General features: G+C 53.2%; 7 protein-coding genes and 1 non-coding gene across 26 annotated transcripts; 2 read left to right on the top strand and 6 right to left on the bottom strand.

Moving 5' to 3' along the window:
* Positions 1-29439: 29439 nt before the first annotated feature.
* EFNA2 (ephrin A2) lies at positions 29440-45861 on the bottom strand. The gene is made up of 4 exons (XM_066277656.1): positions 45430-45861; positions 34419-34732; positions 31160-31225; positions 29440-30336 (listed from the first exon to the last, which is right to left on the bottom strand). Exons 1-4 carry the CDS (start codon positions 45570-45572, stop codon positions 30215-30217), a joined length of 645 nt encoding a protein of 214 aa, XP_066133753.1. The 5' UTR covers positions 45573-45861; the 3' UTR covers positions 29440-30214.
* On the bottom strand, positions 34609-57288 carry FAM174C (family with sequence similarity 174 member C). 3 transcript variants are annotated; one of them, XR_010731393.1, is made up of 4 exons: positions 56980-57288; positions 54916-55032; positions 53735-53913; positions 34609-34732 (listed from the first exon to the last, which is right to left on the bottom strand). XR_010731393.1 is itself a non-coding variant. In XM_066277676.1 (3 exons), coding segments are annotated over exons 1-3 (387 nt in total). In that variant the 5' UTR covers positions 57249-57288; the 3' UTR covers positions 53553-53912. The 3 variants fall into 3 exon arrangements, 2 of the variants coding, with proteins under 2 accessions (XP_066133773.1, XP_066133764.1); XM_066277676.1 differs by lacking the exon at positions 34609-34732 and having other exon boundaries at positions 53553-53913; XM_066277667.1 differs by lacking the exons at positions 34609-34732; positions 53735-53913 and having other exon boundaries at positions 54912-55032.
* Positions 57289-58191: 903 nt separating this feature from the next.
* CIRBP (cold inducible RNA binding protein) lies at positions 58192-63462 on the bottom strand. 3 transcript variants are annotated; one of them, XM_066277645.1, is made up of 8 exons: positions 63330-63461; positions 61848-61956; positions 61653-61759; positions 61420-61558; positions 61238-61319; positions 61053-61123; positions 58512-58643; positions 58192-58344 (listed from the first exon to the last, which is right to left on the bottom strand). In XM_066277645.1, the coding sequence occupies exons 2-7, from the start codon at positions 61948-61950 to the stop codon at positions 58639-58641; spliced, it is 507 nt and encodes a 168-aa protein (XP_066133742.1). In that variant the 5' UTR covers positions 61951-61956; positions 63330-63461; the 3' UTR covers positions 58192-58344; positions 58512-58638. The 3 variants fall into 3 exon arrangements, with proteins under 3 accessions (XP_066133742.1, XP_066133733.1, XP_066133725.1); XM_066277636.1 differs by lacking the exons at positions 58192-58344; positions 58512-58643 and adding an exon at positions 59851-60674; XM_066277628.1 differs by lacking the exons at positions 58192-58344; positions 58512-58643 and having other exon boundaries at positions 60681-61123; positions 63330-63462.
* An 11012-nt stretch (positions 63463-74474) lies between these two features.
* On the bottom strand, positions 74475-83591 carry MIDN (midnolin). 6 transcript variants are annotated; one of them, XM_066277529.1, is made up of 8 exons: positions 83377-83591; positions 82645-83287; positions 81206-81268; positions 79083-79211; positions 78684-78998; positions 78334-78481; positions 77853-78113; positions 74475-76474 (listed from the first exon to the last, which is right to left on the bottom strand). In XM_066277529.1, the coding sequence occupies exons 1-8, from the start codon at positions 83589-83591 to the stop codon at positions 76197-76199; spliced, it is 2052 nt and encodes a 683-aa protein (XP_066133626.1). In that variant the 3' UTR covers positions 74475-76196. The 6 variants fall into 6 exon arrangements, with proteins under 6 accessions (XP_066133626.1, XP_066133635.1, XP_066133655.1 ...); XM_066277538.1 differs by having other exon boundaries at positions 78334-78478; XM_066277558.1 differs by lacking the exon at positions 83377-83591 and adding an exon at positions 81461-81548 and having other exon boundaries at positions 82645-83015.
* Positions 83592-83632: 41 nt separating this feature from the next.
* On the top strand, positions 83633-100794 carry CBARP (CACN subunit beta associated regulatory protein). 8 transcript variants are annotated; one of them, XM_066277468.1, is made up of 10 exons: positions 83633-83754; positions 93998-94108; positions 94192-94331; positions 94593-94657; positions 95001-95145; positions 95387-95558; positions 95775-95912; positions 96368-96578; positions 97745-97928; positions 98835-100794. In XM_066277468.1, the coding sequence occupies exons 1-10, from the start codon at positions 83701-83703 to the stop codon at positions 99883-99885; spliced, it is 2271 nt and encodes a 756-aa protein (XP_066133565.1). In that variant the 5' UTR covers positions 83633-83700; the 3' UTR covers positions 99886-100794. The 8 variants fall into 8 exon arrangements, with proteins under 8 accessions (XP_066133565.1, XP_066133603.1, XP_066133571.1 ...); XM_066277506.1 differs by lacking the exon at positions 83633-83754 and adding an exon at positions 89574-89619; XM_066277474.1 differs by lacking the exon at positions 83633-83754 and adding an exon at positions 89609-89671.
* On the bottom strand, positions 87188-89468 carry ATP5F1D (ATP synthase F1 subunit delta). Of its 2 annotated transcripts, XM_066277598.1 has the most exons (5): positions 89206-89468; positions 88551-88704; positions 87828-87916; positions 87574-87699; positions 87188-87258 (listed from the first exon to the last, which is right to left on the bottom strand). In XM_066277598.1, the coding sequence occupies exons 1-4, from the start codon at positions 89344-89346 to the stop codon at positions 87577-87579; spliced, it is 507 nt and encodes a 168-aa protein (XP_066133695.1). In that variant the 5' UTR covers positions 89347-89468; the 3' UTR covers positions 87188-87258; positions 87574-87576. The 2 variants fall into 2 exon arrangements, with proteins under 2 accessions (XP_066133695.1, XP_066133685.1); XM_066277588.1 differs by having other exon boundaries at positions 87188-87699.
* Positions 100795-101180: 386 nt separating the features above from the next.
* Positions 101181-123330, bottom strand: STK11 (serine/threonine kinase 11). Of its 2 annotated transcripts, none has more exons than XM_066277608.1 (9): positions 121977-123330; positions 109827-109932; positions 109090-109187; positions 108237-108369; positions 108025-108161; positions 107161-107288; positions 104982-105039; positions 104700-104896; positions 101181-102567 (listed from the first exon to the last, which is right to left on the bottom strand). In XM_066277608.1, the coding sequence occupies exons 1-9, from the start codon at positions 122264-122266 to the stop codon at positions 102365-102367; spliced, it is 1350 nt and encodes a 449-aa protein (XP_066133705.1). In that variant the 5' UTR covers positions 122267-123330; the 3' UTR covers positions 101181-102364. The 2 variants fall into 2 exon arrangements, with proteins under 2 accessions (XP_066133705.1, XP_066133714.1); XM_066277617.1 differs by lacking the exon at positions 101181-102567 and adding an exon at positions 103950-104379 and having other exon boundaries at positions 109090-109179; positions 109849-109932.
* Positions 119849-119924, top strand: TRNAV-GAC (transfer RNA valine (anticodon GAC)). The gene has a single exon. It is a non-coding gene; the product is annotated as a tRNA-Val (tRNA).
* Positions 123331-137359: the final 14029 nt, after the last annotated feature.

Genomic DNA, 137359 nt, shown 5'->3' with positions numbered 1-137359 from the left:
ATCCTTGCCTCTCCAGAATAAATCCCACTTGATCATGATGTATGATTTTTTTCATGTATTGCTGGATCCGGTTTGCTAATATTTTGTTGAGGATTTTAGTATCTAAATTCATCAGGGATATTGGCCTATAATTTTCTTTTTTTGTGTTGTCTTTACCTGGTTTTGGAATCAGAATTATTCTCGCCTCATAAAAGGAACTTGGAAGTATTCCTTCCTCCTGAATTTTTTGAAATAGCTTGAGAAGGATAGGAGTTAGTTCTTCTTTGAATGTTTGGTAGAATTCACTGTGAAGCCATTGGGTCCAGGAGTTTTGTTTTTTGGGAGCTTTTTGATAACTCTTTCTATCTCTTTTGTTGTAATTGGTCTGTTTAGTTTTTCTGATTCTTCCAGATTGATTTTTGGAAGATGATATGTTTCAAGGAATTTGTCCATTTCACCTAGGTTGTTTTAATTTTTGGCATACAGTTCTTCATAGTATTTTCTTACAATATTTTGTATTTCTGTTGTGTCGGTTGTTATTTCTCCACTCTCATTTCTAATTTTACTTATTTGAATCCTCTCTCTTCTTTTCTTGGTGAGTCTTGTTAAAGGTTCATCGATCTTGTTTACCCTTTCAAAAAACCAGCTCTTGGTTTCATTGATCCTCCGTATTGTTTCTTTAACTTCTATGTCATTTATTTTCGCTCTGATCTTTATTATTTCCTTCCTTCTACTACCTCTGGGCCTTACTTGCTGTTATTTTTCTAGTTATTTTAGATAAAGGGTTAGGTTGTTTACTTGAGCCTTTTCAAGCTTCTTAAGGAATGCCTTTAGTGCTATGAACTTACCTCTCAGGACTGCTTTTGTTGTGTCCCATAAATTTTGAGTTGTTGTTTGCTCATTATCATTTTTTTTATTGTTTTCTTTTTTTACCATTATTTATTTATTTACTTTTTAATTTCATTTTAGAGAGGAGAGGGAAAGACAGAGGGAGATAGAGAGAGGAGAGACAGAGAGAGAGAAGGGGGAGGAGCTGGAAGCGTCAACTCCCATATATGCTTTGACCAGGCAAGCCCAGGGTTTCGAACCGGCAACCTCAGCATTTCCAGGTCGACGCTTTATCCACTGTGCCACCACAGGTCTTGCTCATTATCATTTGTTTCTAGGAATTTTTTTATTTCTTCTTTGATTTCATTGTTAACCCATTTGTTATTTAATAACATGCTATTTAGTTTCCATGTGTTTGACTATTTTTCAGTTTTTCTGTTGTGGTTGATTTCTAGTTTCATGCCATTGTGATCAGAGAAAATGCTTGATATGATTTAAATCTTCTTAAATTTTTTGATACTGCTTTTGTGTCCTAACATGTGGTCTATCTTAGAGACTGTACCATGAGCACTTGAAAAGAATGTATATTCTGCTGCCTTAGGGTGAAGGGTTCTAAAGATATCTATTAAATCAAGTTAATCTAGTGTGTCCTTTAAGTCTGCTGTTTCTTTGTTAATTTTCTTTCTTGAGGATCTATTTAGTGATATTAGTGGGGTATTGAAATCTTCTACTATTATAGTATTGTTGTTGATCTCACCCTTTATATCCATCAAATTTTGCTTTATATATTTAGGTGCTGTTATATTAGGTGCGTAGATATTTATGATGGTTATATCTTCCTGTTGGATTGCTCCCTTTAACATTATGTAGTGACCTTCTTTATCTATTACTATAGTCTTTGTTTAAAAGTCCATTTTGTCTGATATAAGTATTGCTACCCCAGCTTTTTTTTCATTTCTATTTGCATGAAATATTTTTTTCCATCCTTTTACCTTCAGTCTATGTGCATCTTTTGTTATAAGGTGTGTCTCTTGTAGACAGCATATGTACAAGTCCTGTTTTCTTATCCAAGCAGCTACCCTATGTCTTTTTTTTTTCTTTTTCTTTTTTTAAACTTAGTGTTTTTTATTTTATTTTATTTTATTTATTTATTCATTTTAGAGAGGAGAGAGAGTTAGAGTGAGAGAGAGAGAGAGAGAAAGGGGGGAGGAGCAGGAAGCATCAACTCCATATATGCCTTGACCAGGCAAGCCTAGGGTTTTGAACCGGTAACCTCAGCATTCCAGGTCAATGCTTTATCCACTGCGCCACCACAGGTCAGACTACCCTATGTCTTTTGATTGGGTCATTTAATCCATTTACATTTAAGTTTATTATTGATATGTAGTTGTTTATTGCCATTTTATTCTTTAATACTGTATTCCTTTTTTGGTATATTCTTTTCCCACTTTGATCTGTTTACAACAGGCCCCTTAACATTTCCGCAGCATTGGTTTGGTTGTAATGAATTCCTTGAATTAGGAGGAGATTAATAAACCAGCTGCATATGACTTACACGGGGTATAGCTAACCCAAATCATGTGTGTCCAAAATAGCCCTGAAGCTAGTTATATAGACTTGATCACATATAGGTTGGGGGAAAAGGAGGGCGGGCATGATACAATAATCAATCATTATTTGTCTATAGCAATAGTATTCAACCTTTTTATACCTACCACCCACTTTTGTATCTCTGTTAGTAGTAAAATTTTCTAACCGTCCACTGGTTCCACAGTAATGGTGATTTATAAAGTAGGGAAGTAACTTTACTTTATAAAATTTCTAAAGCAGAGTTACAGCAAGTTAAAGCAAATAATAATAATTACTTTCCCAACTACTTTATGTCAGATTTTCACTAAGTTTGGCAGAATAAATCTTTATGAAACAACTTACTATAGTTAAATCTATCTTTTTATTTATACTTTGGTTGCTCTGCTACCACCCACCATGAAAGCTGGAACGTCCACTATTGGGCAGTAGGGACCAGGTTGACAAGCACTGGTCTATAGGATCTATAAAAAACATTCCTATATATTAAAACTTACAAGCCTCAACTGTGGTGGCACAGTGGATAAAGCATCAACCTGGAATGCTAAGGTCACTGGTTCAAAACCCTGGGCTTGCCCGGTCAAGGCACATATGGGAGTTGATGCTTCCTGCTCCTACCCCCTTCTCTCTCTCTCTCTCTCTCCTCTAAAATGAATAAATAAAAAAATAGGCCCTGGCCAGTTGGCTCAGTGGTAGAGCATCAGCCTGGCGTGCAGGAGTCCCAGGTTCGATTCCCAGCCAGGGCACACAGAAGAAGCGCCCATCTGCTTCTCCACCCCTCCCCCTCTCCTTCCTCTCTGTCTCTCTCTTCCCCTCCCACAGCCAAGGCTCCATTGGAGCAAAGTTTGCCCTGGCACTGAGGATGGCTCTGTGGCCTCTGCCTCAGGTGCTAGAATGGTTCTGGTTGCAACAGAGCAACACTCCAGATGGGCAGAGCATCACCCCCTGGTGGGCATGCCGGGTGGATCCCAGTTGGGCACATGCTGTAGTCTGTCTGACTGCCTCCCCGTTTCCAACTTCAGAAAAATACAAAAAAAATAATAATAAAAAATAATTTTTTTTTTTTTACAGAGAGAGGAGTGAGAGAGAGAGACAGAGAGAGAGAGAGAAGGGGGAGGAGCAGGAAGCATCAACTCCCATATGTGCCTTGACCAGGCAAGCCCAAGGTTTCAAACTGGCGACCTCAGTGTTCCAGGTCGACGCTTTATCCTACTGCGCCACCACAGGTCAGGCCTAAAAAAATTTTTAAAAACCCAAAAACTTACAAGGTAACACAACAGTGATGTCGTTTTACATATCAATACAGTAGTGGTACAATGTCATTTTACATATTAAAGACATTCATAAATCTTTTAGTGTCTACCTCCCATCCCTTTGTCTAGAGCAGGGGTCCCCAAACTACGGCCTGCGGGGCCGCATGCGGCCCCGAGGCCATTTATCCGGCCCCCGCCGCACTTCTGGAAGGGGCACCTCTTTCATTGGTGGTCAGTGAGAGGAGCATAGTTCCCATTGAAATACTGGTCAGTTTGTTGATTTAAATGTACTTATTCTTTATTTTAAATATTGTATTTGTTCCCGTTTTGTTTTTTTACTTTAAAATAAGATATGTGCAGTGTGCATAGGGATTTGTTCATAGTTTTTTTTATAGTCCGGCCCTCCAACGGTCTGAGGGACAGTGAACTGACCCCCTGTGTAAAAAGTTTGGGGACCCCTGGTCTAGAGGTATATGTTACTCTCAGGACTCCAGAATGGGAGAAAGAGTTAAAATCAGTGTAGGGTATGCAAACATTGTCTTTTATTGAAAGGGAAAGGAAGTTCTTCAGATAACCTTTATTATTTAAGAGAACTATAGTTAAACTAAATGACTCATTTGTCCTTGTAAGCCAGAAAGCTTCTGCATTCTTCTCCCTCCATTTTCTACAGAATGGAGGGGGCAAGAAGCCCGACATTTCCGCTTTAAAATGGTGTTGCCAATATTAAGTTTTACGGTTCTTTGGCACCTTATCACAGCAGGTGGGATTAAATCAAGGCTCCTGAGGAGGGGATGACTCTAGATTTCCAGGAAGGCTCATTTTCCTTAAAGGGTCCTCATAGAGGAGGCAGAAGAAGGGTCAAAGTCAGAGATGGAAGAGGCTATTCTGGCTGTGTCGATGGAGGAAGAGGTCACAAGACAGGGATGTGGTACCTGTAGTGTGGTAAGGTACCAAAGAATAGAAAAATTAATACTAATATTTTAGGAAAAAGAATTAGGTTTCTTGCCCCCTCTTTTCTGTAAGGATTGAGGAGAGAGAAATGTGGGAGTTTCCTGGCTTACAGAGACATACTGTGTAGGAAACCCCTCTTTTTACTAGGAAGCTTAAGGGCATTTTTTAATTTAGGCCAAGCATTCAAAGAAATTCTGTAAATATGATTTTTATATATATATATACTTGTATGTAATTTACACCAAGTCAGGATGGCCGATAGCTTTGTATTTTAAATGAAGAGGGGAAAGGGAGAAATAAGCAAGCCCTTTCCTCTTCCTCTTTCTTTCTTTAATGGGCCACTCACAAACATTTATCCCCTGACACCATGTAAGTTCCCCCTCCCATCCTGAAAACGTGATTAATGTATATACCTCTAAATAAAGGGATGGCAGATGAACACTAAACAATTTGGGAATGTCTTTTAATAAATAAAACAACATTTTTTGCTATTGTGTTACTGTAAAGCCAGTGGCCAGGGCCAGGGCTACTATCACAGCAGCCCGGCCCATGCAGGTTCGCATTGGATTCGGACAGTCGGTAAAGAAACAACGGAGCCAAAAACTGGTGGGCCATAGTCTTTAATCCTAGCTTGCACCCGGCAGGCAAGTAAACACACACACTGGGCTCCAAAACCCACTCACATTCAGTGCTCACAAAGCCACTGACTTATCCGAGTTTCCTAGAATCAAAGGTTTCTAGCTCATCAGACTTATTCACCTCTGTTCTCCATCTCCTTCCTTCTCCAGCGTCAAACTGCACAAACTGGCCTTTCACTCAATACTCCGCCATCTTGGCTGCTTCTCCTGGCCACATGGCCTCTTTCTGCTCTCTGCTCTGCTCCCTCTGCTCTCTCATGCTAATCATCCCAGGAACCAAGAGAACAAGCTCCTGCTCTGTCTCCATTTTATAGTGTAGAAATCCAAACTCTTAATCCAATATACAAAATAGGGAAGTCTATAATACAAAGTCACTTCTCTGAGGCATGATTGGATTGTACCACCCCACATCAAAAAAGGGTAGGAAAGGCTTAATCCCAAAACCAAGCCCCAGGCTACAAGGATTCTGCCTGCCTTTAGCCCACCCCAACACACATTAATATCACCTGGGCGACGGCCTCCTCGTGGGCAGCGTAATCTTTAACAAAGTGAGCATAATACATTTTATCTGCCCAACAGTTACCTTATAAGTTTTAATATGTAAGAATGTTTTTTATGAATCCTATAAACAGATGTTATAAACTTAAATAATTATGACATGCCTCCCATGTTAAGCCTAATTCGGAGGGATTCGAAACATTGAAGACATGAACAAAATCCGTCGATTACACACCAAAGCTTTATCATCTACATTGGCCAAGCGGCGGCAACTCCGACAGAAATCTGAAGGAGAGCGTGCACCGGCCCTTTGTTTTATCTAGTTTTTATAGTTTTGCAAGCGGGAAGTACAGAAGCAAAAATTGCAATTAGGTGCTCTTTATCACTGTTGCTTATAGTCATATGCCCTTTAACATGATAAGACCATGTTCAATTTGCAAGACATACATCATTTTGGAGAAAACAAAATTTACAAGTCAACACAATGATAGAAAGATGTCTCTTTACATATTAAAAGATATTCCTATATTTTCTAATGTTTATCCGCCATCACTTTGTCCAGAGTCACACACATGCATTCACATGGGAGAGGTAGTTTCCGTGGGGACAAATGCTCAAAAATGGCTTATTACTATAAGAAAAGGTTTATTTTGGCTTTTCTCTTCCTGCACTTGGCTAGCCATTCACCCCTTTCCCCACAGGTGTGGTGGAATGTCAGGGAATCCATGTTTTCCTTCTCTTTGCATTTACAATACAATGCCAAGGGCCATCCTGGTTTTATGCCAATTACACAGTACAGAGATCATTCACAAAATTTCTCTGCACACCTTAACCCAAATTAATAAAATGTTTTTTAAGCCTCTTAGAATATTAATATTGATTCTGTAGCTTTTGGTACTTTATAACACCTGCGGGTGAGGTGGCACAGTGGCTCCTCAGGGCTCCTCACCCCATCCTTTTCCTGCCAACCTGTGTGTGATCAAGGGTATATAACCTGCCTCAGGGCTATAATCGGGACTACACGATTTGGGTCAGCTATACCCTGTGTTTGTCATTGCAGCTGGCTTATTAATAAATCTCCTTCTTTTAATAAAACTCCTTAAAAATTCATTTGGACTTGGTGTCTCTACATAAACCGGGTGGAACAGTACTTTACAACACTAGAAGCTGGAAAAGGCTAGAAATGGTTTTTCCTGGAGCCTCCAGAAAGACCAGCCCTGCCCACACCTGAGTTTATCCCCATGAGACCCATGTAGGACTCCTGACCCCAGAACTGTCAGAGAATAAATCTGCATTAAAAAAAAAAACTTGCCTGACCTGTGATGGCGCAGTGGATAAAGCGTCAACCTGGAAATGCTGAGGTCGCCGGTTCGAAACCCTGGGCTTGCCTGGTCAAGGCACATATGGGAGTTGATGCTTCCAGCTCCTCCCCCTTCTCTCTCTCTCTCTCTCTCTCTCTCCCTCTCCTCTCTAAAATGAATAAATAAAAAATTTAAAAAAAAAACTTATTGATTGACTGATTTTAGAGAGAAAGGGTGAGAGAGAGAGAAACATGGACTTGCTGTTCCACCTATCCATACATTCATTGGTTGATACTTGAATGTGCCCTGACCTGGGATCAAACCTGCAATCTTGGGCCTGACCAGGCGGTGGCGCAGTGGATAGAGCGTCGGACTGGGATGCAGAGGACCCAGGTTAGAGACCCCGAGGTTGCTAGCTTGAGCGCGGGCTCATCTGGTTTGAGCAAAAGCCCACCAGCTTGAACCCAAGGTTGCTTAAAAATTCATTTGGACTTGAAGCAAGGGGTTACTCGGTCTGCTGAAGGCCCACGGTCAAGGCACATATGAGAAAGCAATCAATGAACAACTAAGGTGTTGCAACGTGCAAGGAAAAACTAATGATTGATGCTTCTCGTCTCTCTCCGTTCCTGTCTGTCTGTCCCTGTCTATCCCTCTCTGACTCACTGTCTGTCACTGTAAAAAAATAAATAAAAAATTAAAAAAACGAAACCTGCAACCTTGGGACATTAGCGTGATGCTTTAACTATCTGAGCTACCTAGGCCAGGGCCAGGATGAAGCTGTTTTATGTAACTATTGAGAAGCAATGAATAAATCTGGCCAGGAAGGTTCTCAGATGTTACAGAATAGGAAGTGGCTACCTCTCTCTGGCTCTAGTGTCCCCACCCTTCCACCCCCCACCCCACCCCCACCTCTGTGAATCCCTCATACAAGGTATCTGGGAAAAGAAATCTTTTGTTATTCTTAAGTATCCTTTAAGCTGCCTTTGCCTTGTTAACTGTCTGCAGCTGACCTTTGTGCAAAAAAAAGTGACCTTCCCCACAGAGCCCCTCCCCAACCATCCCACACTGTGGTGAAGCAATTTAAAGGAATCTGTCTAAACAATTCATTATGGATTTCTTTGCTGGCCCAAGAATTTCAATCTTGTGCCTCAACCTCTCCTAAACTTGAGGTAACAGTATCAGGGGAGGATGTCAGACAGCTTTTTGGGGTGGAGGGCCTGGGAATCAGCAAACATGACTCAGTTTGCCAAGATCAATGCCCAGCCTGTTTTCCCATTTGGAAGGTGAGACACAGCAAAGACCCAGTGGGTGGAGGTGGCCAGGTAGTCAAGCTGGAGTCCATGACAGGCAATTCTCCAGCCCAGAGCCACTGACATACCACGGCATATAACCTTGTCCTACTGTGGAGACCATACTGTACTCTCCCACCCAAAGACAGGAAAGAGTAACCGAGTAGTCCTACCAAGGATGTGCCCCCATGGCTGGACAACTGTCCAAGCCCAAGGTCATCACAGGGCCTGGGTGGTCCCTCAGGGTCAGACAAGGAATGCCATGCAGGATGAGGGTACTGGCTCACCTGGGTACATCCCCATTGAGAGGTGGGCTGTAGGTACCAGGACCCCTGACACCTGGGCACAGGAACTACTGTTTAAGTTCTTCCCTCTGATTTCTCAACCAGTGACAGAAACAAAGGAAAAGAGAACAGGATAAGGAATTTTCCTTTAAGTTCCCTTTGGCAGGGTTTCTGCCCTGAGCCCCTTTCCTACCCGAGCAGTCCTCTCTGCCTGGCCATCCTGATAGGCATTTGCCTCCATTATGTCCCTTGTTGCTCTACACTTCTGTGGCTCCCCAGTGTCCTTGTGAAGGAAACCACACTTCTCCCCCCACTTATCCCTGCTTCAGCCACGTCAACCTCCTGTAGGCCTTGCAAATTCACCAGACTGTATCCTACCCCAGGGCCTTTTGCACTTGCTGTTCCTTCTGCCTAGATGCTCACCTTCACCAAGAGTATGGATCTTTCTCTCCCTTCAGATCTCAAATGGCACCTCTCTTTCTGTCTCCCAACTGCTGCGTGACCTTTGGTTTTCCTATGTCCTCTGTTGCTTCTGTCCAGTGCAATCTCCACTCTGTCTCATAGACCTCCTCCAGGACGGGCAAGGGTTAGGGCCTACACATCCCCCTACTCACTGAGGAGCAGAGGGGATATGGGTCACTGGTGCCCAGTGAGGGTCAGACCTCCTGCAGACACCCCCTGCCAGAAAAGGGCAGCTTCCAAGGAGCAATCCTGTACCTGCCACTTGCCTCCACCTACCCTGGCCAGTGGATGAGAAGGCTGTAGCGCTGCCCACGCCTAGGACTCTGGAACTTCTACCTACTTGACCCTCTACCCAGTCCTTTCTCACAGATCCTTACAGGTGGGCAGGGGGCCACAGAAGGAAATTCACCTTACTGCATGTCTGGACAAACAGGGGTATGGACATAGAGACACTCTCCCACAGGCCTGGCCTCCCCTTCAATTCCAGTGGTGATGAGACACAGATCCAACCCTGAGACTCTGGGGGGCATGGGGAACAGCCTGGGACCAACGAGTCCAGCCTGAGGGTTTGCCTGGCACCTGAGCCTATGCAGTACATCCGTATCTCTGAGCCTTTCTGCTCTTCCCCTGAACCAGACCCCTAGCCACTTCCTGCCCAGGTCCCACCTGGACTCCCACCCAACTTCCTCTCTGGTTCTCCCCAGCCTCCATGACTGCCCCTACAGCCTGTACCCAGGCGGCCTCAGGGAGTTGTGAAACAAATAATTAGTGGGTTCTCATCCACCATGACTCCCCAGTATGCTCTGCATAAAACTCAAGTTCCCCTAATTGGCCTACAAAGGCCAGGGGTAGGGGCTGACCCTGCCACACGTTTACTTGGTTTCCAGTCCCCAGGACATGCAGGATTCCACCTTGAGGCCACAGCAAATGGTCCCTTCTGTGTCCTCCCCTGTCTGATATTTCTTATAGTTCAGATTTCAGCTGAACCATCACCTCCTCAGAGCAGCCCACTTGTCTTCTGTGTCATTGAATCCTTGTGGGGAGGGTGTCCTCAGATCCTGAGAAGTCTCACCCAGCTTCAACAGCATCCTAACTCAAAGGGTGCTCACAACATTCATCCACTGCCCAGACACCCAGCCTCACTTTCCCCAACTGCCTATATGCCTGACTGTGAGACAATCAGGTGGTGGAGATTCCGAATTCCACATGGGAATCTTGACATAGCAGCAGGAGCAGGGGTTGGGAGTCAAGGTCACAGTTGTGTAGAGCTCACGTGCTTTGGACACCACCCCTCAGGCTCCTGGTCCGCACCTCTCACAGTTGGTGCTTCCCTCCAAGGGCCACTGTCTGTGAGATAGGAGGCTTGACCTCGAGCTTGAAGGAGTCAAAGGCATCCACCCATCAGTGCCAAGACCACCGGGTCCCAGACTTTGCAGATTCAGAGTGCCTCTGCTCATTCTGGGTCTCCACTGGCCTCCTCGCTCCACCTAGTGGTGACTGGAGCCCAGAGCTGACCAGTGGCCCAGAGAGGACATTGGACCCAGAGAGGGCTTGGGGTGTAGGGGTCCACAGTGGGGATGGGGCCCAGAGAGGGGGCATGGCACAGCAGTTCACAGCAGGGCTCAGGGTACATAGTGGGGTTTGGGGCCCAGAAAGGGCATGGGAAGGCCCAGCAGGGTCCGGCCTATGGAGGAGGTGCAGAGCCGTGAGGTACTCAGCAGAATTCCCCCTCCAGGTACAGAGACAGTTAGGGCCTGAATAGGGCTATGGGGGTGCACAGCAGAGTTAGGCCCAGGGAGAGTGTGAAGCACAGGGTGCTCCCAGCCATGACAGGTGAGGCCTCATCCCTTCCCCTGGCTCACCTTAGTCTGAGAGATAAGTGTTTCGTATAGTCTCTTGTTACAGGTTGGAAAACAGGCACAGAAGGGACAGACCTGCCCCCAAGGTCACAGAGAAGGGTAGTAGGTTCAAATCAAACTCCAGGGATCAGGACCCATTTATATCTTTCCTCCTGACCCTGTGAAAATGGAGGGAGACCTGAGTCATGAAGTGAAGTGGGGGAATGATAGGGGTGTGGGGGTGTGGGAGGTAAGGGCAGTGGCTGAGGGTCTACTGCTGAGGAAGGGACCATCCACACCACTATCACTCTGGGATTCTAAGATCTGTCTGAACTGGAACCAAACCTCAGCTCTGCTATCTGCTCAGTAACCTTTGCCAGCAACCTCCCCTCTGTGGCCTGTTTCCTTGTCTGAAAGATGAGTGTAATTATAGGATAGTTGTGAGGTTCCAGGAAGATGAAGCAGGTAAAGCCCATAGGTAGCTGTTTGGTACACAGTAGGCATTAATAAATGTTGACAGTTGATTAACATTGAATAATGTTGTTACCAAGGCTCACCCACCCTCCACACCGGTCTCACCCTTTCTGCTCCTTGTTTTCCTTTATAGCACAATGCTCCCTGCTGCCTCAGAGCCTTTGTATGTGCTGTTCCCCTGTCAGTAATGCCTTCCCCTTCCCCTGATTAACTCAGGTTTGTCCAGTTTGGTTCCCACTGTGCCCTGGCACAAAATTAGGCACCTAATTGCACCCAAGAAAAGCATGAGGTTGAATGAAATCAGGGTTGGTCTCAGATTACCCTTCCTCACCCCTTCATTTCATCGCTGAGGAAACTGAGGCCCAGAAAGGGCCAGCAATAGCAGAGCCCTCTCATCAGCAGATGCAGGTCCTGGGGATATGGTAGGGTAGGATGCAGAAACCACTGCCTCTCCCTCCCAAACCCAGCCCCCAAGAAGGGTCATACTGCAGAGTCAAGCAGGCCAAATTGAAATTGATCTTGGGGAACAGTTCAGAAGGGTGGAACAGACATGTGGCCTTCAGGGAACACAGAGGCGCTTGAGCATGAGAACACATCCTAACCATTGAAGGAGAACAGTTTAATCTTCAGTGGAAGCTTCTAGCGGTGGCCTCCAAGGAGCTGGAAGGTAAGAGGCTAAGTCACCACAGCTGGCAGAAGTGAGGACACCTCCCTCCCATCAATCATTCATTCATTCATTTACCACTTTCTTCCTGGAGCATTTATTTTTATTTATTTTTTTTTTTTCATTTTTCCGAAGCTGGAAACAGGGAGGCAGTCACAGACTCCCGCATGCGCCCGACCGGGATCCACCCGGCATGCCCACCAGGGGGCAATGTTCTGCCCCTCTGGGGCATCGCTCTGTTGCATCCAGAGCCATTCTAGCGCCTGAGGCAGAGGCCACAGAGCCATCCCCAGCGCCCAGGCCATCTTTGCTCCAATGGAGCCTTGGCTGCGGGAGGGGAAGAGAGAGACAGAGAGGAAGGAGAGGGGGAGGGGTGGAAAAGCAGATGGGCGCCTCTCCTGTGTGCCCTGGCCGGGAATCGAACCCAGGACTCCTGCACGCCAGGCCGACACTCTACCGCTGAGCCAACCGGCCAGGGCCTTCCTGGAGCATTTATCAGGTAATATCACAGTGTGCCCACCCTGATTTTGTCTTAGCTCCTCCTCAGCCAGCCCTGTGGGGTCTGTGGCAGCAGGTCTCAGTCACAGTAGCCCAAGATGAGGGCCAGAACCAGGGCCAAAGTCCAGCATCATCCTGAGTTGCATGTATTGAGCGCCTGTTGTATGCCTAGACCCGGGCTCACCCTGATTAATGCAGTCTCTTATTTTATCTTTGAAACAGAGCCCTGGCCGGTTGGCTCAGCGGTAGAGCGTCGGCCTAGCGTGCGGAGGACCCGGGTTCGATTACCGGCCAGGGCACATAGGAGAAGCGCCCATTTGCTTCTCCACCCCTCCGCCGCGCTTTCCTCTCTGTCTCTCTCTTCCCCTCCCGCAGCCGAGGCTCCATTGGAGCAAGGATGGCCCGGGCGCTGGGCATGGCTCTGTGGCCTCTGCCTCAGGCGCTAGAGTGGCTCTGGTCGCAGCATGGCGACGCCCAGGATGGGCAGAGCATCACCCCCTGGTGGGCAGAGCGTTGCCCCTGGTGGGCGTGCCAGGTGGATCCCGGTCGGGCTCATGCGGGAGTCTATCTGACTGTCTCTCCCTGTTTCCAGCTTCAGAAAAATGAAAAAAAAAAAAAGAAAAAGAAACAGTCCTGGTGTTAATATTCTCCTTGTCTACTGAGGAATGCTCAGAGGAAAGAGGGCTCCCCCAAGGTAAGGGCGTGACATTCAAACCCAGGCCATGAAGCTCAATGAGCAGAGCTTTGGCCACCATCTCTGTGGCCTTTGTCTCAAAGACGGTGGAAGCTATGGAAACATCTATAGCAGGGGAAGGCAGTCAGGTCAGAAAGCTGTATCCCACACTCCAGGGGAGAGGATACCTGGGCTATGTACCCCCTTAGGCATCCCCCACCCCAAAGGGGTACACTGAGGCACAGAGCTAGTTAGAACCAGATGTCCAGTGTGGCTGTGGGCTGCCTTCCAAGTCAGGCAGTCTTCCCACAAACTTTGTATTCTGAGGCTCAGAGAATATGGCTACTGTCTGGCAGTCACATAGCCTGGAGGTGGCAGGACCTGATTTCACCCTGCGCTTGAGGGCTTCTGAGAGCTCTGCCTGCCCTCAGTTTCTTCTGTGTGTCTCTGCAGGGTAGTAATCAGACTCGTGGCCAGTGGAGCAGCTCTGTTCTCCCAAGTCCCTGCAACTCTGACTCAGAAGCCCCCCTTTGTGCCTGGGGCAGAGGCCATATTCCAGCCATCTTTCAAGGCCCCTCTCCAGTGAGGGCCTCAACTGGGATTAGGAGGCTAGGGTCAGGGGTCAATTGCATTTGCCTCTGCTCCTTTCAGATCTGTTCTCCCTGCCACCTCAAATTTCCTGGACAAAGACTCAGCAGAAGGACTGGGTGGAAGGCCAGTCAAGCACTCCTGGGAAAGTCCCGCGAGGGTCTCTGCCCTCCCCCCCCAACAACTTCTGCCCACACAGCCCCCATTCAATCCTCAAATGACTGGCAAGCAGCAGGGGTACCCATGTTACAGATGGGGAAACTGAGTCAGGACACAGGGGCCTCTCTGCTGAGGGTCCGGTGGCTTTTTGTGCCAGCCTCAGCTCGCCAGGGTCCACGGCTGAGTGGCCAGGGTGGGTGCTGTGCAATTAGCACTGGAGACAGTGTCCATGATGGCAATTGGGTAGGGTCACCAGCAGTGGCCAAAGGTGAACAGGCTGGGCCAGCAGGGGTGCATTCTGTTCATCAGCACTGGTTCCACTTGAGTCCATCCTTGACAGGCCAGAATGATTCCCCCTGCTACAGTTGCTGGGCTGTGACGACTTGAAGGGGCCTGGCAGGCCTGACTGATAGCCAGACAAAGGGGTTACCTAGAGTCTCCAATACTCTTCCTCCATGCTGGGAACAGCATTGAGCCATTGCTGATAACGATGAGGAAATTAAGTCACTTGAACATACACATATCTTCTCACATCACACAAAGAGGCTCAGCAGCCTACCATAGCCCAGATCTCTACCAGCCATACAACCTCACATACAAATGAATGAATTTGGAGGCTAGGACCAGCTGAGTCATGGGAATCACTCACCTCCTGATCATTTCCCAGCATCTGAGTGGCAGGTACACACAGGTGGCTGGACCAGGGCCAGACCAGGGGCCCAGGAAAGGCCCCACCATTTATACCTGCCTGAATGACGTTTGCCATGTACCTTAGTCTCTCCGCTGTTAGGGCCACTCTGCAGGGCAGCCCTGAGCTCCACTAGATGGGCGTGTGTGCAGGGTGTGTCTTCTCCCTCTTCCCCACACCCCAGGGTAAATGGAGGATTTCCATGGGGGATGGGGGTGAGGGAATGGCATCCCAGGAGGAGGCAATAGCTGAAATAGGAGGATCCATGAAGCATTGTGAGGATCTAGCTGAGGGAACTAAGCTCCAGAGGGAGGTGACTTTTGGGGGTCAATCAATGTTCTCTCAATAGATCCTGGGAGGAAGCCAGGGCCACTTGGGCTATAAACCCACCCAGATCTCCCTGTCACCCTCAGAAGGAAATAAAATTCCTTTTTGCCAGCCTCTCCTCCCATCCCAGCCTTGGCCTTTTCCCTCTGGCCACCAAGCCTTGGTTCAGGCAGATGCCCCTACCTGGAGATAGGATGAAAGATGCAAGCCTGTCCATGGTGACTTCAACCAGGTCCAGGGACTCTGAAATTATAGCCCTGGGGCTCTATAGCCCTGAGAGGCTACTCCTCTCCAGCTGGGACCTGGGCTCACTAGCAGCTTTGTCAGTGTAAAGACCCCCATCTTTGGCCCCTGATCTTTCAGACCCACTGAGGCAACCTTGCCACCTGTGGGGAAATCCACCATGACATGTGAGAAAACAGCAGTGAACAGCATCCATGCCCACCTTTGGATGGAAGTCTGAGGGTACCCTGGGAGGAGCCCCTTTATTTTGAGTCTGGGCCTATTTGGGCCTCAGTTTCCCCAGCTATAAAATGGGTGCTGGCCTTGCCTGACCTGTGGTGGTGCAGTGAATAAAGTGTCAACCTGGGAACGCTGAGGTCGCCGGTTCAAAACCCTGGGCTTACCTGGCCAAGGCACATATGGGAGTTGATGCTTTCTGCTCTTCTCCCTTCTCTCTCTCTCTCTCTCTCAAAAAAACTGAATAAAGTTAAAAATAAAATATTTTTTAAAAAATGGGTGCTGGCCTCTAGAGAGGAAGACCTTTCTCCCTCTGCCCCAAACGCTGTGAGTGACTTCCCCCAACCCTTCAGGGGCCCCAGTTCTACAAATCCACCAGCTAGCCTGCATCTTGGTTTCCCCTCCCTGAGGCCTAATCCCCAGATTGTCTGAGGCCAGTTTTATATACATTTAGAGGCTTTTCATAATAGATTTACTGGGCCCCAGAAAGGCCCTTGCCAGCCAATTAGCTGCTCCTTAATTGAATGCTCCCTTCCCACCTCTTTTGCCCCTCTCTGCTGGGTCTCCAGTGGAGAAAAGGGGCCAGGGAGAACCCCACAGCTGTGTGGGGCCCTTGTGGGCCTTCCCATGTGCTGGAGTGGGGTCTCCCTGGCATCCAACAGAACAAGGGCTGCCAGGACCTCACAAGAAAGATCCACTGCCAACCCCAACCAGTGAGAAGCCAGGGTGGGCCAGGGTTCCAATCTGATCTATGCCGTGCCCAGTGCTTTCACAACCCTGGGCTGTACAGTCTCTTCAGTTCATGGGGGGCATGTAACTCAGGGACAACCAGATAAAAAGCTGTACTTGCTCGAACCCAGGCCTGTGGTACCCTGGGGCTCACAAGTCAGGTCTTGAACCCCAGACCTCACTTCCTGACCCCCTGTGTGCCTCCCTACATCCCCACCAAGCTGCGAAGTACTGAGCATTCAGATAGAATGGGGGGCTGCTGTGGGGTGCTGAGAGCCAGTGATAGATACATCCTCAGCCCATACCCCTCACTGCCTGGTCCCCATCCAGAGGACTTAATTCCACTTGTCACCAGGATGTGGGTTGCATTTATTTATCTGGTAGATATATGCATTTTAATTTAAAGATCTGCCCGACAGCACGGCTGACTCCTGTGGTGCGCTCCCACCCCTCAACCCAGCCTTGCTTGAGGAGGGAATGCAGGAGAATGAGGGCTGTGCCTCCAGCCTCGCCCAGCTGGTGACAAAGAGCACTTGCTGTGGAGTCCATGTTCAAAACATACTTATCCAGTTACTCAACAAACAATCACTGAGGGTTGGCACTGGAACTTAGATGCCTGCAGCTGCGCCCTCAGCCAGGAGCTTAAGGAATCTCTCTGTGCCTCAGTTTCCCACTCTGGCCACAGGATGTCTAGAACCATAGCTTGGACTGTGCATGATGAAAAATACTAATAGCGGCCCCAGGTGTGCAGAGACTCAGTGACGCTGTGGTCATTAACGCTTGACTTGGATATTGCAAACCATACCTTTGGAGGAGTGCCTTGCTAGGATGAGGTAAAGGGGTGGAGGCTGTAAACTGTCCCCTGCAGGGGTCTGGCTGGGCATTGCTGTGTGGGTCTGTGGAAGGCCTATTCAGGGATGTGCCCCCGCCATGGCAGGGTAACAGGCTCTAATTTTCACCTCTTAAGAAGGACCCAGAAGGCCTGACCAGGCGGTGGCACAGTAAATAAAGCATTGAACTGGGATGCAGAGGACCCAGGTTTGAAACCCGAAGTCTCCGGCTTGAGCATTGGCTCATCAGCTTGAGCACGGGATCGCTGGCTTGAGCACAGGATCGTTGGCTTGAGCAAGGGATCATAGACATGACCCATGGTTGTTGGCTTGAGTAAGGTGTCTCTCGCTCTGCTGGAGCCCCCCCATTCAAGGCACATATGAGAAGTAATCAATGAGCAACTAAGGAGCCACAACAAAGAATTTGATGCTTCAAATCTCTCTCACTTCCTGTTTTCTGTCCCTCTCTGTTTCTCTCTCTTTGTAACAAAAACAAACAAACAAAAAGGAGGATCCAGCAGCTCCACCTGCCTGTTCAGGTGCCTCCTCTAGGACTTCTGGCTCCTCCCAGCCCACTTTGGACTGTTATTCTGGACTCACCTGAGCTGCTTACTGTGGCTGCTGGGGAAAGGGGCCTGCCCCCCCCAATCCATGCCCGTGGGGACAACTCAGACACCCTCCTCAGGGTCCCAGCTGTGGGGCTGGGGGCTGGCCTGCCCATCCTATAGCCTCAGCTTTCTCATCTACACAATGGGCAGCTTTCTCATCTACACAGTGGGTTTTAATTTGGGGTTTTTTTTCTTTTTCTTTTTTTTTTAATCTTTTTATTTATTTTTTATTTTTTTATTTCATTTATTCATTTTCAAAAGGAGAGCGAGAGAGAGAGAAAGAGAGGGAGAGAGAGAGAGGAGATACAGAGAGAGAGAAGGGGGGAGGAGCTGGAAGCATCAACTCCCATATGTGCCTTGACCAGGCAAGCCCAGGGTTTCGAACCGGCAACTTCAGCATTTCCAGGTCGATGCTTTATCCACTGCGCCACCACAGGTCAGGCGGGGTTTTTTTCTTTATTTTTAAATTTTTTGTGATGTCATTCTTTTTTTTTTTTTTTTGTATTTTTCTGAAGCTGGAAATGGGGAGAGACAGTCAGACAGACTCCCGCATGCTCCCAACCGGGATCCACCCGGCACGCCCACCAGGGGCGATGCTCTGACCAGGGGGCGATGCTCTGCCCCTCCGGGGCGTTGCTCTGCCGAGACCAGAGCCACTCTAGCGCCTGGGGCAGAGGCCAAGGAGCCATCCCCAGCTCCCGGGCTATCTTTGCTCCAATGGAGCTTTGGCTACAGGAGGGGAAGAGAGAGACAGAGAGGAAGGAGGGGGTGGGGGTGGAGAAGCAAATGGGCACTTCTCCTATGTGCCCTGGCCGGGAATCGAACCCGGGTCCCCCGCACGCCAGGCCGACGCTCTACCGCTGAGCCAACCGGCCAGGGCTCTTTTTTTTTTTTTTTTTTTTTTTTTTTTAATTTTACTGTTAACATGAATTCAAGTGTCCCACTCAATATAACACCCTCAGCACCCAACCATGTGCCACCCCCTTTATAACCCTTTCGTCCCCTCCCACTAACTCCCTCCCCCCTTCCCTCTGGGATTTGCTGTCCTATTATCTGTACACAGTGGGTTTTAAATAAGCATTGCGGAAGGGTAAACTGAGCTCTACCTATGTTGGTTAGAACGTCATCTCTCTTTTTCTTTTTTTACAGAGACAGAGAGAGAGTCAGAGAGAGGGATAAATAGGGACAGACAGACAGGAATGGAGAGATGAGAAGCATCAATCATCAGTTTTTCGTTGCGCATTGAGACACCTTAGTTGTTCATTGATTGCTTTCTCATATGTGCCTTGACCGCGGGCCTTCAGCTAACTGAGTAACCCCTTGCTTGAGCCAGTGACCTTGGGTCCAAGCTGGTGAGCTTTTGCTCAAACCAGATGAGCCCATGCTCAAGCTGGCGACCTCGGGGTCTCGAACCTGGGTCCTTGGCATCCCAGTCTGATGCTCTATCCACTGCACCACCGCCTGGTCAGACTCTCTCTCTCTCTCTCTCTCTCTCTCTCTCTTTGTGGGAGAGACAGAGTCAGAGAGAGGGACAGATAGGGACAGACAGGAAGAGAGAGAAAATGAGAAACATCAATTCTTCATTGTGGTTCCTCAGTTGTTCATTGATTGATTTCTCATATGTGCCTTGACTGGGGGGAGGGGGGCTACAGCAGACCGAGTGACCCCTTGCTCGAGCTAGCGACCTTGGGCTCAAGCTGGTGAGCCTTGCTCAAACCAGATGAACTCGCGCTCAAGCTGGCGACCTCGGAGTCTCGAACTGGGTCCTCTGCATCCCAGTCCGACGCTCTATCCACTGCGCCACCAGCTGGTCAGGCTCTTTTTTTTTTTTTTTTTTTTTTTTGAGATTTTATTTATTCATTTTAGAGAAAGGGGGGGGGGTAGCAGGAAGCATCAACTACCAAATGTGCCTAGACCAGGCAAGCTCAAGTGTTTCGAAACAGCAATTTCAGTGTTCCAGGTCAACGCTTTATCTACTGCGCTACTACAAGTCAGGTATTAGAGTGTCATCTCCCTACGCAAAGGTTGTGGGTTCGATCTCCAGTCAGGACACATAAAAGAACAGATCAATATTTCTGTCTGTCTCTCTCCCTTCTCTCTCTAAAATCAATAAATTTAAAAAACAAAAGGTCAGGCCTGACCTGTGGTGGAGCAGTGGATAAAAGCGTCGACCTGGAAATGCTGAGGTCGCCGGTTCGAAACCCTGGGCTTGCCTGGTCAAGGCACATATGGGAGTTGATGCTTCCAACTCCTCCCCACCTTCTCTCTCTGTCTCTCTCTCCTCTCTCTCTCCCTCTCTGCCTCTCTCTCTTCCTTTCTCTCTCCTCTCTAAAATAAATTAAATTAAATTTAAAAAAAAATCCTCAAGGGTTGTAACAGTTACAACTCTGTAAAAAAAAAAAAAAAAAAAAGGCCAGTGTGCCACAGAATTTAAAAATAAATAAATAAACTGAGGCCCAGAAAGGAAGACATTCACCTTGCCCTGGAGTTCTCCAATGGAGAAAGAGACTAGGTTAGGAATGGAACACAAACCCTGAGCCACACTGTACAGTTGAGGAAAGTGAGTTCTGGAGGGAGAAGGTATCTTAGCCAAAGCGTGCATAAACAGTCCTCTGCTCCCGCCTCCTGAGAGCAGAACTCACACCTGAAGGGTGAGATGATCTTTCAAAGAAAAGGAGGACAGGAAACAGTTTCCAGTGGGAGGACTAGTCCGGGCAAAGGCGCAGAGGAGGGAAGACACTCCAGTGGGCTATGCCCAACCTGGAGACCAATGAAGGAAGGGTCGGAGGTACGGGACCTCCCTGCAGAACTGGGGCCTTGTCCTGAAGGCTCAGGGGAGGCACTACAGGGCTTTGAGCTGGGGGAAAGGGTAGGGGAAACAGACATCCACGGCCCTGGCCGGTTGGCTCAGCGGACGGCCCTGGCCGGTTGGCTCAGCGGTAGAGCGTCGGCCTGGCGTGCGGGAGACCCGGGTTTGATTCCCAGCCAGGGCACACAGGAGAAGCGCCCATTTGCTTCTCCAACCCCCTCTCCTTCCTCTCTGTCTCTCTCTTCCCCTCCCGCAGCCAAGGCTCCATTGGAGCAAAGATGGCCCGGGCGCTGAGGATGGCTCCTTGGCCTCTGCCCCAGGCGCTAGAGGGGCTCTGATCGCGGCAGAGCGACGCCCCGGAGGGGCAGAGCATCGCCCCCTGGTGGGCAAAGCATCGCCCCCTGGTGGGCGTGCCGGGTGGATCCCGGTCGGGCGCATGCGGGAGTCTGTCTGTCTCTCCCCATTTCCAGCTTCAGAAAAAAATAAATAAATAAATAAATAAAAAAAGAAACAGACATCCACCAGATTCTCCGCTCATTTCCAGTTCTTTTTGGTGGTGCCCCAGCCTCAAACCCGGTTGCCCTGCCCCCACTCGTTGGTCCCAGTAACCGCAAGAGGCTTTTAAATACTTAAAGCTGGCAAACGGGGTGCAAGGTGAGCCGCTAGTTCTCCAGCCCGCTGGGTCCTAAGGGTTTCTCGCCTCCTCTTCTTGCCTCAGGACCTCCTTCCTGGCTGGCACCATGTGCCTCATGCCGGCCCTAACCTCCCCTCCCCCCTTTTTTTTTTTTGTATTTTTCTGAAGTTGGAAACGGGGAGGCAGTCAGACAGACACCTGCATGCGCCCGACCAGGATCCACCCGGCATGCCCACCAGGGGGCGACGCTCTGCCCATCTGGGGCGTCGCTCTGCTGCAACCAGAGCCACTCTAGCGCCTGAGGCAGAGGCCACAGAGCCATCCTCAGCGCCCAGGCAAACCTTGCTCCAATGGAGCATTGGCTGCGGGAGGGGAAGAGAGAGACAGAGAGGAAGGAGAGGGGGAGGGGTGGAGAAGCAGATGGGTGCTTCTCCTGTGTACCCTGGCCGGGAATCGAACCTGGGACTCCCACACGCCAGGCCGACGCTCTACCACTGAGTCAACCGGCCAGGGCCCTAACCTCCCTCTTGTTAAGCAGAAATCTCCTCAGTAGTGTCAGAAATTGATCATGAAAATAAGCATGGAAGCAAGGGTTGGGACAAGGCTTGGAGGCTGTGTGGCTTATGTAAGTGCCATCAATTATAAAAAAAAAAACCCCTTACCTTCACCTCTTTGCGCTCCATTGCTTCCTGGGGAGCTGCAGCTTTCAGAAGGAACTGATGGAAGATCCTGTGGAAACAACTTTCCTGGAAGCTTACCCTACTCCAGGAGTCAGGCACTATGGCCCCCAGAGAGGTAGCCATGTAGCCAGCGGTGGGAGGCCTGGACTTGATCCTGTGGCAGCTCCTACACCCACAAACCAATGCCTCAATTGAGTCAGAGCTTCTGGGAGAGGGCAGCCCGAGGGTATCCAACGCAGCCGAGCGGGCTGAACAAATGTTTCCTGGAGGAGGACGCATGAAAGCTGGCTCCTTCTACCCAGGCCCCTGGCTGCTGTGCGGGGCCTTGTCTTGCACCCCTCAATTCACTTCCTGATCCTACCAGGCCTAGACTCACCCTATATTCATCCTCTTGACCTGGATGCTTAGTAGGGTCTCAGTTTCCCTACCTGCACAGGAAAGGGGGTCAGTCTCCTGCATCATCCATTAGGACTCACTGATCATCTCTGGACCTCTCAGCCTCCATTTCCAGATCAATGGAGAGAGGGAGGTCAGGTGGGCAGGGCTTTCAGGTGGGCAGCCCCTAGAAGTCTCTTTCTCTCTCTCTGGCTTCAACCCTAGAGCAGGCCTCAACCACCAACAGGATTCTGCTCCATCATCCCACAACAGTGCAGAGTCACAGAGGGTCTAGTGCTTTCTTGGGTTATGCCAGGTGGGCAGCCCTGGTCCTCAGACTCAACAGTCCCCCACCAGCAATCCCCTCCTCCTCCTTGGCCTCCAGTCTTGCCCCAAAGCGTCTTGTGCCCTCCCCTCCCTCCCCGCCTCCATAACGGTGGAGAAAAGACTACCTCAATTGCCCTTCAGTTTGTTCTCTGCCTCTGTAGTTCCTGCCACCTGCCCCAAGTTTGGCATTTGAGGCCCCTCCTTGCCTGGGATCACAGCTGGCCCTAATGATCATTACCTGTGTGGTTCTAATAATGACATGGCCAGTCCAGTAGCTGTGAGGGGAGACAGAGGAGTAGGAGGGGCTCCTGCTTCCTCAACATGGTCTCTGCTTCATTGGCCATACTAGCCCAGCTGCAGCCACTTAATTTTTGGCTTGTGAGTCATCTTGTCATGATTTATGTCTCCTTAGGGGCTCCCCAACACCATGGTCTCTTCCCATGGCCCATAACCCCCCCCCCCAAATATGGGGTTCTGAGGCCACTGCTGCAGGCCTCACCATCCTCACCTTGACACCACAGACCAAGGGAGGCCCAGCACTGACTATGTATAGTAGGCACTCACTAAATGCTTGCTGGGGGTGCTGACATTGACCAGGAAATGCAATTCTCATGTTATACTCTCTTTTTTATTTTAGAGGTTGTATTTATTACTTTAGAGAGAGGAGAAAGAGAGGGAAAGAGAAAGGTGGAGGTGGGGGATGGAAGGAGCAGGAAGTATCAACTCGTAGTTGCTTCTCATAGGTGCCTTGACCTGTTAAGCCTGGGGTTTTGAACCGGCAACCTCAGCATTCTAGGTCGATGCTTTATCCACTGCACCACCACAGGTCAAGCATACTCTCTTTTGAGCTCATACAGCTTCCACATAAATATATACAACAGGGGTCCCCAAACTATGGCCCACGACGGGCAGCATGCGGCCCCCTGAGGCCATTTATCCGGCCCCCACCGCACTTCCAGAAGGGGCACCTCTTTCATTGGTGGTCAGTGAGAGGAGCATAGTTCCCATTGAAATACTGGTCAGTTTGTTGATTTAAATTTACTTGTTCTTTATTTTAAATATTGTATTTGTTCCCGTTTTGTTTTTTTACTTTAAAATAAAATATGTGCAGTGTGCATAGGAATTTATCCATAGTTTTTTTTAGAGTCCGGCCCTCCAGTGGTCTGAGGGACAGTGAACTGGCCCCCTGTGTAAAAAGTTTGGGGACCCCTGATATACAACATTCATGCATTCAAGCATTTAGTGAGTGCCTACTGTGTACCAGATCTACTCTAGTAACTGAGAACATAGCAGTGACAAAGACAGACAAAAATCCCGCCCTCAGGGAGCTGACCATCTAGAGGAGACAGACAAGAAACAAACAGAGGAAATATGGAGTATGCCTGAGGGCTGATGAATAAATGCCAAAGAGAGAAGAAAACCGCAGAGGAGGCAAGAGAGGGAGTCAGGAGGGTCTGAAGAGGGACATTTGAGGAAAGCTGAAAGGAGGGGAGGGTACACCAGGCAGGGGACACAACTGGAGCAAAGGTCTGCGAGGTAAGAGGTGGGAGCCCCCAGTGAATAGGAGAGTGTTGGGAGGAACAGGTAGGAAGCCTGGAGAAGGGCTAAACCCTGGGGCTGCTGGGACTATAGCCTTTCCTCTGAGTAGGGGGTAGGCGTGGGGGCTTCCAGCTCTTTGGTTGTGGTTAAGGGGCTTGATCCTAATCCTAAAAGCCAGGCCTGGCCAAGCGGTCGCGCAGCGGATAGAGCATCAGACTGGAATGCAGAGGACCCAGGTTTGAAACCCCAAAGTCCCTGGCTAGAGCACGGGCTCATTAAGCTTGAGTGTGGGGTCACTGGCTTGAGCATGGGATCATAGACATGACCACATGGTCACTGGCTTGAAGCCCAAGGTTGCTGGCTTAAGCCCTAAGGTTGCTGGCTTTAGCAAGGGGTCACAGCAAGTGGTCACTCGCTCTGCTGTAGTCCCCCCCCCCTGTCAAGGCACATATGAGAAAGCAATCAATGAACTAAGGTGCCACAAGGAAGAACTGATGCTTCTCATCTCTCTCCCTTCCTGTCTGTCTGTCCCTTTTTGTCACAAAAGAAGAAAAGAAAAGCCAGTCCTGGGGATGAGGATTGAGTCCCCTCCTTCATGGTCACAGCAGGAAATCCAAGCACTGGGCCCAGGGATGTAGACAGGATACAGGTGCCTGAAAGAAACTAGAGAAGAGGTTGTGGGGCACCATCCTGTGACTGAGGGGCTTGTCCCTCTCACACACTAAGATGACCATGAAACTGAAGGGGCCCAAGAGGGAAGGCACAGCTTCATTGGAGCAGCCAGCAGGGCAGGAGGAACCACAGACACCCTTCCTCACCTCCTGGACCCCCTGCTTGAAACGGAGAGAGGGAAATCACTTTCCTCTGGAAACTGTGGGCTAGGAAATTCTCCATACAGGGACCGACATATAGATAGTTCCATACCAATGGCCACCTGGGGCCTTCAGGCAGCCTCTGGGTGTCAGCTGTGGCTAAGGTCCCCAGCTCTGCACAGTGCAGCCTGGGGAGTAAGTGGCCATTCTGCATGTTGATGGTGGCCCCTAAGGCACAGGGGTAGTTTCATATAGACCTGGACCCACAAATGTATCTGGCGGTACATGGTGCCTGCAGTTGTGTAACACAATTGTACACACATGTGCCTAACGACAAATCTGTAAGGAGACTGCGGACCAGGCACTGGGGTCCCAGTGATGCCCCAACAGACCAAGCCCCTACCCTCTGGGAGCTCCCAGACAGTGGGGCAGACAGACAAGTAAAGAATTAGAGATTTGATGGTGAGGGGTATGGATGGGCAAGAGATGACATCTGGCCTGATCTGAAAGAGCTGAGAGCCAGGCAGTGATGTACCAGGCAGGGAGCACAGCAAATATGCCAAGGCTCTGAGGCAGGAACAAAGCTATTTCTGTAGTTACCCATCTAAGGTTATTTTTTGTGCTAAAACTGTCTCAAAATAATACATAGTTATCACATTGCAATATATAAATGTATCATATCAACATGTACACCTTAAACTAAACAATGCTATGTTAAATTATCTCAATTTAAAACAAAACTAATGCCTGACCAGGCGGTGGCGCAGTGGATACAGCGTTGGACTGGGATGCGAAAGGACCCAGGTTCGAGACCCTGAGGTCACCAGCTTGAGTGAGAGCTCATCTGGTTTGAGCAAAAAAAAGCTCACCAGCTTGGACCCAAGGTCACTGGCTCGAGCAAGGGGTCACTTGGTCTGCTGAAGGCCTGCGGTCAAGGCACATATGAGAAAGCAATCAATGAACAACTAAGGCACCGCAACGAAAAACTGATGATTGATGCTTCTCATCTCTCTCTGACTCTCTCTCTGTTCCTGTAAAACAAACAAACAGTCCGACTTGTGGTGGTGCAGTGGATAAACTGTCGACCTGGAACACTGAGGTCGCCGGTTCAAAACCCTGGGCTTGCCCAGTCAAGGCACATTTGGGAGTTGATGCTTCCTGCTCCTCCCCCTTCCCTCTCTGTCTCTCTCTGTCTCACTTCTCTAAAATGAATAAATAAATAAAAATAATTCAATTAATTCAAACAAACAAAAAAAAACCCTGGGTTTGTCTGGCCAAGGTACATATGGGAGTTGATGCTTCCTGCTCCTCCCCCATATTCCCTCTCTCTCTCTCTCCCAATCCTCTCTAAAATAAATAAATAAATAAAATCTTAAAAAAAACCCTAATAACTTAAGTAATAATTTTTGAATCCTTGTAACACATAAAAGGTGGCAACAACTTCAGCGTATGAACAGATAAACACAAGTGGTCTATCCATCCGCTGAAATATTACTCAGCCATGAAAAGGAGTGAAGCACTGACACTACAATGTGGATGGACCTTGAACACATGATGCTCAGTGAGAGAAGCCAGACAGGGAAGGCAACACTGTGTGATTCCACTTACGTGAAATGTCTAGGACAGACAATCCACGGAGATAGGAACTGGATTCATGGTTGTCAGGGGCTGGGGGTGACTGCTGATGGTGACAGGTTTCTTTTGGGGGTGATGGAAGTTTCTGGAATTAGAGGTGCTGGTTGCACAACTGTGAATGTACTAAAAATTGTGGAATTCTACTTTAAATGAATGGATGGTGTGGTATATGAATTATATCTCAATTAAAAATATAACAAAAGGTCAACTGCTAAGATTACGCCCCATGATCTCTGCATTTAATTCTCTCCCTTCAGTTTCCTCCGACCCGGTGGCTGAGTTGGAGTGTAGGCATGGGATCTCAAGGAGGCCTCCACCCCCCTCAGCCTCGGAGTCCTCACCATGGAGTGGGGGAGCCAGGGGCCTCCCTCATGGTGCTCAGCACAGGGGTGGACACTCCACCCCCGCCGCTGGGCAGGAGTGGGCAGGGAACACACAGGGGTCTTTGTGCTGTTGGCTAGCCTCATTAAGAGGCAGCTACCGTCTCTGGGCTCAGCACGGCCAAATTCATTAGCTGAAAGTCTTCCCTCTTGGCAAATTGTGCCCAAAATACTACAGTCCTGGAGGGTGGCACCAAGGCAAGAGCAGCCTCAAAGATGCCAGCCCTTTAGCCCTGCTGGTTAGCCTCCTGGCTCTCTGCGCCTCTACGTGGGGCTACACTAGGGTGAAAGCTACTGGGATCCCACCACTCGCTGACACATGCTTTCCGCCTCTTGCAAAACCAGAAAAGGACTAAGAGATAACAGACACTCTCCTCCTTCAGTGCTGGTCTGGGGCAGTTAGGGAAACTAAGTCACACAGCAGCAGAGCTTGGCAATGGGATGTAAAAAAATTTGGTTTCTAAGCAACCCATCACATGCTCAGAGGGACACTTAATAAGCCCCTGCTGTGTACTCAGAATCAGCCTGTCTTCCCTCCATCTTCTTAGGGTCTCCTGGGGGACAGGAAGCTCATTCTCATTTCTCACAAGGGGGAAATTGAGGCCCATGGGTGATGCTTATTCCAGGGCTTGGCTGCCAGAAGATTCATAGAGCTAATGAACCAGTCATGATCAACCCCAGATATTCCTCTAGGACACCCCTCCCTAGCAGGGACCTGACTCCCAAATTAGAAGGTCAAAGCACTCCTCCAACGAGGGTCAGTGACCCCTAACACAGATGCACAACCTAAAGGTTTATGCTCGTTTTATTATAAAAAAATACAGAATCCAAAGTTGATTGTGATGGGAGGGGGTAGGCCCCATCTCCAGCTCCAGGCGTGGCAACACCACTGCCCACACCAACCCCTACAAAAACCTCCCTAACTGGCATGCCTGGTGGTCTCCCAGCAGCTGTGTATCATATAGTGTGCCCGTAAAGTCATGGTGCACTTTTGACCGGTCACAGGAAAGCAACAAAAGACGATAGAAAGTGAAATCTGTACCAAATAAAAGGAAAACCCTCCCAGTTTCTTTTTTTTTTTTTTTTTTTTTTTTCCATTTTTCTGAAGCTGGAAACAGGGAGAGACAGTCAGACAGACTCCCGCATGCGCCCGACCGGGATCCACCCGGCACGCCCACCAGGGGCGACGCTCTGCCCACCAGGGGGCGATGCTCTGCCCATCCTAGGCGTCGCCATATTGCGACCAGAGCCACTCTAGCGCCTGAGGCAGAGGCCACAGAGCCATCCCCAGCGCCCGGGCCATCTCTGCTCCAATGGAGCCTTGGCTGCGGGAGGGGAAGAGAGAGACAGAGAGGAAAGCGCGGCGGAGGGGTGGAGAAGCAAATGGGCGCTTCTCCTGTGTGCCCTGGCCGGGAATCAAACCCGGGTCCTCCGCACGCTAGGCCGACGCTCTACTGCTGAGCCAACTGGCCAGGGCCCCTCCCAGTTTCTGTAGGATGATGTGGCAGCATGTGCGCATGTACAGGTGATGACGTAACACTGTGTATACAGTGGAGCAGCCCACGGCCATGCCAGTCGAGATGTGAACGGTACAGAGGAATATTCGGTGTGTTCTGTGGCTCGCTAAATTCGAATCCGTGACCAAAGTGCAACGTGAATATCGGCACGTTTATAACAAAGCGCCACCACATAGGAATAACATTACTCGGTGGGATAAGCAGTTGAAGAAAACCAGCAGTTTGGTGGAGAAATCCCGTTCTGGTAGGCCATCAGTCAATGACGAATCTGTAGAGGCTATACAGGATAGCTACCTAAGGAGCCCTAAAAAATCTGTGCGTGGCCCTGGCCAGTTGGCTCAGCGGTAGAGCGTCAGCCTGGCGTGCGGGGGACCCGGGTTCGATTCCTGGCCAGGGCACATAGGAGAAGCGCCCATTTGCTTCTCCACCCTCCCCCTTCCTCTCTGTCTCTCTCTTCCCCTCCCGCAGCCAAGGCTCCACTGGAGCAGGGATGGCCCGGGCGCTGGGGATGGCTCCTTGGCCTCTGCCCCAGGCGCTAGAGTGGCTCTGGTCGCAGCAGAGCGATGCCCTAGAGGGGCAGAGCATCGCCCCTGGTGGGCATGCAGGGTGGATCCCGGTCGGGCGCATGCGGGAGTCTGTCTGTCTCTCCCCGTTTCCAGCTTCAGAAAAATACAAAAAAAAAGAAAAAAAAAATCTGTGCGTGAGCCCACATCGAACTGCACTGAATAGGTATGAAATTGGGAGAGTTTTCCTTTTATTTGGTGCAGATTTCACATTTCTATCGTCTTTTGTTGCTTTCCTGTGACCGGTCAAAAGTGCACCATGATTTTATGGACACACTATATATTTATATATCATATATATAAAACACAGATCAGGAAAGGCAGGTAGAAATATGAAATCTGTATAAATGCATTGTTTGCTTCATTAAAGTGTCTTTTGGAGGGGGTTTCTTTTTTTGGGATTCATTTTGTTTTGTCCTGTTTCTTTTTTTCTTATAAACATTATTAGTCATAGAGTAGAGGAAGGGGGCTCTGACAGATGAACAAGCTTATTGCAAAGAGTGGCTTCTACTCTAAAAAAGTTTACCCCCCACACCAAAATAAAGACACCCCCTATGAAGGTGTGAGGTAAAAAGAAAATGTCCAGTTTGTCTTTAGTAATACAGTAAAAATAAATCACAGTATATACTTGCTGGCTCTATTTACAGACATGTAACGTCTTCTTGGGCTCAGAGGTGACTTTAAGAGGCTGTGGGACAGGGTGGGGAGCCATGATTCCAAGTTGGCCAGGGCTCCACAGTGGCCTCTGGTGAAACAGCATGAGTTTCCACTCTGGGAAACTATCATAAGCCATGAGGAGGGTGGGACTGATGGTGACAGGAGTCTGAGGTGGGCGGATTCCTGGGCCAGAATCTGGGGCTCTCACCTTGCCCCTTCTGCCTCATACTGGCCAGCCCTGGGGCACCTGGGAGGGTCTGCCCTGACCTTCAGCCAGGACCCAAAAAATGGAGCAACCAGATTAGGGATTCCCCATCCCCATTTCCCAGGGGGCCAAGGAGCCCCCATCCTATCCATTGTTTCCTTCCCAAAGTCACTGGCGATAAGATAACAAGGAATAAATTAAATTAAAAACTCAAGTCTTTCTGATCCAACCATAAAAAATAAACAAAAAGCCCAATATCACTGACAGTTTTTCAGGTTCTCCTGTGCCCCTGATGTGATGGTCTGGACAAGGGCTGCACTGACACCCTGCCCCTCAGGCATCAAGGGCTATTGGCTGCCCTCTGTCCTTGCAGCTTGTCCTGCAGGTGGTGGCAGCACCAGTCATAGGAAAGCCAGACGTCTCTATTTGGTCTTGGATGCATTCGTCAGGTGGGGCCGGCATCCTGCAGGCGGGTACTAGGAGCCCAGGAAGGTCCAGAGCACTGGGACAGTGCTGAGGAAAAGCTGGTAGCTGCCCAGGCTACTACATGAATTATTGCTGGTGAAGATGGGCTCAGGGGCCTCATACAGGGTCTCATCTAGGGGACATGGAGACAGAACAGTCAGTGGTGGCCCAGACCCCTCCCTAAGTGGCCACCCCCATCTGCTTCCTATTGCTTCCTAGAGCATATCCCAACCAGAATATCATTAAATATCTCAAACCTGGCTGCCCCGCCCCCCGGGGGCACTGAGATTTCTGTCCACCTTGGTTGAGGTTGTATCTCCGCACACACTGAAGTAAATAGCTGGCACCCAACTATTGTGAGCCTGGCACCCGGGTGAAGTCTCAAGGCTTCAGGAGCCCCCTCGTTTCTGGGTGTGGTTATGGTGTTTCAAGAGCTCAGAAAACAGGCCCTTCTCTGATGCCCACACCTGGTGGTTATAGCCTCAGTGAGGGGCTTGGAGATGGGCCTCAACCTTCACTCCATTTTTTTTGTTTTGCTTTGTTTTAATTTTAAAGTAGGGGAGAGGTAGGAAGAAAGGAGAGACAGGGAGAGAGAAGAAGGAAGAGAAGGAGAGAGGGAGAGAGAAATTTGTTGTTCCACCCATTCACTATTTCATTGGTTGACTCTTGTACATACCCTGACCAGAGATCTAACCCACAACCTTGGCATATCAGGATAACACTAACCAACTGAGCTACCCAGCCACGGCTCAACCTTCACTCTTGAAGGTTTCAAATGTTGTCCTGATTTGCAGATGGGGAAACTGACTCTCAAGGGTGAGCCTGCCTTTGCTGAGGTTGTGAGATTCCCCAGGCTGTTCTGTGATCATCTCCTGTCTACACTGACCACTCAGTGGGTCCTCATTGGGAATACAAGGGTGGAGGTCTGGACCCTGCCCAACTCCCTGAGTACTTACTGGTTGGCCGAACATAAACCTTCAGCCGCAGGCAGGGCTGGTCCACAGCATTGGGTGGCGTAGCAGCTGGAAGAGAGGGTTTCTGAGTTAGTAGGGCAGGGGGTGGCCTGACCAGGCGGTGGCGCAGTGGATAAAGAGCGACGGACTGGGATGCGGAAGACCTAGGTTTGAGCCCCCAAGGTTGCCAGCTTGAGCACGAGCTCATCTGGCTGGAGCAAAAAAAAAAAAAGCTCACTAGCTTGGACCCAAGGCCCCTGGCTCGAGCAAGGGGTCCCTCGGTCTGCTTAAGGCCCACGGTCAAGGCACATGTGAGAAAGCAATCAATGAACAACTAAAGTGTCACAATGAGAAACTGATGATTGATGCTTCTCATCTCTCTCCTTTCCTGTCTGTCTGTCCCTATCTATCCCTCTCTCTGACTCTCTCTCTGTCCCTGTTAAAAAAAAAAAAAAAAAGTTTGTTTTCAATTTATCAGCCAAAACTCACTACAACCAAATGGTTGACATGGAATCAAATCCCTGCTCTCTGAGTGCCTGTTGGCAAATCACCCCCTATCTGGCCCTCAGCTGGTACACAATAGGTACTCTGGAAAAGATTACTTCTATCTGGGAGAAAACAGAAACCAGTTACCCTGAGAGGGAGGCAGGTTCTGCCTCTCTTGGAGGAAACCACACTTCAGAGGTCATGTGGAGCTGGAAGCACACTGGGTCCTCATGCCTAAAATTCCACCATTATTGCTCCCTGCTTCCTGGCCAACATGACAAGGGCCCTAGAGGGGGCAGGGATGGTGCCACAGCTCACCCATGAATCAGAAAAGAGAGGGTCAGCAGAGTGCACACATATATTAGGTATGGTACACTTACAGAGCTATAGCTGGGCCTATCCTCACCTGTTCCCTCAGCCTGTCCTCTGTCTTCGGCTGCCACCTCTGCCCCCCACCTCGCAGAAGGCCCTCACTCAGGGAGATGAAGATAAAGAGCACTTAATAAAAATAACATATAACGGAGATAAGACAAATAACTACAGTAATAATCTTTCTTTTTTTTTTTTGAAAGAGAGGCAGGGAGGCCCTGGCCGGTTGGCTCAGTGGTGGAGCGTCAGCCTGGCGTGCAGGAGTCCCAGGTTCGATTCCCGGCCAGGGCACACAGGAGAAGTGCCCATTTGCTTCTCCACCCCTCCCCCTCTCCTTCCTCTCTGTCTCTCTCTTCCCCTCCCGCAGCCAAGGCTGCATTGGAGCAAAGTTGGCCCGGGCGCTGAGGATGGCTCCATGGCCTCTGCCTCAGGCGCCAGAATGGCTCTGGTTGCAACAGAGCAACACCCCAGATGGGCAGAGCATCGCCCCCTGGTGGGCATGCCGGGTGGATCCCGGTCGGGCGCATGCGGAAGTCTGTCTGTCTGCCTCCCCATTTCCAACTTCAGAAAAATACAAAAAAAAAAAAAAAAAAAGAAAGAAAAAAAGAAAGAGAGGCAGGAAAATGAGACAGGAACATCAAGCTGTTCCTGTATGTGCCCTGACCAGGGATCAAACCGGCAATAATGATCTTTGTGTAAGTAACTCCTATCTCAGAAAGAAAATATAATTCTTCTTATATCAAAGAACTTAAACACCTTCTGCCCTGGTCAGGTAGCTCAGTTGGTTAGCATCATCCAATACACCAACATTACGGTTCGATCCCAGTACTTTTCTTTCTTTCTTTCTTTTCTTTCTCTCTCTCTCTCTCTTTCTCGCTCTCTCTTTCTCTTCCTCCCTCCCTCTCTCTCTCTCCATTCATTCATTCATTCATTCATTCATTGTATTTTTCTGAAGATGGAAACCGGGAGGCAGTCAGACAGACTCCGGCATGCACCTGACCGGGATCCACCCGGCATGCCCACCAGGGGGCGACGCTCTGCCAATCTGGGGCGTTGCTCTGTTGCAACTAGAGCCATTCTACCGCCTGAGGCAGAGGCCATAGAGCCATCCTCAGGGCCTGGGCCAACTTTGCTCCAATGGAGCCTTGGCTGCTGAAGGGAAAGAGAGAGACAGAGAGGAAGGAGAGGGGGAGGGGTGGAGAAGCAGATGGGCACTTCTCCTGTGTGCCCTGGCCCGGAATTGAACCCAAGACTCCCGCACACCAGGCCAACGCTCTACCACTGAGCCAACCGGCCAAGGCTGACGCCCAGTACTTTTAAAAACAAACAAACAGCCTGACTTGTGGTGGCGCAGTGGATAAAGCGTCAACCTGGAAACACTGAGGTTGCCGGTTCAAAACCCTGGCTTGCCTGGTCAAGGCACATATGGGAGTTAATGCTTCCTGCTCCTCCCCCTTCTCTCTCTCTCACTGTATCTCCCCCCCTCCTCTCTAAACTGAAAAAAAAAAATTTTTTTTTAAACTTAAAACAAACAAACACCTTCTTGGCCCTGACCAGTTGCTCAGTTGGTTATAGTGTCATCCCTAAACACCAAGGTTGAGGGTTTGATCCTCAGTCAGGGAATATATGGGGAGCAACCAATGAGTGCACAACTGGAATAAAGAATGCTTCTCTCTCTTTCTCCCCTTTCCTCTCTCTGTCGTTCTAAAAAAATATTTTTTAAATTAAAAAAAAAAAAAACCTCCTTTCTCCAGCCCGCCCCCTTCTTCTCTGAATTAAAAAAAAGAAAATGTCCAAATACAGCAGAAAAAGAGAAAACGGGACCTTGTGGAGTTTAATTTGACACAGCAGGACACGGAATGTCGAGAAGTTGGGTCCCTTCGCGGCAACAGACGTTGGGTTGGCGTGCCAGGGGCAGAGGCTGGGAGACCCTTGCCCACGCCAGGCTGTGCCAGGTAGAACAAGGGGTTTGCTCTCTCCTCTGGCTTTGACCAAGTTCCACTCTCCCACCAGGCTCCTTATGGCTCAGTTTACCCCCTTGGCGCTCTGAGGAATGTGCAGCTCTGGTCTCAGCGTGAGACAGATTAACAGTGGGGCCATCGGCTCCCCCAGCCCAGAGGTCCAGTAGTCGATCTAGAGGCTGGGGTCCTATGTATGGTCTAAGCCCCGCTGAGCCTCAGCTTCCCCACCTGCAAAATGGGGACTCTGACAGTGGGCCTCCGGGGCTTTGCTGGGAGGATAATGAGAACATCCACCAGACGGACTCCCCAGGACAGAAGCCTGCGCTGGACTAGGGAGCCGAGTCGAAACCACGCCCTGGACTCTACCTAGGCCCCGCTCGTTCCCGTTCCCGATCCCGCTCCCTTTCCTGCTTCCTAGCCCCGCCCCGCCCCGCCTACCCACTCACAGATGTAGTAGTATTCCTGGCCCGGGCGGAACTCAAAGCCCAGCGAGAAGGGCGTGAAGAGCTGGAACTTCTCGGAGAACTTGAGCGGCCCCCCCGGCGCCGCTGGACGGTTGCACTCCCAACGCTTGAAGCCGCGCTGCCGATGGTCGCAAGAGGCGTGGCCTTCGCCGTTGACCATGTACAGCACGTAGTGCTCCATGCGCTCGACTGGAGGCAGCGGCGCCCCGTAGTGCGGGCAATAGATGTCCAGGTAGTCGTTGATGCTCACCTCCACCGTGTAGCCCCCGTGGTCGTCTGCCGCGCCCACGTGGAACCTGGGGGCGGGGCCGGTGGTCATCGCTGGGCAGAGCCAGCTCGGTAGCGGCACCAGATGTCAGCGTGGTCGGGGATAACAAGTGTAAGGAAAGGGACCAGAGCGGGGGCGGGTCAAGGGATGCAAAGCAGGAGGAGGTGAGCTCAGGGAGTGAGAGCGTGAGGACGTGGTCAGCACGTGGCGGGGTCGGTCGTAGGAGACCGCTGGGCGGATGCTGAGAGGTTCCAGGGTGCGAGCTCAAGGTCCCCTGTTTGGCACACACCCGGTCTCTGGCTCAGCAGACTGGTCAGTTGGCGGGCGCCTGAGCCCCGGGCTCACAACGTGGTTGGAGCTGAGGAGGAGGAGGAGGTGGAGGTGGAGGTGGAGGGGCTGCCACCAGGCACTCTGGGTAACATGCAAACGACCAGGTATCAGGTGACTCGGAAGCACCTCCCCTTCCCACCCACCCCCAACCCCCCCACCCCCGGCCCGATATTTGGGCCTTTCTTGGGTAAGCAGGTTTCTTTGCCATGTACTAGCTGTTCCCCCACCAAGATCTCCAGAAACGTTATTATGGCTTGATTTCTACGCCTCCTTCTCTAGACAGCCCCCCATCCTGCCCATCATATGCAGCTCCTTAGCCTTCCTTCCGCAGCAGATCTCCCTGCCCAGAAAGCCTAAGGTGGCACAGGAACACAGGCCCCGAGTTCTGGCCTCCTCTGGGGTAAGCGCTACCTCCACTAACCTCAGTTTCCCCGCAGGTGGCAGAGCTCGGAGTGAAGAACTCTCAGGCACTCCCTTGGCCTAGCTCAGAGGTGTCTTGAGTTGGACCCCCAGCCCCATCCCTTCCATCCTGTGTGACCCCAGGGAGTCTTGCATCCTCTCTCCAGAGCCTCCAGAATCTGACAGCTGCCTCACCCTCCCCCAAGCTCCTGGTCACTCCATTAGGTTCCCCTACCCATGACATCTCAGCTCCTCAGCCCTGACTCCCAGTCTTTGCCAGGGAGGTCCCTTTAGACCAGAGGTCTCAAACTCGCGGCCCGCCCACCAATTTTGTGCGGCCCGCAGATTAATCCACGAAGTTTGATTAGTCTGCGAGCCGCACAAAATTGGTGGGCGGGCCGCATGGCAACGAGTTTGAGATCCCTGTTTTAGACTGTCACGCAGCCTGAGCCCCTTCCTGGGGCAGCCTTCCTGACCCAGCCTTGTCTTAGGAGGATGGAGGTCAGCTGAGCCAGAGACTGACAGCTTCTCTTCCATCACTGCCTCGGGTTACACTGCCAGGAGCCCTTAGATCTTCTGGAGAGGGTCCCCTGAGTCCCTGTCATGTAAACGCAGCCTGGATGGCCTGGACAAGGGTGGCCTCCTGAGAGGGGCTTATTAGCACATAAAAAGCCTGAGCAACAAGACTTGCAGGCTAGGCTCCCAGGCTACTGCTGTCTCCTCTCTCCCTGTACATGTGGGGAAACTGAGGTCCAGCCAGGTTGGGCAGCAGGGAGGGTACAGGCTGCTGAAATCCCAGCCCTGCCGTTACCTCTGTGCCCATCCTGCCAATAGCCCCAGTCTGTGGCAGGGAGCTCAGCAGGGCTTCCATGCTGGGAGCGCTAACTGGCACAGTCGGCACCTGAGGGGGCTGCAGGATTATCAGATGGCAGAAGCTGGCTCCCTGCTACCCCTGAGATGCAGCATCAGGCAGGACAGAGGCTCCTGGGACCCCTAGAGGATGGAATGAGGCAGGCAGAAGACCCTGCTCACTTGTGCCTCAGTTCCCCCATCCATCACTACAACAGTGATTTCAAGTCTACAACTAAGATTGAAGCTCACAGAATTTTAAGTTCTCAAGGGAGAAGAAGCAGATTCTCCTCCGGCTCCTATCCCATTCTATTGAGTTTGTCCAGGTATGGGGAACTCATCACCTCCCAAAGGTGGGAGAGTTTTTGTAGAATAAATGTGTCTGGCAGCTAGAGTCACAAAGTGGGGATCAGGCTGGAACAGAGCCAGGATCAGGATGTGACCAGAGTCAGCCTTGGATTCTATTTTTCAGGCTGCCGCAAGGCTGGCCGGGCATGGGTGTCTCATTGATTAACCATGTCCTCCAGCCCCTTGGGCTTGACTGATGCAGAAGCCGCTTCAGGTTTTTTTGTTTGTTTGTTTTTTGTTTTTTAGGTGAGAGGAGAGGAGGGGAGATAGAGAAGCTAACTCCTGCGTGCGCCCCCACCAAGATCCACTCTGCAATGCCATCAATGGTGGATGTTCGAGTACCAAGCTATTTTTAGCACCTGAGGCTGATGTGTTCCAACAGAGCTATCCTCAGTGCCCAGGCCCACATTCAAACCAATTGAGCCACTGGCTGCGGGAGGGGAAGTGGGATGGGGGGGAGCAGATGGTTGCTTCTCCTGTGTGCCCCGACTAGGAATCGAACCCAAAACGTCCATATGCCAGGCCAACCCTCTGTCCACTGACCCATTGGCCAGGGCCCGCTCCAAGCTTTTTGAAAAGTCATTTTCGCTCCTTCCTGGTCCTACTGAAAACCCCATTGACCAGCCGATCTATGGTAGCGGTGGCCGAGCACCCACCTGGGGACTGGCTGGTACCCATGCCAGGCCCTGTGGGAGAGACCACGATGGAGGAACCATGGAGGGACTGATAGGCTATAAGGCCTGCTGTCCTAACCCCCAACACCTCTAGGCCTCAGTTTCCTATCAGCGGCACAATACCTGGAATGCACAAGTAGCCTGAAAGAAAGCCTAGCACTCTGCAATGCTTTCTTGAGACCAGAATGGACATAGGAATGTGGGGCCACAGTGTGACCCTTTCCTCCCCCTCTATCTCCATCTGTGTCCCCTATTACATTTGTCTTCCCCTGCACCAGATGCCACCATCATTCTCTCTTCATCTTCTGAAAAAAGCATCAGAAACCAAGGCCATTTTGTTGGGTAACAGGCCAGACATCTGTGCCCCACAAAGCTGGCTAGTCTCCTGGCCTCTCAAAATCCAGTGTTCACTTTTTTGAATGTCTGTGATCCAACGGCTCAAAACCCTGCCCATTGCTCAGAATAAAAACCAGTCTTGGGGCCCTGGCCGGTTGGCTCAGTGGTAGAGCATCAGCCTGGCGTGCAGAAGTCCCGGGTTCGATTCCTGGCCAGGGCACACAGGAGAAGCACCCATCTGCTTCTCCACCCCTCCCCCTCTCCTTCCTCTCTGTCTCTCTCTTCCCCTCCCGCAGCCGAGGCTCCATTGGAGCAAGGATGGCCCGGGCACTGGGGATGGCTCCTTGGCCTCTGCCCCAGGGGCTAGAGTGGCTCTGGTCACGACAGAGCGACGCCCCGGAGGGGCAGAGCATCACCCCCTGGTAGGCAGAGCGTCGCCCCCTGGTGGGCGTGCCGGGTGGATCCCGGTCGGGCGCATGTGGGAGTCTGACTGTCTCTCCCCGTTTCTAGCTTCAGAAAAATACAAAAAAAAAAAAAAAGTCTTCCCAAGACCCCATGTGGTCCTGACACCTCCACTCTCATCACCTTCTGCTTCCTTTCTAGCCACACCAGCCTCCTGGCTGTTCCTGTTCCCACCCCAGGGCCTTTGCACACACTCTTCCCTCTGCCTAGAATGCTTTTCCCTGCCTCCCCCAACTTATCATATATCTCATTACAATATCATAGTTTTGCCTCCATAAAGCATACTGTCTGCCCTTTTGGACAGTGGGTGTTGGCTTCCTCTCTATCCCTTCCTGGTGACCAGCACAGGCCCTACACTTAATACATGTTTGTTGGTCAAACAAAGGCCAAGGATTCAAAGTATTATAGTCTTGAGGTGCAAACAAGGGCCTCTACATGGGGAAGAGAGGACCCCAGGCAGGTGTGTCCTAGGAGAAGCCCCCTCCACCAGAACTCTGGCTGCTTAAGTGGGCCATATTTTTCTCCCTTCCTGACTCTAAAATAGCAATGGCCTTACCTAACCAGGCAGTGGCGCAGTGGATAGTGTTGGCCTGGGACACAGAGGACCCAGGTTCGAAACCCTGAGGTCACAGGCTTGAGCGTGAGCTCATCAGCTTGAGCACAGGGTCACTGGCTTGAATGTGGGATCATAGACATGACCCTATGGTCGCTGGCTTGAGCGCTAGTTTGAAGCCCAAGGTTGCTGGCTTGAGCAAGGGGCCACTTGCTCTGCTGTAGCCCCCCGGGTCAAGGCACATATGAGAAAGCAATCAATGAACTGTGGTAACGAAGAATTTGATGCTTCTCCTCTCTCTCCCTTCCTGCCTCTCTGTCCCTATCGGTCCCTCTCTCTGTCTCTATCTTTCTTGTTAAAAATATAATAAAATAGTAATGGACTTCTGTATTGGCATTCCTGGTTCCAAGTTGGCTAGTGAGCTAGGGGTGGGTGCCTCACTCCTGTGTAGGGAAGCCCAACCCCAAAACCAAGCCTGGTGCTTAGTGTCCTGGTGCATAAAATACAAAGCCTTCATTTCCTCCATTGGGGCCTTAGCCTAATATTCTGAAATTCTGTGGTTGCAGCAGACAGAGATGGAAATTCTCACTAAGGGGTTAGTGACTTGACTTGGGATCTTCCCCAGGCAGAGGGCTCTCCAGGCTCTCAGACTTCCTGCTCCCTCTTGTACCCCTGCCAGCCACACCTTTGCCCCTAGTTGGATCACCCTGCCAAAGTCTGCTCCTCCAGGCAGCCCTTCTATCCCTGGGTGATCCCTCATCCATCAGGGCTCCCAGACCTGCCCTTCATGGCCACCTCAATCTTGCCAGTTCCCCCCTCCCTACAACCACCTGGCAAGCTGCTCATTAGCCCCTATTGGCAATTATCAAGTCATTAGGAGCTAATAACAACTAATTAGGGATCTCACTCAAAAATAGGGGGGCTTCTCAGACTGGAAACTGAGGCGCTGGTGGAGCAGGCAGCATGCCAGGGCCCTGGGTGCCCATACCTCACCCTAGTGGGGCAGAGCCCGCTTGTCTCTGCCTGCTGCCCCCAGTGAAGCCCCTGAAGCCTCAGTGCCCACCCCCAGGGTTTCGAGGGGCCAAGAAAACATTTCCCCACCAGGAAGGGGGAGACTGGGTGGGACCGCAGGGAAAGTCAGGGCCCCAAAGTAGTGCAGGGTTGGAAAGTGAGGATACAGGAGTACACTGAGTGCAAGAGCCCCAGAGCCAAAGCAAGAGAAAATAAATGGGACAAGGTGGGTACAAAAGGTGGGAAAAGGGCACAGAATCAGTCCTGGCCCTGGGCCAGTCTCAGTAAGACATAGCCCAGATGCATAGTCCACAGGTCTGTTTTGGATACCCCACCTCTGCCCCCAGAATACGTGCAGTGTCCCTGACAGCCCTTGGCCAGCCCCAAACCTGGCTGCCTCTTTGAGAGGAGTGACGCCCAATAGGGCCTGGCTTCTGCATGGCCTTTATCGACTCACTTACTCCAGGTCCGTGAAACGGAGGCAAAATGGGGTGCCTGACCCACAGAGTGGGCTGGTTAGGGGACTGCATGGCTGGTGGCTGGGCTGGGCAAAGGGGCAATTTGGCTCACATGGCGAATGAAGCCCCATAAAACCAAGATCTTGGGCTGACAGGGAGACTGAGACATGGGGCTGAGTGCCCACAATAGCCAGGTCAGTGTAGGGACAGGAGAGGGGTACTGCTGCAACTGGGTCTGGCTGGGCACCAAGTTCAAAGTCTGGTTGAGATGAAAAAATCCCCAATGGTTTTTGTACTCACACACCAATCTAGGGTGGGTACAACATGGTGGGAACTCTGTTCCTGCCCCCACACCCCCATACATAACCCAAACCAGTGGGTGGGGGACACATTCTAGCCCTCCCTCTGGACCCAACTCCCAAACAGAAACATCCCCACAGGGATACCATAGAGCATGACTAGCCATGTCACCCATTCCTGAAGCAGATGAAAGGGGAAAGGAGGTGGGACCTCCACCTGGCCTGGCACAGGGGCTGCAGAACAGTCACTGGAAGAAAATCACTGCCTCCCAGACCCCCATTAATGGACCTGCCACTCCCAGGACAACCTCCACACATTACCTGGGACTCATGAACCTAAAGAGGATATCAGCTGCAGGACCTGGAGGTGGGAGATACCAGCCTCCTCCCCAGCCTAGCTCCCAGGCAGATAGAGGCCAAATCCATCCCTGTCTACTGTTGGCCTTGAGCCTCTATCCCTGATCCTGTTTCTTCCTCTGCTGAGACCACCCAAGTGGTCCACAGTGGGGAGGGACCAAGGCTGGGGACAGAGGACCACCAGCCCATCAGACCAAAGGAGGCCTCTGCACCCTAGCTTAGACCCAGATGGAGGGAGCCCAGGCCCTCAGTAAGTGGGAGAGTCTCAGGACTGCTCCACTCGGCTTCCTGGCACTGCCACCCCCACCCAGGAACGTCATTGTCACTGTGGGTTTGGGGGTTTGGAGACACCTCCTTTTGCCCATAGGTACTACATTGGTTTGCCCTCTTTGTGCCCCTTAGAATTCTACTGCCATCTGCTGAGGGGTACAGCCTGCCATCCCCACTTCACGGAGGGGAGATGGGTTCAGAGCAGCCAAGCCACCATCTGAGATCACACCCAGGATTCCAGGACCCCACAAACCCAAGTCCAGTCCCTCCCATGGCCTCCTGGACTCCACGTTCTGACCCCAAGCCCCCAGACGCACCAGGTCTCACTCTCCAAGACCCGCAAGACAGGCAGACGAGTTTTTCTTTCAGAGTGACAGTGTCACTTAAAAAAAAAAATTTTTTTTTTTTTTTTTTTTTTTTTTTTTATTCATTTTAGAGAGGAGAGAGAGAGAGAGAGAGAGAGAGAGAGACGGGGGGAGGAGCTGGAAGCATCAACTCCCATATGTGCCTTGACCAGGCAAGCCCAGGGTTTTGAACCGGCGACCTCAGCATTTCCAGGTCGACACTTTATCCACTGAGCCACCACAGGTCAGGCAAAAAAATTTTTTTTTTAATTTACTGATTTCAACAAGAGAGGACAGGAGAGAGAGAGAGAGACAAGAATATCAAGCTGTTCTTGTATGTAACCTGACCAAGGATCGAACCAGCAACCTCTGTGCTTCAGAACAATGCTCTAACCATTGAAATCCTGCCAGGGCCAGATGAGCTTCCTTCAAACAAACAAACAAAAAAAGCCTTACGTGGCAAATAATGGCATTGCCCCTTCAGAATCAGCCACCCCCCACCCCCACCTCCACCCCAAGAGGCCCAGGCAAGGACACTGGGGATGGGGATGGAGGCCCACACCTACTCCATAGGAATATCCTTCCCAAATCCTCCTTTTCCCACTGGATCATTTAAGAGGAAGCATGGCCACTGCCTACCCCATGGGCAATCCAGCCAGTAGAGGGCCAAGGAAGAGGGGCCAGAGCCTGAGATGCCTGGTAGGGGTAAGTGCCAAGTCCAGAGCCCCCACTCAGGTTGGCATAGCTGGGTGTAGTCTGCCTGCAGTGTTCCAATCTGGTGGAGAGTCTGAGGGGTGGCAGGCACCCTCCTTGGTGCTCACTGTCAATCTTGACGGCCCCTCTGCACCACAGGCAGCATAGGGCCTGAGGTATCTTGACATGTCCCCCAGCAGGGACCTACCTGGCCCAAGGAGGGGGTGAAAGGAGGGCAGGCTGTGCCACCATCAGTGAGGCCCTGGGACAGCCAGAGCCAGGCTGCACACACAGACACATATGTGCTCACCACAGACACACTAAAGACACATGTGTACCCCACAAACAGACACACATTCTCTCCATGCACAAATATGCAGATACGCACATGTGCTCCCAGACACTACACATTCCACACACAGTCACACTCCTGCAAATGTATTACACCTTCCATACACATGCACTCCAGGCATAATCACATAGATACATGTGCAAACATGCCAGGGCTGCCATGCACATACAAGTACATGTGTCACCCTGCCACATGGACAAGCATATGCACCATACACACAGAACTGCATCCCCCAGGGTTGCCATGACCCCCACATAGTGGGGACAAGAACAGGAATCAACACAGACACACCTTGCAGCCCCTGCACCCCCCCATGTGCACAAATGTACATGTAGCCCCATCCTCAGCCAGTGGCCGGGCCGGATGAGGGCAGCCGGCCGAGGCCCTGGCCCAGCCCATTCTGGCTGAAGACAGGCCCAGAGGTGCCCAGGGATGGACTTGTGTGGGTGTCAGGGGAGGGTGGCTAGACTGGCAACAGGGCCCCACCCTATGACAGCCATGGAGGTAGATAGGGGGCTCCTGTGACAAAGTCTGCAGGCCGCAGGAAATAATCTGCACAGCAGGAGGACATAATCTGGGAAATAGCCACACACCTACTAACTCAACGAAGGTACCAGGCCCAGCCAGGTGAGGGTGGCTGGCCTTACCACAGTGCCACCAGTGCCTGTCCATCCCCATCTGGGCACAGCCACCCCTCAGGATCCTTTCTTCTCTGACCGTCTGTTCCTGACTCAAGCTGCCCACCCTTAGTTCTGTCCCCTTCCTCACAGTGCCTTTTGTGTGTGCCCCTTTCAGGCTCAGCTATACCCCCCTTCTCGTTTGTGTCTCCTCAGCCTGCCACCACCACCAATCTTTCTGATTTGACCCTACCCTTGTCTCTCCCCAAACAGGCCTGTTTCTCATGTCTGTGCCCAAGGCTGCCTCATGCTTCAAGCCTGCTCTGAGACCCTGCTCCTCTCCCCAGGCCATGGTCCCAGGACTGGGTGCTCTCGGAAAAGCTCCATTCCTAGGTACCCTCAGACCCAGCACCACCCTTCCTCCTGTGCCTGAGATACCCCATCACTGGGTCCAGGTTCCAGTCTAGCCACCTCTGGACACTAAACCTCCCAAGGAGTCCCCAGGCACCAAGGCCCCCTTTGGCAGAGCCCTCAACCTCAGCAATGAACAGGGTCCCAGTCTGAACCCACCTGACCCCACCCCCATCACAAGATGTCAGGGCAGTCACCTCCCACCTGGGACATGCCAGGCAGGAAGAGAAGAATGTGATAAAGGTGTGCCAACCGGGCAAACAAGGCCATCCCCTTAGGCAGCTGGTTAGAGCAGGGCTGTCTGGTCAGCAACAGGAGGTGGCTGAGTGGCAGGACCAGGTACCTCCTTTTCCTGATGGGACCCTGCCAGCAGCACGGCCCTGTGGCAGGTGGGGCAGAGGACTGCCCCAATGACCCCTTTCCATCCTGGCTCATCCTAGTTCATTTGCGGGTCCTTGTGTGTTTGGCATTTGCTAGAACAAAGGACAGGCCATGACAGGGACAGGGATTTTAAAGCTTAAACCAAAAACTTGAGCCAGGAAGCACTGCCCACTTGGTTCCCTGCTCAGGTGGCTGCAGGGAAGAGTCTTAATTAAACCCACATGTGACCAATGGGGCTAGCGGTGAGGAGACTGGCTCCAAGGTGGCCTGGCCAATCCTCCTTGGAATGGAGTCTCTATCTTGGACCCCAGGGTCTGACCCCACAGCTGGACAACTAAGCGGAGTGTCTGGGTGCGCAGCCTGCCCCCACAGCGGACACTGGGCACCCTTGTCCCAGAGCCTGCCTCAAAGACCGCCGTTTATGCAACTTTCGGCCCAGGGAATAAAGATGGCAGGGGACAGCGGGGGGATGGCAGCCTCAGAAGGGGGCTCAGCAGGGCTTGGAAATAGAAAGTGATGAGTGGCAGACGAGCAAAGGACCCGGAAGGCCAGCTGGCTCAGCACCCCCAGTGAAAGCTGTGAGACCCTGAGTGCTGGAGTTGACAATAAAGCCATGGGGCCTTGGGGCCCTATCGCCCATGGGACGCCCCAGCCCACTCAGCCTTTGAGACCCAGGGACAGCCCAGAGGGATGCTTTTGCTGATGTCCAGTATGTGGTCAGTCACTAGCAAACTTTTCTCACTTTGTCTAATGAGGGCTTTTACTACCCCTCAAAAAATTGTACTCAGCACACAGCACTGAGGAGGTTGTGCAGGCAGGCAGACATTGGCACCTTGGCAGGCTGGGCACAAGGCCACTTGGGTCCCTGCTCTAGCTCTGCTCTCTTGCCATGACCTTGAGTCAGTTGCTCATCCCCTCTGCCCCTCAGTTTCCCCATCAGTGCTAGGAAGATGGGCAAGGGCACTACCCTATCAAGACTCCTGGGAATGACTCCCAGCTCCCTAAGTACCTCAGTCTTCCTGTACAAAGCCAGGATGAGAAACCCCCTAGAAAGGTGGACTCTGGGTCAGTAGAGGAACATCCTAACTTCCTCAAGTTATTCTGGGGACCTACCTGCTAACCCGCTGTGCAGTGGAGGCCATGGTCCCCGGTTTCCACGCACAGCTCAGTGTCAAGGTCCCCCAGGATCACCACCAATTCTGAAAGGGGGTTCCTTGGAGAGGCCCATGGATGGGGTCCCCCAAGTTTGGAAGGGAACTTAGAGCTGCACGGTTTCTGAGGGTGCCAGAGGAGATTCCCAAACTCCTGGGGACAACAGCGTTCTGGGGCATGTGGGCACAAGTCCCCCAAGACTACATGGCAGTGGGACACCCCAGAGGGAGAATGCACGAGCAGCGAAAGTCCCCCAAACTCTGGGTGGGGGCCGGGATTCCCTGGGGGCTCCGCGGGGACCAGGCACCCCCCACTCCGGAAGCAGCATGCTTGGGGGATGCCCGGAACTCAAGGTGGGGAGGCCAGGCTGGGAGGGGGGGGAGGGGGGCATCCAGGGTCCCCCAGCGCCCTGTCCCCGCCCGCGCTCACCTGGGGTTGCTGCGGTTCCAGTAGACCGCGTAGCGGTCCGAGTTGGCTCGGGTGGCGTCCTCGGAGCGCGCTAAGGGCGGCGGCGGTGGCGGCAGGAGCAGCAGCAGTAGCACAGGCAACAGCGGACACTGCACGGGCGCCATGGCCCGTGTCCGGCCGCCGCGCTCGCCTCGCCGCCGCCTGACAGCTGTCTCCGCCTCCTTCGCCGCTGCCGCCACCGCCACCGAGCAGGCGGGCACACGGCAGGAGGGAGGGAGCGCACCGGCGCTTGGAGATCCCCGCTGCCCCCGCCTGAGTGCGCGCGACCTCCGGCGCCGAGAAGTCAGGCGGAGGCGGCGGGCGGGGCGCCGGGGTCGCCCCGGGCGCCGGCCCGGCCGCGAGGACTCTCGGAGCGCGGGCAGCCTCCGCCGTACCCGCCGAGGAGGGGCCCGGGGCTCCGGCCTTTGTCCCTCCCGAGCGCCGGGAGGGCCGCGGGCGCCCCCTCCTGCCGTGCCCCGGCCACGCTGGGATAGGCGGGAGCTTCTGCCTCAACCGCGCCCCCTGCCCCAGCCAAAGCGTCCCAGACGAGTCCTTGGTCCGATTCCTCGGTCGGGCTGTCTATATACTAGCCCCAGGGTCCTGCCTCAAAGATTTGATCAACGTCACCCGGTCCTGAAGGAGGTCCCCTGAGTTCCTGTCACCTCCATTCAGGCCACCAAGCCCAACTGCGAGCCTGTCAGTTCGAGGAGCAGGAGGCACCGAGATGACACCCTTATCTCACCCTGTCATTCAAACCCAAATTCTAAACCCAGCTGAGCCTGCTCCCTGCACAAACCCCAAATCCTAAACCAGGCCACGTCAACTTGGCTCTCTTCGATCCCACCTGGTGGAGATTTTGCAGTTAGGCTGACCAAAGTCCACTACTGTCCTACCTGGAATCTGTCAGGATAGTCACTTCTCTCTGGACCTGTTTTCTGATCTGGAAAATGCAACAAGATTCCCTAACTTGGCACCTTCAGCAGATAAGTCAACATACAGAAGTCTAACAAGGACAAAAGAATGGGAAGGATGTTCAGGCAGAGGGCACAGCATAAGCAAAGGCCTAAAGTGGACTCTGAGTGATCACTCCTGAGGGCCTGACCTCTAGTCATGCCACAGCCTTCCCCACCAGACTGAGCTTGTGGAGGTAAGCTGTCACCAAGTGCTGGCTGGAAAATACCAGTGGCGCCCAACTAGGTTCTACCTCTTTGGGTTTGTTTCTCACACCCAGGCAAGCAGCAGAATTTGGAGTCAAGAGTTTTTGAACTGCAAGGTACCCATGTGACTAATAGTCAAAGTTCCTCCCAGGGACCATGAGAGGCTACTGATAGGCAAGCTAACCTTCAACCAAGACTCATGCCAGCCACACACCTTTGCTATGCTGTGGGCATGTGCCATGTATCTCCTGAGCTTCTCCTACTTCCCCACCAGCCACACTTCCCCACCTTTGCTAAGCTGTAGCTAGAGTCTCTCCCCTTCTCATTACAACTCTATTTTTCAAGGCCTGTCCCACCTTATGCTCCAACCCCCCACAGCATAAGGTTCTCAGTTCTCTGTCATCTGCAGAACTCAGCCCAGTCTGTTTGGGGTTGTGGGTTCTGTCCTCTGACAAACTGCAGATGCTGGTCCCAGAGCTGGGCCAATAAGTCTGAAGAGGAAGGAACCTCCCTGTAAGTGGTGGCTGGGGCAAGCCCAGGAGAAATCAGAGAAGACCAGAATTTGCCCAAGGCATGTGGCAGGACTTTAAACTCTCTGGACACCCCTGGAACAAGGGCTCAACCCAGCTGGCTAGTTGGTGGCTCTTTGGGAGAACAAAGGGACATTCATTTCCTAAGCAGAGGTCTGGTGGCTGGACTTAGGCACAGAAAGTGCTACCACACAGCCAGTGCCACTATGCCTGGCCTAGCCCAGAATCCTGCCTAAGGGGGAACCATTCTATATTATGGGACCTCACAGACAGGGTGGGGGCTTTCTGTCAAACCCAGCATAATTGGACCTGCAAAGGGGAGCAGGCAGGGCACCCTGGGCAGGGGGTATGTACTCTTAAGAGGGCAGTGATGGGTCAACTTGTTTGTATGCAGGGGCCAAGAGGAGAGCTGCCTCTGTAAAAGCCACCATTGCTGCTGCCTAGCTGTTTTGAGCTGAAGCTCTATTTTCCTTCTGTTCTTTTCTCTCTCAAGGTCAGAGCTGGAGCAGGGAAAGGAACAAAAGCATGTGTCCCCCACTCAATCTCTCTGTGCCTAGGGGGGCTCAGGGAGGAGAGGAATGCAAAGCTCTGAGGCTTGGCCATGGGCAAGAGAGGGGTGGAGGCAAAGAACAGCTGCCCAGCTGCTCATGGGCACCCTTGCCCAGCTGGGGCCAATTATAGGTGCCCAAGAGGCCGTTCCCTTCCAGGACTGAGGGTTGTCCCAGCCTCCAGCCTCAGCGGGCAAGGCATCAGCTGGGATCAGGCATCAATTTCTGGAGTAGGCTTCCTCTGAAGTCAAGAGTTGGACTTTAGGCTCACTTTGGGAACAGGATTTAAGTCTTGGGTTCAATGCTTAGTCAGGGTCTGGGGCCATCCAGAGTCCTCTGTTAGCCCCAGGCTCAGACCCAGGACAGGGTCACTGATAAGGTCTATCTCCATCCACCTGGGTCTGTACTCTTGGGTTCAAGGGTCTTTCCCAGACTCAGGGAGGATCTTGTCTCAGCCATGCTCAGACCTGGCCCCTAGCCTGTACTCTAGGACCCCTGGCTCAATACTTATAGCCTACTGACCCATCACCTACCACCTACAGACCCCAGTCCAGTACCCACTAACCCTTGACCCACTACCCATTACCCTTCACCTGCCATCTGGTCCATAAGACAAGTCCCCAGGGTAGGGATCAGTGTCTAGTACTCTTAGCCTTCAAAGGTCACAGTGTCGCCCTGGCCGGTTGGCTCAGCGGTAGAGCGCCGGCCTAGCGTGCGGAGGACCCGGGTTCGATTCCCGGCCAGGGCACACAGGAGAAGCACCCATTTGCTTCTCCACCCCTCCACCGCGCCTTCCTCTCTGTCTCTCTCTTCCCCTCTCGCAGCCAAGGCTCCATTGGAGCAAAGATGGCCTGGGCGCTGAGGATGGCTCTGTGGCCTCTGCCTCAGGCCTAGAGTGACTCTGGTCACAACATGGCAACGCCCAGGATGAGCAGAGCGTAGCCCCATGGTGGGCGTGCCGGGTGGATCCCGGTCGGGCGCATGCGGGAGTCTGACTGTCTCTCCCTGTTTCCAGCTTCAGAAAAATGCAAAAAAAAAAAAAAAAAGAGTCACAGTGTTATCAAGAAGGCTAAGACCTGTGGTGGCGCAGTGGATAAAGCATCGACCTGGAAATGCTGAGGTCGCCAGTTCGAAACCCTGGGCTTGCCTGGTCAAGGCACATATGGGAGTTGATGCTTCCAGCTCCTCCCCATTCTCTCTCTCTGTATCTCCTCTCTCTCTCTTCCTCTGTCTCTCCATCTCCTCTCTAAAATGAATATATAAAAAATAAAAATTAAAAAAAAAAGTTAAAAATATACCAGGAGAAATCTTTTTATTTTATTTTATTTTACTTATTTATTTATTTATTTTACAGAGACAGTGAGTCAGAGAGAGGGATAGACAGGGACGGACAGACAGGAACGGAGAGAGATGAGAAGCATCACCTTAGCGTGTTGCAACACCTTAGTTGTTCATTGATTGCTTTCTCATATGTGCCTTGACCGCGGGCATTCAGCAGACCAAGTAACCCCTTGCTGGGGCCAGTGACCTTGGGTCCAAGCTGGTGGGCTTTTGCTCAAACCAGATGAGCCCACGCTCAAGCTGGGGACCTCGGGGTCTCGAACCTGGGTCTTCCGCATCCCAGTCTGACGCTCTATCCACTGCGCCACCACCTGGTCAGGCCCAGGAGAAATTTCTCATTACAGAATAAGTTGGACCAAATCTGCAGCCTGGTTCCAGCAGTGTTCAGATGCCCCATCTCAAGGAGATTTCTGGTGGAGAAGGGTAGGGGCCTCAGCAGGCCAGGAGCTCCACTGACCCTGGTCAGAGCAGGGCAGGGCATCTGCACCAGCCTGGCCCACACCTATAGTGAAGGGGTCAAGAATTCCCCCAGGCTTCAGGGCTGTTGACTTCTGTCATTGAAAATAAAAATGTGCCCGGCCTGTGGTGGCATAGTAGATGAAATGTCAATCTGGAATGCTGAGGTAGCCAGTTTGAAGCCTGAGACTTGCCCAGTCAGGGCACACATGAGAGTTGATGCTTCCTGCTCTTCCCCCACTTCTCTCTCTCTCCTCTCTACAATGAATAAATAAAATATTTTAAAAATAAATAAATAGCCTGACCAGGCGGTGGCGCAGTGGATAGAGCATCAGACTGGGAAGCGGAGGACCCAGGTTCGAGACCCCGTGGTTGCCAGCTTGAGCGCGGGCTCATCTGGTTTGAGCAAAAGCTCACCAGCTTGGATCCAGGGTTGCTGGCTCGAGCAAGGGGTTGCTTGGTCTGCTGAAGGCCCGAGGTCAAGGCACATATGAGAAAGCAATCAATGAACAACTAAGGTGTCTCAATGCGCAAGAAAAAACTAATGATTGATGCTTCTCATCTCTCCATTCCTGTCTGTCTGTCCCTGTCTATCCCTCTCCGTGACTCTCTCTCTGTCTCTGGAAAAATAAAAAATTAAAAAATAATAATAATAAATAAATAAAAATGTATTCTCTTGCTGATGAATTTAACTTCCCTTGCTTGTGTCCAGTCAGGCCCTTGAAATCTCAGCCAGACCTAAGATTCCTTTAACTGCCAAGGCCAGAAACTAAACAGGACCCATACCCCTGCTAGTTCCCTCCTCCTTCCTCCCTTCCTTCCCACCTTCCCAGCCCCAGGCCTGGACAGAGACCTGTTCTCCATGGCAACCACAAGCCAGTCTGGGGTTAGACTTCTCTTGAGAATGGAAACGTTTCAGATCTTCACTGTCCCATACAAGTGCTCCCAGCTCCCCATAGCTACTGTGCGCATATAATATGGTCAAGTGTAACAAGGAGCTAGGCTTTTAATTTCAGTTACTTTGAGTATAAATGTAAACAGCCACATGTGGCTACTGTGCTGGGTAGGGCAGCTCTGGGTGTACCTGCCCAGCCACACCAGCCCAGGACCAGCACATCCTGGTGGGAGAGTATGGTGGCTCAGACTCCTCCAGAGAGGGAAATGGGGCCTGACCTGTGGTGGCGCAGTGGATAAAGCGTTGACCTGGAACACTGAAGTCACTGGTTCGAAACCCCAGGCTTGCCTGGTCAAGGCACATACAAGAAGCAACTACTACTATACTCTTGTTTCTCTTCATATCGTATAAATCTTTCACCTTTTACAAGAAGCAACTACTACGAGTTGATGCTTCCCGCTCTTCTCCCCCTTCTCTCTCTTCTCTCTAAAATAAATAAATAAAATCTAAAAAAAAAAAAAAAAAAGAGGAAAATGGGGCAATGAGCCACCAGGGAGGATGAGAGATCAGAGAGGACTGGGATCCTAAGAACCCCAGGAAGGCACAGCTGCCTCATCTGCTGACCCTAGGTAAGAGGAATGTGACTGCTGGGTGCTGGGGGATCATGTCCGAGGGAACCCACATCAGAACCAGAGTGTCCAAGAACTCCTACCTACTGGGACACAACTTGACTACTACTGGCCACTGGCCTTAGGCAAGCATCCAGCCACAGGCCACCTGTTGTTGTTGGTTTTTAATTATTTAATTTATTAATTTATTTATTCATTTTAGAGAAGAGAGACAGAGAGATAGAGAGAGAAAGAGAAGAGGGGGAGGAGCAGAAAGCATCAACTCCCATATGTGCCTGGACTGGGCAAGCCCAGGGTTCTGAACCGGCAACCTCAGCATTCCAGGCACAGGCCAACCCTTTAATGAGCCCAAGGCATCCAGCTCCCACTTGTCCCCATTCCCAAGATGGAGAAGCCACACAGTAGTCAACCAGGAGCTGAGACCCCAACTTGCCCATGGTTGAGGAGACACGTTTGCTGCATGTCCAGTGGACCTGTGGAGGGGGGGGGGGTTGGAGGTGGTAGGAGGGGCCTCAAGGGCACTAGGCTACAGGTCGTGCACCCTAATCTGGCACAGGTTTGGGATATGTGTGCAGGTGTTGTGTCCATCCGTAAGCATGACAGTCTATATCACATGCTATTTATGTGTCCTGGGCCCGCATCCGAGTGCAAGAGGTTGGAAGCCCTTCCCATGTTCACAAGTATGTATGCACACAAGGGCCCTTGAGCCACCAGGACCCAGGCCCTTCATCTCATGCTGATAGGTCCCTCTCCTGGCTTTTAGCCACTGAGAAGTTCCTGCTAATATTGCATTAACCTTGGAGGGGGCTGCCAATTACTCGACACTAATGCGGGGGAGGGGGGGTGCAGTGAGGCTGACAGGCGCACAGGCCTAGAAGCAAGGGATACCTCTCCCACCCCACAAGGGTGGGCAGAGGACAGCCAGGCCGGAGGGCATACAATGAGTTCCCAGCTCCGGATGGCAGACGCGGAGTCTCTCCTGACCTCATTAGAGTAATTAATGTGCCTTTTGAAGCTCAAGAAATTGCTCAGAGCTGTGGGAGAGGGGCACAGATCACAGAGTGGGGGGACCCACATGGTGTCTGTGCACCTGTTAAAAGTGTGTCCCAGTGGGTCAGACAGGGAGAGAGGCAGAAGTGGAGAAAAACCAAGTGAGAGCCTGTGCAGATGGAGAAACACAAACAGGGAGACAGGCAGGGGCTCAGAATAAGAGAAAGACAGAGCTGTAGAGACCAAAAGACAAAAGTGTATGGAAATGGAGGGGGGAAGATAGGGAAGGAACAACCAGAGCCTGATAGGCAGGGGATATGACATCTGGGGCCTCCAGAGGACTCTGGCCACACTTCCTCAACCTCCCCTGGAGGATCTGTGGGTCCCTCAGTGCAGGTCCCTCCCAAAGAATGGTGAGGAAGGCAGGGGCAGGGAGCAGTCAGGGAGGGAGGACTTTCTAGGGGTGGTAAGTGGGCACTAGAGAAGGAAGGGGAAGTGGAAGTATGAGCAGAGTTGGAGTGATGCAGATAGAGATGCCCAAGGAAGCAGAATGGGGACCAGCTCAGAGGACTGGAGATGGAATGAGCAGTGATGAGCTGACTGGCAGAGATGACTCCTCTGCTCCTGGAGAGAGACAGACCAGCCCAGGCTCAACTCCAGAGAGAGGGTCAGTAGGGCTGAGAGAGATAGGCCCAGGGTGCCAATGGATCCCAAGCGGGCAGCAGGCTTGGCCCATCCCAGAGTGGACATAGGGACAAGGCGAGGCTCAGAAGGAGGCATGAAAAGTAGGGTCTCCAACTAGATCTATTTCCCCAACTGGATGAGCCCAGGCCACACCAGGGCTGGGCAGGCTAGTGGAGCAGAGGCTGGGCAGCACAAGGCTACCACCTACTGGCTGCTCCTTCTAATGACATGGCTGTAATAGTTCTGATCTGTGGTGTGTGGGGAGACCTCAGGCAGTGGGGCTGCCAGAGGTAAGCCCCTCTGCTCTTACTCTTCTGGATAAAATTTACAGAGGGCAGGGGTGACAGAGCTGGATCCTGCCTAGACATAGTATCATGAAGGAAAAACAAAGCCCACAGAAGAACCCATCAAGCCCCTCACTAGGAATGAAGTCAGGTGCTGCAGGAGGCTCATCAATGATTCCACAGGAGGCTGACAGGGGAAAGGCATGGTGGACACAGGGGTCCGGAATAGGTCCCCTATACTACAGCCCCAAAGACACTGGTGGTATAAATGGGGTGAGGTGAAGATCCCAGAGGACATGGTCCTTGAGGGGCCCCAGGCTGAAGGTAGCACAGAAGAGGGAGCCCCTATATAAGGCCTTTGATGAACAGTTCTCTCTAGGTTCAGAAGCAATGACTGACAGGTCCTCCCATCCCTCTGTCTACCTCACAGAACTCCTCACTGGGCCCTCAGAACAGCTGGGGACAAGACCAAAGAAGCCCAGTGTGGCCAGAGATAAGAAAAGCCAGGCCAAGATCAAGCTCCATTCTACCACCTACCCCATCTGTGAGCTTAGATGCAAGGTCTGGCCGAGTGTGCAATTGGGTGCCAGCTACAGAGCCACTGCTACCTTTATTTTCCTCAGCCCAGTGGGAAGGCACTCCCAGATAGAACCTGCAGCCCACCTGCCTGCCAGAACTCAGCTGGGTCCCTATGGGCAAGGGTCAGTAGCACAAGTCACAGTCCAACCAGAAGGTCTCAGAATCCTGGATGGGGCAGCCCCACTGGTTTGCACCTGACATCCTGCGTGGTTCTGTGGCAGTGGAGGGTCAAGACGGCTTCAGGTGGGCTGGGCAGGTCCCACTCGAGCTCTCAGGCCAGCGGGAGAATTGGCAGGTGTTTAGGCACTGGGAGTGGGCTGTCTCTGTCTTTCCCACAGGGATGCTGGGAACACCGCCTCTCCAACCTGAACATCTGGAAGATGAGGGGTAGGGATAAAAAGTATGGAGCAAGGGGTTTATCCTAATCCACTCTCCCACACTGTGCCTGGCACTCTAAGTGACCAAAATCCCTCTCACCTGTCCAGCCCATCCCCAAATCCACTGGGGTCCACCTCCTCAAGCCTGTTAGGACCTGCCTGACTTCACATCTGTGGGGAAGGGGAAAGAGGTCCCATAGCCAGAGGAGGGGGGAAAAAACCAAAGGGGCTACCACATTATAACAACACCTCCCCTGGAAGCTTAGAACATCAAAACTGTCCCCTGGTCTTCTGGCCTCTGCACCTGTGCCCCCAACAAACTGGGCTGAACAGCTATCATTCCCTGCTCAGCTCCACATTCCTGCTCTGCTCCTGCTCATTCCCAGTGTCAGCTCTGCACCCAGCAGGCCCTAGGTCCTTAGTCCTGCTCTCCTTCGTCCTTCCTGCCATTCTCTTTGCCTGCTAATGCTCTTCCTGGGGCTGGGGTCATACAGAGGCATCCCAACCCATCCCCTCTGCAGCACCCTGCAGTTAATTCTCCATCTCTGACATTGATTTTCACCTTCAGGGTTAGACCCAGAGCACTGATTCAAAATTACAGTCCCTTTCCATCTGAAAGAAACGGGAAACTGAGGCTAAGAAAGGCATATGTCTTGCCCAAGGCCACACAACCTGGGATATGTGGATGACCTCAAAAATCAGTGGTACCTGACAAGTGGTGGCACAGTGGATAGAGTGTTAACCTGGGACATAATGTCCCAGGTTCGAAACCCCAAGGTCTCTGAGCAAGGGGTCACTGTCTCAGCAGGAGCCCCTAGTCAAGGCAGGTATGAGAAGCAATCAATGAACAACTAAAGTGATGCAATTACGAGTTGATGCTTCTCATATTTCTCCCTTCTTCTCTCTAGAAAAAAAAAAATCAGTGGTCTTCTCAGCTCTCCAGCTCTACTCCACCCACCCACCCAGAGCTTCCAGAGGTGGGGCAAGGACTTCACTACCATTTCAGATGCCTCGTCTCAAAGACGGTTTCTTCATCACTGTTCAGTGAGGCCATCTCGGTGGGGTCCTCAGTGTTGGCCAGGAGGCCGTAGTTCCTCCGCTGGGGTTTCTTCAACCTGGAAGCAGTACCAGGTGCAATCAGTGGCTGTCTCAGGTCAACTCAGGGGGTAGCTGACACATCGCACTTCCTGCCTTCCCCCATGGTCCTCTGTTGTTTCTGCTTTCTGCCTCCTGTGTCTTCCCTAATTGTGTTTCTTGTCTTATAATATTCACAGTGATTATTAGTTGCTTTTCTGTCAACAATGGGAGGTGGACACCTCCTTTGGCGGGACTCTTGACCAGGACTCTGACAGGAGGTTGCCGTTATCCTTCTACTGAAAAGAAAATGGAGTGTTGGCTTGACCTGTGGTGGCACAGTGAATAAAGCCTCAACCTGGAACACAAAAGTCGCTGGTTTGAAACCCTGAGCTTGCCTGGTCAAGGCACATATGGGAGTTGATGCTTCCTACCCCTCCCCCTGCTCTTCTCTCTCTCTCTCTCTCTCACCTCCCACCCATCAAAAATGAATGAATAAAAAAACAAAAAGAGAGTGTTAGAGGCCCTGGCCGGTTGGCTCAGTGGTAGAACATCAGCCTGGCGTGCGGGAGTCCCAGGTTCGATTCCCGGCCAGGGCACACAGGAGAAGTGCCCATCTGCTTCTCCACCCCTCCCCCTCTCCTTCCTCTCTGTCTCTCTCTTCCCCTCCTGCAGCCAAGGCTCCATTGGAGCAAAGTTGGCCCGGGCGCTGAGGGTGGCTCTGTGGCCTCTGCCTCAGAGCTAGAATGGCTCTGGTTGCAACAGAGCGACGCCCCAGATGGGCAGCGTATCACCCCCTGGTGGGCGTGCCCGGTGGATCCCAGTGGGGCCCATGCCGGAGTCTGTCTGACTGCTTCCCTGTTTCCAACTTCGGAAAAATACAAAAAAAAAAAAAAAGAGAGAGAGAGAGTGTTAGAGAAGAATGAGGGTGTACCAGACACCAGTGAACCGAGGGCAGTCTGTTTCAGGCAGAAGCCCCACCCCCACACCCTCTTGACTACCACTAAGGAAAAAAAGGAGTGTGGGGGCTTCTTGCTTCTGTTTTTTTAAAGATTCTATTTATTTTCTATTTATTGAGTTGAGAGAGAGAGAGAAGGCGACCAGGGGAGCGAGAAGCATCAAGTTACAGTAGTTACTTCTCGTATGTGCCTTGACCAGGAAAGCCCAGGGCCTCAAACCAGCGACCTCAGCATTTCAGTGCGACGCTTTATCCACTGCGCCACCACAGATCAGGCGCTTCTTGCTTCTTGATGCAGCAAGATCAAGTGCAGTACTTGGAGGGAATAAGAGCATTGTGCACCCACAGGAGTGTTGGTGAGGGACAAAATGGCCCCTTTAAAAAGTCTGCACGAGAAAAAAAAAAAAAGATAAAAGGTCTGAACAACAACAAAAAATCTGAATGACAAAGGCCCTCTGGAGGTCAGCCCCAAACAGGAAGTGAAACAGGGAAGCCAGGGGGCTGAACCAGAACCTGGCAGGGCATGTGGGCCATGGGGAAGGAAGAGGAGTCAACACTTTAGGAGGAACATACGTGTAACCAAGAAACTGACCACAGCCAGCTCTGTGCTGAAAGAGGAAAAAGGAAGGTATGGTTCTGTTTGGCCCTGCCCAGAGGGCCCGCCTCACCGCTCTGGGATGGGGGCTTAAAAGGAGGGTGCTGCTGGCAGGAATCGCAGACCTAGGTTGGGCTGGTGGGTGCTGCCTGGCATGGGTACTGCAGAGCAGAGACAGAAAGCAGACGCGTGCCTTCCCCCGCTCGCACTGTTCAGCTTGAGTTGCTGCGACTAGTTCCTGCAACCTGCCTTAGTGCCGCGCGGTGATGCAAATCACCAAGGCAACACGTGACCGCGGGTAACCCACCCGACAACCCGACGATAGGCACAGTCCACGCCAGCTCCATAGGGGCGGGGCGCTCGCCCCCAAGCACGTGAGGCGCGAAGTGCACGGTGATTGGGCTCGACAGAGACAGAGGCGTGGCCCTGACGTACCTGAAAGCCCGGATGAGGAAGTAGAGCACCGACAAGCTGACGAGACCAGTAAGCACGTAGAAGGAGCGCAGGAGCGCTGGGCCAGGCGAGCCCAGCGGGTGCGTGCTGTTGTGCGGCACGCCCGGCTGGCTCCCGTTCATCAGGGCCTCCCGTGACAAGAGCATAGACCCCGCCAAGCGCGGCAACCGGAAAGCAGCTTCCTGGGCTCCGCAGAGCGCTGACAGCAACGTGGTCAGCAGGAGCAGCGGTGGCAGCATGAGCGGACCCATGGCCCGGCGGAAGCGCTGTCTGCACCCGGTCCCTGCAAGCCCGTCATTCACTCCTGGGCGGTGCCAACCAATGGCCCGCAGGGGCGGAGCTAAGCGCTCGGAAACACCCCGCCCCCTAGCCGCTAACCTCGCTTCACCTCGAGCCGAGCCATTCTGGACTTTTCCCACAGTGCTTTGGGCCTAATTAGATGTGTATGTTGGGCTTCAGCCCGGCATCTAACACTCAGTTCATCCTGCCCACAGCACAATGGCCACAGCCATTCAGAGCTTCCAGTTGGACAGACTACTCAAAAAAAGCAGGGTGCCCGGAGAACGGGCCATAGGGAAATTGGCGCCTTCCCAGGAATGAGATTCCCAATCACATAGTGGGGTCAAAGACCAGCACAAGGTGCAAGATCATGCCAAGCTCAGCTCAGTACTCTAAGGGCCTCTCTTCCACAGGGTCCTGGGAACTCCTGCTGTTCTGATTCCCAGTCCCACTCCTGTGCTGCAAGAAAGGATCTCCTGTCTTAGTCTGGCCATCCTGACTACACCACCCTCCCCATCCCCTAGGCATTGTGCTACAGACTCAAGGCCTCAGAATTGGGGCCCAACCCCAACTTTGCATCCTAAGACTAGACAGGAAACAAGCTTGGCTATCTGGCACCACAGATGAAGGTGCTCAAGGTCATTGTGCCAATACCTTCATCAGGGTCCTGAAAGAGGTGCCCACCTCAGATGATGGGACTGATGCACTACCACCTCTTCTCAGGCTGTGTGCCTAGATCAACCCAAAATAATGAAGTGACTGGCTGGTCTGTCTGGTTTGGTACAGCTAGCTAGTGCTGTGAACCAAGGCTTTAAGAGGTTTTCTCTAGGGGACTCCGCTTCCCACCCAGCCTCCACCTGAGGCTCAGAGACCCACCCTTCTCAGTGTACCCCAAACCATACTCAGACTTCTAGGTAGACACACCAACTTTTATTAAAATCTGACTTCCACACCCTATCAAACTGTTGACGCTGTTGCAGGTGAGAACTGGCCATGTGCACGTTGCCACACACCCGTCCTCCTGGAGTGACTTGAAGCCCTGCACTTCAACCTCACCAGTAGCACCTGCTGGAAAAATGAGGGAATGAAGAGAGAATTAAGAGCTGGCTCCAGTAGGAGGCACACAAAGAAAACTGCCCCCATCCATGCTGCTGGTGGAATAGGAAACCCAAGAACCCACAGGACCAGGCCAAAGGACAGTGTATGTATCCCCCCACCAACCGAAAAGCACTTACAGGAGACAGGTTGTGAGACCAGGGGGCTGCGCCTCTGGCTCCTGCTCCCAGGTGCAGTCTCTCTTGGGGCAGGACCCCAGGTCACTGCTGCTCTTGGGCCACCCTTCCAAGTCGCACTGGGCTCCTTTCAACCTGTCAAAGCAAAAGAGTGTTACTCCCAGAGCCTTAGACATGCTCGCAGCTGCCCCTCCTCAACTCCCCCGAAACCATTCACAGCTCCTAGGAGGGTCTCAAGCTACTCATCAGGCCATCCTGGCAGAGGCCCCGTCACGGACTGGTGTAACCAGGGCAAAGCCTGAGCCTTGACCAGGCCGTGTCCCATCCCTAAGCAGAGCCAGCTACCCACTTGGGATGGAACTGCTTAGAGAATGGTGTGGGCTCTGAGAAAAAAAACAAACTCATGGTGGCAACAGACATCAGAGTGCTAGTTAGAAGTGACTTAAGGAGATTGAGAAAAAACTGTCAATTGATGAACAAAAAATCCAAAAGGCAGGATGTTCAGTGCTCTCCAATCCTGCTTAAAGATGGAAACTATTCGCAAGGCTCAACTGCCTGGGCTGCTCGCCTGGCTGCAGGCAGGGAAGGGAGTTGTAACAGCTGGGGTCTGACTTTAGTTCTAGATTGATTAAAAAGAAAAAAAGAAGAAAAAAAAAGAAAAAGAAAAATAAGAAAAAGCAAACAATTCCCCAGGCACATAATTTTACTTTCAAATGAGCTCTTGACAAGAGGAGGGATGTGGACACGAGCAAAAGGAGTTACCTCGAATTACAGGGCTATTTCCACATATGAGCTAGCCAAGGGAGCAGCTTGCGTCTCAGAGGTTTCTGTTGGGCGCACAACACTTCTGTCCTCCGAGGGGCTGCAGCTTCCATAGGCTAGCGGAGAACTCTCAGAACTTGTGAAGCAACAGCAGAGCTAGCTAATGAGCAGTCAGTCTGCAGTCGCCCAGGGACACTGCCTGCCATCCATTCTCTGGCCTGCTTCTAGGCTAAGGCAGTCAGGTCAACGTCAAGTGCGGGCTGTACACTGACCCTGATGATGAACTGCCCGCCCCATTGAGCCCTCTGGCTGCCACTGCCAGAAGCCTCTCAGGGCTGCCTCAAGGTCTAACTTGCCCACTACTGTCACCCATCTGCTCACCTAACCAGGACCAGTAGCAGTCAGCTGTCATAAGGGGCCCGCCAACGTCAGTTAACTCTGCCTTCCTGGTCTAGCTCTGTGCAAGCCTCAGGCAGGACTCAGACCTGCTTCTCAAATTACCCTCTCTGCTGAGATCTGAGTGCCAGGAGCTTGCAGCAGGAGTGTGTTGAGCAATGAAAGGGAAATTGTCAGAGCAAGGTTCGTTTCAGACGGTTTTTTAATCGGCTTCGTAAAGCCAGAGAACTGTGTACAAGAAGAATTCCTTAACCACTTCAAATACAACATCAACGGAATATGCATACGTCTTCCAGTAAAAAAGGACAATATAAATAAACATTTTCAAGAACCTCTCAGGGACATCTCCAAGTCTACTGTGAGCAGTACACAGCAGATGGGCTGTACAGATCAAATCCAGGTAGCCAGGCACCTCTGCTGCCACCCAAGGCGGGTCCTACCATGCTACACTCAGAAACAGTACATGGAATTGGAAAAAAGCCACAGCTTGCTCAGCTTCCAACAAAGAGTGGACATAGATCTGTCCAATCTCAAAGAGACTTGAATCAGGGGACCCAACTTCACCAGGCTGACCCCACTAAAAAGGGAAATAAAAAAGACAACACAACCAAAAACAAAAAACCCATACAACCCCCAATGATTTTCTTTAAAAAAAACAAAAAAAAAGCAAAACAGAAAAAAAAAACCAAACCCAGAAAAAACAACAACTCATGGCTCATGGTAAAAAGAAAAAAGTAAAACCTGAAGTGCTTTTCAAAACGTTTTTAAAACCCTTAAAAACAGACAGCGCTTCCTTAAAATGTAAAGTCTAGTAATGAAGCCATCTAGGGGGTCAGAAGCAGTCAGGCTGTGTTTGACAAGATCAGAACTGATAAAGACTACAAAAGTGGGTACAAGGAGGTGTGTTCACTACACATTAACGATTCAGCGAAGCTCCCAAAATCTTTAAATATACAGCCATTGGAAGGACGATCTTGAGCAGGAAGGATTTTTACTCGTTGTGTGTAGCTGAGAACAAGAAGCAGGTACAGTGTAAAAGCACTGAAGCACGCAACAAGAGGCAGCATTCCACTCCCGGGTCCAGACCTGGAGGGCTCGGCCCTGTGGCCTCAGGAGCAACCAACCCCCCCCACAGCCGAGGGCGGCGGGGCCGGAGGCCACACATGCACTTATGCTGCCTGCTCGGCGGGCCCCTTGTCTCCCTTTCCTTCTTGATCAGTCTGGTCTAGCTCTTATGTTTTGTGATAGAAATAGCTGCTGGCACAGAGACCTTAGAGGGCAATCTTGTCCCTTATGGACAAGTACCATGGCAAGGTCTGAGTGTCGCTCACAGAGGGCACCAAGGCTTGCTGAGCTCCCACCGCAGGCCCTCAGAGCATGACTTACCATAACTGTCGTAGCTGTCTCTATAGGACCCTCCTGAGCTCCGGTCACCATAGCCACCACCCTGACTCCGGCTGCAGAAAATATACATGACTGTTACAGGTTGCCTTAGTATACTCACCCAACCCTGTGCCAGTGTCTCAACAGAAGCCTGAATGAAACACACCCAGGCAGAACCACATCCTCACCTGCTGTAGTAGTCTCTGGAACCCCCATAGCCCCCACTCCTGGACTCAAACCGGCTTCCCCCATAGCCTCGGTCCCCTCCTCCTACAAACAGGGACAGGAAATACAAGTGAGTGCCAGCTCCTACCAGCCGTGCTCCCATTGTGTCCTCAAGGGCCTCCCCCCCCCCAAGAGTAGCACTCACCTCTGGAGAACCCACGGCCTCGACCTCGGCCCCCACGGAAGAAGCCCCGGCCCCCAGCAGAGCCACCTCGGTACCCACGGGATCGATTGTCAGATGACTTGCCAGCCTGGTCAACTCGGATCTGTCGCCCATCCACAGACTGTGGAGACCAAGAGGTTGGCTCAGGTCAGCCTCTGTGCCTCCTTGCCCTGTAAGCATGAACCTTCTGCACTCTCAGAGCAGCTGCCTCTCACCTTCCCATTCATGGCCATCATGGCATCCTTGGCATCGTCGATGTTCTCAAAGGTGACAAACCCAAAGCCTCGTGACCGCTGGGTTTCCCTGTCTTTCACAACCACCACTGTGCAGGGGAGAGAGGTTTGCAGTTGGCACCCAACCTCTCCAAAAGCATCCCTGGCCAGCCACTGCCATTCTGGCACCAACCTCACCTTCAGAAATCTGTCCATATTTTGAGAAGACCTGCTCCAGTGACTGCTCATTGGTGTCAAAACTCAGTCCTCCCACGAAAAGCTTGCCTTCATCTGATGCCATGGTGGCCTGTGGTAAACCATTGAAATCTACATTGAGATCCCCAAGGTATTCATCACTCACCCCTCCCACCTATTTTATTTTATACAAATAACATGCTCATCATGCCTGACCAGGCAGTAGTGCAGTGCATAGAGCATCGGACTGGGACGTGGAGGACCCAGGTTCGAGACCCAGAGGTTGCCAGCTTGAGCGCAGGCTCATCTGATTTGACCAAAGCTCACCAGCTTAGACCCAAGGTCACTAGCTTGAGCAAGGGGTTACTTGGTCTGCTGTAGCCCAGCCCCCCCTCAAGGCACAAATGAAAAAGTAATCGGTGAACTAAGGTGCCCCGGCAAAAAACTGATGCTTTTCATCTCTCCCCCTTTCTGTCTGTCCCTATCTATCCCTCTCTTTGATTCTGTTTCTGTAAAAAAAATAACATACTCACTGGGAACACAATGAAAAACTACTGCCATTTATCACCCCAAAACCATACCCAGAACTTAACTTTATTAGCTGTTAATCCCTTTATCACCCTGGGCCCCCGTCCCCACTCGGATTCCTGAATGGGGCGGTTCTGCCTATTCAGTACAGCCCTGGCTGTGGGTTCCAGGTCACGCCCTCAGGAAACTTTAAAGACTGGACACTAAAGTAAGTTATCTTTTATCCACCCACCTAGCATACTTTGGGGTTCACCCCTTTGCAAACAGGCGCCTAACTCCTAACAGGACGATCGGGGTGAAGAATAACGAAATGCTCGGTCCGCTGTAGGGCGCCTATTGGGGGTGGCCGGGCACTGTGCCTCGGTAGAAAACTGGGATGGAGTCGCTACGCGGGAGGGGGCCCCAACGCGGTGTGGATACGTGGGTCAGGTGCTCCCTTGGACCGACCTTTACCGGCTGAGAACCTGACACAAGAAACACAATCCTGGAACCGCACAACTCGAAACCCAACTCGAGGTGCCGGAAGAGAAATGGGACAAGGGCCTGCCTTTCCTTCGTGCAAAACAAACGGGAAACTGGAGAAGCCAGAGCCCGGGCGAGCGCCAAGATGTAGCCCCACCCCCAGAGCCGCCCATAACGTGCGCTTGCGCCCTGCGCCACTCCATCCGGGAACTCCGCACTCCCGCCATTTCGCGGGGCACAGAATAACACTTGTGGCCGCCATTTTGCGGCGGTGCCCCGCTTTTGGCGAGCCTAGGCCACCAAGAGAACACCTCTGGCTGCAGCTCACTCTGGTCTACAGCTGCCCCTCGCCGCCGGCGGGGCGGACTCCACCCTGGGCCCGCCCAGGCACCACCCCTGCCCAGGGGCGTGCCAACGCCGCCCTGCCTCATCCGGCTGGCCCCCAGACCGCTCGCCGCCCAGGGCTCTTGGAGCCGGTGCCGACTGGGCCCTCACCACTGAGTAGGGAAGGTCCCTGACGCAGAAGAGAAGACAACACAGGAAAAAGAACAGAGCCTCCTAACGCGCGAGTGAAGGGGGGGGTTTGCGGGTCGTCTGGCTTTATGTAGCCGCCACCGAGCTCCGCCCCCCACAGGCCGTCCCCTACGCCGCACTGGCCAATCCCAGGCTCCTCGAGGAGTGGCCGCGCCTCATATACATAAATTGTGGGCCGGACTTGTGTAGGCCATACCCCCTTCATGCTCGGGCGCCGGGTGTTGTGATTGGTGGGAATGAGCAGATCCGCAGTCCTCCGCCTGCCACTGGGGGCGGGACCGGCGGCAGCGGGGCGGGGCTGACCCACTTCCGCGTACCAGCACTAGGAAGGGAACAAAGGGGCCTTCGCGGCTGTATCCTGAGGCTAGAATCTTTGGCGGAACTTTGACCTGTGCTGTGAATGGACAACTGTTGACCTCACCAGGTTCCCATAGACACCGAGGCCAGTACTGATACCTCAACTTCATCTGAACTTCGACAACAATCCTGATATACTTGCCCATATAACCAACACTCCAGCATTCCCACGACCTCAAAGCTCTTAAATACACCACCACTCGATGAGACCTGCCACAAAGCCCACTCAAACGCTTACACTGAAACGTACTCACCTCTGTGGACTCCAATATTCACCACGATCTCAATTTTTCCTACTTCCTGACTTTAGAGTATCTCAACTTCATTCAACCCAGTTTGCCCCCACCCACACCTAACTCCCATACAACTCTGACTTCCCCCCACGCACACCCCAATACTTACCTGGTCAAACTTTTTTTTTTTTTGTATTTTTCTGAAGTTGGAAACGGGGAGGCAGTCAGACAGACTCCCGCATGGGCCCTACCAGGATTCACCCAGCACACCCAACAGAGGGCGATGCTCTGCCCATCTGGGGCATTGCTCTGTTGCAACCAGAGCCATTCTAGCACCTGAGGCAGAGGCCATGGAGCCATCCTCAGCGCCCGGGCCAACTTTGCTCCAATGGAGCCTTGGCTGCAGGAGGGGAAGAGAGAGACAGAGAGGAAGGAGAGGGGGAGGGGTGGAGAAGCAGATGGGTGCTTCTCCTGTGTGCCCTGGCCGGGAATCGAACCCAGGACTCCTGCATGCCAGGCTGACGCTCTACCACTGAGCCAATTGGCCAGAGCTCTGGCCAAACATTTTTGTGCATCCCAACTCTAGACCTCAGAATGACCCCCACCTGGCCTTCCAAGTCCACTACTGGACCCAGTCCTCCAGTTCCCACTGTACCCCTAGGTAAAGCCAGTAGCCTCGGCCACCATCAAAGCCTCCTGGCGCCTGACCAGGTGGTGGCGCAGTGGATAGAGCGTCGGACTGGGATGCGGAAGGACCCAGGTTCGAGACCCCGAGGTTGCCAGCTTGAGCGCGGGCTCATCTGGCTTGAGCAAAGAGCTCACCAGCTTAGACCCAAGGTCGCTGGCTCCAGCAGGGGGTTACTCGGTCTGCTGAAGGCCCGCGGTTAAGGCACATGTGAGAAAGCAATCAATGAACAACTAAGAAGTCGCAATGCGCAACGAGAAACTGATGATTGATGCTTCTCATCTCTCTCCATTCCTGTCTGTCTGTCCCTGTCTATCTCTGCCTCTGTAAAAAAAAAAAAAAAAAAAAAAAAAAGCCTCCTGGCCCATGCAGGTTCAAATTTGATTCAGACAGACAGTAATGAAACAATGGAGCCAAGAACTGGTGGGCCATTATCTTTAATCCTAGCTTGCATCCTGTGCATGAGTAAATACATACAGTGGGAATACACTTCCCTTTCCATTCAGGTCTCCCAAAGCCACTGACTTATCCAAGTATTCCTAGAATCAAAGGTTTCTACCTCACCAGCTTTATTCACCTCTGTTCCCCATCTCCTCTCTGCACAAACTCTGCACAAACTGGCTTCTCCTTCAGCACTCCGCCATCTTGGCTGCTTCTCCTCTGCAATGCTAATTTCAGGAACCCAGCAAGAGAGCCACTGGTCTCCCTTATTTTATAGTGTAGAAATTAAAGCCTTTAAGCCAGTATACAAATAAAGAAGTCTCTGATACAAAGCCACTTATCTGAGGCATAAATGGATTCCTCATAAGAGGGCACCACCCCACATCATGCAACAGTCAAGGGTGTGGGGAAAAGGTTAGTGTTGAGAAGATCTTAGTATTAAAAGGATGGGAAGCCTGACCAAGCGGTGGCGCAGTGGATAGATCGTTGGACTGGGATGTGGAGGACCCAGGTTCGAGACCCTGAAGTCACCAACGTGAGCACGAGCTCATCTGGTTTGAGCAAGGCTCATCAGCTTGAGCACAAGGTCGCTGGCCTGAGCAAGGGGGCACTTTGTCTGCTGTAGCCTCCCCCCACACCCATCAAGGCACATATGAGAAATCAATCAATGAACAACTAAGGAGCCGCAACAAAGAATTGATGTTTCTCATCTCTCTCCCTTCCTGTCTGTCTGTCCCTATCTGACTCTCTCTGTCTCTGCCACAATAAATAAATACATATTTTTAAAAGGGTGGGAAAAGCTGTCTTAAAACTAAGCCTTAGGCTATAAGGATCCTGCCTGCTTACAGCCTGTCCCCCACACTCAATGCAAACTATAAGTGAGCAAACATATACATCATATTTGCAAACTTACTTGACCCACACCCTACATTCAGCCCAGCTCTGGCTTCCTTTCCACCAACACTCCAGCACCCCGGCCCCAGGACACCCAGAACCCCACTCACTACTGGCAAAACTCTGCTCCTCCCACTGCATGGTTTTCCTGTTTTTTAAAGGAATCCCAAGATTTCTGCTATCAAGATAACTGGGTGGGCCTGACCAGGCGGTGGCGCAGTGGATAGAGTGTTGGACTGGGATGCAGAGGACCCAGGTTCGAGACCCCGAGGTCGCCAGCTTGAGTGCAGGCTCATCTGGTTTGAGCAAAAAGCCCACCAGCTTGAACCCAAGGTCGCTGGCTCCAGCAAGGGGTTACTCGGTCTGCTGAAGGCCCACGGTCAAGGCACCTTTGAGAAAGCAATCAATGAAGAACTAAGGTGTTGCAATGCGCAATGAAAAAGTAATGATTGATGCTTCTCATCTCTCTCTGTTCCTGTCTGTCTGTCCCTGTCTATCCCTCTCTCCCTCTCTCTCTCAAAAAAAAAAGATAACTGGGTGGCGCAGTGGATAGGGCATCGGACTGGGATGCAGAGGACCCTGGTTCAAAATCCTGAAGTTGCCAGCTTGAGCACGGGCTTATCTGGTTTGAGCACAGCTCACCAGCTTGAGCCCAAGGTCGCTGGCTTGAGCAAGGGGTCACTCACTCTGCTGTAGCCCCCCCAGTCAAGGCACATATAAGAAAGCAATCAAGCCTGACCAGGCGGTGGCGCGGTGGATAGAGCGTCAGACTGGGATGTGGAAGGACCCAGGTTCGAGACTCCGAGGTCGCAAGCTTGAGCGCAGGCTCATCTGGTTTGAGCAAAAATTCTTCACCAGCTTGGACCCAAGGTCGCTGGCTCAAGCAGGGGGTTACTCGGTCTGCTGAAGGTCCATGGTCAAGGCACATATGAGAGAGCAGTCAATGAACAACTAAGGTGTCGCAATGCGCAACGAAAAACTAATGATTGATGCTTCTCATCTCTCCGTTCCTGTCTGTCTGTCCTTGTCTATCCCTCACTCTGACTCTCTGTCTCTGTAAAAAAGTAATAAAATAAAATAAAAAATTTAAAAAAAAAGAAAGCAATCAATGAACAACTAAAGTGCTGCAACAAAGAATTGGTGCTTCTCATCTCCCTCTTCCTGTCTGTTCCTATCTGTCCCTCTCTCTCTGTCACACACACAAAAAGAGAACCATCTTCACAGGGATCCTCATGCGTTGGGGAGCCCCTATTGCAAGCCAACACCTACTCCCTGCCCAGGCCTTTTTCCTGTGGTCCCCCTTGCATGAGGTGGAGAAAATTAGTGCAGATCTCTGCCTGCCAAAGATCCAAGCTACACCGCTGCCCTAGAAAGTCTGCTGTCAGTGGAAAAAAAGAAGTCCAGATTTGGGAATAGTTCGCCCACCCCTACTCTGCTTTGCTACCCACCCCAGAGAAGTTCCAGACCCACTATAGACCTCTCAGGTGGGTGTAGCTGATGCAGCAAGGACCTCGCTAGGCATGGACCACTTCTCCTAGGCAACACAGGACTCTTCGTGGCCCCCTTTGCATCTTGTCCCCCCACACCACAAACCCTCTTTACAACTAGTCAGCAACAGCTCGCTGCTGTGTCAGCCACTCACGCAGGGTGGAGCAGAGAAAGATATTAGCCTTCAACTCCCTTTTCCACTGACTTCCCACGACCTGACCATCCGGGGCCATGGCTTCCCAGCCCAGGATCAATCTTCAACCACCCTGTTTCATCTGCTTCTTCAGAAAAGTCAGGTCGGCAGCTTCTTGCCCCAGCCCAGGCCAGCGGTTCTCTGCAGTCACTGTACTGTTCTCCATTACCCTCTGAACTCCTCCCTGCCCCTCCTTCTGCGGTTCCCAGTTGCCCTGGTTTTGAGAAGTGCCCTGTTCATTCATTCATTCCAACGGCACACAGTTATTAAGCATTTACCAAGACCTCGATGCTGGGTACAGGCTGGACAAGAATCCACGACTCCGGATACCCATCACCAGATGCGCCTGCACCGGGCATTGTGTACTTGAGTCACAGGTGTGTAACCTGTCTCCACACCCGTTTCTATGGTAACCTGAGTCTGAGTGTCCCTGTGACTCGGTATGTAATCAGAACCGTGTGTATCCCGGGAGGTGCTCTGGAGGCCGGAGGACCACCTTCATCGCTGCTGCAGCCGTTGCGTCATGCTCATCCTGAGAACACTAGAGGGCGCTGCGGCCTAGCTGAGTACCACCACACTGACCCGAGTACCGCCAGGCAGTCCAGCTGCCGGCTGCGTTTCCCAGCGTGGGAGGGGGTCGCAGTCTCGCTCCACTCCTCAGCCTGAGCGCCAGAAGGGGAGGGGAGGGGGTGGCTGGCTCCGGAGGAGGAGGCGACTCAAAATAGCTGCGGGTGGGGGTGAGGCTGCTATTTGCGGCTGGGAACGGTTGGTGCTTGCAGCCTGTCGGCCAAAAACAGGGTATTAGGCCGGGGCGACCGGGTCGCCGTAGTCAAAAACCATCTCCTCCCCAGAGGGCTACCTCCCGAACCCCTACTACGGTACCCACTGCTGGGTAATCTGATCCACCCCTCGCCAGCGTCGCCAGGAAGATGGGTGGTGTGGCTGCCTGGCTCCGGCAATGCCCTCTCCACAGGGTGGATGCCGGGTCATACTCCCAACCCAGGCTAATGACCAGGCATGAGGCAGTAATGACGGTCTGGGCTCTGGACGGGAGTGGCTGGGATGAAAGAAGCTTGTGTATGAGAGACCTGAGGACCTCGTAATTACCCGCTCCCTCCTGGCCTGCCAGGCAGGGCCGGTAGGCCAGGAGGGAGGATGCACCTGCCAGTTGCTCAGCTGGAGCGCAGACCGTCCTGGCTCAAATCTGCGGGGTCTAGTGCCAGGGTGTGGGAAGTGGAGACTAAATGCGTGTGTGTGAGTTGCCAGGTGTGATGCCCATGTGTGCCTGCTGACAGTGGATTCATGGGTACAGAGAGGATTCCTGAGGACGCATGCTTGTGTGGCCATGAAAATGGGGTATGTGCATGTGCACATGGGCATGGCAGTGTGTGCATGGAACTCAAGTGTGTGTAAGTATACATGGAAACATGCTTGCAAGACACCCATATGAAAAATCACAGGGGTATGTGAGCAGACCCCAAAGTGTGTGCATACAGGATGTGGATGTGGGAGCAGCTGGGGACAGGGCTGGGTATGTGTGACTCGCATGGGCTGGGACTCAGAAAACATGTGTTCATGGCTGGTTGCATGACTCATGCCCCTGGGATGGGCATGCAAGCTGTGCATCAGCAGTGGCCAGGGCCTCTTGGCGCAGAGGAGAGAGACACAGGAGGCCAGAGCCAGGAGGAGGAAGATTTAAACTGCCCCCCACCCAGTTCCTACCTGCGGAAGGTCAGGGCTTCTAGTCCTAGGAAGCTCCAGGTGGTTGCCAACTCTGAACACAGTGAATCTAGCTGTCTTGAGCTTAGTTTCTCTCTTGCCTCCAGTAGAGAGGGTCTCCACATGGAAGAAGATGCCCAGAGCAGGGGGACTCCTGGCAGCATTGCCTGTGATTCTTGGCTCAGGGCTGTGGAAGCTGATTCTTTTACACCTGCCCAGCCCCCCATCCCAAAAGCGTAAAGGCCAGACAATGACCCCAGTCCCCACAAACTGCATGCACATGTGATAAGCTGCAGAGTGGGACTGGGGGACACAAGGAGACACAGACCTTGTATATTTATCCCCACCTGCACCTTGGCAGAAGGTGGGAGCCATAAGCCTGCCTCTTCCATAATAACACATTTGCTCTTTCCCTATTTCATAAGGGTCCAGAACCTGGATGGTGGTCCCTTCTACTGAGGGAAACAGAAGCACACACAGGGTGATAAATGCAGTGATGAACAGGCATGCACTAAAACCATGCATTCAGGCATAGAACATGTATCAAGAGGAGCTAACCCCCAGGGATGCCCTGTCCACTTGACCTTGGCTGTACACACAAGATGTTATCCCTCACACACAGACTCTCTGAAAGCACAATGGGCTTGTGGCATCTCCATGGCAACAATGGAGTGACACAAATGGAGAGTGCCCCCTTCTCTGGCAGCTGCAGGGACTCAGGGAAGAACTGTGGGGAGAGCAGCCCACACATATGCCCACATTTTCCTGCACCTGTCCCCACCGGAATCACCTGGCTGGGCTCTAGTGGGCATGAGTGGGCGAGTTTGTAGCTGAGTGCTGGGTGTGTCTAGAGAGGATGCTCCCTTGGGTGAGCAAGTCTTCCAGGATCTGAGTGGCCACTGACCGGTGTAACTTCCAATTTTGCGGTTTTTTTAAGGGAGATCTTGGTCCAGGATTAGAGTGGGGATGCAGTTCGATTTGAGGGTCACACAGTTGATTGAGGTTATGGTGGAACCACAGTGTGGATTGGGGCCATTTTGGGGGTGTGTATAGTGTTCTGTATTGAAGTTGCTGTGTTGTAGAGCAGGGAGGTGATGGACTGTGAAAGAGGGTGCTATTCATGAGTGTCCAGCAAGAAGGCGGATTAGTCTGTCTGGGGCTGTAAGGGACCCTGTGTGGGAGTCTGGGGTGGTGCTGTAAGAAGCATCTGGGGAGTGAGGGGGTACAGTGCAGGGGAAGAGAGGGGTTAGACTGTGGGGGACTGCCTTCCCCTGCCACCTGCCCACATTCCAGAAGGGTTAAGGGGTACCCTCCCTGCCTCTGCCTGCTCCCTGACCTGTAACCTTTGCCCAAGCCCACTCCCTTGGTCCTGGGCACCCAATACAACAGCAGCTGGCTCCAGAGGACGGTAAGGTGATGGGTAGAGGCTGAAATGTGCAAGGATGTGGCAGGTGTTCCCCCAGGGAGCCCCCCACCAGAGAGAAGATGGAAGTAGTGGAGGGACTGCTGGGACAGAGACCAGAGGAAAATAGAGGGAGACCCATGCAGGAACAGAAACAGGCTGAGAGACTAAGGAAAGCAAAAGGAAAGAAGGAGAGACAGGGAATAAAGACAGAAGAGAGAACTGGACAGGAGAGGGAAGCAGAGAAGAATGGAGACCAGGGGCAGACATGAAGGTAGCTGCCCAAGGACACAGAAGTAGGGTAGGGCATTTGGGAAGTAGGGCCCCAGGTGACAGTGGCCCAGCCCCAACCCACAGGTGGCTCCTCACATGGCCAGAGTGACACCAGAAGCTGCTGGTCCTCTGCCCTCCCAGCCATGGGTGGGACTGGAGTCAAGACTCATGGGTTGGGCCACAGCACCCCTAACTTAGTAACTCCCATCCCTAAAGAGCCTGGAAAGGAGGGCGGATTCCACCAGGACTGATGGGAGTGGTTGTGCCCTGGGCACTCAACCAGTGCTGGGGGTGCAGCTGACCTCAGTGGCACACCACTCACTCCCATTTCACCAGATGGCTCCTGAGCAGGGGCTTGGCTCCCTAATGTCCACCCCAAGCGACCTCCTTGACTGACTGCAACATTTGGCATTTCAACAAGGTGCAGATAGCCCCAGTGACCCATGTGGCCATCCTCAGAGGGCTCTGGCCTCAAGCAGAAGGTGGTGACCCCAGTGACCTGCCCACCCACAGAGGCCTCATCATCCCTGGGGCCCCGCCCACCTGGGAGCCACCACCTGGACGCAGGCTCCAGGCCTTGGTGGCCACACCTTGTCCACACCACCATCCTCAACCCTCATCTCAGTCTTGAGTTCTGTGCCTGGAACCAGTCAATGGTTTGGCTCACATCCTCCCCAACTGACAAAGCCTACCCTGTTCACACTGACTGCTGCCTTCTCTGGGTGACTCCTGGGTATATAGCCCAATCTGAGCCACAAACTAGACTTCCTGAGGCCTTCATCTTTTCTCTGTAGTCGTCAACAATCTCTGCTGGAGGCTGGCCAGATATCAGGGGCTTATAGGGGCACCTTCCAATCTCCCAGCTCCCTGCAGCCCACTTGCCAATCACCTCGCTATGAACAAGAGGCTCCTTCAGACATGCTTCCTTCAGTTTCTCCCCCAAGCCTGGGCCTAGCATCCTGCTACGTCTGTCCTGGATGTTGTGGCCTCTGCTGCCTCCACCTGCGCCTCCTCCCTGGTCGCCATCACATTCCACATACCACGGACTTGGAAAATTACCCTTTCAGGTCCTTGGTGTTTTGTTTATTTCCCCCCTCCAACTTGATTTCCCAGCTGCCCCACAAATGTACCTGCTTTCAAGTCTCTTGGTCTTTGCACACGCCGTGTCCCCCACCTGAGGAACCCCTTCCCTCTTCCTCTATTTGGCAAACTCCTATTCCTTTGGCAAAGTCTCAGCCCAAGTGCCCTCCGCCCTTTCGGTCCTCGGCGCTTCCCTTGGTTGGGGACTGCAGCCCCGGCTCGCGCACTCAGAGCCGTGGGGAGGAGGGCAGCTGGCAATACTTGAGCGTGTAAGGGGGGGTTGCTCGGGAGCGCGCCGCTGCGTGGTGGGGGCATGTGCAGCCCGGATACGCCCCCTCTTCGGTAGGCGGAACCTCCGCGGTCAAAGTAGTGGCGGGGTGAGGGTTGGAGGGGAGAGGTGAACGCCTCCGCACTGCGCTTGCGCACTCAACCCGGCCACGACGCAGTCCCGCCTCTGGGAGGAAATTTCGTGCCACTATTGGTGTGTGCAGACGAGCTGACGGGGCAGCCACCAATGAGACATCCCTGGTGGTGGGCGGGCCCTGAGCCGCAGTCTGGTAGGGGGCGGGGCGCCTCCTCCAAGGTGACTCCAAACTCGTTTTGCGGCGCGTTGCCCTGGAAACCACGTTTCTATCTCTGCGGGCACGCGGGGGCCGCCTCTTCCCCATTCATCTTTTTCCTCAATGAGGGAGGGGGCGGTGCAGGGTCTACCCCGACCCTTGCGGTCCTAGCAGCCTGTGCGCTCTCTGGGCGTTAGTTTACTTATCCGCGCCTCCTACTCCGGCGTGGTCTGACCTCCCCTCAGGCTGCTTCACCCCTTTGGCTGGGCACCCCCCCACACACACACATCCAGCGCGTTTGTGCACTGCGGCCCGCAGTTCCTACGCGGGACGGGGTCCTCCTAAGACCTCGCGGCAGGGCACTCGTGGCTCTTGCACCATCGGCTGCGGCCTGATGGGTAGGTTCCGGGGCAGCACCACAAGGGCTCCCCGCCCTGCATTGTGCAGACACAGCCCCGTGATTCAGCGGCTTCCTCAGTGGACACCCTCCCTCCGCATCCCCTATCCAGCTCTATGGCGGTCACCTGTGCCAGAGTGTTCAGCCCTCACTCTATGAGCCGCACAGCATAGGCAAGGGTTCCCCCTGAACTGCCCCGACCCACGTTTCTACCACCTACGGGGACGTTTGTGCAGTTGACATTGAGGTCTGAAGCGATCGGCCTGACCTGGGCATTCGGATACCTTTTTGCTGTGGGCAGACAAGAATGATTTGGGGGTAAATGGGCAAAGAGCCTCCACAAGATGCCCCTCAGGGCATTCCTGGGTGGGAACGTTTGCCTTCCTTATGTGGTCCCTAGATCTGGAACTCCGGCCATCAGAAATCTGCCAGGGGTGGTGGTCCCTAAATCAGAAACACCCCCAATTCTCACCAGGCAAGTGATGCTTACATTTGAGTCTCCCTTTTCTCATCTATTAAATGGGAGTGTAGGCTTGACCTGTGGTGGCGCAGTGGATAAAGCATTGACCTGGAGCGCTGAGGTCGCCAGTTCGAAATCCTGGGCTTGCCAGGTCAAGGCACATATAGTTGATGTTTCCTGCTCCTCCTCCCTTCTATGTCTCTCTCTTCTCTAAAATGAATAAAATCTTAAAAAGGGGGGAGTGTAATTACTTCCCTTAGGTGCCAGTGTTTAAATGAAGTAATCTATGTAAAATAAGTATTATGATTGTCCTGTGTCTGCCCAGCCCCAAAATGGATGAACAATGGGATACTGGAGAGGACCCATTCTTGGGGGCCCCAGGCTGAGCAGTTAGTTGTTCCTGGGTAGGCTATCACCTGGAGGCTGAATGCATGGTCAGGGATGGGGAGTGTTGGAATCCAAGATTAGGAAGAGGTCACCCAGGGGCTGGTGGCCTTGCACACCAGCTCCAGGCCCTGATAATTATGGATCCCCTACTAGAAAGGATGAAGGCCTTTTGATAGTATCCTGGTAGGGGGAGGGCTCAGGTCAGGGGCCAACTAAAGCAGGGAAACTTAAGAGAGCAAAGAACCCTAGTCCCTGCCCACACCCTGCAGGACTTCCGGCCTCCGGAGGTGGCCTGCCCCTCCCTCCTCTGCAGGGGTAGCTTCCTGCCCACCTTCACCCCAAGGAATGGAGAGGGCCTAGAAGGTTATGGGATGCACCTCTCCTTGTTTACACAGGGACCCACTTGACACTTCAAAATGATAGGAGACCCCAGCATCCACATCATAAAGAGCCCCCCCACGCCACTCCCAGACATGTAAGACCATCCCCTATAATGCTCTTAAGATTTCCCCCCCTCAAGAGGGGAGCAGGCAGGACTTTCACTGGTGTCATTTTCTGTTTATTACTTGAAATCACGGTGTTTGTGTAGATTTTCTCATACAGGAAATCCAGGAAAGGTGCAGGCACACCCCACAGCCTGACCCCCACCCCCAGGGTAATGCGGTAATGCTTCCTGGGGGAGGGGCAAGGTGAGGATGGAGGGCCTGGGCAGAGCTGGTACCTGCCTGAGGCCTCTACCCTCGGACCCTGGGGGGCATAGACATTGTTTTAAAAAAACAAACAAACAAACAAGGAAACACACATTTAAATAGGTATCCAAGACAGTTCTTCAAAAACAAACCCCCCTTTCTTCTCCTTTTGGAAAAAGAAAAACAAATTATTGACCCCTAACCCTGACCCCTCCCTGCCCACCCCCCCAAAAAAAATTTACAGAGCTACAGTTAACACATGATGTTCACATCTGAAACCATTAACTTGAAACACAGTGGGGAAGTGGTGAGGACCTGGGATTCATCTACAAGTAGGACAAAAGGAGGGATACAGGCAGGGGTGGGGGTGTCCTGCAGGACAGACAGGTGTATGGGGGGGAAGGCCCAGACATCTCCATTTTTTCAGTAAAAAAGTGAATGAAAAATAAACTCCACCCACATTGAAATGGACCCAATGGGGGGGGGGTGTCCCTCTGCTCTGGGGGCCAAAGGCCCCTGTGGCATGGGCATGAGTAAGGAGGTTCCAAATTAGACCACCAGCAAAACCCCCCAGGGGGTTAATGCTACACAGTGTAACCCCTAACCATGAGATTCACAGCTCAGCACTCCCTCCCTCGAGGTTGTAGGAGGGCCAACCCCAGACACCAGTCCACAGGCCCAGATCCCTCAGATTGGGCTGAGAAGTAGAGCTGGGTCTCCCCAGCCCTATAGCCATTTTTCTCCTGATTTTTCAAGGGATTCCCAACTACTATTGGCTCAGTCAGAAAATTAACAGTCTATAAATACCCCGAGCTTAGAACGAAAAATAGGGGTAGGGCTTGAGAGTGGCATTGAAGGATAACGCACAGTGCGAGGCCTGCAAAGGCTGGCGACAGGTCTGTTCCCCTCCCTACCTTTCCTGCCAGGAAAATGTGCCACACCCCCACCAGAACACCAAGACAGGCTCTGGCCAGCCTCTCCCCTGAAACGGCTTTTCTTTTCCAGCAAAAAGGAACTAAGAAGAGAAAAAGTACAGACGTAAAAGACAGCCTCTGGTTGGTGCAGCTGTGGATTCTGTGAGGTGTTTGGAGCCCTATGGGGCCCTGCTGGCTGGGAGGTGGGGGGTGGTCAGAATTGGCAGTGGGGGTTCTCTTTGCTGCCTCCTCCTGTCTGTAAAGTGCATATGAGGCATCTACATTTTTTACTTAAACCTGAAGAGGGTGGGAGAGCAGCAGAGCCAGAGGAAGGGGTGGGGTGGCTTCCTCTCTGCTTTGAACCATCTGGAAAGACTGCTACATATTTGGAGCTTGGGAAGGTGGGCAGGGAATGACCCTGCATGGTTGAGGTGGGGCAGCAGGGCAACAGAGGAAGACGTGGGAAGGTGTGAGCGGAACCGAGGAGGCAGGAACCCAAGGCCACGGAGAGTTAGGAAAATCGTGAAAAATGAAATTTTAAAAAACCAGAAGGATGCTGGCTGGGGAGGGAGGGGCCTCCTGCAGTGCCCACTGCCCGCCCTCCTGAGCTGGGCGATGCTCTCAGCCATCCTGGGCAGGGATGAGGGACAAGGTTCCTAGGCCACCACAAACTCTGACTTGATGTCGGGGTTGACTTCTGGCTTCCAGACGGATTCCTCAAAGTCAAGGCCTAACCCTGCAGCCTCACTGGGGCTACCACCACTGTCTCCACTGCTGCTGTCGCTGCGGCCGGTCTTGCGGCTGGGCGGCCAGTGGTAGGGGCCTCGAGCATCCCGCCGAGCCTTTCTGCGGAGGCGTTTCTGCTGGAGCAGCAGCTGCAGGCGCTCCACCTTGCAGCGGGTAGCTCGGTTCTCTGTCTGCCGCAGCCGGTCCCCTGTAAAGGAGGCAGGGACCATGATCCCTTAAGAGAGAATGAACCCCCAGCAAATGCCCACCAACCAGAGGTGGATTTAACAGCGGGCAATCCGCATGCGCCCTGGGCCCTGACTTCTGAAGGGCCCCACAAGACTCCAACTTGACATTTTTTTCTAATGACACCAAGTTTGGTTTCATATGTGCAATTTTAACCTTAATAGTACATAATTTAAAAAAAAAATTTTTTTTTTCCCTGAAGCTGGAAATGGGGAGGCAGTCAGACTCCCGCATGCGCCCAACCGGGATCCACCCGGCATGCCCACCAGGGGGCGATGCTCTGCCCCTCTGGGGCGTCACTCTGTTGCATCCAGAACCATTCTAGCGCCTGAGGCAGAGGCCACAGAGCCATCCTCACTCAGCGCCTGGGCCATCTTTACTCCAAATGGAGCCTCTGCTGCGGGAAGGGAAGAGAGAGACAGAAAGGAAGGAGAGGGGGAGGGGTGGAGAAGCAGATGGGCGCTTCTCCTGTGTGCCCTGGCCGGGAATCAAACCTGGGACTCCTGCACGCCAGGCCGATGCTCTTCTGCTGAGCCAACTGGCCAGGGCCATAATATTTTTTATTTAAAAATATGGTTAACATGTATTTTTATTTTCCTTGTCTCTTTTTTTTTGTCTCTCTTTTTTTTAAAGGGGCCCAATATTTTCCTATGCAACTGGGGGCCTCAACGGATCTTAATCCGCCTCTGCCTCAACCCCCATGTTAGGCACAGCCCAGGCATTCTGGACACTCAGCTCCATTGAGGGAGCCAGTGCGGATCATCTGCCAAATTAATCTCCAGTAGACACCCCCTTGGAGCTGCCAGTTTAAACTTGTTCCAGTGTCCAGCACACCATGTCTGAGCACTGTGAGGGCACGGCCATGTCCAAGACAGACATTTTAGGACACAGTCACTGCATGAATTAACTGCAGCTTGAGCCCTTCCAGCTGCTTCTGTAACTGAGAACTCAGGGTAGTGCCTTGGGGGGCCCACTGGACAGATTGGTACCAACAGTCTGTGAGACTCTGGATTTAAAGGATAAAAACTGTCGGGGGACACAGGTTGTCCAGCGAGAGGGAAAGCTGGGTTCCCTCCTTAGACTGACTTGGCCATTCACTGAGGCTTCACCTGTCATCTGGAGAAAGTGCCCAAGGGGGGCAAGGAGGAAATGTAAACAAACCCCTTTTGGGAGGGCACAAGGACACTCTGTGCCTCCAACACATGCTCCCTTCTCTTTGAGCTCTCCCAGAACAGACTAAGTTGCAGCTGATGGCTTCTCAGTCTGAGGTGGGACAGCTGCTCTGAGCTGCACAGATGGGCCTTGAGTGCTGGCAATGGATAGGGCACCCTGACACTCACCTGTGGGCTTGCCCAGGCGGGCCTGACTCAGGGAGGCAGTGGTTGTGGCTGCCAGCTTTTCACAGGAGGTAGTTTTGGGGGCGAGGTCTGCAGTGGGTGAGGCAGGTGCACACTGGGCATGGCAACGCAGTTGGGTCAGTGATGGGGGCATGCCCTGGTAGTGCCGTGTGGCACTCAAGAGGTCATTGAGGATTTGCAGGATGGTGCCAATGTCTCGCCGTGGCCGACCGCTGCTGTCCTGGCAGTTGGGATGCAGGGTACCTTCCAGAGGGGTAGAGTGTCTTGTTGAGTGCCATAGGGGTAGGACCCTGAGGCAGGAATGACACCAGGACCCCCACCCATGCATGGGGACAAAAAGCTTGCTGTAGGGTCATGAGCGTAAGCGGAGATGCCGGGGGTGGGGTGGGGTGGTAATGTGTTCCACTCTGACGTGTGTGCATGTAACCACTGCTGGGACACAGGTCGAAGCCATGTCACCTACCAGAGAAGGTCCCTGAAAAGACTCCCGGGGCGTGGTTCACGAAGCTCTCAATAATGGCACCAGGTTTGCGGGAACGGGAGGTGGGGCTGGCCCCAGGGGTGGATGTAGGGCTGGCCTGTGTGCTGGCAGCAGGGGAACAATCCATCTGCTAAAAGGGGAGGGAGCACGTGAGCTTAGGGTGTAAGCACAGACCTTGGGGTTCAGAGTCCAGGAATCAACCACCAGCCCTAGGATCAGGGATGGCTACTGAAACAAGGGATACAATTAGGGGCTGAGTCCCCGCACCTTCCTCCCACCTCATCCAAGCATAGCCCACCCTGGGATTCAAAGGATAAGCCCTTCTCACTTACTTCGGGGCAGGTGGTAGAGGCTGCGTGGGAATGGAAGGAGCCGGCTGTGACAGGAGAAGGAGATTCAGGCACAGGGCTGGTGGGCACCGGGGGAATGCGGGCAGCACTGGACACTGGTCGGCAGGGTGAGGACACAGGGGTGGTCACGCTGGGGTCCCTGCGGGTGGCAGCGGCTGCAGCAGCAGCAGCCGCCAGCACATGGCGGTGTTGTAGCGGAGCATGCTGGGCCGCGAGCTGAAGCTGGACGAACATCATGTGGTCACCCACTCGAAGAGCCAGAGTCAGTGGTGAGCGGCCTGACAAGAAGTCACTGACCTGCAGAGATTGGCCTGTCAGCCCCAGGGTCCCAGCCCTAGGCGCCCCCAGCCCAGCCCAGCCCAGCCCCCCATGCTGTGTGACCTGGGGCCTCTCGCCGCCCCTCTCTGGGCTCTGGGGTCCCTGTCGGTGCCACGGATGCTTAAATAAAATGAATCGGTATTTCCGGAAGCCGCCTCCGCCAGCCCGGCCCGGCCCGGGCGCCGCTGGGGGCTGTGGGGGACAGAGGCAGGTCAGACAGGGGGGCCTGGGTCTCCCTAGCCAGATTGGTTCTTTCAAGGGGAAACTGAGGCCAGAGGGGGCGGGGTCTATCCAGAGGTCACTGCTCTCAAATAACCCTCACCTTGTACTTTTTCCCCATTCTCTCAAACCCCCATGTGATTATGGCAGAGGGACCTATCTCAGGCCCCCTCCCAGTTTAGCCATGGGGGTAGGCAGCAAGTGGGTGAAATTGCTGGCCAAACTTTTCATCTTAACCTTTGCTTTTTCAAGATAAATATTTATCTGTTCTAGGCGGGGCAGTGGCTGAGAGGGAGGCGTCACTGCTGAGGGAGGGAGCCCTGACTGGTTCCCTGGAGCCAGGGTCCCCTAGGGCCTGAACACAGCCCACGCAAACACAAACCCTCCAATCGAGGTCCCCTTTCATAAAGGGTGTGGGGTGCCTTTGACCGCCGTCTGCACTGGGGCCTGGCCAGCAAAGAACACTCCCCAGGGGCTGGGCTGGGGTGGGGGGAGGAAGGTTTCTGAGAAGTGACACAGGCTGGATGACTCAGAACAACCGCCTCCCAGCTCTCCCCTGGCAGCGGCTGGCGTAACCTTCTCTGCTTGGGGGCCTCAGGGAGGAGGTAAAGGAGGCAGGCAGTATGAAGCCCTTACCCCCCCTAGCCCAGTCTGCATGACCCTCCCCCATCCCCAGAAATGCCCTTTCAGGAAGGGCCTGGGATGGCTCCCAAGAGTGGTTGGGGCACTCCCCCTAACTCCCTCCTGCAACTTCCTCCCTGGGGAGCGCAACCAGGCAGGCATGATATGATGCCAGGCAGGGAGCAGCCCTGGGAGCCTAGTTGATCCACCCAGTACCCCCCCCCAACCTCCCTTTTGGCATAGGCACCCCAGGGTGGATGTGAACCAAACACACAGGGCCCCTACAGCAACCATTCCCCCCACCAGAAGCAGGGAGCTCAGTTCACATCTGCCCCAGGAAATAAGGAGCCCCCTTGGGGCTCCCAGGATTCCTGTTTTCCCCTATCTCACAGTCCCTCCTGACAGCAGACCACCCAGATCCTGCACATCCCCCTCCTCGCCCCCCCCCCCACCAGCTGGCTGGTGAGGGCAGGATGCTACATGTCGGGGAGGGGGCGAGGGCCTCAGGCAGAAGGAAGGGAAGCGGCTGAGCAGGTTTCCTGCGGCTGGCCAGCCCAGACAGGGAGGCCTAGAACCTGCCCACCCCCTCTAGGGGAGGGCAGCAGCCTGCTTCCCCCACCCTGGCAGCAGGCAGATAGCTGAGGCCTGTGTCACCCTCCTGGGAGGAGGCCCTGCCGCCAGAAAAATGAGAAAAGGAGGGAGAAAAAACCGGCTGCAACAAAACAGGTAACCTGGGTGTGGGCCAGCCCAGGTCTCCTAACTATTTTCCTAACATACTGTGTTTGGCCTCACTGGGTGCCTGGTTGTCCCCCTTCCGCCCCACCCACTTTTGGGCAAAGAACAAAGACCAGAAAGAGGAGGGGGAGGGGTGACTACCCACCCTTCACAATGAGGTCACAGAAGGCAGAAGTTGTGTTATGGAGGCCAGCACCTCCCTCTCCTCACCAGCAGAAATTTTATAAAGGTTGCTGGGAATGGAGGGGAAACTTCAGTGGCCCTGGAGAGGCACCCTCAGGGACACAGGCCACCCGGGTGGAAGCCTGGGCCAAGGTCACGGCACAGGCAGTCTTGTGAAAGTTTGGCCCCCCCATCCCCCATGGCAGCCCTCCCTCATGGCAGTCACCGTGGGAGAGAAGGCCCTCAAGGTCAGGTGGTAAGTGCTTAGGGGGAGGGAGAAGAGGAAGCTGAGTGACCAGGCCAAGCTGGCACAAAGGCGGGGCAGTGCAAGTCCCCTCCCCACAGGTCTCCTGGGAGCACAACAGCCCCAGGCTATCCAGAGAGGGGCTGTGCATTGGGCCTGCTAGACCCTGGGCTAGGAGGGGTGGCACACATCTCACCAGTCTCACCTGGGTTTCTGTCAAGCTCTCCAAGGCCTGCATCACAGACTGTTCTGGTCTTGAGGCCTGAGACTACAAAGAGAGGGAGAGGAGGAGACCCTGAGCATGCATTATAGGCTGGGAAGGCCCTGCTAGGTATATGTGAGGAGTGGGGGGAGGGCCAAGGCTTCCTTGGCGGGCAAGGGAGCCCAGATATGTGATAGGGGACCATGCTGGCATGAAAGGGGTCTGCCCGCCCATGTTGGGGCCTTCTTAGCCATTTACCATGAGGCCCGCCTCCACGGTGGGCACGAGAGTCAGCTTGCTGCCATCCCCCACGCCGAACTCCTGCAGCTTCCCCGAACTGAGCCGGCTGGTGTGTGGGGGGGGGAGGGGGGAGGAAGGAAGAGGGTGAGGCTACAGCAGAGACCAGGCAAGGACGCGGAAGCAGAAACTGAGGGAGAGGACTGTGTTCTGTGCTTGCCGGGGAGACCCAGTAGTACTTCAACCCCCTTCTTTATCTGGCCCCTAGACCCAACGCCTTGAACGTGAGGGAGAGGTTCACCAGCTAGCCTGGGACCTTATGGAAGTGGATCAAATCCTTTCTCTCAAGGAACTTCAACTCTGGACTGGGGCACCCCTTTTGTACCTAAGCAGGGCACTTTTTCATTACCTGGACCCCATTGTGCCCTGTTTGACACCTTCCTTAGCCATCCTAGGGCCAGCCTTGCCTGTAATTCACAGACTCTGGCCACGGGTTCGTCTTTGTGGGGCCACAGGGCTTAGCCTTCAAGGGCTTTGCCTGGCCAGGCTCCCCCTCCTCCCTCCCTCCCTCCCTTCCACCCTGGCGCAGGCCGCCGGCGCTCAGACAAAGGAGACCCTCCCCCTCCCGCCCCTCCCCCACAGAGGCCCCTCCACTGGGGATGGACACAGCGTGTCCCCGGAGGCCCGCGAGAGGAGGGCTTCCTAGACTAGAGGCGATTTAAATACCACAGGGGAGGGGGAGAGGGAGGTTGAGAAGAGCTCTCAGTGGCGAGAACAAAGGGGGGCAGAGAGACGCAAATGGGGGAGAGACAGCCAGACGCAGAGGGGGCCGCCGAGCAGATGCGGAAGCCGGTGGAGATGCAGGCAGGGGAAGCGACGGCAGCGCCCCCCACCCCCGCAGCCGGGGGCACCGCGCCGCCCCGGGGCTCCTGCCGTCCCGCGAGGGGGGTCGCCTAAGCCCAGCTGGGGACACCCTCGCATCCGCCTTTGTGCAGCGAACCCAGGAAGGGGGGAGGGGACCGAAGCAACCAAGGCCGAGCAGAGGGCGCCCGAGAGCGCGCCACCGCCCCCACCCTCCACCCTCCCCGTCTGGCCGCCCCCATCCTTCCCCGAGCTGCGAGCTCTTTGTTCCAGTCCGGGGGCCGGGGCCAGCGGGGGTAGCAAGCCAGGGGTGCGCTGGGGCCGGGGAAGCGCGCGGTACCTACGTGTCTTTGTGGAGCAGCGCCAGGCGCTCCTTGGGCACTTTGAGGCGCTGGGACAGCCGCTTGCGCAGCCCCTCCACCGTCTCGTCGGGGGACACCAACAACTCGTAGCGGGTGCCCGTCGTGCTGTGGATCGCCAGGCTCATGGATGCCGCATCCGCCGCCGGGCCCAACTCGCAGGCGCCGCCAGAGGCCCCGCGCCGGCAGCTCCGGGCGCCGCCGGGCTGCGGCTCCATCCCCGGCCCGCGCTGGGGGGCTGGGGTCCGCGGGGAGCCGCCAATCCTCGCCGCGCCTCCAGGCAGGGCGGGGACTCCCCGAACTAGGGTTCTCGGGAACACGGGGTACAGGAGGCAGCGCGTGTTCCCTTCGAGAGAGAAGGTCCCAGGAGCAAATAGCGAACCAAGAATCCCAGTGGCGCTCTGGGGTCCTGTCGGCTCGTAGGGGTGCCTTCCGGGAGTAGGAACAGCACTTGCTGCTGCTTTCAAGGATGCCGGGCGGTGACCGAAACTCCGCGGGCGCGGGAGGAGGGCCCCGAAGGAATGGGCACGGCTGGCCCGCCGCGCTTAGTGCCGTCGGCAGCTTCGGCCGCGCTTCCCCGCGCGTCACCTCCCTTAGCAACAGTCGACGCCGCCGCTGCTCCGAGGATCTGGGGGTGAAAGTAACAAGAAAAAAAAAGTTATAATGTAGCAACGTTCCAAGAGGCGGGGTCTCCGCCCCCTCCCATTCACTACTTACTCTGCCGGCCCCGCGCCGACCAATCGGCGTGCGCCGAACGCCCCGTGGGCCGCGCTGACCAGCCAATGGAAGTAGCCAAGGCGCTGCCCCACGTGGCTGCTGGTCCCGCCCTTCGTCCCGCCCCTGCCCCGGTGGCCAAAGGGAGCGCGGCGGAGGCGGAGCTGGCGCCGCTGACGCCAGCCCCCACACCCCCGCCCGTGCCGGGGGCCATTCATAAGGCCCGGTGCCCACAACAAAGGGCGAGCGGCCCGGGAGGGCGCGGGATGTAGACCGGGAGCCGCGCAAAATGAGGGCGGGCATTGTCCCTGCGCCAAGAGAAGCAGGATGTCGCGTGGCCTCTCCCTCCGTCCGTCCGGGAAGCTACCGCGAGCGGAAGCGGTAGGCAATCCCTGCGCCTCGTGGCCGGGCCTGATTCGGTTGCTCGCCGGAGGGTTCGACCTTGGGACGTAAGGTCTCCAGGAGGCGTGTGGCTGAGGGGGAGGCCTGCATCCCGTTGACGTGGCCGGTGTCAGGGAGACCCTTACCGCGCCGATGTCACCTCCCGTTCCACCCCAGTCTCGTGGGCCAAGCCCGCTTCTCGAGTCACACCCGCCCGAACTATGACGTGACGCGGCGTCCCCGGCTGTGCCCGCGCGCACCGCTCTGCTCGGGGCTGCGGTGAGTCAGCAGTGATGGCACGCCCTCTGCCGGCCCCACCCGGGAGCGCTGCCGGGTGTCCCAGGGAGGGGGCGCCGGGCTGCCCAGGGCAGGGGCGAAGCCTAAGGACTGCGGGCGTGAGGACAGTCTCGCTAGGAGTGTAAAGTCTCTAAATCAGACTGGGGCCGTACAGCCGGGTAAACAGGCTAGAACAGCAATTAAACTCAAGGTCACCCCGGGGAGGGGGAGTGTCCAGGGGGGCGGGGCGGGGATTGATATCCTGCTACCCGGGTACTAGCTGCACCTCGCTCTTCCCATTCCACTTCCCAGGGGGCTTCCCAGAACTGGAGATCTCTCCGCCTGCCCCAAGAACAAATAAAAGTGAGACACCCTTAAGAATCTAAAGTGGAGAACCCCTTCTTGGCCCGCGAGATCCTGCACACAACTCACCGGGTGCTGCCAGTCCGAGGTCCCAACAGTCTTGAATGTACCCACGTACAGGACAAGTGTGCGGTCCGATAGGTCTGCGGCCGAGCGGGCGGCCCCGAACCTTTATCCGCACCGCCTTCTTTGGGGTGGAGTTTGGGCGGGCAGGGGTAGAAGAGGGGGGGAAACTGGGCGGGCAGTGACGCAGGCCTTCCCCCGCCCCTCCCAGCGGACCGGGGTCCTGGGGCGCTGCCCCATAAATGACTGCTGCGCTCCTTGAATGTCGCTGAACCCGGTGTCACGGTCGTCCTTGCCTATGACTCGGGCGCACCCCTACTAGGGCCACGGGGACTGGGTTTCGGGGTGCACAACTGGGCTGCCTGCCCCACCCTCTTTCTACTGCTCGGAACCCTGTGCTTCCGCGTGGAGGGGGAGGAAGAGCCTGAGTCAGCAAAGCAGTCCAGGAAAAACAGGCTGAAGTCACCTGCTTGGAGTGAGGGTGCCCCGGAAAACTGCATCCCTTAACAGTGATCTCAGAGGGCATTTATGGAGCAATTAACCAGTGCCAGGCCTGCCTTGTGCAGCAGTCATCATACTTCCTGTGACCTCAGGAGCGTTTTGGTCTCTGGAGCTTGTTTCTCCAGGGTGGCCGTGGGGTAGAATGAAAATCCCAAAGGGCTCACTCTGGGGCCCGAGGCATGGGTTCCTCACCTATAGTTATATTATCATCATTCAATAATGCAAGTTTACAAGCTGCTGCCCATCCTTTGGGCTATAACCCCCCTACACATTTTGCATACTAGGAAACCGGCAACACAGGCAGGAATGTGGCATGTCCTTTCTCCCAAGAGTTGCCCCAGGTGGGGGCTGAGGATGACCTTAGTTGGTGGTGCCCTCTATGCCCATAAGGGGATTCAAAATTCTATTCACCCAACCAGTCCACTTGACCTGGTTTCTCCCCCACCATTGGAGTCCTTCCTAGGGCCGTGTTCCTTCTCTCACCCAATGCTCCTGTGGCCTCTGGCTCCTCCTCCTCCACAGCACACCTAGGCACTTCCAGCTCTGTAGGGTCAGTCAGGGCCACAGGAGGGTGTCACTGGGGCTGGTGTTGATGAATGGTGTTTCAGGAAGAAGAAACAGCCAGTCCAAAGCTCTGGAGATTTAAATAGCTGCAAGCTCAGTTCAGGGTGAGGGCTCTGCTTCCAGAGGGAATGTGGAGGTGGCAGAGGAGGAGCAGGCCAGGTGGGAACTTAAAGGGATGGGCAGAACTTTGTGATCTCAGACTGGTCCCTGACCTTGCTGAGCCACTTGAGTTACACATACTGGGGGATGAAGGGTTCCTCTCAGGAGGGATCCTGACCTTGTTCTGTAGGTCCAATTTAATAAACATGCTAATGAACTGGTTTCCCATTCCTTTCTACATAGAACCTCCCGTATTCCTGCGATTGTCCCAGGATATGAGCACAGATGTAGCAGGGATCCCCTTCATACTCCCTTCAGGTCCCAAGCCTGCTCTGTGGAAGAGGTCTTGATCCTTGGTTTCTGGCCCTGTCACCTGCCCCATTCTGGACCTCTCCTACCCCAGGTCTTAGCCTTGACAGCACCGGCTGTTCTCTCTGGCAGACGTGTCCCTAAGACTGACATGTTTCCCATAGGAACTGTACTGTGGGGTCCCAGATTTACCCCACTATCTCCCAACTAGAAGCTGAAGCTCTCAGGGCTCAGATCCCTGTTTTGGGGAATACTGGTACAGTGTCTTCGTGGTGGTCTCCCTCCTCATCCCCCTTCCTTGGTTTTATTTATATAGTGCCCAGCCTGGCAAGGAACTCTAGGATTTAGCTCTGAGACTAACAAGGAGGGTTGGGGCTACATCTGTGACCCCCTGGCTATCACACTCTTCTCTGGGCTGGGGGTTCCTGGAAAGCGAGGGACTGTTGCTTGGGCCCACCAGCCTAAGAGTGGGGAGACTCAGACACATGCCGGTCCCTCAAGCTGTGAGCTCTCCTGGAGGGACCCCCCAATGGGTCTCCCACCATGTCAAGCATCAAACATAGCCAATCATGACAATCACTTGCATAGGACTGACATACTAGTTTACAGGCCTTCCATACTGATGACACACCCTGGGTTGGCTTCCCTGTGACACACTGAAGCCCAGGTTCTCCTGCACAGTCACCCCCCTGCATTATCCTGCAAGCCTTGGAGGAGGGGAACCCAAGTCTGGGCTGCCCTCAGGGCTACAAAAGAGAGGAGGTGGGGCAAACTGCAAAGCTGTGCATTTCCAAGGATGCCCCTGCTCAGCTACCCTACCCCATTTGGGGCTAGCCCAGGAGCAGGGGTGCCACAGAGGTGCCAATACCACCAGAGACTGGGAAGTCAGCCAGCCAGGGGAACCAAAGGCTAGGCCAGCATAGGGCAGAGCCAGGCAGCCCATGGTGGAAATCACTGCCTGGAACCTGACAGGACCCTAGGTGTCTGCCTAGCAGCCCAGGCTTGGCACAAGAGCCACAGACGAACTGGCCCACCAACCGCTGTCCCCATGACTGGCCCCACCCTCATGGACTGAAGGCCAGAACCCTGCCCACCACCTGGTCTGATATAACTGCCTGTGCCCCCATCCCCCTTCCAAAAGGCCTCCAAGAACTCAGGCCACAACCTCCAAATTCCTGAGGCTGAGGCCCTACCTCATACAGGGTACAGGATCCCAAGTCCATTGCCCTAGGCAAGAGAGAAAATCAGCACACATGAGTAGGGTCCCTGGTCTTTAATGGGGTGTGAGCTGAGGACAGGCTGTCCAGAAGTGGCAAGGTGCAGAAGTATCTACAGGGATGAAGTGACAGGCAGCAAGTCAGGTTGGTAGGATCTTTGGAGACAGAAGGTGAGCTCCCCAGGTGACAGTTCCCCCCAACTGCAACACTGGGTTTCTAAGCTCACTCCTACCCACCAGGCCTTGGCCCGGCCAGTGTGCTCTGGGAGAGGTTGGTATGCACTGTCCCCTGGTGGCCTTGTCAGCAAGGATGGCTTCCTCCCAGAGGTGTTGCCCCCACCCAGTCATAATGGACCCATAGGAGCCAGTTCGAACCCATCTTGCTCTATGACTTGGTTTTCCTGCTGACACTGGTGAGGGGCACGCACCGCCTACTCCAGGGCCTTCACCAGGGCTTCGTTGGCCTCAATGCGTATTTGGATCTCAGCCCTCGCAGCCTCGTCCGCTGCCCCTGACAGTTCCGACTGTGCTTTCTCCAAATTTGCCTTGGCCGCCTGCAGTAGGTGGGTGTTTGGTGAGTGACAAGCAGGGACCCTGACCTGGCACCTGCCTCTTTACCCACAAAGCTAGGAGCTCTTAGTTCATGCCTGCTTGGTGCCTCAGTTTCCCCTGGAACACTTACCCCCAGGTCCAGCATGTCCAGTGTCACAGCCTCTTCTGCCAGTAACTGAACTGATGAGTCAGCATTCACTGTGACTGAGCCACTACTCACTGCAGGGCGGGGGGGGGGGGGGGTGAGACCACAATATCCAGGCACATAGGAAACCACCAACCCTAGAACCAGGACTGGCTCCATAGGGACCCTGGCATGCAGCGCTATAGATGGGCACCTGGAGAGAATACATGAGACCAAGGGGGCCACCAGGGATATCTACTGGTGGCTAGACATAGGGATACAGACCCTTGCCTTCACCCACCAATCCATTAGCTGAGCAGAGATCAGGTGAACAGCAGACTGTGTCTGAATTTTAACTATAGCTTTGTAGAGTAGTGCTGGTGGAAAGCTTTCTTAGAGTAAGTTTCTTTCTGAACAATGTTCCTCCTCTACCAAGTCTGGCCCCCTCCCCAGAATGGTTTTATTTCTTTTCTCAACATTTGTCACCCTTCTCTTGCCCACTACATGCTTCTTAACTCCAGCCAGTCCAAAGCAGAAGGCTGCAAAATGCTTGTGGTTTGCTTTCCACTGTGTCTGCGTTGTGCCAGTAGCACTTTTTCTAGCCATTTCAACTGATGGGGTGGGGGGTGGGGGGTGGGGGGTGGGGGGTGGGGGTGGGGGGTGGGGTTTGACCTGCTGCAACATGCAGCCCTGTCCAGCCCTAGGTCTCCATCTTCCTGGGAGACTCACCAAAGTATTTGGAGGTGGTGCCATCCTCAGCATGGACAACTACTAGCCCTGGCCGCAGGACCTGCAGGGTGGGCACGTGGGCTGCCAGGATACCGAAAGCTCCCGTCTGAGTAGGCACATCCACCTGCCGGACGTTGGCGCCATTAAAGAAGACCTGGAGAAGACAAATGGGGAAGAAGTCACTGCAGGCCACACAGTAGCAACAACACTGGAGCCGACGCTTGAGTTTAGTCCTTGCGCAGAGCCTCTTCTGTAAGAACGAAATCCAGCCACCGAAGTCCTTTAGCAGAGAGATGCTGTAAGGATACGAGGAAGTGTCTGACAAGGAAGGGCACATAGAAGGTGCTTATCTCGGGAAAGGTGCCTGCAAAGAGGGGCAATACCGGCTTGACGGGCAGGTCCAGCCCCTAACCGTCAGATTGAGGTGGAGGGCCCGGGAGCTTGGGAGGTTGGGGGAAGCCAGATCCCAGACCACACGGTGAAGGATATGGTATAGGAGTCGGCGACGTGAGAATTGGGGATCTGATATATCGGGTCTGAATGGAGATCGGCGACTGGAGGCTGTGGAGCTCGGGTCCAGAAGGGGGACTGGGGATCCCGACCTGGACCCCGCGGGACAGGGGCGCGGGTCCGGGGTCCGGAATGGTGTCGGCACCTGCGTGGGTGAGGCGAAAGTAAAAGACATTTGTCCTGGGCCCGCGGCGGGTGCTGGAGTGGCTGCGGCCTCGGCGTAGGCACGGGCGTGGCTCACGAGGCGACCCAGGCCCGGGCGGCGGAGCAGAGCGGCTGGCAACATGACGGGAGCAGTAGGTGGACAACGGTGGACTGGCTCCGGTGGAACGCAGGCGGCCTGGAGGGCGATGAGGACGACGCGTGAGGACGTCTGGGAGGACGCCTTAGAAGTGAGGGAGCACGCACAAACTACGACTCCCGGCTGGCCGCGCGCGACGTTGAAGACGCGCCGTCGGACGCGCAGCATCCTGGGGGTTGTAGTTTCTGTCCCAGGTCAGGTTGGGGGGGGGGAGCGTCAGTAGACCGTTCTGCATGGAGGACCAAAAGCCTGCGGGAGGTAGGAGACCTTTAAGATGATTTCGAGATTTGGGGAGCGCTGCGGGGAGCAGGTAAAACAACTCAGTGTACAGAGATGTGTTGTAGAATTGGGCACCTGAAACCTATATAATTACGTTAACCAGTGTCACACCAATAAATTCACTTTTTTAAAAAGTGAAAGAAAAAAAAAAGACTGGGGGAGCGCTCATTGGATGCCAGGAGCTTGAGAGAGAGAGAAATACCAAGATTCCACCTCTGGTGTGGGTGGTGAGGGCGTTCTACAGACATTCAACGTAATAATTAAGTCATATAGTATGTTAGGAAGGAAATAATACTACAGTTTTTTTAAAGGAGCAAAAGAGTGTGTAGGGTGGGGATGAGTCAGGCTGCAACTGAGGCATGTGCTGGAATCCCGGAAACTGTACCCCCGAGGGTCCAGTGCTAGCAAGAGCCAGCTGGGCTATCACGGCTTGGCTGGGCTGCAGTCCCCGCGAGCTCCACGAGACGGCGCCCACGTCTCCGGAGATGCTCTTGCCCAGCCGTCGCCCCCACAAGCCGCTGAACGCAGGGGCGCGTGCGCGGGCGGCCAGGGGCTTCGTTGACATCAGCGCGGCCTGCGCAGCCTCGCTCGCAGCGCTGACGTCACCGCTCCGCCTCCGCGGTCACGCACACTAGTCAGAGCGCCGAGTCTCCAGCCCCCCAACTTGGGCTCCGGGAAGACGTGGAGTCCAGGCTGAACCGGAAGGCCTTGGCTGAGGAACAGAGGGATGCAAGGCGCACGGGAGTGGGTCTCATACCTGGGCCCGGGGCAGGTGGTCTGCAGGCAGGTCTGCTGTGGAAGTTCACCAACCCCAGGGACTGCGTGAGTCGTACCAACCTGCAGGATCCAGGCAGGTGCTGTGGCCTCGCCCCTGCCTCGGGGTGTTTATTGGGAAGCTCTACTCCTACTCATGTGTTTAGGGGTACGTCAGTCATGTTTGCAGCCCAATCTCTGGAGATCCAGATCCCGTATCGAGGACTGATCTATCTAATGGGCTGCTCGAACCCTTACTGCACTTCTTTCCAGGCCCCACTGCAGTGTGGCCCATGAGTAAAGGCACCACTTGTTACTCGGTTTCCAAACCTGGGGTTATCATGGAATACCCAGTGGACCCATTGATAAGGCCTGTCCTCTCAGCTCGGCCACTGTAGCCACCATCACTGGCTTGGATGGTCCCAGCCTTCTCCCCTAGCCTCACCACTGATGCCTTTTCCACACACAGCCAGAGGGACCATATTATTCCTCTCTGGTGACCACAAGATGGCTTCCCCGGCTTCTTCAAACATGTCCATGTTCTGCAAACACACCTTCCTACCTCAGGGCCTTTCTATATGCCAACACTACTCTCCGAGAGCCAGCTTTCCTGAGTATTTATTCACTTAGCTGACTCTTTTCCTCCTTTAATGGTGTCACCTTTTCAGCCACTCAGTAAGCAGGTTTCCTCCTGGCTGCCAGCCCTGTAATATACACCTGGGGACCTAGCCGTGAATATGCTTCTCTTGGAGCTCACCATGTAGTGGGGACAGAGATAAGTAGGAACAGGACACACAGGAGCTAGTAAGGTAGAGAACCACAATGAGAAATAAAATGCAGCAAGGGGACAGGAGTGTGTGGTGGCTGTTGCCATGTCAGCAAAGCCAAGAGGAGAGACACAGAGGCTTTGCTATTTGGGAGGTGTTAAGGGGGTAAGGGGGGCCTCTTGCAGCTGACCTAGGAGAATGGTCTTGGTCTGGTACCTGTGAATGCAAATACCGGGAGACTGAAACTGGGCATCACTGAGCAATGTGGGTTTTTCACTGGAGGAGTAGAAGTGTCGTTGTGGGGTGTGGCTGGGATGGGACCAGGACCGGGTAGATGGCAGTTTGGTGGCCTAAGCATCCAGAAGGATGAGGCATGATTTTCAGAGAGGGAGAACCGGAAGAAACTTTGGGGTTTGGCAGTCTTGGGGTTTCTGCAGGGTAGTTCAGATGGCGCTGGGCAGGTCTTGGTGGCACTCAACTACTATCTTTGCTGGTCCCAACAAGGCAGGGCGTACCGTGTACCCTGACAGTGCAGCTCTCACACAGGAAGAAAAGGAGGACAGCCTGAAACCCATGAGCTGTGCACCTTGAGGATCCCTAGATTGGGGGATGATAAGGAGTGAGAGTCTGTGCATCCCAGGACCCCGGGCTGGGGGGGGGGGGGAGTCGCGCATTCCAGAATGCCCTCCTCCCCATCCCGCCTTGTACCCCGGGATGGGTCGAAAACTCGTGCTGCAGGGGTTCGGGGCGGAGATCAGCCGCCGCAGAAGAGGGCGTCTCCCCGTGAGGAGGGGGCGCCGGGGAGCGCAAGCTCCGCCCCCCCCGCCCCCGCCGGAAGGGAAGGGGAGGCAGTGGCCAGTGCAAAACCGAGCCAGACACCGCGGCGAACGCGGTGGCGGAGGGCGGCTGTGGACTCGGAGGTAGCCAGCGGGTGGGAGCGGGCTCGTAGCCAACGCGGTCACGTGAGCGGCACCTCCTCTCGCGCCTGCCTCCCCCGCGCACCGGGCTCTCCATTCATAAATTCTCCTGCTCTGCGGCCACCGGAGCCAGCCGGGAACGCCGCGCAGCTGCCCGCCCGCCACCCAGGGGCCGCGCGCCCTAAGACTGAGGTAGGCGCGGCGGGCCCGGGGCTGCACTGGGGAGGGCGGGGGGCAGGCCAGGACGTGGAGCCCAGGATCACTGGCGGTTCTGGGGCCCGCCCTAGCTTGGGAGCCCTGTCCTTTCCCGGCGAGGCCCGAGAGAGGGCGCGGAGGATCCAGGGCGGGCGTGGGAGCCAACCCGCTGGGCTCTGCACCCTGCCTTTGGCGGCCTGAAGAAGGACCCCACTCGCGCCCTTCCCCGGCCTCAGTTTCCCCCGGGAGGTCCGGTGAAGGCGATGGCGTTTCCACCTCCTTGGTCAGCCCAAGGTTGAGATATGCCTTGGAGCCCAGCTCTCTGCTGTTCTCTTTCGTCATCCCCGCCTCCGGGGCCGGATGTGAGTGTGGGGTTAGGCGCAGAGGCAATGCAAGCTCCTAGAGCCGAGGACCAGCCGGACCTTAGGGTCTGGCCCGTGGGGAACCTCCGCCCTCAGCTTTTGTCCCCGCCTACCCTCGAGAGCCACCTCTTTTCTCTCCGCCTCCTGCCATTTTTCCTGGTCTCCTGTCATGTCCATGTGTCTCTGCGCCCTCTCCAGTCTGAACTCATTTCCCAACCTACATATACGCACGCCTCACCCCTGGGGCGGCAGGGGAATCGCGGCTGGCCAAACCCTGACCCTGACCCCAAGCGCTGAGGACACCTGGTTTTCACCACCACTTTCCCATTCTCTGGGCCTGTTTCCCCTGCTATTACATGAGGTTAAAACCCGAAAGGGTTGGGGCTTTCCCTTTCCCCTGGGTAAGGACCGCGCGGACATGGAGCCGACTCAGGGCTGCTGGCCTTTTGGCCACCGACTGTGTTCCCGAAAATTCCAGAGTGCGCCCCCATCATTCTCCCCGGGAGGAAGGTCAGGTGCAATGAATGTCCTTTACCCGAGTGCTGGGCCCCTCCCTGGCCTCAATCTACTCCAGTGTAAGGCAGGCATGGAGACCGGCCAGCCTGGGCTGGGAGAGGCTGCTTGCGGAAGCACCCGGCCGCGGACTGGGCACTTGCGCGGGGAGGCGCACAGCAGCCATTTTGCCGCCCAGGGCCGTTCGCCCCTGCGGGAGGCCTCCCACCCCCGCCCCGCCCCGCCCCTCCCCTCCCCTCCCCTCCCCTGTGCTCCCAGGCAACCCCCCCCCAACTTAGCCAGCTCGCTCTGTCGCCATGGAAACCAGATTCTTAAGAGCTGGGAACAGATGCGCCTTCTCTGGCCTTTTCACTCTCACTACCGCTTGGTGGTCTAGGACCATTACCTTGCGAATCACGACCCTGGCAACCCTGTGCTCAGTGCCTATGCGCCTCTCCGTCTGGCAACCCTGTACCCAGTCCCAATAGCCTGGAGCCAGTCTCTTGGGGTAGCACCTCTCTCCCCTGATGGGGCAGGCAGAGTCCTATGGTCTCTACGGGTGGTGGGCACGCAAGTGGTGCTGACATCATTTTCCCCATTCTCCCAGGGGTGTTTTCCCTTTCCTGGGCAGGGCTCCCACCCCAGCACTACCTCACTGGTCCTATCTGGCTCTACCAGCTAAGAAGGCAGTTGACTTCCTCTTAAAGATGGGGAGATGGAGGTCCCTGCTAGGCACTGATCTGAGGGCAGTGGGTGGCCTGGAGTTAGCTTCACCTTTCTGTGAGTCACTCTCTTGTGTGGGCTCCTGCTCTAACTCCCTATGAAGAGGGAGGGGAGCTGAAACTGAGCAGACCCTCCTGCTCTCCTCCAGGCCCCTTCTCACCTCAAAATGCAGCCCACAGCTACCATGCCCACGGTTGTCACCACTTCTGCTGCAGCTACCCCGACTACAACGTGGGACAACACCACAGGCCATCCCACTGTGAGTGGTGGGGTAGGGAAGGGAAATCCGGGGGTTGGGTCTATCAAAATCCACTGCAGGACCTGACCCCTTCCACCCCACAGGCAGAACCTGACTCCATCCTGGACAACTACATGCTGCTGGTGGTGGTGATGTCACTCTTCGTGGGAGGAACCCTTGTGGTACTGTCTGGTGTGTTGCTTCTGTGCAGGCGTTGCTGGGAAGTCCACCAGGGTTTCAACAGGTATATGCCCACGACCCCACTGCCTTTCAGGAGGCCTGGGGGGCCCTGCAGTGGGGCAAGTGAGTGACTGAGGGCTGGCTGGTGAGGAGCAGGTGTACCACGCCTGTACGAGGGTAGCAATATTTGGGGTGATGGGGTCGTATGGGTTTGTACAGGCACTAGGTCCCAGCAGGTGGGCTCCAGTGAGCTCAGGACACTGCCCATGGGCATGAGCCCTACAGGGATCCTGGCCTACCTTGTTCTTCTGTTGTCCCGCCCCAGAGCCATGGAGGAGGCAGAGAAGACCACCACCACCTACCTGGACAACAGCACCCACCCGGTCCAAGGTGAGGTGCTGCCCAGACCTTATCCTAGCCCAGGCTCTGCCCACTGTCCATTCCTCGGCCTCCCTCCTCAGGCCTCCTGACCTTCTGTGTCTGTCTCCCCCACCAGACTGGGCGCAGCTCGATTCCGACTCATCTCTGTTTCCTTAAAGCCCACGCGTAGGTGCTCACAGGCGCGTGCTGAGCGAGTGAGTGTGTGAGCGGATGAACGAGTGCCCGCCCACCTCCCTGTCCATCCCTGGTGGTCAGTCGGGCCCCTCATTCCCTCCCTGGCCAGTCCCGCCCACACCCTGCCAGCAGTAGGCATGGCCCACCTGGGGCCCACCCTCTCTTGGCTCTCCTGCAGACTCTGAGTTGAGGGGGGAGGACCTCGAGGGCCAGGATGCAGAGACCGAGCACTTCCTGTCCACCAGCTCCACCGGCCGCCGAGTGTCCTTCAATGAGGCAGCCCTGTTTGAGCAGAGCCGAAAGGCACAGGACAAGGGCCGAAGGTAAGGGGATCCCTGGGAGATTAGCAATTTTAGGGCTAGAGAATGGCCTCGCTAATGGGCTCACTAGGCAGAGCTGGTCTCTGCAGAGTGGCCATTCATGCTCTGCTCTCTCCAGTCCTGGCAGGGTGGATGCTGGGGCAGTGGAGCAGTGGACTGTGGGCTGGGGGGTATCCTGCCTGTATGGGGTGGGGCAGAGCCCAGGAACTGTCTGCTTAGTGACTGGTGGGCATGTTGGGTACAGGTATACCCTGACAGAGGGAGACTTTCACCACCTGAAGAATGCCCGCCTTACCCACCTGCACCTGCCACCCCTCAAGATTGTTACCATCCATGAGTGTGACTCCAGTGAGGCCAGTGCAACTACCATGCCCCACCCTCCCGTCCCTCCCAAGGCCAGTCTTGCCATATTCCAGGTGAGTATGGAGAGGTTGGCAGCTGGACTTAGACTTGGTGGGAGAGACCTGGCAAGGGGCACCTTTCCCACTCTCCTGGCTGGTCCCCTCATCTCAGGACAGGGAGGGGGGCTGGCTGGGGCACATAGAGGGTGGCTGGGTCCATCATGTCCCCGTACCCACTAGTGCTCTTTGACCTGTTACTGCTTCCTCCTCCAACCTGGCTCTGTCTCACAGCCCCTGGGGAAGGCCCTCACTGGCCGCTCTGTGGGCCCCAGCTCCGCCTTGCCAGGTGACCCATACAACTCTGCCACGGGGCTTGCTGACTTCGAGATCAGCCCCTCTGCATCCAGCGATTCCGGGGAAGGCATCTCGGTGAGGGCTCCCATGTATCCCTTGCCTCTTCCTATTCCACTTTAGAACAAGTCAGCCTGTGACCTGCCCTCCACAGCTCTCCTTGCCTTGGTCTGGTCTCTGAACAGGGGCCACAGCACACAAGTGGGCTCCTGTGAGCTGGGGAAGCTATCCACGGGCATGAGCTCTGTGGGGTGGGTAGCACATGACAAGTGCAGACACTGGAGCAGCTGTGCAGGGTGTGGTCAGGACCCAGCCCAGTCCTCCTGGACACTCACCCTTGGACCCCTTCTGTCTAGGGCTGGGAGGACAGAGCTGGCCAGTGCATAGCTGAACCCCTAGGAGACTTTTGGGCAGCATCTGGGGGGAGGAGAGAGCTCCTAGCTCCTTCTTTACACTTGGCCTGGGCTGAGTAACAGTTTGGGGACAGTGGGCAGGGGCCATTCCTACCTGAGAGCATTCCTCTTCCCTCCCAGCTGGATGCGGGTACCAGAATCACCAAGCCTGGTGGGCTGGGGACCTCTGTGGGGCCCTGTGAGTTGGGCCCAGGCTCTGGGGCAGGCCCAGTCCTGCAGTTTTTTACCCGCCTGAGACGCCATGCCAGCTTGGATGGGGCCAGTCCCTACTTCAAGGTCAAGAAATGGAAGCTGGAGCCTAGCCAGAGGGCATCAAGTCTGGACACAAGAGGTAAGCTATGGCCCCTGGAAGAGTGTGAGCTCCAGGTACCCTGCCTCTGGCAGCCATAGATTGAGAAGCTCAGAATTCAGGATAGTGTCTCTGCTCCTGAGGGGTTTCCAGCATTTTCCCCATGCTGGCCAGTGGGTTCCCTGTCCAGAGCTGGTCAAGGAGAGGTCCAAGGCCATTCATTGAGCTTCTGGGGTATCTGAACCATAGTATTTTTGGTTTTGCAGTCAGACTGTCTGTCTACTATGGTGGAGGGCAAATAGCAGAATATAGCCTGAAAATGAGTGTGGCTGTGTGCCAATAAAACTTATTTGCAGCAGATGGGGCTTATTTGGCTACCCCTGGATGAGTGGCAGTACCCTTCAATCCTGCATACACTGGGGCATGTGGGATCCTGTATAGAGGGTTTCCTTACCCTCAGCTCAAGGCAGGGCTGTGTGGGGGCATGCGGAGGGTAGGCACTAACAGCTGTAATTAGCCCTGCTCAAGGGAGTTTAGTGGGCCGGGCCAGGCCATACATGTGCTTGCTGCCTTGTCGAGGAGGCAGGGAGAAGAGACAAAGAGTGTCAGAGAGAAGGTGCATGGACAGTGATAGTGCCAGCATGAGAGAGGAAAGGCTGAGTTCTGGCCTACGTGTTACTACCCAGGGAGAGAGGGCCCATCCTGCTGCCCTGTTGGGAGCCCAGAGTTGATTCCTGAGGGTGATTATAGTCAAATGCAGGAAAAGAAGCATCTAGAACCTATTTGTTAGGTGACTCCTCCCCACCCCACCCCTGAGGCCTTTCTACTGAAGCTTCTCCCAGGCATCCATGGTGGGAGGGTTCTGGTACTTGTCCAGGAGGCCCATGGGCAGGGGTGGGGCTGGGAGTAGGCTTCACCTCTTCCTTCATCCCCTCAACCTGTTCCTCTCTACACTTTCCCACATCTCTGCTTTAATCCAGTTGCACCTGCCAGTGTGTGACCAGTGAAAGTCCTTGCTCTAGCCACACCTGTCATCCTGGGCTGTTCGGGTGCTTATATCACTGCTGCTGCCTTGGCTCATCTCATACCTGCCCAACAGGGTCCATACTTACCTGGCCCAGGCTAGTGCCTGCAGCTGTGGTGGGGGTGGGTTGGGTGGAGCAGGGCTGGGAGGGGCCCAGCAGGCAGATGTGCCTTCCTTTGCACAGGCTCCCCTAAAAGGCACCACTTCCAGCGGCAGCGGGCAGCCAGTGAGAGCATGGAGCAAGAAGAAGGGGACACCCCCCACGTGGACTACATCCAGTACATTGCCAGCTCAGGCGCTGCCATGGCCTTCCCGCCCCCCTGCCCCTTTCTGGCCAGCCCCACCAGCCCGTCCCCCACTCTCGGCAGGTATTTTTCAGTAGATAGAAGTGTTAGGGGTGAGCCTATGGGCCCCTGCCCCACCCAGTCACCCATAGGTTGCCAAGGGAGTACTTTCCCTGCCCTATCTGCAGGGCAGACAGGCAATCAGATTCCCCCAGTGCCACGGCCTGTTCTGGAGCCTGTCTCGCTAGGGCCACCTCTCCAGTGTGGATCATGGACTGTAGGAAGGGAGCAGGGGGAAACTGGATAAGGGCCAATGGGAGGTTGGTTCCCTGAAAATGCACCTAGGGTCTGCAGGATTTAACGCCTGTTCAGACAGGATTGCTGGGGGTCCATACAGGCCCAGGTAGTACTGCTTCCCAGTGGAGTCATCCTGAGAAGCCCCCTCCCACCTGCCCAGGCTCCTTCTCAGAAACGTTGTTTATATATCTGCCAGTAAGACCTCTTTTCCCACCCCTAGGACAGCTATCCTGAAGCTCTGGGTCATTGTCAGTGAGATGAGGAATTTAGGGAGCAGGGCACACAGTTCCTATACTTGGGTACCTCCTGGTCTAGGTAGTGAATTCTCCTGATTATGCATCATCCTCCTAGTTTATCAATCCAAGATAGTGGGAGGGTACTTAATGGCATATCCATGCACCTAGGGGTAGGGGCTGTCCACCTGCATCCCTCTTTCTGGGTGAGGAGCCAGTATCTTCAGTGTCCACAGATGTTTGGGAGTCACATATATAAGACACCCTGGTTGAAAAGGCTCCAGGAGAGCTCAGGGTTTACCAAAAAAGCATTTTCTGCAAAGGAGACAGCATTTAAAAAAACATGTTCTACAGAGCCTGGCCAAGGTGGAACGTCCCCATCCATACCCACCCTCCCTGACTGAGTAGGGTGGCCAGGGAGGGGATGGGGAACCTTCTGACGGTTGCGCCTGGCTTGCAGGCTAGAGGTGGAGGAGGAGGAGGCAGGCGCCACGGGAGGAGTGAACTCCGAGTACCCCCCAGAGTGCAGCATAGGTGTTGCGGGGCCTGAGCAGCAGCAGGAATCGGATAGTGAGCGGGACACAGGGCTGGAGCAGGCCCAGACCATCTACCATGACATCTGGAGCCTGCGCGCTTCGCTTGAGCTGCACGCAGCCACCACCTCGGACCACAGCAGCAACGACCATGACTCGGTGCGCAGTGGCGACAGCTCTGGCTCCGGGGGCACAGCACCCTCCTTCCCACCTTCCTCGTCTCCTCCCACACATCGGCCCTCAGATGGTGAGGTGGGAGGGCCGCGCAAACTGCTGCAGATGGATAGTGGCTATGCCAGTATCGAGGGGCGCAGCACGGGCGACGATGGCCCTCCCAGCGCGCCCGAAAAGTGCTCCTCCTCCAGTGCGGGCCCCGTGGCTACTGTAGGGGGCAGCTTCGACGGGGCCCTGGCCGAGGAGTCCACCTGGCCACATAGCCCTCGTGCCTGGCCCCGCCGCACACCACGCCGAGACTACAGTGTAGACGAGAAGACTGATGCACTCTTCCATGAGTTTCTGCGTCACGATCCTCATTTTGAGGACACCCCACCTGCTGCCGTGCGCCATCGAGCACGCGCACATCCACACACCCACCCACGCAAGCAGTGGCAACAGCGTGGCCGGCAGCACAGTGATCCCGGTGAGCACGCTGTGCCCTCTACACCACCAGGACTTGATCCCCGCCCCATGCGCGCACCCCTGCGCCGAGGGGACAGCGTCGACTGCCCACCCGACAGCCGTGCTGGTGAAGACCCGACCAGTCCCCAGGCGTCTACCATTCCCGCCATTGAGGAGGAGCCCAGTGGCGGGTGCCCTGGATCAGGCCTGTGTGCCCGACCCTCGGGGGCACTGCTGGACAAGTTGGCAGCTGGCCTCGAAGACAGACTCTTCTTGCCACACCTCGCCCAGCCTGTTGCGACCACCACACTGGCCGCTACTACTGCTGCACCCACATCTCCAGACCTAAGCCCGGCCTAAACCTCGCCCCTCCCCTCCAGTTCCTGTCACGTGCACGAGGTCTCTAGGGCCATACTTACCAGGGACACGAGTTCCCAGTACGTGGGTGCAGAGACCACCTCAAGTGCAAGCATACTGCCCGGGCCACCCCACACTGGCCCAGTGTGCATGTACAGTTTCCTCTAGTCATTTAAGCTGGGTTCTGCATTATTTCGAGGCACGAGGACCCTGGCTTGTCTGGTGGGAGGGAGGCATATTCTCTCAACTTTGCGCTCCTAAGGGGCACTATTCATCTGCTCTACCCCAGACAGTGTCGCTTCTGGATGTGTGGCAGGGGCTTTTGTTTGCAGGAGACACCTGCACCCTGGAGGTACAGTGCAGCCTGACTGCGGGAGGCACCTGCACAGATCACCCCTCCTAGGGCCAGACTAGCCTTGAGGTACATCTGGTCTGTAGGAGCTGAATCTACGCCAAGAGCATGCGCCAAACCCGCTGGGAAACAGACAACAGGATGCTGAGAATTGGTGAAGAGTGTACTGGCATGGCTAATTAGCCGTTACCTTGCTGTGGTGTGTTTGGTGTTTGCTGCAGTTCAAGCCTTCTCCAAGCAATAACCATGCCCACTGCTGCAGCCCCCAGCCCTGGACAACTTCCCACTGCCCTCCCAGTGTCAGCAACTACCCTGTCCTCTGCATGTGAGTGGACTGCCTGCCCTGCAGCCACACATCCAAAGAGCCCCAAGACTCATCAGTGTTTTGAGACACAAAATCCAAATGGCCAAGGTTTCAAGTTTTCCAAGCTTTATTTATTGCCAAAATATGGGGCAGCTGAGCCACCCCGCCCCACCCCTCAAAGCTTCCTGCAGTCTGTGTACCAGTGATGGAGTTTCTTGCTTTCTGGTTGATTATAAATATTTACTGCATACTCTTACTTGCTCTGGGTTTTCTCTGGGGATTCAAATGCAGGGGCCTTCAGTCAAGGACGAGGGTCCTGCCATTACACTCAACCCACGTGCTGTGGAGCTGTAGGCCCTGGGGCTGAGAAGGGCTGCTGAGCTTTAGAGAGGCAAGGTCACCACCATGAGAGCACAGGGAGCCACTGTAGCCAAAGGCAGACCCCCATGGAGGCCTAGGATCTCCATGTGCTGCCAGCAAGACCTGAAGACCTGGCTAACTCCTGCACTGTAGTGTCCAGAGGGGCCTCAGTTGCAGACTCGGATGACCCTTGTGACTGCATGCCCTGCTACCCAACAATTCCCAAACACCCCTCACAACCACAGCTCAAATCAACCTGTTTTATTTTTTCTTTAAAAAAAAAAAAAAAAAAAAAAAAGCCAAACAAAAACAAGGCAGCCACCTGGCTCCCAAGGGGACTGGGCATGCGTCTCAGTGGGCAAGCCCGTTCACCCCCTCACCCATCAGCTGCAGTTTGAACATACCACTAGGTGTGGGAGGTGCTAACGTGTAACAAAGTTAAGTCAGGTGAGAACCAGTAGTCTAAACGTAAAGTGCACGGTGAGGTCTGTGCAGGGCCCGCGGACCCGCCTTACCCTCCCTTGGCTAGGAAAGAGGTCCAGCACAGGATTGCAAAGTCAACAGGAGGTTCTATCCACTGCTCATGATGGGGGAGGATGTGCAGACTCCAGTCTGCTGTTCCCCAGCCACAGCCCTCCAGGATCCTCCCACCTGGCTTCCTGTGGGGCAGTCAGCATTAAGGGTGTGATGGTGGCCTTCCTGGGTGGTGGGCCAGCTGTTGTCGGGAAGACTGAGGAGAACCTGGGCCATGGCACCTGGTCAGGGCTTTCAGAGACAGGCTGCAGATGGATGGAAGGTCTGTCAATCCCCAGCCAGCAAATACGCATCCCCACCCTGGGGCTCATAGGTATGGCAGAAAAACTGAAGCCAATCCCATGGGGCTGTCAGATACTTGGAGACAGGAAAAGCTTTCCTGATTCCAGGGTCACCCTGTCAGTCACTCACTGCTCACTGAGATTAACCAGGGCCCTCAGAGACCCTGTGGCTGGGCAGGGGCAGCTGCTGGCTCAGGTCCACACCTCACTGCCCACATCCTGAGCAGGCAACAGGGACTCTCAGCACCTTTGGGACCTGATCCCCACTTCCTGGACTGGGGGGGGGTGTGATAGGAGAGGGAAGCAGGGACTAGGATTACAGCCTCAGCTAGACTCCAACCACTCCCAGCACCCTTGTCCCAAGAGCAGCCTGGAACTGGGGCAGGGCAAGCCCCCTACCCCACTCCCAGCCTTCCTCCTGCACAGGGGTCCCATCTCCCAAGTGGCCAGTGTTCTGTGGGAAGTGACCTCTGCCCCCAACCCTGGTGGCAGTGATCACAGACTGAACTGATAGGACTTTGAAGAGCAGAACTGGTGGTGATCAGCAATGACCATGAGAGTGACTTGGCTAAGTTCAGGCAATGCTCACTCCCGCTCAATACCGCCCACTCCTGCCATTCCTGTTGCAGCCCCACCTACAGCTGACAGCCCTCACTGCTGCTTGCAGGCCGACAGCCGACGGATCTTGCCACTGGCAGAACAGGCCTTGCGGATAGGGTTGGAGGCAGCACTGGCTCGGCGCTCTGCCCTTGATTTGGTGCTCAGCTGTGCTGAATCAGTGCCATTCATGCACATGGTCTTGGGCAGGCCTCGGCTCTGTCCATTCTGACCAGCCTCCTCTTCTGGAACTTGTCCTAAGAGGGAGAGGGCAAGTATGGGCTGATAGAGGAGCCCAAGGCCAACACACTCACACACAGCTGCCCCATTCCCTAGGCATGATCCACCTATCTTACCCAGGTCTTCCCTGCAGGGGCCCTCAGTCAGGTAGAGGGAGAGCTGGCTAGCTGGCAAGGGCAAGACACAGTCACTTGGTGAAAGACTGGTGTCCTGGGACACAGGTGAGAGCCTTGGCCCTCTCACCTGTTTGGAGGCTACAACTTGCTGGGCCCTGTGGGACTTGGGAGAGGCTGGGCTCAGGCTGGGTGTATCTCTCCCAAAGCCCACTGGGATGAAGGGATCAGTGCCAGGGAACATACCATGACCGTGCCACCCTCACCCTCAAGGCATCCTGGGGGCTTCTGCACTCTTGTGCTAAGGCGGAGTAGAGGAGGGCATACAGGGAAGGGCCACAAAGCTTAATCAGTGTACACTAAACCTGGCCTGCTGCTTAAGGCCTGCCCTCTTGCGACATCGGTGGGAAACTACCCTCAGCTGCCTGGAGCCCCTTCTTTGACAAGTGTGTCCAGGGCCTGACTCAGTGGCTTCCGGCAATTGCTGCACCCACTTGTGTGTGCCTAGGTCAGAGTTCATCCCTGCGCACAGGACCTTGCTAGATAGAGCACATGGTGGGTCTATACACGGACAAACCTAAGCCCAACCATAGGCACCACATCTGAGATCTGCTCCATTTACCCTCAAGGCATTGTGCTGGCAGCAATTAACTAGCTCAGGGCCCAGCTCTTAGGGTGGGTGGCAGAAATCCCATGGTAGGGACAGCCAAGAGCCTCCGAGGGTGACCAATAGACTAGAACCAAAGTGGGAAGGGTCTTGCCCCAGCACAACCTTTCACTGACCCATGAGCAGGTCAGAGAGAAGTGGCTGCCCAACCTCAGAAATTGTCCCACTTCTGGCAAAAAGTACATTCCCAGGCTGGGGATCACTACTGAGGAAAGGCCAGCCTGGCTTCTCAAAGAGACCCGAAGCGTGCTTGGGAGCCAGCTCTGGAGATCTGTCAGGGTCCTCACTAACGCTTGCTAGGAAACAGGCTGCCTGCTGGTGTGGGTGCCAACCAAGTGCCTGTCACCTGTCATAGGTTCCAGTGTCTGAGAGGCAGGACCCTCACTCCTGTTCTAGGGAGGGAACGGAGGCTCCAAGACACCTCAGGTCCACAACTGGAGTACAGCCAGGTCTTCCAGGGTCAGAGAACCACACACATCACCTCCAGGGGCTCCAGGCACCAAGATGGTCTATAATAGGTGCCACAGACCCCTTGACAGTGAGACTCCTGGACCCTGCCCAACTTTGCCAGAGACACAGCTCCTGGAGCCCCACCTGCTCCTCAGGCTACCGCTACACGCTGGTTCTCTCCACAAAAACCTATCACTCAACTGACAAGCCAAAGAGGGGACATAAGCATCACCTACACACATGCATTGGGCAAACTTTTATGATGGGATCTGTGGAACCATGGAACCAGCCCCAAAACATAACAGAACTGTGAGTGCTGCAAGGGAACACATCCAGAAGCAGGGATAGTTGCCCAACCTCCCTCAGACACCCAGACAGGGTCAGTGAGGGCCCGTGGCAGGGGCACACAACCTGGCCCCTACAGCCCAGGTGGGCAGCGTGACTATGCTAAAGCACGGGGCTATGCTAAAGCATGGGGAGCTCCTCCTCAAGCTCTTGTGCGCCCCCGGCCTCAGCTTCCTCTGCAGAAATGTCTGAGCATTGGCTCTGCTGGGTGCCTTGCTCCTCTCTAAGCCCTGCCTCAGACGCCTCCTCGCCACCTGGGGAAGCAAGGCCACTTGTCAGAGCAGGTAGCAGTGCCAGGAGGGCCACTGGACCCTCAGGGCCACTAGAGGGGCCTCCCCCATTGCTTACTGCCTGGCAGTCTGTGGAACTAATGTAAGGGGCACCTGGGCAAACTCTGACTCCTGAGTCCCCACCTGCTCCTGTAAGGGAAGGGGTGCTGACCCACCCACAGCTGTCCATGCACCCCAGCCAACCCCTGGGATATATGCTGGCTTAGATGGACCTGAACCTAAGGGTTCAGGGATGTTGGCGACATCCAGGCTGCGTTGTGAGCCACTGTGATTGCTAGACTCACCAGGCACTGTGAAATCCTGAGTGTAGATGATATCATCCTCAATGTCAAAGAGGTCCTCGTCCCCCTCATCATCAGCACAGCCATGAAGGTCCTCCAGATAGGGCACCACAGTCATGCCGCGCCACTGGTCTTTGCAGTCTGAACTTGGCGGAATGGGCACCAGCTCCTCAGCCAGTGGGTGCTTCTTCTGGAACCAGCTACGGAAGCCAGCACATCAGGACAGCCTGGAGCACCCAGCTCCCTACACAGGGCCCACCCAGCCAGGCACCTGAGGACACTCACCTGTGCTGCCTGATCTGCTGTATGGAAAACCTCTTGGCTGGTTCATATTCCAGCATCCCTGGGGGGGGGGGGGGGAGATCACGGGGGTGTCAGCATGGGCTCCTACCCAGCTCTGACCTGCCCGCCTGGTGCTCTCCAGCAGTGTTGGGCCTGTAACTGTGTGGACATGGCACTTGCAGATCTAGAACCCTATCCTGTGGGGACACAAGGGGCCATCCAGGTACCAAGGCCCCATGTAGCCATCTGCAGAGTACTGTAAAGCCATAGCCAGTGTGGTTGGGAACACGATGGGAGACTGCTTTCTAAAACGAGATCAGAGCAGATCAGACAGGACACAGCCCCAGCCCACAAATATTGGACCTGCTATCCACACACTTCAGGATGAGGAAGTATGGGGCCACCTTCTGCCAACATCCAGCCAGCAAAGGCCTGCAAAATGGGTGACCTGCAATTCCAGCCAGGAGCCCATGGCCCAAGACAGCAGCAAGGGCAGCACTTCATGAGTGTTCACTTGTGTCTGGGGGAAAGTTCCACATTAGGACAATCACTCGAAAAGGGGAAGAAGAACCCACGGCCCACCCAGCCAGGGTAGCAATACCACACTCAGGCCACAGGGGAACTCGGAGCCTGTGGTTTATGCTGCATCCACCCCTCACTACCTGTGTCTCCTGTTCCCTTTCCAGTGGGAGGACAGAGTCATGCCTCCTGAGCATGATGCAAAGAAGGGGACAAGCTCAGTGCTAAGCTCTCAATACCACCCAAGGGAGGGCAACTTTGTATTCAGGAAACAGCAGCAATTTCAGGAGCTAAGGCTCACAGTTGAAGGTCTGAGTGGTGCAGAGGGTGAGGTCACGGTGGTGGCCTTGGTGCTCGGGGCTGGGAAGTCCCTGCCAGCCTATGATTCCAGTACTTGTCCCCAGCTCTCCACACCCCAGCACAATTGCCAGCAATGTCCCCTCTCAGCATGCCTAGGGGTTCTGATACACCTAAACTCAGTATTCAGGGGTGGCTCACAGGGATATGGTCCACCCACTCCAGCTGTTGGGCAAAGCATCCAAGCTGACTCCCCAGCTGTGCAAAGACCCCCAACTGTAGTGCAGGGGGAGGCACAGCCCACGTGCCTAGCTGATGGTGAAAGTACGAGATGGGGCTGCCCTGCCTTTATCTGGGGACAGGGATGTCTTCTGTCATGTCACTGCCCCACATGTACCCATTTCAGGCATCAACGAAGCTACAGGCAGTAACAATCAATCTTCATGGGACATGAGTTCATGTAGAGAAAAAATCAACTGATGTCTGTGCAGAGGAGGAGTCTACAACATCTGACCCTCAGCATTTGAGGACCAAGCTCTAAGTACACCCAAGACAGGGTGTCAATGCCACAACCACCCTGGCAAAGGGCTGCTTGAGCCCATGGGCACTTGCGAGTATTCAGAGAACTGAGGACAGGGAGAAAGTCAGGCCAGCTCCAACTTGGGGGCCCTTATGAGCCAGCAGTGGAAAGAGGTGGCTGCTTCCTGACTGCCCGCTCCTTCTTATGGTCCAAGAATAATCCAGGCTGCGCCCCCAGAGCCAGCCATCTTCCTCGAAGTGCTGGGGTGTCAGGCTGGGCCTGTGCTCAGCACCAGGAGCCCAACTCCACCTTTGCAGTACTGAATGAACTTACATGTAAGAACCAGCTTGAGAACATGACTCAACCTTTCCAGACATACCTTATACTAAGTCTAGATATTAACTGAGAAACACTCCACAGCATGATAACTAAGGGTAGGAAGAATCTGAGCCGGTACTGCGTTGATAAATCTTACATACTGATCATGTGCTGGGTGTAAACCACCCTAATAAACTGTCTCATCCAAACTTACTACAGCTGAAACTCAGGCTGCCAGCTGGGGCTCCCACCCACTGGTCCACACTGGTCAGCCGTGGTGTGACTGACAGTGCCACATGGTGCACTGGCTGGGAAATGTAACAGGAGGACCACGACCCAGCAAGCAGGCTGGGTTTCTCACTATTTCTCTGGGAGGGTGGGAACAGGTCAGACCTTGAGGGGTCAGCCATTCCTGGACTTAGCTGCTCTCCACTCCCCACTGAGAACCATGACCCCACCCACCCTTGACAGACCCACATCCTGCCCCTGCCCAGGGCCCATGGTCAGTCACCATCCTAAGGGCCTCACCTTTCAGCAGGTCTGAGAGTGGAGGGCCGCAGTCACCTGGGATTGTGTAGTCCCCCTTCCCGATGTTCTCAAACAACTTGTAGATGTTGTCTCCCTCGAAGGGGTACAGGCCTGTTGTGATGTTGTAGCTTCGCCCCCCAAGGGGAAGGACAGAGGCCCAGTCACTTGGGGCTTGTCCTGCAGCCCTGCCCGAAACCCACCTGGCTTTGGAGACTTAGAGCACCCCCACCTGTAGGGCCTCATTGGGGGATGGGAATGACCTGTAATAAGGGTGGTGGCTGCACCATTGAAAATACTAGAAACTGCTGGACTGTACACTTTAGAGGGTGGGTCATGTAGAATGTGAATTCTCTCTCAATAAAATAAGAATGTTCAGCTGTTGGCTGCCCTGTGGCAGAAGGTGGATGGAAGGTTCTCAATAGAGGGCTGTGCCCATGCATCTGCAATGTAAGTGCCACACTTCAGGAGTGAACAGGATTCCCGAGAACTCTGATAGGCCAATCAGCACTGTTATGCAAAAGTGCTTGGGGCACACCTTGATGGGCCAGCAGACCAACACAGCCCAATGGGAGGGAGGGGGGCAGAAAAACACTTTCAACTTGCAGTGTCTGAGAATTCTCAGTGTAAAGCATCAGGACAAAAGGCACCCTGAAGATGAAGTGTGGCCCAGTACCAACTGGTACAAATAAAAATAAACAGGGCCCTCAACAACTGTGGAGGACACAGCCTCACTCCCACTTACAGGGGTTGCTAACTGGCTCCATGGCTGCCCCTGCTCCAGCCTCCACAGGAGGGACAGATTCCAAAAGCTGGGAGCCCAAGCAGGGTGGGCAAAAGAGGGAGTGATAGCCCACAGGCACTTACAGCGTAACCCCAGCCGACCAGATGTCCACCTTGAAACCGGAGAAGGTATCCAGACCATTGGCAATCTCAGGTGGCTGGAATGCTGGGGAGCCCTGGCTCGTTCTACATGTGTCATCCTCAGCAAATGGGTGCAGTGCCTGTGACAGACCCAGGCGGCCTAAGGAAGCGGCCTCAAGGAGTGCCCAGCCCCCACCCTGGTTCTCAGGTCCTACCTCAGCCACACCCAGGTCGGAGATCTTGAGCGTGCCACTAGTGGTGAGCAGCAGGTTGCCCGGCTTGATGTCCTTATGTACAATGCCCTGGCTATGCAGGTACTCCAGGCCATCCACCAACTGGCAGAAGTACCTGCAGGACACAGTAGTCACTTGGGGTCACCCAGCAAAACCAAAGACAGAAGGCCACAGCTCTGGAGCCACCAGGGACCAGAAAAAGAAATGACAAGACAGGAGGCCCCTCAGGGAACCATGAGCCACAGGTGGGGCTGAGTCAGCCCTAGAGCCCTGAGGAATTCAGTCACTCCTACTCAAGCCACCTGGGACAACACAGAAGGGCTCCCTGGCTCCCCACCTACCTCTCTCAACCAGGCAACCCTTTCTTACTCTCCCCATCAGCTCAAGGGATGTGTAACACCTCCCTGACCAACTGCTTTGTTATAGACACAGCTATGTAGCTCGCCCTCCCTGGGGCCAGAGATCCAGGCTCATCCTGCCAGCCTTCCGCTCACACCACAGGCCAGCTGGTCCTCCAGCAAGGAAGGGGATGATATACTTCAGGGGGGCAAGCCAGCAGCAGTAATGGCAACTGCCAGAGGCTTCCTAAAAACCAGGTCTCAAAGCCTCAGGAGCAGGCACTCTGGGGCAGGGATGCACAGAGTGGGGCTGCTGGCCTGGGGTACCACAAACCAGACTCCCCAAGCTCTCAGTTTTAAAATACACTTGAGCCTTCACTTCACTGGTAATCAGAAAAAGTTGTTGGAAAATAGGACTGATCCTTGAAAGCCTTGAGCCTGTGGGTAATCTGGCAGGTCAGAGGGGCACCCATAAGGACCAAGCAGTCTGCACTCACCCATGAGCCTGGCACACGGGGAACCGCTTCTCAGGCACGCTGTCCAGCATCTCCTGCATGCCACACACACAGTACTCCATGACCATATACGTGTGGTGCTAAGGAAATCATAGCCTAGCTTAGACTCCACCCCAGGCAGAACCTGTCCCCAAGTATGGCTGGGACAGAAAGGACCAGAAATGGCCGCATGTCTGAGGCCAGAGGAAGGAAGGCTATAGGGGTGAGGCTGTAGGACCAGACAGTCCAGGGTCAGGCTCAAATCCCCCCACCCTTGGCTGTTGTCTCCATCAAGGGCAGCCTTGAGACACGCATAAATGTAGGAGCCATGTGCCGGTGAATTCTGTCACCGCACCAGTGAGCCAGTGATGGGCACCTGAGGAAAGGCATCAACCCATTGAAGAGATATGGGGCCCCATGTGCCTGCTTCTGGGAGCTGGAGTCAGCTAGGGCCACATGTTCTAGAGAAAGAGCTTGTCCCCCCCCAAATAAAAGGCAAAGGCCAAGGATACTCCTATATTCCAGAGTTATGCCTCCAGCCCAGCAAGCAAAGCCCAAAGGTTAGAGGGAGAAGGTGCATTGGCCATGGGTCCCTAAATGTGGGGTCAACCAGACTGAGGCTAGAAAGTGTCTTCTCTCAAGACCCAGTACTGCCACTAGAGCCGTGGAATGACAGGGGACCCCAGTTGGTTTTGGAATAACCGAGAAAATTGATGTGTGGGTGTCATGGCCCACATCACCCACTCCAACTTTGAAGGATATATTTTTTGCTTCTCCTCGTTGTACAGAACATCCACTAACTGGATGACATTTTTGTGCCGCAACCTCCGCAGTAGCTGGATTTCCCTGGAAAGAGGACAAAGCATCAGCCAAGCCCTCTGTACAGTGGGACGCAGAGCTTCCCCTTAGGTGCCATGCAGGAGACACCAGCTCTGAGGTGCCAAGAGAACTGAGAAGCTCTGCCACTGCCCCTTCCACTGTGCCAGTCTGCACAGGGACAGCTGGTGGGGCCTGGATGGGGACAACATAATCAGGACACTTGTTAGACATTTCAACTGAAGATGAACTTGTTTTACAAGAGACCAGACAGAGGGACAGCAGAGCAAGGGTGGCATGAGTGCCTTCTGTGTGTGGAACTGAGCTTACAGTGCGGCCCCAGAGATGGAATGTCACACACAAAGGCCAGGCCATGCCCACCCCCTGGTTCTCCTAAGAACTCCCTTCCTCTCCCAGCACTCTGCAGCCCTGCAAGGACAACCCCACCAACCCCACTAGAATGGACACCGAGGTGCAACTGACAATCTGGCACCAACCACACCCATTGGCTTATGACAAGGGCTGAGCCCAGACTCTGGGTACAATGCTGCCCGCTCTGCAGAGGGCTTTCCATACATTATGTCTCTAAGCAGTCTGAGTCTTCTTAGGGGGGCCAGGAAGTTGTTGGCAGCTCCTCAGAAGGCTGAAGTTACCAACTGACCTAGTAATTTCTACTCGGATATGTCCAGAAACCTGTACATGGCAACAGCATGCAGAGATCCCAAAGTAGAAACCACCCACATGTCCACAGAAAACATAGGCCCTGGAATACAGGGGCAGCAGGACTGGGAGCCTATGCTGGAAATCCACATGCCTGTCAGCCCAAGCCCAGAAACACCTTTCTAACCCTAACCTTCTTTCTCTCTCAAAAAATAAATTAACTTGCCTGACCAGGCAGTGGCGCAGTGGATAGAGCGTTGAACTGGGATGCAGAGGACCCGGGTTCAGGACCCTGAGGTCGCCAGCTTGAGTGCGGGCTCATCTGGTTTGAGGAAAAGCCCACCAGCTTGAACCCAAGGTCGCTGGCTCCAGCAAGGGGTTACTCGGTCTGCTGAAGGCTCGCGGTCAAGGCACATATGAGAAAGCAATCAATGAACAACTAAGATATTGCAACGTGCAAGGAAAAACTAATGATTGATGCTTCTCATCTCTCTCCGTTCCTGTTTGTCCCTGTCTATCCCTCTCTCTGACTCACTCTCTGTCTCTGTGAAAAATAAATAAATAAAAAATTTAAAAAAAAATAAATTAACTTAACGAGGCTGATACACTGAGGGGAAGAAGGGAAATATATATATATATATTTTTTGTATTTTTCCGAAGTTGGAAACGAGGAGGCAGTCAGACAGACTCCCGCATACGCCCGACCGGGATCCACCCGGCATGCCCAACAGGAGGCGATGCTCTTCCCATCTGGGGCGTCACTCTGCCGCAATCAGAGCCATTCTAGCGCCTGAGGCGGAGGCCACAGAGCCATCCTCAGCACCCGGGCAAACTTTGCTCCAATGGAGCCTTGGCTGCAGGAGGGTAAGAGAGAGACAGAGAGGAACGAGAGAGGGAGGGGTGGAGAAGCAGATGGGCACTTCTCCTGTGTGCCCTGGCCGGGAATCGAACCCGGGATTCCCGCACGCCAGGCCGACGCTCTACCACTGAGCTAACTGGCCAGGGCCTAAAGAGGGGAAATATTTCTTCATTTGTTTGTCTAGTAACTAAATCAAAGCACTCTGTGTAAACATGTAAGTCCCAATACTCATACCAGGAAAGAACAGACACTGTCAACTTCGTAGAGATGAGGCAGTGGGAACAACTTGCCCCCAGTGGCAAGAGTGTCTGTATGGTCTGCACTGTAGGCAAGGGAGCTGGAGACACACCATCAGTATGACTATGACCTGAGCTGCCTATGAGAGAATGCAGGAGTTGTCCTCCCAAACTATCACTGCAATGGCCTTGAGGGCACAAAGAGGCTCTACCACTGTCTTTCTATTGTCAGCTTCTTTTACAAATTACCTCTCTGGCCAGAAAACGAGAACAATATTTAAAGAAAAAGGAATGGCCAAGTGCCCAGCTAGGATGCAGAAAGTGAAGGAGAGGAGGCAATGCCTTCCAGAACAGGGATGCTGCTTCTGCTCCTTGGGACCTACCCATGGGCAATGCCCAAGCAAAGTGGACTCTGATTAACAGAAGAGAAACTGAAGAGCCAGGGTCAATGCCATTCACACTTTAAGGAATGAAAAGTGGCCACCTCTATGCTCAGCCCTAAACAGAAAATGGGCAGGGCCAGGGATGATGGCAACTCTGGCAGAAGGGCACTGAGCAAGATACCCTCACCTCCTGTTCCTTCTGCTGAGAGTTTTATTTTTTTCCCTTTTTCAGAGACAGAGAGAGTCAGAGAGAGACACAGATAGGGACAGACTGGAAGGGAAAGAGACGAGAAACATTAATTCTTCATTGCGGCTCCTTAGTTGTTCACTGATTAATTTCTCACATGTGCCTTGACCAGGGGGCTACAGCAGACCGAGTGACCCCTTGCTCGAGCCAGCGACCTTGGGCTCAAGCTGGTGAGCTTGGGGTCCCGAACCTGGGTCCTCCACATCCCAGACCGATGCTTTATCCACTGCGCAACCGCCTGGTCAAGCTGCTGACAGTTTTAATAAACACATGGCAAGGGCCCCCAAGAGGTGAGAGATGGCCTGACTACGTGATGGCACAGTGGACAAAGCATCAAGCTGGGACACCAAGGACCCAGGTTTGAAACCCCAAGGTTGCTGGCTTGACTGTGGGATCATAAACATGACTTCATGGTCACTGACATGAGCAAAGGGTCACTGGCTTGGCAGGAGCCCCCAGTCAAGACATGGATGAAAAAGCATTAACAGCTAAGGTGCTGCAATGAAGAATTGATGCTTCTCATCTCTCTTCCTTCCTGTCTCTTTCTCGTTAAAAAAAATAAAAAAATTAAGCCTTGGCTGGTTGGCTCAGTGGTAGAGCGTCGGTCTGGTGTGCAGGAGTCCCAGGTTTGATTCCCGGCCAGGGCACACAGGAGAGACGCCCATCTGCTTCTCCACCCCTCCCCCTCTCCTTCCTCTCTGTCTCTCTCGTCCCCTCCTGCAGCCAAGGCTCCACTGGAGCAAAGTTTGCCCCGGCGCTGAGGATGGCTCTGTGGCCTCTGCCTCAGGCGCTAGAATGGCCCTGGTTGCAACAGAGCAACACCCTAGATGGGCAGAGCATCTTCCCCTAGTGGGCGTGCCGGGTGGATCCTGGTCGGGCGCATGCGGGAGTCTGTCTGACTGCCTCCCCATTTCTAACTTCAGAAGAATACAAAAAATAAAAATATAAAATAAAATTAAAATTAAAAGAAGTGGGAGAGGGACTAAAACAAGGGGAAATTTGCTAAAAGTGCAGTTCAAAAAAAACACCTGCACATAAATGTTCACAGCAGAGGGAGTAATAATAGGCAACAAGTGGACACCAGCCCGAATGCCCATCAACAGATGATGAATAAATAGAATGTGGCCCATCCACACAGTGGAATGTTAGTCATGAAAAGGAACAAAGCACAGACATTCACTACAACATGGATGGACCCTGAAAACATAATGCCCAGTAAAAAACCAGACACAAAAGGTGACAGTGTGCGATTCCAGGAAATAGGTTAGTGGTTCTTAGGGATTGGGGAAGGGAAATGGAGACTGACTGCTAAGGATAGGTTTCTTGGGGTAACGGAACACTCTGGAATAGGTAGTGGTGAGGGTTTTACAATCTGTGAAAGTACTAAATGCCACTGAATTACACATTAATTGGGCAAATTTAATGCTACATAAACTTTTTTTGTTTTGTTTTTTTGTATTTTTCTGAAGCTGGAAACGGGGAGACACAGTCAGACAGACTCCCACATGCGCCCGACCGGGATCCACCCGGCACACCCACCAGGGGGCGACGCTCTGCCCCTCTGGGGCATCGCTCTGTTGCGACCAGAGCCACTCTAGCACTTGGGGCAGAGGCCAAGGAGCCATCCCCAGCGCCCGGGCCATCTTTGCTCCAATGGAGCCTTGGCTGCAGGAGGGTAAGAGAGAGACAGAGAGGAAGGAAGGGGGAGGGGTGGAGAAGCAGATGGGCGCTTCTCCTGTGTGCCCTGGCTGGGAATCAAACCTGGGACTTCTACACACAAGGCTGACGCTCTATCACTGAGCCAAACGGCCAGGGCCTAAACTTTTTTATGGCACATACATTATATCTCAATAAAGCTATAAACTACAGTTCAGCCACAGAGTGGATGTGAGATAAAGCGGACACATTCACAGGCAAGAAGCCAGAATTCCACACACATCCTAGCCCAGTGCCCCACACTCCCACTGCATCTCAGATTCGTCTAACCTCAGGCCGTTCCCCAATCAGGGAAGAACCAGGTAAACAGGGAGGCCCCCAGGACATTCTGTGTGGGTAAGCCCCAGGTGACAGGCTATGCCCTCTTGCTGTTGCCTCTGGCAGCCAGCCAGTCTGGCCCCACAATGGAATCCTTCTCAATATTTAGGGGGTAGGCACCCCATCAGGTGCCAAGACCTTGTAGAGGCCATTTGGGACAGGAATGAAAGCCAACAAAGTCAGGTATCTGGTTCTCAATGAACTAAAATCACAACCATTCACCATCCAGATCCAAATACTTGCCAATCAGCGCAAGCTGATCCCAGCCTTCTCAGGCCCAGCAGAAACTGGTGTCTGCTCCCAGAGCTGCCACCCGTCTGCTGAGGACCTGGCCACATGGGGCAAACCAGCTGCGGGAAAACAAACAGCCCAAGTGGCTAAGCACATCATACTATGTCACCTTGCTAACACAACAGCAAACACGCTCCAGAAACCATACTCAACAGAGAAGAGATTATAACATGACAATGAGCTGCAGTGGACCAGTGGTCTAGACATAGCTTATCAAACTCACACATGCTTCCTCTGACCCAGAAATTCCACTTCTAGCAATGTGCCCTTCATACCCTTGAGTTAGTCATGTGACATAGCACAAAGTAACTCACCAATACAGCAAACATGTCCACAGCAGAGACCTGGCTAGCATGAAGAGAGATCCGCCATAGGACAGAAAGGCAGGTCAGCTTAGGCTGGTCACCCATGGACTTGGTATGGTCCTGAGCAGTAGTGAAATGGTTTCATATTTCTAAATAGTCAATGGACAATAAAAAATCCCACAAAAACCACTATTAAATATTCTATAATTCAAGTTGCCACCTGTGCAGTTGTACTAACAAGCTTCCCTCAGCCTGAGCACAGCCTGCCCAGCTGGACCCACTAACTACCGAAGCCCCAGAGTGTGCCCAGCTGGTAGGGAACTGTCTATACCTACAAGAAACCCCACTGGCCCTGAGAAGAGGGACTGTGGGCAACCCCCCAGGTACCTTTTATGGGCTTAATCACTGGAGTTCTGCCTGTTGGAAAAACAAGCACATACAACTTTTTTTTTGACAGAGAGAGGGACAGATAGGGACAGACAGAAAGGGAGAGAGATGAGAAATATCAATTCTTCGTTGTGGCACTTTAGTTGTTCCTTGATTGTTTTTCTTACATGTGCCTTGGCGGGGGTGAGGGGGCTACAGCAGAGCAAGTGACCCCTTGCTCAAGCCAGCAACCTTGGGCTCAAGCTGGCAACCTTAGGGTTTTGAACCTGACTCCTCCGCATCCCAGTCCAATGCTCTATCCACTGTGCCACCACCTGGTCAGGTTACAACTTTTTTTTTTTTTACAGAGATAGAGAGTCAGAGAGAGGGAAAGCTAGGGACAGACAGGAACGGAAAGAGATGAGAAGCATCAACCATTAGTTTTTTGTTGTGACATCTTAGTTGTTCATTGATTGCTTTCTCATATGTGCCTTGACTATGGGGCTACAGCAGACCAAGTAACCCCTTGCTCAAGCCAGTGACCTTGGGTCCAAGCTGGTGAGCTTTGCTCAAACGAGATGAGCCCGCGCTCAAGCTGGCTACCTTGGGGTCTCGAACCTGGGTCCTCGGCATCCCAGACCAACGCTCTATACACTGAGCCACCTACTGGTCAGGCTACAACTTATTTTTTTTTTTAAATTTTATTTTTTTTTTTTTTTTTTTTTTTTAATTTTTTATTTATTCATTTTAGAGAGGAGAGGGAGAGACAGAGAGAGATGAGGGGAGGAGCTGGAAGCATCAACTCCCATATGTGCCTTGACCAGGCAAGCCCAGGGTTTCGAACCGGCAACCTCAGCATTTCCAAGTGGACGCTTTATCCACTGCGCCACCACAGGTCAGGCTAAAGTTTATTTTTTTATTTATTCATTTTTAGAGAGGAGAGAGAGGGGGAGAGAGAGAGACAGAGAGGAGAGAGGAGGAGCTGGAAGCATCAACTCCCATATGTGCCTTGACCAGGCAAGCCCAGGGTTTCGAACCGACGACCTCAGCATTTCCAGGTCGACGCTTTATCCACTGCGCCACCACAGGTCAGGCCTTACAACTTATTTTTTAAAAGTAATCCTGTCCTGCCCAGATAGCTTGGTTGGTTACCTAGAGCAACATCCTAAAGCACAGAGGTTGCCAGTTCGACCCTAATCAGGATCCATACAGAAACAGATCAATGTGCCTGCCTGCCTAGCTGTCTCTCCCCTTCTCTCTCTAAAATTAATTTAAAAAAATTTTAGGTGATCCTTAGGGGAATTTTATTTTTTATTTAAAAGTGCTATAGAGCCTGACCAGGTGGTGGCACAGTGGATAGAGCGTCAGACTGGGATGCGGAAGGACCCAGGTTCGAGACCCCAAGGTCGCCAGCTTGAGCGCGGGCTCATCTGGCTTGAGCAAAGAGCTCACCAGCTTGGACCCAAGGTCGCTAGCTCCAGCAGGGGGTTACTCGGTCTGCTGAAGGCCCACAGTCAAGGCACATGTGAGAAAGCAATCAATAAACAACTAAGAAGTCGCAACGCGCAACGAGAAACTGATGATTGATGCTTCTCATCTCTCTCTGTTCCTGTCTGTCTGTCCCTGTCTATCTCTGCCTCTGTAAAAAAAAAAAAAAAAAAAAAAAAAAAAAAAAAAAGGTGCTATAGAGTAAGAAAACACAAATTTAAAAAAAAATGGGTGGCCCAACCAGGAGGTGGCGCAGTGGATAGAGCAACAGACTGGGAAGCAGAGGACCCAAGTGTGAAACCTGAGGTCGCCAGTTTGAACACAAACTCACCAGCTTGAGTGTGGAATCACAGACATGACCCCATTGTCACTAGCTTGAGCCCAAAGGTCGCTGACTTGGAGCCCCTTCACCCCAGGCACAAACGAGAAAGCAATCAATGAACAGCTAAGGTGCCACAACGAAGAATCGATGCTTCTCATCTCTCTCCCTTCCTGTCCCTATCTGTCTGTCCCTTTCTCTGAATCTCTGTCAAAAAAAAAAGTGGGCAGATACTTCAGGATTAAGATTACAAGAAATAGCCTGACCTGTGGTGGCGCAGTGGATAAAGCGTCAACCTGGAAACACTGAGGTTGCCGGTTCGAAACCCTGGGTTTGCCTGGTCAAGGCGCATATGGGAGTTGATGCTTCCTGCTCCTCCCCCCTTCTCTCCTCTCTATAATGAATAAATTTTAAAAAAAAATCTTAAAAAAAAAAAAGAAATCTCACCGGGCATACTGCACATAAGCCTTTATCTTGGAGAATCTGCTGTCTTGTTCTATTTAAGTAAAAGTCTGCCACCTTATCCCTAGTCCTCCTGTTTTCTCTTTCTTCTGGTTGTTGCCATAATTCTTAAAATCTACTTTTACCACAATTTATTAAGTTATCAAATTTAGTATCAACTTTTTAACTTGGAAGAATTAAAACTTTATATTCTAACAAAAGAAATCTTAAAAAAAGATTACAAGAAATTTTTTTATTTTTACTTGATGCTTTTTGGAACTTTCCTGTTTTATAAGAACAAGGGGATAAGTGCAGACCCACATCAGCCTTCCTAGAGGAAGCCCATGAAGGGAGGGAGGGGCATTCTGACCTGTCCTATCACCTGGGCAAACATTGTTCTTTCAGAAAAAAAGCTTTGATCCAACTGAGACTTGTCTGGAAGATTCCGGACACTTCTCTAAAAGTGTGGCAGCTGCAGTGGAGTTATTAAACCTCTTGCAGACAAAGGAGCCTTTTCCCCCTGCAGTGGGCTGGCTGGCAGCAACGGAGCCCAGCTCTCTAAGACAAGGAGCTGACACCTGTTCCCCTCAACACCAGAGACTGGCACTGGGTAGGCCTACCTGGTCTCCTGAAAACTTGGGATGACAGAGCAGGGGCTCAAGAAAGAAGACGTAGAGGGTTCTAATCCCAGCTGCAACCCAGGTGGATGGGAGAACTCAGGGCCAGCCCTTAACTCCAAAGGGAACCTCAAAAAGGGGAACCCCGCCCTGGCCGGTTGGCTCAGCGGTAGAGCGTCGGCCTGGCGTGTAGGAGTCCCGGGTTCGATTCCCGGCCAGGGCACACAGAAGAAGTGCCCATCTGCTTCTCCACCCCTGCCCCTCTCCTTCCTCTCTGTCTCTCTCTTCCCCTCCTGCAGCCAAGGCTCCATTGGAGCAAAGATGGTCTGGGCGCTGAGGATGGCTCTGTGGCCTCTGCCTCAGGCACTAGAATGGCTCTGGATGCAACAGAGCAACGCCCCAGATGGGCAGGGCACCGCCCCTTGGTGGGCATGCCGGGTGGATCCCGGTCAGGTGCATGCGGGAGTCTGTCTGACTGCCTCCCCTGTTTCCAGCTTTGGAAAATGAAAAAAAAAATGAAGAAAAAAAAAGGGGGGGGGAACCCCCACAGGCAGGTTCAGACCTGAGCTGATGAAATTGAGCACTGACTCAGTGCTCACTACTGACACCTTATGCTAATTGTTGGATTGACTGAGAACTACCAATCACTGAAGTCCCTGGCCTGCTTCCCCTCTGGTTCTTCCCACACACACTGGGATATCGCTCAAATACCACATGCCTAGCCCTGGCCGGTTGGCTCAGTGTTAGAGTGTCGGCCTGGCGTGCAGGAGTCCCGGGTTCGATTCCCGGCCAGGGCACACAGGAGAAGCGCCCATCTGCTTCTCCACCACTCCCCCTCTCCTTCCTCTCTGTCTCTCTCTCCCCCCCCTGCAGCCAAGGCTCCACTGGAGCAAAGTTGGCCCAGGCGCTGAGGATGGCTCTATGGCCTCTGCCTCAGGCACTAGAATGGCTCTGGCTGCAACAGAGCGATGCCCCAGATGGGCAGAGCATCGCCCCCTGGTGGGCGTGCGGGGTTGATCCCCGTCAGGCGCATGCGGGAGTCTGTCTGACTGCCTCCCTGTTTCCAACTTCCGAAAAATACAAAAAAACAACCACATGCCTACATGTCTTCATAAACCCTTGAGAGGCTGACCCTTCAGAAAACCAGGAGTAAATAGTGCTCTATAGCCTTCCAGCTGGGTTCTGGTCATTTGTGTTTCTAGTGGAGCATGACTGAGCTCTCGAGTGGTAAAATGCCCTTTAACTTGACCTTAGCATGTACAAGCTGTGTCACCTGAATGGGAACCTTTATTTATCAGCAGTACATTACACCTTAGCAAAGGAGGGGCTTGCCCACCCTTACATGCCCTCCATTGCAGTGGAGGAGTACAGATATCTGGGACCTGCTGACCCTGCTGCCACCAGCAGGTGCCCTGGTCTAAATACCCTGAGGCTCCAGACAGCTGGCAGGGTGGGTTTGGGTGGGTGACTAGCCAGACAGAACAATTGGTGCTGGAACCCAGCCACTGGGTCAGGTCTCTGGGAACTCTTCCTACCTCAGAGGCTGGGGCCTGGGGAGCAAGCTGCAGGATACCAAGCAGTTGGCAGCAGAACATGTCGATAGATCAATGCCAACTCCATCTGGAAGGCTCAGCCAGGCAGAAAGAGACCAGAACCCTTTCCAGGACAGGTGGGGAATGATGCTTAGGAGGAGCCAGGAGGCCCTGGCCGGCTGGCTCAGTGGTAGAGCGTCGGCCTGACATGCGGAAGTCCCGGGTTCGATTCCCAGCCAGGGCACACAGGAGAAGCGCCCATCTGCTTCTCCACCACTCCCCCTCTCCTTCCTCTCTGTCTCTCTCTTCCCCTCCCGCAGCCAAGGCTCCATTGGAGCAAAGATGGCCCGGGCGCTGGGGATGGCTCTATGGCCTCTGCCTCAGGCGCTAGAGTGGCTCTGGTCGCAACAGAGCATCGCCCCCTGGTGGGTGTGCCGGGTGGATCCCGGTCAGCGCATGTGGGAGTCTGTCTGCCTCCCTGTTTCCAGCTTCAGAAAAATACAAAAAAAAAAAAAAGAGGAGCCAGGAGCTGCCTGACCTGTAGTGGTGCAGTGGATCAATCATTGACCTAGAATGCTGAGGTGACCAGTTTGAGACCCTGGGCTTGCCTATTCAAGGCACATACAAGAAGCAACCAATGAACAACTGAGGCATGACAACCATGGTTTGATGCTTCTCACTCTACACCCCCTCCTCTCTGTAAAATCAATAAATAGAAAAATCTAAGAGGAGCCAGGAGGAAAAAACATTGTCCATTTCCAGGGATGCATTCCAGATGCAGAAACTCACTGCCTTCAACCTGCAGTGGTACCAATTTGGTTGCCCAAGGGCCACATTGTCTCCATGAACCTCTAATAAGCAAACGTGACTTAAGACCAGCTGTCAAGTGGGGCTTTCTACCTTGAGGGTGACTCTAACTTAACCATGAGGAGTCACTTGGCATGTCTGCCTTTCGAGGTCTGAGTCTCCGCAAGGACACTGTGGACCCTGTCAAACCTCCAACTCACAGATAAAAGACTGGTACGGAGAACTGACCAACTGGCCCTAAGGTGGCCAGTCACACCTTCTCCCAGTGTTCACCGGCTGGGCTGTAAAAGGGCCTCACCAAAATACCACCCACCTTGCCCACTGCCCCACCTATCCTGCAGGCTACTCAGAATACAAGGCACTGACAAGGAGACATGTCAGTCCTACCTCATTTCTCTGCTCCAGTCCCCTTTCACCTTCCCCAGACCATCCCAGAGCAAGTGAAAACAGCTCAGTTCTGCCAGTGGAATGAAAGGAGGTGAAAACCCACCAAGTGAACAGCACTTCCAGGACAGGCCTGGCCAGGCTGCGGACTGTCCAAGGTCACAGTCAGTCACTGCCTGGCCCGTTAGATAAACCTCTTCTGGAAATCTGGAGGCTGGGAGGGGCATGAACGGAGGCAGGGCAGGGCTCCACCACTGGTGGCAATAAGGAGGCACGCCCCCATTCTGAGACCAGCAAGAGGAAGGAAAAAGGGCCTCCGCTGCCCTTGGGGAACTCTGGCTCAAAGACCCAGGCACCTCCAGAGTACCTAAGGGGCAGCTAGTACAGAAAAAATTTATGTAAAAAGTTTGCCAGCACACAAGCAACTCCCCTCTAGTAGTCACTGGGCCTGCAGTCAGGGATGTCTAGTGTCACATCCAGGCCAGCAGGAATGGGATAAGTCCCCCCTGCTAATAAGATGGTGCAAACAATTATTTTTGGCAACAGCAGGATTCCCCTCCAACAGGATAAATAAACCGCGTTTTGCTTGGTGTGAATACTGGCTGTTCACTAAACAGAAAACCTGCTTGCTTCCAAGTCCATTTCTGGACAGAAACACTGAGGACCAAACAGTGGCTGGCTCCACTGAGCACCTAAATTCTTTTGGCCAGCTGGGAGTGCAAGGGAAAGAGAAGCTGGCCCCTGCTGAGGACGACTTTGATGTTGAAGCCCAAGAATCCAAAGGCACCAGGGCCCAACTGCAACAATCTAGCCTGACTTCCTGAAAGTACTTAAGCACATTTCCAACAACACTTTCTTTGCTAAAGAGTATGCAGGAGCCCACTGGTCAGCTCAGGTTTGGAAAAAAAGGAAGAAAGGAAATAAAGGAAGGAAAAAAAGGAAAAAAAGAAAGGAGGGAGGAAATGGGAGGGAAGGGAAAGGAAGGTAAGTGAAGGAGGAAAGAAAGGAAGGAAAGAAAAAAAAAGGAAGGAAGAAAAGGTGAGAGGGAGAGGACAAACCTGGAGAGGACCCCCAAAGCTGGGCAGGCCAGAAAGCCCACACTTACTTCTTCACGTTGGCTTCCCCATTGGGGATCCTCCGCAATTTCTTCTTCTTGAGGATTTTGACTGCTCTCCTGCACAACGTCTCCGAGTCCAGCACCTCCTTCACTTTGCCATAGGACCCCTCCCCCAGCAGGTCCCCCATAAGGTACTTGCCAATGAGCTTGGCCCGCTTGCGGCGGGGCTGGTAGATGACTTCGGTGGAGTCGATGCGGTGGATGAACGTGTCCATCCCCACCGACATCAGCTCGCCCTCTGTAAACATGCCCAGCTGCTGCGGGTCCGCCACATCCATCCTGGACTTAAGGCCTCCGACTCGCGCCGCCGGCGGTCCCTTAATGCCTTTACGGAAATCCCAGTGAGTGGTTCTTTCCCTCCGCCCCCAATTCCCTTAAAAAAAAAAAGTCAGCAAAAACGTAAAAAAGAAAAAAAGAGAAAAACCCTTCTTCGAAAAGAAATGACTGTACTAAATGTGAGTTCAAGAGGCGTGCCTAGTCCGAGGCCCGTATCCCCAACGGTGCGCAGCGTCGCAAGTTTGGGTGCGACCCGGCCAGGCAGCTCCGGGTCCGGTCGGCGTGTCCACGGGGGCCCTGGGGAGGCCGGTGGGGTTACGAAGTGCTAGGTCATCCTCCAGGAACTTTAGACCCTCGGACAAACACCGACGAGACCAAGACAAGTCTTCTCCGGGCCGTCCATTACGAGTGGGCCGCGGCGCGCGTACGGAGCCTCGGCAGGCCGGGGAGTCCCCCAAGCTGGGCAGATAAGCTTAGCGGGGAGCTGGGCCGTTTCCGGCGGCGTTGCTGTCCTAGGCGTCCCGAGAAGCGGAAGGTGCCTATCCGGTTCGGTCCGCTGCCACCAGACCCGGGCGCGTGTCCGGGGGTCAGGAGGCCGGCCGGGGTCCTCCCGCCAAAGAAAGCAACTTCCGTCGGAGCCGGCCGCCGGGGCGCCCCCAAAACGGCCTGGGACCCCCAAGCGGCCTCGTGGGCGCCCCACACTCCCAACGGCAGCCCGCGCTCGCTCTCCGCCCAGAACGCAGTCCGCCGCGGCCCTCGAGGCGCGCAGAGCCCGTAGAACTCCGGGCGGCCAAAGCGGCGCAGGCCACAGGCCCCGGGCTGGGAGTTCCCAAAGCAGCCGGGGCCTGGGCAGCGCGTCCCCCGCCGCGGCCGCCGCGCGCGGGAAGCAAGAAGAACGGAGCTGGGGCCCAGCCCATGCAAGGCGGCCGCGGAGCCTCCTGGCCCCGCCGCCGAAGCTGCTGCCTGCACCACCGACTCACTCGCGAGCGTTCCGGGCTGCCTCCCCCTTCCGCACCCAACACGCCGCCGCCATCTTGTTTACCTCCCGCCTCCACCCTACGCAGCCGCGCCGCCGCGAGCCTGCCCCTCGCGGCGCCGACGTGCCCACCCGTTGGTCGAGCCGGCACGCCCAGCCCAACCATAGCCGTCGATTGGGGAATTTGGACTCGAGCAGGAGCCCGAGCAGGGATTGGTTCGCTATATGCCCCGCGCCAAGGACATATATTGCTCACTCATTGGCCCGCGGATACGCCCGTCACGGGGGGCGGGAAGTGGGCGTGGGGAAGAGTGGCTGTGGCGATGACCTCGCAAGAGTTTGGTGCTGGGGTCAGAGTTTGGGAGTGCTAACGGCCACCTCGGAACTTGAGCCTGCTGGGTGCCATTTTAGTGAATCAGGATGCGGCCTGGCGACCCCTCCCTCAGGACCTTTCTCGATGCCAGGTCAAGGGTCATAAAGGGCCCTTTCAGACTGGAGCTGCGCGGTGTCTACCCACCTGCAATGAGTAGTGTAGGGAACTGCTCCAGCTTCTTGAAGAAGAGGAACAAGCGGACCTACATCACGGAACCCAAAAATCTGAAGGCCCACAACTCCTTTCGCTACAGCTACTGATTCACAAAGTGGCCAATTCAAGACGAAAAGTCTTTTTTTTTTTTTAACTACTTTTAAGATAATTTTGTTTATTTATTTATTTTTTACAGAGACAGAGAGTGAGTCAGAGAGAGGGATAGACAGGGACAGACAGACAGGAATGGAGAGAGATGAGAAGCATCAATCATTAGTTTTTCATTGTGCATTGCAACATCTTAGTTGTTCATTGATTGCTTTCTCATATGTGCCTTGACCGTGAGCCTCCAGCAAACCGAGCAACCCCTTGCTGGAGCCAGCGATCTTGGGTCCAAGCTGGTGAGCTTTGCTCAAACCAGATGAGCCCACACTCAAGCTGGTGAGCTCGGGGTCTCGAACCTGGGTCCTCCGCATCCCAGTCCAACGCTCTATCCACTGCGCCACCACCTGGTCAGGCTAGACGAAAAGTCTTGATTGGGCATCGCTGTGGTCTGAGGATGAGATAGGCAGGTAGGTTGGTCTCAGCCCTAAAAGGAATTCCGGAGTGAAAACGCACAACAGAGCTGGGATGGCCCCAGCATAGTGCTTTAGATGAAAAAGATTGAAAAAATAAGGCTTGATAAGTTGAAAATAGATCCCTTGTACCAGGCCCATAATTTATGCCTTTGTACTTATTTATTTATTTATTATTATTTTTTTTTACAGAGACAGTGAGTCAGAGAGAGGGATAGACAGGGACAGACAGACAGGAACGGAGAGAGATGAGAAGCATCAATCATTAGTTTTTCATTGAGCATTGCAACACCTTAGTTGTTCATTGATTGCTTTCTCATATGTGCCTTGACCGCGGGCCTTCAGCAGACCGAGTAACCCCTTGCTGGAGCCAGCGACCTTGGGTTCATGCTGGTGGGCTTTTTGCTCAAACCAGATGAGCCTGCGCTCAAGCTGGTGACCTCGGTGTCTCGAACCTGGGTCTTCCGCATCCCAGTCCAATGCTCTATCCACTGCGCCATCGCCTGGTCAGGCCCTTTGTATTTTTTAGCACTAGATTATTTCACCAAAACAAACTTGTGTGAAGCTCCTGATTCGCAATAGTCAAAAAGTAAAAAAAGTTGGAAACTGCCACAACAGATTTAGGAGCCAGGCTGTGAGTTCTGACCCTTGAACTCCCTTAAAACTGCAAAGTTGAATGTTAAGTAGGGTCACCCTAATAAATACAACTAAAGCGTGGCCAGGAGGTGGCACACTGGATAGAGCAACAACATGGGATACTGAGGTCCCAAGTTCGGAAACCCTGAGGTCGCCAGCTTGAGCATGGGATCATAGACATGACCGGATGGTTGCTGATGTGAGCCCAAAGGTCACTGGCTTGAAGGCCAAGGTTGCTGGGTTGAGCCTAAAGTAGCTGACTTGAGCAAGCAGTCATTGTCTCAGCTGGAGGCTTCCCCTCTCAAGGCACATAGGAGAAAGCAATGAATAACTAAAGTCCTGCAACTATGAGTTGATGCTTCTCATCTCTCCCCCCTTCTTGTCTTTCTCACTAAAATAAATAAATACAGCTAAAAGTAAATTAGTAAAGATCACACAGAATGTTAAGGAAAATGGAACTTTAGTTTTTTTTATTTTTCAGAAAGGAATGTGTCCTGTGAATTCAACAAAATTCACTGTAAAAAAAAAAAAAAAAAGCAGGCCCTGGCCAGTTTGCTCACTGGTAGAGCGTTGGCCTGGCGTGCGGAAGTCCCAGGTTTGATTCCCGGCCAGGGCACACAGGAGAAGCGCCCATCTGCTTCTCCATCCCTCCCCCTCTCCTTCCTCTCTGTCTCTCTCTTCCCCTCCTGCAGCCCAGGCTCCACTGGAGCAAAGATGGCTGGGGTGCTGAGGATGGCTCTATGGCCTCTGCCTCAGGCTTTAGAGTGGCTCTGGTTGCAACAGAGCGACGCCCCGGATGGGCAGAGCATCGCCCTCTGGTGGGTGTGCCGGGTGGATCCCCGTCGGGCACATGCGGGAGTCCCTATTTCCAGCTTCAGAAAAAAAAAAAAAAAAAATGCAGGCATGACCAGGCGGTGGAACAGTGGATAGAACCTCGGACTAGGATGCCAAGGACCAAGGTTCGAGACCCCAAAGTCACCAGCTTGAGCGCGAGCTCATCTGGTTTGAGCAAAAGCTCACCAGCTTGGACCCAAGGTTGCTGACTCAAGCAAGGGGTTACTCAGTCTGCTGAAGGCCCGCGCTCAAGGCACATAGGAGAAAGCAAACAATGAACAACTAAGGTGTCACAACGAAAAACGAATGATTGATGCTTCTTATCTCTCTCTATTCCTGTCTGTTCTTATCTATCCCTCTCTCTGACTCTCTCTCTGTCTCTGAAAAAAAAAAAAAATGCAAAATTGCCTGTCCTGTGGTGGTGCAGTGGGATAGAGTGTCTACTCCAAATGGTGAGGTGTGCTGTTGGTTCAAAACCCTGGCTTGCCCAGTCAAGGCACATAGAGGAGTTGATGCTTCCTGCTCTCACACCTTCTCTCTCCTCTCTAAAATGAATAAATAAAGTCTTAAAAAAAAAACTAAACTGAAAGCTCACTTAAGATGAAACACATTGTCTATATAGTCTTATGTACTAAATAAGTTAAATCTGTATTGAAAAAACCTCTCAACAAAGACAACTGTCAACAAATTTCTTCCCCACCAACTAGGAAGAGCATCAGCTGAAACAGTGTGCAACCCCAGAAGCAATTGTGCAGCTCACTTGAGAAGGGTCTCTCCCTGACCCTCCCTGATTGATCTACTATGTGAATAAAGTCTCCAAATTTTTAGTTTTATTGGTCCAAAAAGCACCACCTTGATTGGTCAATAAAGTTTTAAATTAGGAAATAGGCAGGGGTTTTTTTTGTGTTGTTTTTTTGTTTGACAGAGACAGAGTCAGAGAGACAGAGACAGACAGGAAGGGAGGGAGAGATGAGAAGCATCAATTCTTTGTTGCGGCACCTTAGTTGTTCAATGATTGCTCTCTCATATGTGCCTTGACAGGGGTGGGAGGGGGGGCTTCAGCCAAGCCAGTAACCTCTTGCTCAAGCCAGCAACCTTGGGTTCAAGCTGGTGAGCCTTGCTCAAACCAGATGAGCCTGTGCTCAAGTTGACGACCAGGTCCTCCTGGTTAGGCACTAAGGCCAGGGGTCGGGAACCTATGGCTCGCGAGCCAGAGGTGGCTATTTTGATGGCTGCATCTGGCTCGCAGAAAAATCTTTTTTATTTTTTTTAATATATATATATATATTTTATTGATTGATTTTCAGAGAGAGAGAGAGAGAGAAAGAAGGGGGAGGAGCAGGAAGTATCAACTCCCATATGTGCCTTGACCAGGCAAGCCCAGGGTTTCGAACCGGGCTTGTTCCAGGTTGACGCTTTATCCCTTTGTGCCACCACAGGTCAGGCAGACAAATCTTTAATAATAATAATAATAGCCTGACCTGTGGTGGCGCAGTGGATAACACATCGACCTGGAAATGCTGAGGTCGCTGGTTTGAAACCCTGGGCTTGCCTGGTCAAGGCACATATGGGAGTTGATGCTTCCAGCTCCTCCCTCCTTCTCTCTCTGTCTCTCTCTCTCTCCCTCTCTCTCTCCTCTCTAAAAATGAATAAAGAAAAAAAAAGAAAAAAAAAAGAATAGAAAATAATAATAATAATAATAACATTAAAAATATAAAACATTCTTATGTATTACAATCCATTTATTTTCTATGCTCATGTTCAGGTTGCGGGTGGCTGGAGCCAATCACAGCTGTCCTCCGGGACAACACCAAAGTTTTATTGGATAATACGTAAGGTACACAGGTTGTTGTATGGCTCTCACAGAATTACATTTTAAAATATGTGGCGCCTGCCTGGCCTGTGCTGGCGCAGTGGATAAACCTTCGGCCTGGAATGCCAGGGTTGCTGGTTCGAAACCCTGGGCTTCCCTGGTCAAGGCACATACAGCAAACAAGCAATGAACAACTAACATGAAGCAACTATGAGTTGTTACTTCCCATTCCATGCTCCCCTTTCTCTCCTGTCTGTAAAATCAATAAAGTATTTAAAAAAAAAAAAGTGGCACCTGACCTCTGGTGGCGCAGTGGATAAAAGCATCTACCTGAGAACACTGAGGTTGCCGATTCGGAGCCTTGCACTTGTCTGGTCAAGGCACATATGGGAGTTGATGCTTCCTGCTCCTCCCCCCTTCTCTCTCTCTCTCTCTCTCTCTCTCTCCCCTCCCTCTCTAAAATGAATAAATTTAAAAATAAATAAATAAATAAAAATAAAAATATGTGGCGTTCATGGCTCTCTCAAAAAAAGGTTCCCGACCCCTGCGCTAGGCAGTTGTGATTGGATGGGGAAAGTCTTAAGTCCTATTGGTCACATTTCAATCCTAGGTGCTCTCTTAAAAAGGTCAACTGAGTTTGCATAAGGTTTACAAGCTTAGTCTGTAGCTCCCCCCCCCCCCCCGATAGGCAGCTTGGGGCAAAAGGCCCCTATAAACAATAATTATTAACTCTGGTTATGAATTTGGACCCAGTTAGCCACAAAGAATTCTTCTTGGTCCATGCCAATTGGCTCAGGGGATACAGCATTGACCCAATGTATGGACATCCGGAATTCGATTCCCAGTCAGGGCACACAAAAGAAGTGGCCATCTCCTTTCCCCCCCCCCCACCCCCCTTCTCTCCCTCTTCCCTTCCCTCAGCCAGTGGCTCCATTGATCATGGGCACTGAAGATAGCTCTGTTGTTCCAGCACATCATCTTCAGGTGCTAAAAATAGCTTGGTTGATTCAAGCATTGGCCCAAGATGGGGGGGTGCCGAGTGGATCCCAGTCAGGGCCATGCAGGAGTCTGTCTCAAGATCTCCCCTCCCCATACTTAACCCTTTGAGTAGTATGACCATTCATGTATGTCTTCATGCCTCCTGACCAGAGTACAATCAATTTTAAAAATGTGTAAGGCGCCTGAACAGGCGGTGGCGCAGTGGATAGAGCATCAGACTGGGATGTGGAAGGACCCAGGTTCGAGACTCCGAGGTCTCCAGCTTGAGTGCGGGCTCATGGGGTTTGAGCAACGCTCACCAGCTTGGACCCAGAGTCGCTGGCTCCAGCAAGGGGTTGCTTGGTCTGCTGAAGGCCCGCGGTCAAGGCACATGTGAGAAAGCTATCAATGAACAACTACAGTGTTGCAATGCGCAATGAAAAACTAATGTTTGATGCTTCTCATCTCTCTCCGGTCCTGTCTGTCTGTCCCTGTCTATCCCTCTCTCTGACTCACTCTCTGTCTCTGTAAAAATAAATAAATAAATAAATAAATAAATAAATAAATAAATAAAAATATGTAAGGCAACCTGACCAGGCGGTGACACAGTGAAGAGAACGTCAGACTGGGACACTGAAACCCAGGTTTGAAACTCTGAAGTCGCCAGCTTGAGCGCGGGTTGAGCAAGGATCACCAACTTGAGCCCAAGGTCGCTGGCTTGAGCAAGGGGTCACTTGCTCTGCTGTACCCCCCAGTCAAGGCACACATAAGAAAACAATCAGTGAGCAACTACGGTGCCGCAACGAAGAATTGATGCTTCTCCTCTCTCTCCCTTCCTGTCTGTCTGTCCCTATCTGTCCCTCTCTCTGTGTATCTGTTTTTTGTTTTTGTTTTTTTCAGGGACGGAAAGAGAGTCAGAGAGAGGGAGAGACAGGGACAGACAGACAGGAACGGAGAGAGATGAGAAGCATAAATCATCAGTTTTTCGTTGCGACACCTTAGTTGTTCATTGATTGCTTTCTCATATGTGCCTTGACCGTGGGCCTTCAGCAGACCGAGTAACCCCTTGCTTAAGCCAGCGAGCTTGGGTCCAAGCTGGTGAGCTTTTGCTCAAACCAGATGAGCCCATGTTCAAGCTGGGTCCTCTGCATCCAAGTCTGATGCTCTATCCACTACGCCACCACCTGGTCAGGCTCTCTGTGTCTCTGTCCAAAACTAAAGATGGGGGTGATGAAATTTTAATTTTTATTTATTTATTTATTTATTTATTTTTTACAAAGACAGAGAGTCAGAGAGAGGGATAGACAGGGCAGACAGACAGTAACAAAGAGATGAGAAGCATCAACCATTAGTTTTTCGGTGCTCGTTGCAACACCTTATTTGTTCATTGAATGCTTTCTCATATGTGCCTTGACCATGGACCTTCAGCAGACCGAGTAATCCCTTGCTTGAGCCAGCGACCTTGGGTCCAAGCTTGTGAGCTTTTTTTTTTTCATTTTTCCGAAGCTGGAAACGGGGAGGCAGTTAGACAGATTCCCACATGCGCCCAACCGAGATCCACCCAGCACGCCCACCAGGGAGCAATGTTCTGCCCCTCTGGGGTGTTGCTCTGTTGCATCCAGAGCCATTCTAGCGCCTGAGGCAGAGGCCACAGAGCCATCCTCAGCGTCCGGGCCATCTTTGCTCCAATGGAGCCTCGGCTGTGGGAGGGGAAGAGAGAGACAGAGAGGAAGGAGGGGGGAGGGATGGAGAAGCGGGTGGGCGCTTCTCCTGTGTGCCCTAGCTGGGAATCGAACCCAGGACTCCTGCACGCCAGGCCGACGCTCTACCGCTGAGCCAACCAGCCAGGGCCCCAAGCTTGTGAGCTTTGCTCAAACCAGATGAGCCCGCGCTCAAGCTGGCGACCTTGGGGTCTCGAACCTGGGTCCTCTGCATCCCATACCGATGCTCTATCCACTGCGCCACCACCTGGTCAGGCTCTCTGTGTCTCTGTCCAAAAATAAAGATGGGGTGATGGAATTTAAAAAAAAAATGATTTATTGATTTTACAGAGATAGAAGGGTGGGGAACAAAAAGTAGTTGCTTCACTCTAGCTTTTCATTGGTTACTTGTTGTATGTGCCTTGACCAGTGACCTCAGTGTTCCAGGTAAGCTCTACACACTATCACAGGCTAGGCCAACGGAATGTTTTAAAGTCCTCTTCCTTTACAGACATCACAGATGAACGGACCAAGACTTAAAGAGGGGAAGCCACCTACCCACATCCCTGTTTGAGTGGGGATTCATGCTTAAGTGCCCAACCTGGGAAACCTTAGGAGCCCTGTAAGGATTCTAGCACCATCTGCTGAGGGCCTTGAGGATTCACAACTGTCATGCTTGGTTGGAGATAGTAGCAAGCACCAAACCCAAGGGCAGACCACGCTGACCAGGTGGTGGTGGTGCAGTGAATAGAATGTCATCCTAGGACATTGAGGACCCAAAATCAAAACCCCGAGGTTGCCGGCTTGAGCACAGGCTCACCAGCTTGAGCACAGGCTCACCAGCTTGAGCATGAGGTCGTTGGCCTGAGTCTCCCAGTCAAGGCACATATGAGAAAGCAATCAATGAACTATTAAGGTGCCACAACTATGAGCTGATGCTTCTCATCTCTCCCTATCTGCCCCTATCACTAAAATAAACCCCATGCCTGACCTGTGGTGGTACAGTGGATAATGCATCAACCTGGAATGCTGAGGTCGCCGGTTCAAAGCCCTTGGCTTGCCTGGTCAAGGCACATATGGGAGTTGATGCTTCCTGCTACTCCCCCCTTCTCTCTCTCTCTCTCTCTCTCTCCTTTCTCTCTAAGAATGAATAAATAGGCCCTGGCTGGTTGGCTCAGCGGTAGAGCGTCGGCCTGGCATGCGGGGGACCCGGGTTCAATTCCCGGCCAGGGCACATAGGAGAAGCGCCCATTTGCTTCTCCACCCCCCACCCCCTCCTTCCTCTCTGTCTCTCTCTTCCCCTCCCGCAGCCAAGGCTCCATTGGAGCAAAGATGGCCCGGGCGCTGGGGATGGCTCCTTGGCCTCTGCCCCAGGCGCTAGAGTGGCTCTGATCACGGCAGAGCGACCCCCCGGAGGGGCAGAGCATCGCCCCCTGGTGGGCAGAGCGTCGCCCCTGGTGGGCGTGCCGGGTGGATCCCGGTCGGGCACATGCAGAAGTCTGTCTGACTGTCTCTCCCCATTTCCAGCTTCAGAAAAATACAAAAAAAAAAAAAAAAAAGAATGAATAAATAAAATCTAAAAAGAAAACAAAACCCACCACCAAGCCAGGCCACCACAGAACCAGACTTTGGGGGCCTTTCTCATCAGTACAGAGTCTGAGGCTCTAGTGGGTCTGTTCTCAGACTCTCCAGGTACCCTCTTGCTGGCCTCAGCCCTTTTCCCAGCAGAAATCTTCAGTTGAGGCATCTTAGACGCTCACTGCCCATCTCTATTTTTCTTAAGTAGGGGTTAACAATATTGTATGTCATCAAATATGAGGCCATAGTAACATATACTATTTTTTTAAAATTGATTTTAGTGCCTGACCAGATGGTGGCGCGGTGGATAGAGCGTCAGACTGGGATGCGGAGGATCCAGGTTCGAGACCCTGGGGTTGCCAGCTTGAGCGCGGGTTCATCTGGTTTATGCAAAAAGCTCACCAGCTTGGACCCAAGGTCGCTGGCTCAAGCAAGGGGTTTTCTTGGTCTGCTGACCAAGGCACATATGAGAAAGCAATCAATGAACAACTAAGGTGTCGCAACGAAAAACTGATGATTGATGCTTCTTATCTGTCTCTGTTTCTGTCGGTCCCTATCTATCCCTCACCCTGTCTCTGTAAAATAAATAAATAAATAAATAAAACAATAAATATATATATATATATGGTCTACTGGAAAGTTCTGTCCGATTCTGTCACAACAAGTTTTGACATGTAAGCACATGTTTATTTGGCGCATGTGTGCCTCTCTATTTTTAGCACTTAATGGATACATACTGACATAGCAAATTAAACAAGGTTGATTCATGTTAGTCTTATGTGTGAAGTGATAGTGTACTCATGGCTACTGATAGAGTTCATGTACACCACTGTATGGTATATGAATTTCAACAAGGAAGAAATGCTACAGAAGCATGTAGAAATTTATTAAAAGTGTTTGGTGGCCCTGGCCGGTTGGCTCAGTGGTAGAGTGTCAGCCTGGTGTGCAGAAGTCCCGGGTTTGATTCCCAGCCAGGGCACATAGGAGAAGCGCTCATCTGCTTCTCCACCCCTCCCCCTCTCCTTCCTCTCTGTCTCTCTCTTCCCCTCCCACAGTGAGGCTCCATTGGAGCAAAGATGGCCCGGGCGCTGTGGATGGCTCCTTGGCCTCTGCCCCAGGCGCTGGAGTGGCTCTGGTCGCAACAGAGTGACGCCCCGGAGGGGCAGAGCATCGCCCCCTGGTGGGCGTGCCGGGTGGATCCTGGTCGGGCGCATGCGGTAGTCTGTCTGACTGCCTCCCCGTTTCCAGCTTCGGAAAAATGAAAAAAGAAAAAAAGTTCGAAACAGGTGATTTTGACCTTTCTGATAAGCCACGTTCTGGGCGACCATCTTTGATCGATGACGATGTTGTTAAGACCATGTTGGAGCAAGATCCTTTTCTGACAACATCAGAGATCGCAGAAAGGCTTGATTCAGCTCAGCAAACCATTTCGGACCATATTTGGAAGATAGGATTGGTGTGGAAATATATTATTTAATAAAATTTATTGACGGTAAGAAAAATTTGTATTTTGTTTTATTCCAAAAACAGACAGAACTTTCCGGTAGACCATATATATACACAGTGTGTCCGCAAAGTCATGGTGCACTTTTGACCGGTCACAGGAAGCAACAAAAGGCGACAGAAATGTGAAATATGCACCAAATAAAAGGAAAATCCTCCCAGTTTCTGTAGGATAATGTGGCAGCATGTGCGCATGCGCAGATGATGACATAACACCGTGTATACAGCGCAGCAGCCCATGGCCGTGCCAGTCGAGATGTGGACGGTACAGAGGAAAGTTAAGTGTGTTCTGTGGCTCGCTAAATTCAAATCCGTGACCAAAGTGCAACGTGAATATCGCTGCGTTTATAACAAAGCGCCACCACATAGGAATAACATTACTCAGTGGGATAAGCAGTTGAAGGAAACCAGCAGTTTGGTGGAGAAACCCCGTTCTGGTAAGCCATCAGTCAGTGATGAGTCTGTAGAGGCTATATGGATAGCTACCTAAGGAGCTCAAAAAAATCTATGCGTGAGCCCACATGGAACTGCACTGAATAGGTATGAAACTGGGAGAGTTTTCCTTTTATTTGGTGCAGATTTCACATTATATACACACACACACACACACACACACACACACACACATATATATTTTAGAGGGAAGAATTCATTTGTTGTTCCACTTATAGTTGTGCATTCATTGGTCACTTTCTGTATGTGCCCTGACTGGGGATAAACCCACAACCTTGATGTTTATGGATGACACTCTAACCTACTTAGCAACCAGCCAGGGCTACGAGATGTACTATTTTATGAACTGCTGCAAAAAGCAAGGACTGAACAGCCAGCAATACTAATTTTGGTTGAAAGAGGCATCTTGACCTCTTTCACAGAAAGGTAAACTGTGACAAATGGGAATAACCATCAGATTAGGGTTAGCCCTGGGAAAAAATCCTGTCCTGCTCTCCTTACCAACCTGAAGGTTTCACTAAGGATCCTGGGTTATAGGATTGGGCCCCAGGTTATAGGTCTTCAAATTATGTGTCCAGCAAGCCCCCAGACCTACTTACCCCTGCAGAGACACCTTGCTTACCCTCTTCTCCCAGCTTGAATTGTCAAGACCCTTTCCCCCGCTGAAGACTGAGAGGAAGCCAACTGTCCTCCTGGCTGCTCTCCAAGCCAGCTTCCCCCACCCCAGATATTTTCTGAATCAGTTGGGTCCAGTTCCTGACTCCAAGCACAGTTCAGCACAGGCCCAATTCAGTCCCTACCTCATGGAGTAGAGCTCCCAGGAGTTAGAGAGGTCTTTCCAAAAAAGAGATCAGCTCTCTTAGGGAATCCATGGTTGCAGGTTAAGATGCAATTAGAGGGGCCAGGTCTTTGTGAACCTGTGGCCCCCAGGGGGAAGGTGGGAACCATAGCTAAGTCTACCTGGGTGCTTGCTTATATATGATGCTGGAGCCCAAACCCAATCCCTCAGGGGGTTGACTGATTGTCACTGATAGGGTAGCAATGACAAGACACTGACAGTCACCCATCCTTTACTCTAGACCTTCCCCACTCCTTCTCACACTGAGGACATTTTAGTTGGGTCATCCTCTGTGGGTGGAAGTCCTGGGCACTGTGGGAGTGTGGAGCAGCCTCCCTGTCCCCCACCCACTCAATGCCAGGAGCACCTCAGTCACGACAATCACAAATGTCCCCAAACATAACAAAGTGACCACTGGGGGTAGGATCACCCATAGCTGAGAATCATTGGTTTAGCAATATATATATCTCCACAATATTTGATCATATAGATATTCGTTTTTTCCATTAACCGGTTGAGGGACACTTGTGTTGTTTTCAGTTTTTGGCAACACTTGAATCGTGCTGCAGCAAACATGCATGTGCAGTTTTTGTATAACATCTTTGAGGATACTGGTTGGGTAATACTGCAATTGTTTAATATTTTGAGAAACTGCAAAACTGTCTTCCAAAGCAGCTATGTCCTCTGGCCATGTTTGCATTACAGTTCTGCTTCTTCACCAGCACATTTTTTTTTTTTTTTACAGAGACAGAGAGAGAGTCAGAGAGAGGGATAGACAGGGACAGACAGACAGGAATGGACAGATGAGAAGCATCAATCATTAGTTTTTTGTTGCACATTGCAACACCATAATTGTTCATTGATTGCCTTCTCAGACGTGCCTTGACCGCGGGCCTTCAGCAGATCGAGTAACCCCTTGCTTGGGCCAGCGACCTTGGGCTCAAGCTGATGAGCTTTTGCTCATACCAGATGAGCCCTCGCTCAAGCTGGGGACCTCAGGGTCTCGAATCTGGGTCTTCTGCATCCCAGTTCGATGCTCTATCCACTGCGCCACCGCCCAGTCAGGAAACCAGCACATTTTAAAAATTAATTTTATTTAAAGATTTTATTTATTCAGTTTAGAGGAGCGAAGAGGGAGGAGAAGGGGGGAGGAGCAGGAAGCATCAACTCCCATTAGTGCCTTGACCAGGTAAGCCTGGGGTTTCGAATGAACAATCTAAGCGTTCTGTGCCACCACAGGTCAGGCTTTTCTTAAATTTTTTTAAAAATTAAAGAGAAACATCAATTTATTGTTCCACATATCTATGCATTCATTGGTCAATCCCTGTGTGTTCCCAACTGGGGACTGAACCCACAATCCTGGCATATCAGGACAATGTTCCAACCAACTGAGCTCCCTAGCCAGGGCACCAACACGTGGTTTTCTTCAGGCCTTTTATCCCATTCAAATAGTTGGCACATTATTTTTAAATGAAGATACACATATGGGTTTTTGGCTACATAGAGAAAAGGATGTATTTCTGAATAGGTAATACAGTAAAATGTTAATCGCAGAAACTACATATTGAGTTTTGGTTTAGTTTTTTTTTGTGTGTGTTTTTTTTTTGCGAGAGAGAAACAGGGGAACAGATAAGGACAGACAGACAGGAGGAGAGAGATATGAGAAGCATCAGTTCTTCCTTGTGGCACTGTAGTGGAATAACCCATTGCATGGCCTTGGATGGGAACACAGCCAACAAGAAAAGAATGTTTTGCCAAGAGAATTGTTTTGTGACTTGAAGGTGGGTCAGTGAAACAGGTCTATGTGACTGAAGGCAGTTGCTGGGCTTTTTCTCAGTAAAACATTCTCATAAGAATTCTGTTCCTTTCAAGGTTATCCCTTGAGATAAAGAAAGAAATGTTGTGGGAACCATAGAAGCAATAGGAATTAATGCTTTTTGATATTATTTTTATTTATTCATTCATTTTTTTAGAGGGGGGAGAGAGAGAGAGAGAGAAAGAGAGAGAGAGAGAGAGAGAGAGAGAGAGAGAAGGGGGGGAGGAGCAGGAAGCTTCAACTACCATATGTGCCTTGACTGGGCAAGCCCAGGGTTTTGAACCAGCAACCTCAGCATTCCAGGTCCATGCTTTATCCACTGTGCCACCACAGGTCAGGCAATGCCTTTTTTTTTTTTTTTTTTTTCAGAGACAGAGAGTGAGTCAGAGAGAGGGATAGACAGGGACAGACAGACAGGAATGGAGAGAGATGAGAAGCATCAATCATTAGTTTTTCATTGCGCGTTGCAACACCTTAGTTGTTCATTGATTGCTTTCTCGTACGTGCCTTGACCGTGGGCCTTCAGCAGACTGAGTAACCCCTTGCTGGAGCCAGCACCTTGGGTTCAAGCTGGTGGGCTTTTTGCTCAAACCATATGAGCCCGCGCTCAAGCTGGCGACCTCGGGGTCTCGAACCTGGGTCCTCTGCATCCCAGTCCGACGCTCTATCCACTGCGCCACCGCCTGGTCAGGCAGGCAATGCCTTTTGATATTATATTCTTATTAAGCTATCATGCAGGTGTACTCCATGTATCTTTTTTTTTTTTTTTTTCTTTTCATTTTTCTGAAGCTGGAAACAGGGAGAGACAGTCAGACAGACTCCCGCATGCGCCCGACCGGGATCCACCCGGCACGCCCACCAGGGGCGAC

Source organism: Saccopteryx bilineata, chromosome 1, assembly GCF_036850765.1.
Source record: "Saccopteryx bilineata isolate mSacBil1 chromosome 1, mSacBil1_pri_phased_curated, whole genome shotgun sequence".
Taxonomy (NCBI): Eukaryota; Metazoa; Chordata; class Mammalia; order Chiroptera; family Emballonuridae; genus Saccopteryx; species Saccopteryx bilineata.
This window is presented reverse-complemented; position numbering and strand designations above follow the sequence as displayed.

Excerpts from the sequence above, each read along its gene's own strand:
- EFNA2 (XM_066277656.1), bottom strand. The coding sequence starts at position 45,572 with ATGGCGCCCGTGCAGTGTCCGCTGTTGCCTGTGCTACTGCTGCTGCTC. Across the intron at positions 31,226-34,418 it reads CCAGGAATACTACTACATCT|CTGCTACGCCACCCAATGCT; the intron begins GTGAGTGGGTAG and ends CCTCTCTTCCAG. Across the intron at positions 30,337-31,159 it reads GGTTTATGTTCGGCCAACCA|ATGAGACCCTGTATGAGGCC; the intron begins GTAAGTACTCAG and ends CATGTCCCCTAG.
- FAM174C (XM_066277667.1), bottom strand. The coding sequence starts at position 57,248 with ATGGGTCCGCTCATGCTGCCACCGCTGCTCCTGCTGACCACGTTGCTG. Across the intron at positions 55,033-56,979 it reads TTCCTCATCCGGGCTTTCAG|GTTGAAGAAACCCCAGCGGA; the intron begins GTACGTCAGGGC and ends TACTGCTTCCAG.
- CIRBP (XM_066277628.1), bottom strand. The coding sequence starts at position 61,950 with ATGGCATCAGATGAAGGCAAGCTTTTCGTGGGAGGACTGAGTTTTGAC. Across the intron at positions 61,760-61,847 it reads ATATGGACAGATTTCTGAAG|TGGTGGTTGTGAAAGACAGG; the intron begins GTGAGGTTGGTG and ends TCCCCTGCACAG. Across the intron at positions 61,320-61,419 it reads AGGCCGTGGGTTCTCCAGAG|GAGGAGGGGACCGAGGCTAT; the intron begins GTGAGTGCTACT and ends CCCTGTTTGTAG.
- MIDN (XM_066277529.1), bottom strand. The coding sequence starts at position 83,591 with ATGAATGGCCCCCGGCACGGGCGGGGGTGTGGGGGCTGGCGTCAGCGG. Across the intron at positions 83,288-83,376 it reads GTCGGCGCGGGGCCGGCAGA|ATCCTCGGAGCAGCGGCGGC; the intron begins GTAAGTAGTGAA and ends TTTCACCCCCAG. Across the intron at positions 76,475-77,852 it reads CCGCCTGGGCAAGCCCACAG|GGGACCGGCTGCGGCAGACA; the intron begins GTGAGTGTCAGG and ends CCTCCTTTACAG.
- ATP5F1D (XM_066277588.1), bottom strand. The coding sequence starts at position 89,346 with ATGTTGCCAGCCGCTCTGCTCCGCCGCCCGGGCCTGGGTCGCCTCGTG. Across the intron at positions 88,705-89,205 it reads CTTTCGCCTCACCCACGCAG|GTCTTCTTTAATGGCGCCAA; the intron begins GTGCCGACACCA and ends TGTCTTCTCCAG. Across the intron at positions 87,917-88,550 it reads CACCACCTCCAAATACTTTG|TGAGTAGTGGCTCAGTCACA; the intron begins GTGAGTCTCCCA and ends CCCGCCCTGCAG.
- CBARP (XM_066277459.1), top strand. The coding sequence starts at position 91,841 with ATGCCCTCCTCCCCATCCCGCCTTGTACCCCGGGATGGGTCGAAAACT. Across the intron at positions 95,559-95,774 it reads CCAGTCTTGCCATATTCCAG|CCCCTGGGGAAGGCCCTCAC; the intron begins GTGAGTATGGAG and ends TCTGTCTCACAG. Across the intron at positions 97,929-98,834 it reads CCGTCCCCCACTCTCGGCAG|GCTAGAGGTGGAGGAGGAGG; the intron begins GTATTTTTCAGT and ends CCTGGCTTGCAG.
- STK11 (XM_066277608.1), bottom strand. The coding sequence starts at position 122,266 with ATGGATGTGGCGGACCCGCAGCAGCTGGGCATGTTTACAGAGGGCGAG. Across the intron at positions 105,040-107,160 it reads ACTCTCAGACCTGCTGAAAG|GGATGCTGGAATATGAACCA; the intron begins GTGAGGCCCTTA and ends CCCCCCCCCCAG. Across the intron at positions 104,897-104,981 it reads CAGCAGATCAGGCAGCACAG|CTGGTTCCAGAAGAAGCACC; the intron begins GTGAGTGTCCTC and ends TGGCTTCCGTAG.